This window comes from Anomaloglossus baeobatrachus, chromosome 10, assembly GCF_048569485.1.
Source record: "Anomaloglossus baeobatrachus isolate aAnoBae1 chromosome 10, aAnoBae1.hap1, whole genome shotgun sequence".
Classification (NCBI taxonomy): domain Eukaryota; kingdom Metazoa; phylum Chordata; class Amphibia; order Anura; family Aromobatidae; genus Anomaloglossus; species Anomaloglossus baeobatrachus.
In genome coordinates, this window is record NC_134362.1 from 165,927,661 (window position 1) to 166,071,839 (window position 144,179).

Below are 144,179 nucleotides of genomic sequence, written 5' to 3' on the forward strand. Positions count from 1 at the left end.
AAGTGCATACTAACTAAAGAATGTATGTCTGGAACACCAATGGTGTGAACAGGGTGCAAGACTCAAAAATATACAACTAAACAATAGGATAAAGAGTTGCACACCAGTCACAATGTATAGGGGAATAATGAAAAGCATAACTGCTATATGAATACTAGACTGAAAAATACAATGGACTATCTGAAATAAGTGAAAAACATGAAAATGGTATCTGCATAACTGCTATGAAAAATAGAAATGAGAGATATTTAGCCATTGTATTGATCAATGCAAAGGAGCCCCAAAACCAAACGCCAAGGTAATCTCTATTTTTGGGGTCCCTCACCTATGTGTAACCTCACCTGCAGTTAAAAAACTTGCTCTGTATGGGAAGCAAGGGACCAAGCTATATATGTGTGAAATAAGAGACATGGCTATGGGTGGGGCAGGGTTCTCAGACAAAAAGTGCATACTAACTAAAGAATGTATGTCTGGAACACCAATGGTGTGAACAGGGTGCAAGACTCAAAAATATACAACTAAACAATAGGATAAAGAGTTGCACACCAGTCACAATGTATAGGGGAATAATGAAAAGCATAACTGCTATATGAATACTAGACTGAAAAATACAATGGACTATCTGAAATAAGTGAAAAACATGAAAATGGTATCTGCATAACTGCTATGAAAAATAGAAATGAGAGATATTTAGCCATTGTATTGATCAATGCAAAGGAGCCCCAAAACCAAACGCCAAGGTAATCTCTATTTTTGGGGTCCCTAACCTATGTGTAACCTCACCTGCAGTTAAAAAACTTGCTCTGTATGGGAAGCAAGGGACCAAGCTATATATGTGTGAAATAAGAGACATGGCTATGGGTGGGGCAGGGTTCTCAGACAAAAAGTGCATACTAACTAAAGAATGTATGTCTGGAACACCAATGGTGTGAACAGGGTGCAAGACTCAAAAATATACAACTAAACAATAGGATAAAGAGTTGCACACCAGTCACAATGTATAGGGGAATAATGAAAAGCATAACTGCTATATGAATACTAGACTGAAAAATACAATGGACTATCTGAAATAAGTGAAAAACATGAAAATGGTATCTGCATAACTGCTATGAAAAATAGAAATGAGAGATATTTAGCCATTGTATTGATCAATGCAAAGGAGCCCCAAAACCAAACGCCAAGGTAATCTCTATTTTTGGGGTCCCTAACCTATGTGTAACCTCACCTGCAGTTAAAAAACTTGCTCTGTATGGGAAGCAAGGGACCAAGCTATATATGTGTGAAATAAGAGACATGGCTATGGGTGGGGCAGGGTTCTCAGACAAAAAGTGCATACTAACTAAAGAATGTATGTCTGGAACACCAATGGTGTGAACAGGGTGCAAGACTCAAAAATATACAACTAAACAATAGGATAAAGAGTTGCACACCAGTCACAATGTATAGGGGAATAATGAAAAGCATAACTGCTATATGAATACTAGACTGAAAAATACAATGGACTATCTGAAATAAGTGAAAAACATGAAAATGGTATCTGCATAACTGCTATGAAAAATAGAAATGAGAGATATTTAGCCATTGTATTGATCAATACAAAGGAGCCCCAAAACCAAACGCCAAGGTAATCTCTATTTTTGGGGTCCCTAACCTATGTGTAACCTCACCTGCAGTTAAAAAACTTGCTCTGTATGGGAAGCAAGGGACCAAGCTATATATGTGTGAAATAAGAGACATGGCTATGGGTGGGGCAGGGTTCTCAGACAAAAAGTGCATACTAACTAAAGAATGTATGTCTGGAACACCAATGGTGTGAACAGGGTGCAAGACTCAAAAATATACAACTAAACAATAGGATAAAGAGTTGCACACCAGTCACAATGTATAGGGGAATAATGAAAAGCATAACTGCTATATGAATACTAGACTGAAAAATACAATGGACTATCTGAAATAAGTGAAAAACATGAAAATGGTATCTGCATAACTGCTATGAAAAATAGAAATGAGAGATATTTAGCCATTGTATTGATCAATGCAAAGGAGCCCCAAAACCAAACGCCAAGGTAATCTCTATTTTTGGGGTCCCTAACCTATGTGTAACCTCACCTGCAGTTAAAAAACTTGCTCTGTATGGGAAGCAAGGGACCAAGCTATATATGTGTGAAATAAGAGACATGGCTATGGGTGGGGCAGGGTTCTCAGACAAAAAGTGCATACTAACTAAAGAATGTATGTCTGGAACACCAATGGTGTGAACAGGGTGCAAGACTCAAAAATATACAACTAAACAATAGGATAAAGAGTTGCACACCAGTCACAATGTATAGGGGAATAATGAAAAGCATAACTGCTATATGAATACTAGACTGAAAAATACAATGGACTATCTGAAATAAGTGAAAAACATGAAAATGGTATCTGCATAACTGCTATGAAAAATAGAAATGAGAGATATTTAGCCATTGTATTGATCAATGCAAAGGAGCCCCAAAACCAAACGCCAAGGTAATCTCTATTTTTGGGGCTCCTTTGCATTGATCAATACAATGGCTAAATATCTCTCATTTCTATTTTTCATAGCAGTTATGCAGATACCATTTTCATGTTTTTCACTTATTTCAGATAGTCCATTGTATTTTTCAGTCTAGTATTCATATAGCAGTTATGCTTTTCATTATTCCCCTATACATTGTGACTGGTGTGCAACTCTTTATCCTATTGTTTAGTTGTATATTTTTGAGTCTTGCACCCTGTTCACACCATTGGTGTTCCAGACATACATTCTTTAGTTAGTATGCACTTTTTGTCTGAGAACCCTGCCCCACCCATAGCCATGTCTCTTATTTCACACATATATAGCTTGGTCCCTTGCTTCCCATACAGAGCAAGTTTTTTAACTGCAGGTGAGGTTACACATAGGTTAGGGACCCCAAAAATAGAGATTACCTTGGCGTTTGGTTTTGGGGCTCCTTTGCATTGATCAATACAATGGCTAAATATCTCTCATTTCTATTTTTCATAGCAGTTATGCAGATACCATTTTCATGTTTTTCACTTATTTCAGATAGTCCATTGTATTTTTCAATCTAGTATTCATATAGCAGTTATGCTTTTCATTATTCCCCTATACATTGTGACTGGTGTGCAACTCTTTATCCTATTGTTTAGTTGTATATTTTTGAGTCTTGCACCCTGTTCACACCATTGGTGTTCCAGACATACATTCTTTAGCTTTCCCCACCCAAGACCCGATGGAAGACAACAGCCCAACCAGAAGGATAGAACGCCACCGCCCAGGCATCGAGATTCCACGGGCCAGCGTCTGCGGGTAAACGGGCTCTGCCGGCACATACAAAGCTGGGCAGCGGACTACCGTTGCTCAGGCATAGGAGTCAAAGTCCTACTAAAAGTGAGGTGCAGGAGAAAGGCGGAAACCACCATCCTGAACGAGGGGAGAAGCACAGCCGGCTGCGGGCACCGTCCACCATCTTGTTTGGTTTACCAGAAACTCCAGTGTGTCTGTAATAGTGAGTACAGCAGTGCCCTTGGGCTGCGCACCGCACCGACATGCCAGCACGTATCCATTCCCCCGCCTCAGCACTCTCCCTCGGGCCCCCGGGACCATCACCCCCTACCCACGGAGGGGTCAACACCAAGCTGCGCAACACCGTCCCCGGGAGCCTAGTCAATGGCAGCGGTGGTGTCCATCCATTCACCACAACCCGTGTGTGGCATTACGAACTTTAATCTAAACCCCCCCCTTCAAACTGCCAGCCCCCTTGCAGAGCGACATGACCCCCGGTCCGGAGGCGCTTGAGCCACCCACAAACGAGCCTGGATCCGAGTGGCTCAGCTGCAGCCGAGCGCGGGGCGGTACACTTGTGTGAGCGCACCCTAATGCATATTTTATAGTAATTGTATAATGTATATTAGCTAAGTATAGGAATGTTATGTAGGCAGATATTGTCGGTAATAGGTATATTAACCTTGGTTGCTTCCTGAGTATTGACGGAGCTGTTCACTTGGACCAGCACTCCTTCCATTTGGCATAGGCATTTTGAATTAGCAGGAAATTGTAAGAAGGGCTCTGGCTTTTTTTGCTCATAGTTCACAGTCTGGTAGCTGGTGGAAGGTGAGTTATTCAGCTCCTTTCACAGGGTGTTGGTGTTGTGTGGTGGCCATTTTTGTGGTGATTTTGTGTCTGTGGGGCGGTGTGGCTTGGAGTCATGGGTGTTGTGATGCATCAGGTCACCTGCCCTGCTGGTGCTCTGTCGCTGCGGCAGTGTTTGGCGCACAGCACCACCTCTTTAAGGCTTAAATAATGTAAGGACACACTCAGAAGTTTGCCGTGACGTGGCAGTGGCTTCATACAGTCCGATCAGAATGTTAAACTAAGAACCTCATGTTCTGTTATATAAATGTTTGCCTAGTGGCATTAGATCAACTTACGATTTAGGGCTGTGCAGCTTCATGTCTTTCTCTTCAGCTACTGCACAGTGTCCCATGTCCCCATACACTCCACCACTCCAGTATAGACTGCTCCCTCAGTCTGGGATGAGCCATCTGCATTTGTGAAAGCTCCAACCCCAAGGGTGAACAAACCCCTTCCTGGTAATCAGGAGGGCTGATGATTAGTGCTGAGCGGACCCGGACTGTAAACGTCCTGATCCGCGCGGTTTCAGCGCTATCCCCGGGCCGGACCCGGGCGCGGAATTCCGGCTGCACGATCTGGAATCGGCAATTAATAAAAATGTTAAAAAACAATAAATAAATAAGCGTTTTATACTTACCGAGACTCTGTCATGGCGGCACACTTGCTTCCGGGTCGCGCTTTCACTTCCTGTACTGTGCACGCAGTCACACAGCTTTCCGTGCTTTCCCCGCCCACCGGCCATCCTCTCAGCTATGATTGGTTCCTGGCTGACGCGCCCCCAGCCTGTGACAGCTCTGCCGCGGTCATCGCTTATCGCAGTCAGTACTACGCTGCACTCAGAGCGGGCAGCCGTGCTCTATGGCTGCTCGCTCTGACATGTAGCAGAGCTGGATGTGTCGCCGCTGGATCTCGTGTGGATTACGCCGGAGCTGGAGGGCTGTGGTGGGATAATAAAGTGGTGAAGGAGGAGACTGCGTTTGTACTTTATTCCAAATAAAGGATTTTTCTGTGTCTTGTTTATTTACTGTATTTACAGGATTGTGATGCGGGTATCTCACAGATGCCCGTGTGATCACAAACCTGTGGTTTAGTAACAGCCGTGCGCTGTTATTAACCCCTGCTATTACCTTGATTGCCACCACACCAGGGCAATCAAGATGAGCACATATCGCACCGGAATGGCCACATCTAACAGATGCGGCCATACCGGGCGGCGGCGGGCTGAGGATATACCAGCCCCCAGCCGGTTCTCATGGCTGGGAATGAAAATTGGGGGGACCGCACGTCGGTTTTTTTTTTTTAATTATTTAAATTTAAAAATAAAAAAAAAAAACGCATGCGGTTTATCTTAGGCAGCAGTCACAGCGAGGGACTCCCACAAGTGTGACATCGCAGCACAGCCGCACACACATCTGACAGGAGTGTGCATGTGTTTCTAGGTACATGCACACTCATGTTCAGACAGTGGCAGGCTGTGACGGGTGATGTCAGACCCGCACGAGTCTGACATCAGAGCACAGCCGCACACACATCTGACAGGAGCGTGCATGTGTTTCTAGGTACATGCACACTCATGTTCAGACAATGGCTGACTGTGACGGGTGATGCCAGACCCGCAAGAGTCTGACAGCGCATCACCGACGCACACACATCTGACAGGAGCATGCATGTGTTTCTAGGTATATGCACACTCATGTTCAGACAGGCGTCAAAACACCGCGATTTTTTGCCAGGAGGTGTAGATTGGATGCAGAAATATGGTGTAAAAATCACAACATCAAATTTGCATCCCTTGGCCCCCAAAAATAAAAAAAAAAAATAAAAAAAAGTTTGCCACAGGTGGAAATTTGGTGCTGAAAGCTGGTGCAGACGATTTCAGCACCAAATGTGCACCTCCTGGCAAAAAACCGTGGCAAAAATCGCAGAAAAATAACTGCGGCAAAAACCGCGGCAAAAACCGTGGCATAAAAATTCCGTCAAAACACCGCGATTTTTTGCCAGGAGGTGTAGATTGGATGCAGGAATATGGTATAAAAATTTCAGCACAAAATCTGCATCTCTTAGCCAAAAAAAATGTGCTTTTTCTGCTAGGAGATACAGGTCTGTGAACTCAGTGACCTCCACCTGAGGTCAGGTTACCTGCGATCACAGATGAAGGACTGTGGGAACCTCCAGCTGTGAACGCAAATGACCTGAGTGACGTCACCGCTCAATGCGCAGTTCATTCATTCTCTGGAGCTCACAGAGAGCGGTCGGTCGTGCCGCTCTCTGTGATATTCAGATGTAGCAGAGCTGAAGCGGCGTGGGACGTCGTGTGGATTACGTCAGAGCTGCAGGGTATTTGGGAGTAAATAAAGAGGTGAAGGAGGGGTGTTTGTATTTTATTCCAAATAAAGGTTTGTTGTCTGTGTGTGTGTTTATTTACTGTCACTTACAGGTTTGTGTGATTCAGGTATCTGATAGACGCCTGCGCCATCACACAAACCTAGGGCGTGTGCCGCTATTAACCCCTGCTATTACCCCGACTGGCACCGCATCACGCCAGCGGGAAGAGCCGGTATCGCACACCGGTATGTTGCATCTAACAGATGCGACATACCGGGCGGCTGCGGGCTGAGGATGTACCAGCACCCAGCCGGCGTTATCATGGCTGGGGATGAAGATTGGGGGGACCGCACATCATTTTTTTTTTTACTTTCACCGGAATCACACGTGCGAGGGGCTCATGCGAGTCTGCCATGGCAGCACCCGGCAAAGCCTCGCACGTGTGACTCCGGGCACTGTATACACAGCACAGATACTGCGCGACGGCTGGGGCTGCAGGCGAGCGCTATAACTGTGCTGCTGAGTGTTTACCACTGTGAACTGACCGACAGACTGTACTGCTTTCCCCGCCCACCGGCCGTCCTGTGTTTGGTTGCAGTTAGCTGACACTCAGGATGGGGGCGTGTCTAGCTGCAACCAACACGCGCCGGTGGGCGGGGAAAACAATGAATATTGAATTGTCGGCTCCGGAAGGTAACAGCGTGACTGGGAAGGAGTGTGCCGACATGACAGCACCTCGGTGAGTATGCTGCGCTCGCTCCTAGCCTCCTAGCCCTTCCACAAACGTTTTTACCCTTCGGATTCCGGTCTCCATTGACTTATATGGGCACCGGATTCCGGACCGTAGCGGATTCTTTTTTAAATCTGTTAGTGATCCGCCGGCCCCGGATTATTGGCCATTCGATCAGCTCTACTGACGATGTTTATGGCCAGCAGGATAATGGCAGCACTTATGATTGGAGTAACGCAGTACCAGACTGGATCCACTCCCAGGTGGAAACACCTAACAAAATGGTGGTCCCACTGAACCCACACAGTATTGTAAAACTGCACATTTTAGGGTGGCCTTTTATTGTGGCCAGCCTAAGTCACAATGTGTAATAATCATACTGTGTAATCAGCATCTTGATATGTCACACCTGTGAGGTGGATGGATTATCTCGGCAAAGGAGAAGTGCTCATTAACACGGATTTAGACAAGTTTTTGAGCAATATTTAAGAGAAAAAAAGGCTTTTGTGCACATAGAGAAAGTCTTAGATCTTTGGGTTCAGCTCGTGAAAAATGGGAATAAAAACAAAAGTGTTGCATTTATATGTTTGTTCAGTATAAATCCCACCAAACACTAACCTTATGAATTAAATAGCGGTAAAAACAACTGGTGGTGCTGTGGAATAGGTCCAATGTGAGTGTTGGTGTCTGCATATATATTGAGAAAAAATTGAGCTCCAAACTGTATGGAGAACTAATTTAGGAAACTAGGGTAAACAAGAGCGCTCCTGCCAGTAGCATCTCTCCAAAGTCTACAAGTGATTAGAACAATGTTGGCTGGTACTTTCCAGACTTCCGTAGCCCCTGTTGATATCACTGAACAATGTTGTTTTGAGTTGCTGGCGGTTTTCAAAAAACCTGTTGGGTAATCATCTTTGGGTTTCTGTGCAGCAAAAAGAGCCGTAGCAATTACAACTTGGCTTTGAGTATTTCCTGCAGATGAAGATGCCAGGCAAGGCTTTTGATTGACCACCATCTTAAATTGAAACATTAGGGCCAGGTAGTCTAGAGCTGTCAACAAAAAGGGATTCTACAGTGAGTCTTGGCACAAGCCACTTTAGTAGAATTTTAGTAATTCAATAGTTTCAGCATTAAAGCCACATACAGGTATGTGTACTTTGTTACAGGGGTACACAGGTTGTTTCTCTAGAGTAGTCCCATGAACATGTACAACAGATATCAGAAAGGGGTTTAAAAATTTTCCTCCACTTCATATTCACCTACCACCAGCAATCCAGCAGAGCAGGTGGGAAAAAGAAGCCTTCTCTCTAACACAATATGTTTTGACACATTGTGCACCAGTGTAAAATAGTCGCCATCATGCTCCACCTTCAGCTTGCTCTGCTTTCCCAAGGATGCCCTGTGGACAACAAATAATAACTCAGGGGCTGTCATTAAAGCAGTTATCCACTACTTTTACATTGATGGCCTATTTTTAGGATAGGTCATCAATGTCTGATTGGCCAGGGCTTGGCACCCCACACCCCTGCCGATCGATCAGCTGTTCTCGGTCCCTGCAACAGCAGCAGGCATCCGGAAATGCTCAGTTCCGGCGCTGCTCCTTCTTCTGATAGAAGCCAAGGCTGGGTACTGCACATCCGCCTCCTATTGATTAGAATGGCCACTATCAGAAGGCAGCGCAGCACTGGAACTGAGCATTTCCGGCTGCCTGCTGCTGTTGCCGGGACCGAGAACAGCTTATCAGCGGTCCGAGACTATCAGACATTAATGGCCTATTCTAAAGGCGGTGTTACACGCTACGATATATCTGGCGATAAGTCGTCGGGGTCACGGATTCCGTGACGCACATCCGGCATCGTTAGAAATATCGTAGCATGTGACAGCTACGAGCGACTGTTAACGAGCAAAAATACTCACCTTATCGTTGCTCGTTGACACGTCGTTCATTTTCATAATATCGGTCACATTCCTGGATGCAGGTTGTTCGTCGTTCCTGAGGCAGCACACATCACTCTATGTGACACCCCGAAAACGGCGAACACAGCTTACCTGCGTCCCACCGGCAACGAGGAAGGAAGGAGGTGGGCGGTATGTTACGTCCCACTCATCTCCGCCCCTCCGCTTCTATTGGGCGGCTGCTGTGTGACGTCGCATTGACGCCGAACGTCCCTCCCCCTTCAGGAAGTGGATGTTCGCCGCCCACAGCGAGGTCGTTTGGAAGGTAAGTACGTGTGACGGGGGTTAACGACTTTGTGCGACACGGGCAACAAATTGCCCGTGACGCACAAACGATGGGGGCGGGTGCGATTGCACGATAAATGGACGCGTGTAACGGGGCCTTAAGGATAGGCTATCAATGTAAAAGTAGTAGACAACCCCTATAATACCTGGTCTAGACTAAATTTGCACCATAAATGTTTCAGTTTGGAGGAGCAATATTTTTGCAACTCTGGGCAGCATTTTTAATTTTGACAAGGGTCACATTTTATCTGACACCAACTCTACATGTAGCAGAAACAAAACCAAGTAAAAAGTGCAGAAATAATTTTGTGAACAGTGTTTGCACTTTTGTAAGGAAATAGTTTCATAAATATTCAGAGAAATTTAACATTTAAAGACAGATATGATATATATCTGATAACAAGAAGAGAATTCGCTTGATCTTTTCAGCTACAAGGAAGACATCAAGCCCTACCTGCTACTGTCAATTTTAATCTTTGCTCGTTTGTTCCTCTTCCTTCTACAGTATGGAACTATAACTTTTTTTATCTTTTGTTAACATTGCCATATGAGGGTTTAGGTTTTTTGCAGGACAATTTCTAGTTTTCAATGAATAAAATTAATTTTAGCATACATAATGTAATGAAAAATAGAAAATAACTTAAAGTGTTGTGAAATAGTGAAAAAAAATGAAAATCTATCACTGCTGTTTGGATTACATTTTTAAGATGTTTATTACAGGGAAAAAATAACAACAGGATTCTTTAAGTCAGTAAGAATACAGTGAATTCAAACTGTATAGTTGTGTTTTACTTAAGTGGTGAGAAATTTGTAAAAAAACAAAACCTGATGTTTGTACCAGAGATAATCTCAAACTCTTGGAACCTGCATGTTCACACTTAAGGTTTTTTTTTTTCTCTTTTTGAAATTCATTAATGTACCTGAATCATTAAACCATAATATGACTAGAACGACCACAGTACAGACAAAAACAATTTGGAGCTCTGTGCTCCATACCATCTTTGGGATCCCTGCAAGCACCAATTTGCATAGGTTCATCAGTTTCAATTGATGAAGCAGGTGGCACCAAAATACCCTTAAATGTACCTCTGTCCCTTAGACACCTCTCTAGATGAATAGCAAGAGTCATGGTCTCCTCCACAGACTGCGGACAGGAATTGTAAGGGGTACTTTGCACGTTGCGACATCGCTACCGTGATATAGTCGAGGTCACATCGTTAGTGACGCACATCTGGCGCCGGTAACGACATCGCAACATTTGAATCCTAGATGCGCCGATAAACGATCGCAAAAGCGTCGTAAATCGGTGATCTGTGTAGCGTTGGTAATTTTCAAAATGTCGGGTCGACCGCAGGTACGATGTTGTTTGTCACTCCTGCGGCAGCAGACATTGCTGTGTGTAAACCCGCAGGAGTGACAAACATCTCCTTACCTGCCTCCACCGGCAATGCAGAAGGAAGGAGGTGGGCGGGATGTTACATCCCGCTCATCTCCGCCCCTCCGCTTCTATTGACCGGCCGATTAGTGACGTCGCGGTGATGTCGCTGTGATGCCGAATGCACCTCCCCCTTGAAGGAGGGATTGTTCGGCAGTCACCGCGACGCCGCCGACCAGGTAAGTGCGTATAAAGCTGCCGTAGCGATAATGTTCGCTACGGCAGCTATCACCGCATATTGCATGTGCGACGGGGGTGGGTGTTATCGCGCTGGACATCGCTAGCATCAGCTAGCGATGTCGCAACGTGCACAGTACCCCTAAGTCTTTAATCTAATCTGACAGTCCCTGACAGGACTACTCGGAAGAGCAGGGTAAAGCTGGTGTCACACATAACGACAACGACGTCGCTGCTACGTCACCATATTCTGTGACGTAGCAGCGACCATAGATGATCGTTAGTAAGCTGTCAAACATGTTATATAAAGCAGCGACGGAGCAGCGATCATAGCGACGTCGACGGTCGTTGTGTGGTTTCAGACGTAGCGTAATGTAGCGATCGTCGCTGCTGCGGTGTCAAACACAAGGATTATCAGCTTATCAGCATGGCACAGCGGGATAGCAGCGATCAAAAAATTACCTGGAACATTCAGGAGCGAGCAACGATTTCGCAGCAGGGGTCTGATCGTTGTTATGTGTCACACACAGCGACGTTGCTGTTGAGGTCGCTGCTACGTCACAGAATATGGTGACGTAGCAGCGACGTCGTTATCGTTGTCGTTATGTGTGACACCAGCTTTACTCCAAGAGTTCTGTACAGGCCAACGTTTAAACTCTGAAGAGTAGTCCTCTGCTTTATGAGCTCCCTAAATCAATCTATGAATAGTAGATTAAGCAAAGGTGACATTATCAGGATCATCAGAAATGAGGCTGAGAGTGAAGATAAATGTCTCTACAGGGGCCAACTCCAATAATCCTCAGACAAAGAAAAAGCCCAAGCCTGTGGATCTTGAGGTAGTAAAGCAAAATAATGCCTATTTGATGACTCACGGACCCAGAGGACACTGGATGTAAACGGAAGTAAAATTTGCATGAAACAGAGAAAGCAGGAAACTTAGGGTACCTTCACACTTTAGCGATGCAGCAGCGATCCGACCAGCGATCTGACCTGGTCAGGATCGCTGCTGCATCGCTACATGGTCGCTGGTGAGCTGTCAAACAGGCAGATCTCACCAGCGACCAGTGACCAGCCCCCAGCCAGCAGCGACGTGCAAGCGACACTGCGCTTGCACGGAGCCGGCGTCTGGAAGCTGCGGACACTGGTAACTAAGGTAAACATCGGGTATGGTTACCCGATGTTTACCTTAGTTACCAGCTCACACCACTTAACTTAGCGTGTGCAGGGAGCAGGTGCCGGCACTGGCAGCGTGAGAGCTGCGGAGGCTGGTAACGAAGGTAAATATCGGGTAACCACCTTGGTTACCCGATGTTTACCTTGGTTACAGCTTACCGCAGGCTGTCAGACGCCGGCTCCTGCTCCCTGCACATTCAGGATTGTTGCTCTCTCGCTGTCACACACAGCGATGTGTGCTTATCAGCGGGAGAGCAACAATAAAAAAACGAACCAGGGCTGTGTGTAATGAGCAGCAGGGGCCAGATCGCTGCTCCGTGTCACACACAGCGAGATCGCTAATGAGGTCACAAAAAACGTGACTCAGCAGCGATCTCAGTAGCGATCTCGCTGTGTGTGAAGTACCGCTAACTTTGGTCACTGTCAAAGCAATCTGGTATCTTTATCTTTGGTTGTGTCACGCTCCCGGTCTGACCGCGTTGCCCACCACCCGTCGCTCCAACCCCTGGGGTCCCTGCTCCCCACCGAGCCCGCTCTCCTGCTACCTCGTCCTTACCTTTTCCCCATCGGTTCCGGCTCTGCGCCGCACACTCACTGCAGCCACCTGTGCTCCAGCTTCCTGCCTCTCCTGTGGTCTCAGCTCTGACTTCCGGGTTGCGGGCCTCACACAAGCACACTACAGGATGTGCGCGTGCACTCACCTAGACTTAAAGGGCCAGCACAGCTGTCCAGGATATGACTACTAATTAACCTTGGGTATTTAAGACTTTCCATTCCCCATGGCCAGTGCTTGTTCAACGCGTCCCTGTAGCTTGTCTCTTGTACCAGTTGTTTAGGTCCCTCGATGCCTGTGCTTGGTGTAACTCTGTCTCTGCTTGCAGATCCTGAGTACCATTTTGACCACACACTCCAGCCTGACCCGTTAACCTGCACCAGTCTCCGCTCCTGGACTTCAGCCTAATCCCTGTGACCTGCACCAGTCTTCAGTTCCAAACTTCTGCCTGATCCCCTTAACCTGTACCTGGTTCAGATCGGATCCTGTATCTATAAGACTCTATCGTGTGAATCTTGCTGATCCCCGCTTCCGTCCATCTAGGCCCTCTGCGGTTATGCCCAACAGTCCCTGTATAGGGGTTCGCTCGAGGCAGCGCCACAGGGGAGTCCGGTGCACGGTCCAGTGGGTCCACTCCCAGGACTATCGTTTCAAGTTGTAATATAGTAAACTAATGACCTTGGTCATTAGTAGTGGCTGAACGTGCCTGCTGCTGTTGGTACCTAATTTCTGTAATCTCCAAGGCTAAGGCTTGTAATTGTGTAAGAAAGGAGTAAATCAGATCCATATTGATACCCCAGAACAGACCAAATGGTCTGGCTGTAATATTCTACTCTTCAACTCACACAGGGACAAAAAGAAATGGGAATATGTTAACCAGAGGTCTCTATACAGACTAGGAGTACCCTAAACCTGACCCTGTTTTGTCCCTGCCTGACTGTGGAGGTTGGCACCCTAAAGTAATGCAATGTCACACCCGCTCAACGTCGGCAGACCCTGAGTGTCATTAATTGCACCCTAAATTATAAGCCCAAGTATAACACAAAACACCAATAAACATAAAAGAGGTGCACACAGGCAGAGGATGAGACACAGGGCTAAATTTGTGTTCACACAGTCATACAGGGAAGATGGAAGAAACGGAAAGAAATGCAAAAAAGACTTATGGATAAAGTGGAACCTCTCCAAATGCCAAATGAAACAGGATGGGAGAATGCTGGAAAAGAAGACACGCAAACATAGCGTAGGGAAAAGCAAAAGTGATAATTCAGCAAGATTATCCTGAACTGAGGATCTGGGACTCCAAACATTCATCCACCTCGGAATATAGGTAAACACTGAAGCATGTGCATCATGAGTATAAAAAGACTCTTCCAAGATGTGATAGAGCATACAAAGCAAGGAAGTGAACACACCTGAGTGGAAATAAAACAGAAAAGCAAGGCAAATGAAAGACAAGACAAGAGAACTAACAGCAGTTGAACTAATACAAAACATGTTGTGGTCCAATGGAGAAGGAAACTGACCACACAACCAGAGGTCGCCACATTAAGCCCCCACAGTTAAGCTACCAAATATACTATATTATTGATAAATCAAACTGAGCGAGGCACTGCTGCTGGCACCTCTCCTATCTCTCTCTTTACCAACCAATTCAATCTCTGTGTTATTCCCACTACATAACAATCAAAATGACTGCTGGAACACAATTGTAACTGTGAACAGGGCACTAGCCAAAAAATACACAATCTATATGAAGTGAAAGCTGCACACCAAATTCTGAGAAATACGAACAAGCATAACTGCTTTATGATGCATAAGGAATGAAAAATACAACTAGCAACATGAAAAATGGAAAAAAAAATTAAATGTGACATTGCATAACTGCTGAGGATTATTTGAAATAAAGAGATATTTAGCTAATATATTGATCAATTCATTACTGCCCCATAACCAACTTCTCGGTAATCTCTTATTTATGGGGTCCCTAACCAAATGTTACCTCTATTTGCGGTTGAAACCTGCTGTGTATGGGAAGCAAGGGACCTGGCTATATAGGAAGTTGAATAATCATGGCTAAAGAGCACATAGAGGCTAGCACCCTGTTCACATTTACAATGGTGTTCTAGCAGTCATTTTGATTGCTATGCAGTTTTTTCTGTCTGAGAACCCAGTCAAGCCCTTTAGCCATGATTATTCAACTTCCTATATAGCCAGGTCCCTTGCTTCCCATACACAGCAGGTTTCAACCGTACATAGAGGTAACATTTGGTTAGGTACCCATGCACACAAGCAGGTTTTAACCGCATATAGAAGTAACATTTGGTTAGGGACCCCATAAATAAGAGATTACCGTGAAGTTGGTTATGGGGCAGTAATGAACTGATCAATACATTAGCTAAATATCTATTTTTTTCAAATAATCCTCAGCAGTTATGCAATGTCCCATTTAATTTTTTTTTTTCCATTTTTCATATGGCTAGTTGCATTTTTTATTCCTTATGTATCATAAAGCAGTTATGCTTGTTTGTATTTCTCTGAATTTGGTGTGCAGCTTTCACTTCATATAGATTATTCCCACTAGAGACTAACTTTTATATGTCTGTCAGCAGTGGGGTCCTCCTGGGTCTCCTACGATAGCATTTCATTCAAATGTTGATGGATAATTCCCGCACATACTGATGCAACCTAAGCCTGCAAGACAGCTTTAATTTCTTTGGAACTTGATTGGGGTCCACCATCCATACTATCCTGCTTTACAACCTTTCATCAATTTTTCTCTGCTATTCACATCCAGGTTAGCTATGGTGCCATCGGTTGTAAATCTCTTGATTATGATGTATTACCATGGACAAAGTAACACAAAAATCTCTGGAAATGAACTTGTAACCTTGACATTGTTGATAGTTTTCAACAATTTTGGTTCTCAAGTCCTCAGATAGTTCTCTTCTCTTTCTGTTCTCCGTGCTTTGTGCGGCACACACAGACACATGAGTGGTATGATCTGGTAACCGTGGACGATCACGAAAAATCCCATTAATAAGGAAAAAAAACAAAACCACAAGAGTAGTTGGAAACTGAGCTGACCACAATCCCCTATCTATTGGATAACACTAGACATAGCAGTGGAATGTTCCTAACATACCTAGCCACCTCATCACTGCCTGAGAAACTAGCTACACCTCAAAGATAGATATGAGGAATCCTAACTGGCTCGGAGCAGTCCCCAAAGAAATAGCAAGCCCCCAACATGCAACAACGGTGATGTAAGAAAACATAATACACAGATAGAAAATATAGATCATGAAAGGTGAGGCCCAACTTACTAGATACAACAGGACAGATAACTGATTGCGGCCAGCAAAAAACCTTACAAAAAATATCAATCTCCTGATCATAAAAAATGCAGAAATCATACAGACTCTTCCCCACTTTATCAGGTACTCTTGTGCTAGACGCTTTAAACAGAACTGCAGATATATTGGGAAGAAACAAAATCACAGAAACAAATAATATTCCAAAGTGCAAATATTTAAAACATGAATAGAGAGCAAACTTCCTTTCTTGCTGGAGGAACTGCCCTGCTTACAGAAGCAGAAAGACAGATACTCACATACAAGAAACCAAACACAGAACCAAATGGAATATTCAGAAACAGTGTAAATCCAGCAATTAAGCACAGAAACAGTAAACTTATCTGGAGTAGATTCAGGCACCAAATAAATGGGAAAAACAAAAGGGAAAACTCAGAGCCATCTTCAGAAGCAGGCAGGAACATTTATCACCGGCGACCGCCAGGCAAAAAATGCTCTCCTAAATAAACTAGGCTGATCTGCAATAGGATTTCCTGGATTCCCAATTAATTCCATCACCTGTCTGAATCACAGATTCAAATTCAGCTTCATTACCATTCCTGGCCACCAGAGGGAGCTCCACACCAGCTCCCACTCGGATGACATTCACAACAGTACCCCCCCTTGAGGAGGGGTCACCGAACCCTCACCAGAGCCACCAGGTCTGTCAGGATGGGCATGATGAAAAGCACGAACCAATCTGTCAGCGTGAATGTGAGAAGCAAAAACCCAGGAATTGTCCTCCTGACCATAACCCTTCCACTTAACAAGGTGCTGAAGCTTACGTCTATTAAGGTGGGAATCCAAAATTTTGTCTACTTCATACTCTAGATCCCCATCTATCAACACAGGATCAGGAGGCACCGCAATGGGAACTGCTGGTTCCACATGTTTCTTCAACAAAGACTTATGAAAAACATTGTGAATTTTAAAAGACTCAGGGAGAGCTAAACGAAAAGATATGGGATTAATAATCTCCGAAATCTTATGAGGCCCAATAAATCTTGGCTTAAATTTAGAAGAAGAAACTCTCATATGAATATTTTTAGAGGACAACCAAACCATGTCCCCTCTTTAAACCGGGGACCAACAGTCCTACGTCGGTTGGCAAACCTCTGGGCATTCTCCTGGGACTGAAACAATTTGTGCACTACATGACCCCAAATCTGCTGCATTTTCTCCACAACAGAATCAACTCCCGGACAGGCAGAAGCCTCAACCTCCCCTGAAGAAAACCTGAGATGAAACCCAAAAAATTGCAGAAAAACTGAGACATCAAAGTAGCAGAGCTAGCTCTATTATTGAGAGCAAACTCTGCCAATGGCAAAAACGAAACCCAGTCATCCTGATCCGCAGATACAAAACACCTCAAATAGGTTTCCAAGGTCTGGTTTGCTCTCTCAGTCTGACCATTAGTCTGAGGATGAAGCGCAGAAGAGAAAGACAACTCAATTCCTACTTAAGAACAAAATGCTCCCCAAAATCTGGACACAAACTGTACTCCTATGTTTGACACAATATACTCAGGAATACCATGTAAACGAACCACCTGTTGAAAAAACAAGGGCACCAACTCTGATGAAGACGGCAACTTAGGCAATGGTACCAAATGGACCATCTTAGAAAATCGATCACAATTAACCGTCATCCTCTGAGAGACAGGAAGATCAGAAATAAAATCCATAGTGATATGAGTCCAAGGTCTCTTAGGTAAGGCAATGGCAATAACAACCCATTAGAACGTGAACAAGGCTTGAATCTAGAACAAACCCCACAAGATTGCACAAAACTCCCGACAATCCGAGACAAAGAAGGCCACCAAAAAGACCTACTCACTAGATCCCTAGTACTAAAAATCCCAGGATGACCAGCCAAAACGGAACAATGAATCTCGGACATAGCTCTACTCCTCCATTGCTCAGGAACATACAGTTTCCCCACAGGACATCTCTCAGGTTTGTCCCCCAGAAATCTCTCAAGTGCTAACCTCAAATCGGGCAAAATGGTGGAGAGGACCACACCTTCATTCAGGATGGTAGATGGCTCAGCAACATCACGAGAATCAGCAAAGAAACTTCTAGAGAGGGTATCCACCTTAGTATTCTGAGAGCCCGGAATATAAGAGACCACAAAATTAAAGCGTGTGAAAAACAAGGCTCATCTAGCCTGCCTGGGAGTCAACCTCCTGGCTGATTCGAGATAGATCAAATTCTTATGATCGGTGAGTACAACAATTTGATGTCTTGCCCCCTCCGGCCAATGTCTCCATTCTTCAAAGGCCCACTTCATAGCCGATAATTCCCGATTACCCACACCATAGTTTTGTTCAGGTGGAGAAAATTTACGAGAGAAGAAGGCACAAGGCTTCAGTTTGAAGTTATTAATCTACAGATTAAAGGGGTTGTCCACTATTTAGACAACCCCTAGTCATTCTCCTTATTCGCCCCCGTAAAAATAAATAAGCCTATACTCACCTCTGGTTCCAGTGATGTCTGAATTTGCGATGTCTGGATCCGGCTTCCTTCTCCTTGCCTTCAGACAACTGAGCAGGAAATCAGCGCAGTGCTCACATCCTACTCATATGTCTGAAGGTGGGAAGACAGACGCTGGGCACTGATTGGTCGCGGGACCCATGTGTCATAATAATGTCATGTGGGCCCCAAGATCACGAATTCAGACATGGCTGGAACCACACCAGCGGTGAGTATAGGTTTATTTAATTTTATGGGGGCGAACAAGGGGAATGAGTTGGGGTTGTCCAAGTAGTGGACAACCCCTTTAACCCTAATACTGCAGGTTAATTGTGATGCTCATCATTATGTGGTGTAGTGTGATGCTAGTCACTAGGTAGCACTAGATACTACTTGCATGCAGTGTGAACGTAGAGATAGGCAAACAAGCCAGGTTCAGGAACCAGGAGGACACAACAGGACACAGGGAGCAGGCAGAAATGAGATCAAGATACAGTCCGAGGGTCAGGATACCAGGAGAGTACTAATAGGATACAGGGAGCAGGAGGAGACGTGGTCAGGAGAAGGTCCAAGGTCAGAAGCCAGGAGGTAATGACAAAGTCAGGGGGTTGGGCGGAGCAGAGTCAACTGCAGTCCAGGGTCGAGAAGCCAAGATCAGATAACTGTACACAAACGGGAGCCTAGAGCACTTACTGCGGAACCAAGAAATCCAACTGGCAATGTTCTGGGCGAGCATGCTCCCTAACAAAGCAGAGCAATCACCCAGAACGAGAAGCATCTGGGAAAGCCCCTCTCAGCACCAGTGTAGGATCCAGTACTGAGAAGCAACCCATCCAAAGGAGCTCAAGACAACATCAGAGCGTCTAAACCTGCAAAACGCTCTGTGTGACGGAACAGGCAGGAGAGCATGGCAGAATATAATAGAGCACAAGATGCTCCGCACATCAGAACCGTGACATCAATAGTATTTTCACGTTAGGTTCCCTTTAAACAATAAATCATTTTCTGATCAAGTCTTCCCTTTAAGTAACCTATATTTCAAACAAGTTTATCAACTTTTTCCAACTTGCGAGAATAATAACTCCTCCCTATGAAGAGAAGAGTCTTAGTGACAGCAGAACATGAATGTTCTCTTTTCTCAATATGTCTCCGCACAGCCTGACCCTGCTGCTGACATGCACCTTGTTTGGTAAGTGTATTATATAAAATTCTCAATTTTGTAAGGTTTATCTACTTTTATTAACATCCCAGAGGTTTAGAAGGCGTCAGTATTGTCCTGATAGTCGGTATTCATTTAGATTTCTAGCCTGGTTTACGCTTTTTTTTTCTTCTTAGTTGTCTTTTTTGCATTATTGTCTTTATATTTTCAAGACAAATTATGGCTGTCAAGATATAGAAAAGGGGCTATATGGTTCAATATGAATACGGCACAATTATAGCACATGGGGTGATCATATATGTTAGAAAATAAATCTTAAAATACTTTGGCAATGCTTTGAGGGAAAAAATTCTTGTCTACAGTAAATAGGCACGTAGAGTATATATACAGTGCCTACAAGTAGTATTCAACCCCCTGCAGATTTTGCAGGTTTGATAAGATGGAAATAAGTTAGAGCCTGCAAACTTCAAACAAGAGCAGGATTTATTAACAGATGCATAAATCTTACAAACCAACAAGTTATGTTGCTCAGTTAAATTTTAATAAATTTTCAACATAAAAGTGTGGGTCAATTATTATTCAACCCCTAGGTTTAATATTTTGTGGAATAACCCTTGTTTGCAATTACAGCTAATAATCGTCTTTTATAAGACCTGATCAGGCCGGCACAGGTCTCTGGAGTTATCTTGGCCCACTCCTCCATGTAGATCTTCTCCAAGTTATCTAGGTTCTTTGGGTGTCTCATGTGGACTTTAATCTTGAGCTCCTTCCACAAGTTTTCAATTGGGTTAAGGTCAGGAGACTGACTAGGCCACTGCAACACCTTGATTTTTTTCCCTCTTGAACCAGGACTTGGTTTTCTTGGCTGTGTGCTTTGGGTCGTTGTCTTGTTGGAAGATGAAATGACGACCCATCTTAAGATCCTTGATGGAGGAGCGGAGGTTCTTGGCCAAAATCTCCAGGTAGGCCGTGCTATCCATCTTCCCATGGATGCGGACCAGATGGCCAGGCCCCTTGCCTGAGAAACAGCCCCACAGCATGATGCTGCCACCACCATGCTTGACTGTAGGGATGGTATTCTTGGGGTCGTATGCAGTGCCATCCAGTCTCCAAACGTCATGTGTGTGGTTGGCACCAAAGATCTCGATCTTGGTCTCATCAGACCAGAGAACCTTGAACCAGTCTGTCTCAGAGTCCTCCAAGTGATCATGAGCAAACTGTAGACGAGCCTTGACATGACGCTTTGAAAGTAAAGGTAACTTATGGGCTCGTCTGGAACGGAGACCATTGCGGTGGAGTACGTTACTTATGGTATTGACTGAAACCAATGTCCCCACTGCCATGAGATCTTCCCGGAGCTCCTTCCTTGTTGTCCTTGGGTTAGCCTTGACTCTTCGGACAAGCCTGGCCTCGGCATGGGTGGAAACTGTCAAAGGCTGTCCAGGCCGTGGAAGGATAACAGTAGTTCCATAAGCCTTCCACTTCCGGATGATGCTCCCAACAGTGGAGACAGGTAGGCCCAACTCCTTGGAAAGGGTTTTGTACCCCTTGCCAGCCTTGTGACCCTCCACGATCTTGTCTCTGATGGCCTTGGAATGCTCCTTTGTCTTTCCCATGTTGACCAAGTATGAGTGCTGTTCACAAGTTTGGGGAGGGTCTTAATTAGTCAGGAAAGGCTGGAAAAAGAGATAATTAATCCAAACATGTGAAGCTCATTGTTCTTTGAGCCTGAAATACTTCTTAATACTTTAGGGGAACCAAACAGAATTCTTGTGGTTTGAGGGGTTGAATAATAAATGACCCTCTGAATAAACTTTTCACAATTTAAAAAAAAAATAAAAAAAGAAATAACATTCTTTTTTGCTGCAGTGCATTTCACACTTCCAGGCTGATCTACAGTCCAAATGTCACAATGCCAAGCTAATTCCGAATGTGTAAACCTGCTAAATCTGCAGGGGGTTGAATACTACTTGTAGGCACTGTACCATAGTTGTGAGTAGGTAAACTTAGAGCTTTATCATTAGTACATACAATTCATGTATAATAGATGTTATGGATTATGTTGTAGATCAATACATTTTTTCCTACTTGCATACACATCTGAAGAGGAAAGAGAGGGAAAAAGAGAATTCCCAAACTCTTAATATCAGATCATAATGGATCACCTAGTCTTTAGCAGATCTAAAATGATTTCCAATATCATGGAGGTGCCTTAGGGTATATGCACATGTTGCAGATTTGGCGCAGAAATTTTCTGCATCAAATCTGCACTTTCTAGCAGAAAAACTCACCAAAAAATGAATGTGGTTTTTGTGCATTTTTGTATCGGTGCTGAGCCCACTTTTTTCTATTCACCCTTTGCCTGTTTTTCTTAATGAAGTCAATGGGTGGAAGGGTTAAAAAAGGCTTCAAGAATTAACATGCTGTAGATTATTTTCTGCACCAAATCTGCAAGGAAAAAATAAGCAACATGCGAACAGCAATTCAGAATTTCCATTGACTTTGCTGGCTTAGCTGGCAGAAAGATAGGCATGCAGATCTGCATCAAATCTGTGTGATGCCCTGGAGAATCCAGGTAGTCACAGTTAGGTCCCTGCATAACACCTTCCCACACTTAGGCTAAACACAGTCGACCTGAAACCCTAGTCACCCCCTCTTAGGGAAAGATAGACACACCAGTGGGCATGACCAGGCGGTTGGTGCACGTCCACCCAGGGGTCTAGACAGCCCAGGGCGGGAAAACAAACAGTTTTGTGTTAGAGTTCAAGTTGAGAGGAGGTTTACTGGAGCTGTGTGCAGCTCCAGCACAGGAGGTCAAGTTGAACGGTACCAGTGTAGGAGCCCTGGTGCCTCTGGCTAGGTGGCAGATGGTGGTCTCTATCAGCAGGAGACGGGAAGACGGCTCGGTGGAACCGAGGTAGACCGGGACAGGGTAGTGGCCCGCTGGTACCGACACGGGGAACTGACCCGGAAACCGTAGTACAAAGGGGGTTACTCGGACCCTGAAGCCAGAAACCGGAAACAAGAGAACTGGTTAATTAACCGATTGAGGCCAGGACTAGGGGTCCTGTCCCACCCAAAGTCCCTCATAGAAGACAACAGCTCACCGAATCGGGATAAGAGGTAACCGGCAGGGCCCATAGATCCCACGGGCCAGCGACTGCGGGCACGGCTCCTTAGGCCACATCCAGCTGGGAGCGGACTCCTGAGTTTCATACTAGGACAGTCCACTTTACATAAAATAGTGCAGGAGAAAGATAGACACCACCAGCCGGGTGGGGAACTTGGACGCAACCGGCCGCGGCACCGGCCACCATCACCTTGGTTTACCAGAGACTTGTGTGTTTTACTAACAGTGAGTACACCAGCACCCCTGCAGTCACTATCCCTTGCACTAAGCCACCGGGTCCCGGGGCCACCATCCCTGCCCACGGAGGAGTTAACAACTTGCTGTATAACATCTCCCCCGGGTGCCCCATAACTGCAGCGGTAGTGTCCCAACTCACCACGCACCGTGGGTGGCATCACAAACTTAATACGGCCCAGCCCGTACATATACATCCCCTCATTTATTCGGCGTGTCCGCGAGACCCTCGGGTCCGGAGACCCTCGAGCCACCACCCCTGAAGGTCTGGACTCGAGCAGCGCCGGCTGCTGGCACGGGGGCGGCACATCTGCACTAAATCTGCAGCAAATCTGTATCAAATCTGTATCAAATCTGCACCAAATCTCCATCAAATCTCCATCAAATCTCCATCAAATTTCCATCAAATCTGCACCAAATCTGCACCACATCTGCACTACATCTGTGACGCCCTGGCCTGTCAGGTCGTCACAGGGTATTGTGCAATCTGCTCTTCTGTACAATATCCACCTCCTCCTTGGTTACGGGTCCCTAACCTTTGGTGTTGCCAAGAACAAGATAATCAAAATCCAGTCAGAAGCTGGGCTCCTTGAGACTACTAGGTGGCAGACGTTTGTCTGGGCCTGGTAGGAGCTAGACCCCGGTCGCAGGAGGATCGTAACAAGGGGCACGGACTGTGAAGGAGAACAGCCGGCGGCCTTGTGCCATCACCAGGCAGGGGCCAGGGCATGACGGGGTACGTGGACCCTAGGTCAGGAAGATGCTTCAGGCGTCCTGACAATTTACCCGAAGAGGACGGAGCCTTCAAGATCCGTTCTCCCCCCTCTCCAAAATCGGAGTACTAGCGCAAAGAGAGGATAGGACTTTCCCACTCACACGGTCCAGAAAATCCCGAGTGTGAACCCTGAGAGCAAGCTCACCCAGTTAGCCATACTGGTGAGCGGGACCCGATTAGTTTTATACTTACTGTAAGGGACCAACCAGAAGACTAGGTGCCAAGGCAAAGGTCACAGACTAACAGACAACACCAATGGACACGGGATCCATGCATGCTCCCTCTCAGCGGCAGCGGTGTCAAGAACTTTGGTTTACCACAGTTGTCGGTGTCAGCGTTATTGGACTGAGTGAGTACACAAGTGACCCTTACCATCTGAACGGCACCTCCCCGTCACCATCACCGTGTCCAGGGGGAATTCCCCCTACCCGTGGAAGGGTTAAAACACCTAGCTGCCCACACCATCGCCACCGGATACTCCAAAACCGCAGCGGTGGTACTCCATCTTACCACGCAACACGGGTGGTGTCACGAACTTTAACTAAACTGTCCCGTGTAAATACTCTTCCCCCTTTTTATTCGAATGGCCGCACGACCCCTGAGTCCGGAGACCCCTCGAGCCACCGCGGATCCGGATCTCAGCAGCCCGGCTGCTGGCACGGGGGCGGTACACATCTGCACCAAATCTCTTTCAAAAACACTGTGCGCACACAGCCTTATATTTAGGCTACATGCACATGCTGCAGAAATTTTCTGAACCAGGTCTGCATGCTGTTACAAAAAAACAAATGCATTTTTGACGTGGTTTTGGTGCAGTTTTGGTGCAGTTTTGATACAGTTTTGATGCGCTTTTTGTGCGGTTTTGATGCAGTTTTTTGGGCCATTAAGAAACTCAATGAATTGAAGTCAATAAGTGAATAAACGCTGCTAAACATGACCAATAATTGACATGCTGCAGATATTTTCTGCATCAAAATCTGCACCAAAACTGCATGGAAAAAAAAAACACCTTTGCACAGCAAATCTAAAATCCCATAGACTTTGCTCGCTTCAGAAGAGGCATGCAGATTTTGATGCAGATTTAAAAAAACCCGTAAAAAAAAAAACATGCAGCGTATGCACAGGGCCTAAGGATTCCTCTGTGATAACTGAATAAGATTTGTTTCACCTTGTGAGCACTTAACAAAAACCCAATGTGTGAACATGGCCCGGTTTTTTTGGGAGATGTGTTTCACTGTCATTTGTCAACAGTACGTTTAATAAAGTAGCTGAATAGTTTTGGAGTGTTGTAAACACTTTAAATAAAAATAACACTTTAATTTTTTTTTTTATTTTATTGCACCAAATACTTAAAAATGCATATGTTGTTTCGTGCATCTTGCACAAAAATGAAAATCATCTTTGTTTTTGCCTTTAGAAAAAAAAGTTGCATGTTGCTTTAATCTACATCTAGTATTTACGTATATCATACAGGCACTGCAAATGCCAAAAGAATCTTTTGTGATGGGCAGCCTCGCAAATAACCAGGACCAGTGGGTGTAACTGGGTTAAAAAAAAAACCCGGTTCCGGCCTGGGATTGATCCCGGTTATCTGGTTGGATGACGGTCCCCATATAAGTCTATGGGGACCAGAATTCGGTGATTAAAAATGGTGGTAGAAGGGATAGGAGCAAGCGCTTCATACTTACTGAGTCTGCGGCGAGGCTGTAACTGCTTCCAGGACGCTCATTCACTTCCGGGGCTCATTTACCTTCATGCACATGCACTTCTTTCCCAGCCCACCGACGGCTGTGATTAGTTGCAGTCAGATGCGCCCCCAGGCTAAGTGGCAGCATGTATGTATGTCTATCGTAGTATAAAAATAAATAAAATATTTGGCGTAGGGTCCTCCCATATTATGATATCAAGCACAGATAAAGCATACGGCTACAGGATGCAGGCCGAAGCCCTGCGCTTATCTAGCACCCAGGGGGTCCAGGTCGGATCTCGTACCTGTTTTCCCCGTCACCGGGCCGGTGTGGAGGTCTGGGATGTAGCGGTGGCCTGCCTGGTTTCATGCCCTGAGGTGTCCACAATAAAAGGGGATAGGAGGCAGAGGTTGGTAATGATTGTCGTGATGCCACCTGCGGTACACAGCCAGGGATTAGCCACCGCTGCAGTCGCTGTCCTCCGGGGCGGATGGTGGTAGCAGCAGAGATGGTTTCGCTCCCCACAGGTGGAGTGGGCCCCAGGGAGATGATGGAGGTAGTTGTGGTTTGTTGGTGTGCAGGACTGTGGGCGCCGACAGTAACCAGACGACACAGATTGGTAGTTTCCTTTTACCTTTACTGGTAACAGGTTGTAGTCCCGAGATTACCATGGTCCGATCAGCCTGGTAGCAGGGAGGAATGTCTCTTTGCCAGGTACGTTAGAGGTCTTCCTTTATGCACTTTGGATGTTGGATCCCCATCGCTTGAAGCTACTTGGGACCCCGGTTCTTGGTTGCTTAGTGATATGTCCCTCACTGACGGGCAGCGAGAGCCGGGTATGGGGCCCGCGTGTTCCTCTGTGGCCCCGGGCTTTATTTTTCTACTTTGCCTTAGAGCTTCGTTGGCTGGGCAGAAAACATGAAATCTCCTGCCCTCCGGGTTTTACTACTGAGCCTTTAGTACCCAGTAATCTAGGACTCTGTGTACTGTGCAGTGCGCTCGGTCCTGGAAAGCTTGCTGATAGCTTTCTAACAGCGACAGGTCTCTTTCCCCTCCTCCAGGGTTCTACTCAGTTTCACTTTCTGTTTTTCTGACTAACCCCTTCCCAACCCCGAATGCAAAGGGGAGGCTCGTCCCAAGCAGGACTTGAGCTCCCCCTTCTGGTCTGAGTCAGGAAGTGTTGTGTGCAACAAGATGCAACAAGATACCTGACATTGAGATCTTCCCCGCTGCTTCCAAGTGAAGAGAACAATGCCACAGTGGCTCCCATGACCACTGGGGTGCCACACTTATCTCTTGGCTGTGAATCAAAATAAGAGGAACTGCATGCAGCTTTTTTTAAAAATATATATATAATAAAAAAAAAACCCTGCTGGCAGTCCCCCTTAATTTTGATACCCATCTATGGTAAAGCCCGACAGCTGGGGGCTGGTATTCTCAGACTGGGGAGACCCAAGCTTATTGGGCTCCCCTATCCTAAAAATAGCAGCCTGCAGCTGCCCGAAATTGCCACATCCATTAGATGTGACAAGCTCGGTGCTCTACCTGGCTCTTCCCGATTGCCTTGGTGTGGTGGCAATCAGGGTAATAAGGGGTTAATGGCTGCCACTAAGCTCTGAGATTAGTAATAGGAGGCGTCTATGTGAACCCCCCATTACTAATCTGCAAGTGAAAGTAAATAAACACAAACACCAAAAAAATCCTTTACCCTCTTTCACCACTTTATTAACCCCAAAAGCACCCTAGAAGGTCTGACATAATCCACACGAATTCCACGACGATTTCAGCTTTGCTACATCTGAGTCACAGGATATCGACCATAGAACAATGACCGTCTGCTATGAGCTGCAGACAGAGACCAGAGATCGTGAGCAGCACGACCAGCGGCGACGTCACTCAGGTAATTTGTGGTCCCATTTATAGACAAACACAGCTCTGCTACATGCACACTATATGTACATTTACAGACATACACAACAAACACAGCTTTGCTACATGCACACTACATGTATATTTACAGACACAATGCACTGCCACATGCACACAAGATGTATATTTACAGACATACACAACAAACACACGTCTGCTACATGCACACCACATGTGCATTTACAGAAATATACAACATACAGAGCTCTGCTACCTGCACACCACATGCATATTTAGAGTTCACTCACATTAGCGTTTAAATCGGAAGAGTGCAATGAGAGAAGATCTAGCATTGCGTCTGACCAATGTTAGTGAATGAGGCAGAGGAGATTTGCAAATTTTTCCTGAGCTGTATACGACGTGCGGGAAAAATCGCAGCATTCTGTGAGTGACTGCATATCTCAGATGATACTTGCCAATGCAAGTCAATGGGTTCCAGAAAAAAAATTGGATGGCACACTGTACCATACACGTGGTGTCAAATTTTTATGTATGCTTTTCAAAAGAAAAAAAAATATTGATACAATTATTCATAGATAGATGATATAAAGATATTACATAGATAGAATAGATAAATATCCTGCAGCTATATAATGTCACAATCCCTCTACACATGATATACTTGCACCCTTTAGTGCCTTTCATGTGGCACTAAAGGGTTTTTAACCTGATTTAATTTTTATCAAATAAATAATTTTCTTCCCTAATTTTAATAACCTGCAAAGGTATAGCAGATAGCTGCGTGCTGATATTATTATTATTATTATTATTATTTTTTTTATGATATTATAGGCTGGGAAGGTCCATGGTTATTGGGTCCTTCTCAGCCTAAAAATAGCAGCCTGCAGCCGCCCCAGAAGTGGAGCACGAGATGCTTCAATTCTGACACTTCACTCTGGCTCTTCCAGATTGCCCTGGTGCTTTGTTAAACGGGGTGACTTTTTTGGGGTTGGTGTCAGTTGTGTAGCGTTCAGAAACACAGCTGACATCAAGCCCTGAAGTTAGTAATGGGAGGTGTCTATTAGACACCCTCTTTACTAACCTATTAAGTAAAAAGAAAAAAATATATATTTACATAAAGATACTGTACTTGAAGAAATACTTTCCAATTCTTCTCACTTCCCTAATTTATTGAAAAAAAAAAAAATATCTTGCAGGTCCAACGTAGTTCATTGAATGCAATGTAGTATACAAATGGAAACCTGGAAGACATAGAAAGAGAGAAATAAAAACAAGAGACTGTCCCTAATTCGCCAATTTATTAGAAACAAAAGTTCCACGCTCCGACGTAGTCCAGTGGTACCCACAACATTCTTTGAGTACCTAGATCAAAGGCTATGGAACATCAGAACGAGGCTCAGAATGAGGCTCCATAGGCTTTGAGAAGCAGCCACTCTATATATATATATATATATATATATATATATATATATATATATATATATATATATATATATATATATACTATATATACATATATATATACTATATATATATATGTATATATATACACTATATATACATATATATATATACTATATATATATATATATATATATGCAAAAATAAAAAAAGTCACGTCTTAGAAAATGGCGACATTTTTTTTTTGCAAGGTTTAAAAATGGTTAAGTTGGGTATCTCCATAATCATGCTAACCTAATTTTTGTCTTTAATTTTTTCATTCAACATTTTGAATGCTGACAAGTTGAGGAAGAATTCCTAAATGGATTGATGTCTACATTGTAACTTGACCCCTTTTGTATATAATGGATTTCTTAAAGGGATTCTCCATTTTAGAAAATCTTTCGTAATTCTGAGTAATTTGAGGCAGAGCCCCCAGTTCTTGGTCATAGTAGAGATCAAATACAAAGAGCGTCTCTCATTGTAAAGGATCATCAGTCCTGGCTTTCATTAATTGATGATTATGGGCGCTATGTAAAGCATATTTTATTCTGCGAGGGAGCTGCAGATAAATTAAACACATTAATTCCATATTTCCTACAGATAAAAAGCGATCACTAGCACTATAAATTTGAATAATCACGGTGCTTTGTCTTGTGCCACCAACTGGGTACCACATACTACATAGCAAAACTGCTCATTGTACATGGGCAGCACAGTGGCTAAATGTTTGTTCATGTCACAACCCCTTTGGCAATGTTTATAGTATGGTGACTCAGTGGTTGGCACTGTACACGGTGGCTCATTGGTTGGCACTGTACACAGTAGCTGAGTGGTTAGCACCGTACATGGTAGCTCAGTGGTTGGCACTGTACACGGTGGCTCAGTGGTTGGCACTGTACATGGTGTCTCAGCAGTTGGTACTGTACGCAGTGGCTCAGTGGATGGCAGTATACACAGTGGCTCAGCGGTTGACCCTGTACATGGTGGCTCAGTGGTTGGCAGTGTACATGGTGGCTCAGTGGTTGTCATTGTACACAGTGACTTAGTGGTTGGCACTGTATGTGGTGGCTTAGTGGCTGGCACTGTAAGCGAGGACTCAGTGGTTGGCAATGTACGCGGCAGCTCAGTGGTTGGCACTGTACATGGTGTTTCAGCAGTTGGTACTGTATATGGTGGCTCAGTGGTTGGCAGTATACACGGTGTCTCATTGGTTGGTACTGTACACGGTGACTCATTGGTTAGAAGTGTACAAGGTGGCTTAGTGGTTGGTGTAGCGCCCCTGAAGCGCTGGTCGCTACAGGGTACTGCAACTGAGTTAAGGAGCAGTATCTATCTGGGTAAGGCTACTTTCACACATCCGGTTTTTGCTCTGCGGCACAATACGGCGCTCTGAAGAAAAAACGCAACCTTTTTTTGCCGCCGGTTGCGTTTTTTTTTGCATAGACTTACATTAGTGCCGTATTGTGCCGCATGGGCTTGCATTCGGTCCGGGTTTTGCCGCATGCGGCAGATTTAGCTGATGCCGCGGCTGGAGGGAACATTCCCTGGCACATTTTTTGCTCTGGCAAAAAAACCGCATTGCGCCGCATCCGGCCGCTGTGGCGCATTTTTCAATGCATGCCTATGGACGCCAGATGCGGCGCAATGCGGAAAAAAAAACGCATCCGGCCGCCGCATGCGGTTTCTTCCACTGCGCATGCTCAGTATCATGCCGCAACCGGAAAAAAACGGACGGGCCGCATGTAAAAACTTATGCAAAGGATGCAGTGTTTTCGCCGCATCCGTTGCATAGGTTTCACGGCCGGATTGAGCCGCACTGCTCAAACCGGATGTGTGAAAGTAGCCTAAGTGACAGGTGTCAGCAATCCAGTAGCATGGGACTTCCCAGTCACCAGGAAAACCACTGGGGGGGTGGGTGCCACATGGGGTTTAAGAGGAGGTAGCCATTGCACATAGAGAGCTTTCTAGAGGGACGTCCCCTGAGACCAGACTGGGTGCAGGAGAGCACCAGTGCTGGAGGGACGAGACACAGCTCCTCTTTCTGCTGCGGAGCCTGGGGCCTGTGAGCTGGAGCTCAGCCCAGGTTGCTTCTGCCAGTCGCTTGATAGCAAGGACAAACAGGACATAAACACTGACATTGATAGCCGCCTGGAACTTGCACTGGATAACCAGAGACTTACCAGCAGTGAACCAATACATTCCCGGGCACTCTCCAAACCAGTGAGTAAACAACCTGAAAGACATTGCTGCCTGTGTGTGAGTTCTTCTGCGACCTGTGGTACTATACACTTACACCTGAGCCCTGGGGCCAGCCTCACTCTTGGGAGGCCCTAACACCAGACTGCATTTACCATCAGCCCCAGGCGCTCCCCAAACTGCAGTGGCAGTCACCCACTGATCGCAAAACCGAGAGTGGCGTCACGATTCCCATTGAAGTTAACCCAACGTACCTGTTGCCGGAAGATTTCCAGCGCGTGAAGTACCTGAGGTCCTGAAGGCGACTACTGAAGGTCAGTGGGCTTCACATTCTGGCATCACGAATAGGATCAGGACTAGGACTGTTCAGACAGGTGTCCGTGCGCCTTGTCGGTCCACTTGAAAAATTTGAAGCGCCACCATATTGCCACCAAAGAAAGCGCGCCAAGAAACGACAGCAGCCCGCGCAAGAAGAAGTAACCGCCCACGAAGAGGCGTGGCGGTCCTGGAACTGGGAGAGCGCTCTGACCCCTCGAGCAAGGAAGATGAGGACGGATCTGTCCCGAGATGGCGGGAAGTTACCAGGCTGCAAGAAACGAAACCTAGAGAGTGCAAAAAGGACCTGGTGAGCGGTGACGGAGAGAAGATGGCATCTGGACGCGGAGAGCCAGAACCAGGCTCCGCTGCCTGGTGGGACTGGGAGCTCACCCAATTCGGTGACCGGGTGCAAGCACGGATCCTCCAGCAAGTGATGGAGTGCCGGTCGGAGCTACGGGAGATGGCTGCAGCGGTTCGGGCCTATGAGAGGTGGACTGCGCGACGAGTGCCGTGCCAGGAAGTGACCACCCAGAATCCCTTGCTGATGCCTTTGGGTGAGTCCCACACTGCCACTGCCTGCTCGGGTGTGCTGACCCCGCCGCCGCTGCTACCGGAGGCGATCCCTGCTGCGGTTCCCGCTGTGACCCCTGCTGCGACGTCTGGTGCAGCCACGCTGCGTTTGGCCAGACCAGACCAGGCCGCCACTCCATTCCTGGCCAGACCAGACCAGGCTGCAGCAACGCCCCGTCCGGCCAGACCAGACCAGGCTGCAACGCCAGTCCCGGCCAGACCAGACCAGGCCGCAGCAACGCCCCGTCCGGCCAGGCCAGTCCAGGCCGCAACGCCAGTCCCGGCCAGACCAGACCAGGCCGCACCGCCTTCCCCAGCAGAGAAGGGCCAAGCTGCACTGCCTCCTGATCCAGCGGTGACAGACCAGGCTGCATCGCTTTCAGCACTTCCAGTTGCCAAGAAAAATTAAAGTGATGCATGCTGCATAAGTGTCTTTGTTTTGCACGTTGCAATTGGACTTGAATACCAGAATATTGAAATGTTAAAATGTTGATATTGCCTCCCAAAAGGGAAGAGTTTCACAGTTATGAAGCATATGATTTTTTTTTTTTTTTCCGGTATGCATTGAGTTTCTGACTCGCCCACCCCAGGGCTATGGGACACCCGGTGCCGGGCCGGACTAGTCCGGTGGTAGTCAGTGGTGGCTGGGCCCGGCTCCGTGGCCCTGGTGGGTGTCAGTTGAATATGTGGCGGATGACTTTAAGTCTGTATTCGTGACGCCACCTGTGGTCTGCGGCTATTAAGCCGCCGCTGCTGTGTGAGGCCACCGGGATGATGTTATAGCAGCAATGGTGGTACTGCTCCCCACAGGTGGAGCAATGCCCGGGGCACAGTTGGTGCTTGTGGAAGTCTATGGTGCTGTGTGACTAACACGGTGCAGGGCCGACAAGCAATGAAAGAAACAGGCACAAACCGTAGTCTCTTTACCTTCTCCTCTTTTACTCGGCAGAAACTTAGTCCAGGGAGACCATCACAGATGGTAAGGATGATCCGGCCGGCCTGGAAGTGCCTGGGGTGATCTTTGGCCAGTTGAGTATGAGGCCTACTCCTTAATCTTTCTCTGCTGTTTTAGGACACTGCACTTTAGGTTTGCAATTGCCCTCTTGCTGCTGGGACTTGTTGTTCGTCCCCTTTTCTGTGTGGTAGACTGCGCAGGCCCTCTCTGGTGCTTCTCTGCTGGAGCCCACACCAGGCCCTTGGAATGCAGCTGTACCTTCAGATTACTTCTGGGACAGGGGGCTTGCAGCTCTCCTGCCCTCCGGATTCAGCTACCAGGGATGGATTTTATGCCCTGGCAACTACAGACTCCGATGTCTGAGTCTCTGCTGTGCCTCTCTGCTCCCCTTGCTTCACTGGGCCAAGCTATCCAAGCTCTAGGCCCCAGTTTCACAAGGCAGCACTACCCTGCGTCTGCACTCTTTCACTCCTGTCTCTAGACTAACCCCCACTTCCTCCTTCCAGCCAGACTTAAGGAATGCTCCCTGAAGTTACAGGTTCAGAGCTCCCCCTGCTGGCCGGAGGGAGAACTGCGGTTGGTGTTACACTTACTGGCCAATAGATCTCCCAATTACCTCCAGGCTCAGCATTAACCCTTTGGGAGGGCAATGCTGTTGTGGCGACCAGGTCCTGGGGCGCCACACTCCCCCTTAGTTAAATTCAGTACTCCCGGACTGTAGAAACAAACATGACATGTTAAAACATTTCATCCCATTATGGGAGGCGCATTACTTTAACGTTACAACCTTAAACATTACTATAAGAGTCCAGTGTGGCTCCCTGCCGGGTGTCCATTACAATGCTCCATGGGGGACCCGCCGCGTTCAAACCCCCAACGTAGGCTCTGGGCGTGCGTCAGAGCATTGATGACCCCACTCTATGCACGCCGGACGGGTTTTTCTTCAGGGGTGTTGAGCACACTGGTGCTAACTATGAACAATTTAGGTGTTGGCCACCCATAGTCCAGTGGCCCAATTGTCCATTTTCGCAATCAAAAAAAAAAAAAAGAAAAACATTTTGTACACAACATGACAGACATTTTGCATAACTATTTACATTCTAATAAGTACTCTTTCCCTTATACAGTTGACTCTCTATACCTTAGAGGGGGTTGTCCCCGAGTGCTGCGCTGGGACCTACGTAGCTCTGGTGTTTGCCCCTGACTACGTGGTGTGTCTTCTATCTCAGCACTACAGGTGGGCCTAACCCCAATAGGTAAGCGTGATGGTTGCCTTTGTGATCTAAGAGTCGCCAAGGGTATGACAGGTTCACCACTGACAGGGGGTTGATCCTCCTGTTCCACTGCTGGCGTGTCATCTCGTGCTGGAGCGGACGGTTCTTTAGGTGGATCCGGAACCTTTTCTGTTTCTGGCTCGACCAACTGCGGAAACGTCAAAACTGGTACCACTATGGCATTGTTTATTCGGGTCCAAGTTTTGGGGAATTTTCCAAGGATGGTTTGAATCATCTCCCCTTCTTTCTCTTGACTTTGGGGACTTCCTTGTACTCCTTCCATTTCTCTTTGGATTCTGCACCGTTCAGGACACGCTTTCAGGCGGTCTCGAGAAATTGCTTGATAGGTCTTGCCTTCATCCTTGCTTATGAGGCATACCTTACTATTGTCAAAGTTGGAGGGGATAATGGTGTAGGGCTCGTTTTCCCACTGATCATCCAATTTATGCATCCTCCGCTTCTTCTTGAGAACTTGTTCTCCAGGTGCTAAGGGAGTTGCTGGGGCGGTTTGATTGTAAAGCTGCTCTTGTCTCGTTCTTGCTTGAGACAGGCTCCTCTCTACGCACTCCTGGACCTTACGGTACCGCTGCTGCCGTTCTGTATCCCAATCCTCTATTTCTTGAACCGCCTCGGGCGACACAGTCCCCATCTCAAAGTCTACAGGCAACTTGCCAGGTCTGGCTCGCATCAGGTAAGCGGGGCTGCAGTTGGTCGAATTCACTGGGATATGGTTGTACAGGTCTACCAGATCGGGCAACTTTTCTGGCCATTGGTTCCTTTCCTCCAGCGGTAGGGTCTTCAGCATATCAATAACCACATGGTTCATTTTCTCGCACAGTCCATTGGTTTGGGGGTGGTACGGTGTGGTTCGGATTTTCTTACAACCGTACATGTTACAGAACTCTTGGAACACTTCAGCCTCGAATGCAGGACCCTGATCAGTCAGTACCCTTTCCGGATAGCCGTGAGGTCGACAAAAGGATGCCTGGAACGCTCTAGCTGCTGTCCTGGCTGTCTGGTCCTTCACAGGCACTACTACCAGGAAACGAGAGTAATGGTCCACAATGGTGAGGGCGTACACATAGCCTGACCGGCTTGGTGTTAACTTCACGTGGTCCAGGGCCACCAACTCCAGGGGCTGCTTCGTGACAATTGGCTGTAGGGGAGACCTTTGGCTGGCATCATCCTTCCGCCTCAGGTTACACGGGCCACAGTCTCGGCACCACTTCTCGATCATCTTTCTCATGTGCACCCAATAGAACCGATCACGGAGTAGGGCCTCCAACTTCTTCCACCCGAAGTGTCCTGCGTTATCATGATACGCTGCTAGGACCATTGGAGCATCCCTCTGCGGAACCACTATCTGCCAGACAAGTTCATTTGTTCGCCAGTTGACATATCTCTTGCAGAGCTTGCCTTGGTAGGTGAACAGTCGTCCCCTCTCCTTCCACAGCTGCTGGGCTTCCTCTGGAGCGTCTGGGCCAAGATGGGTCTCAGCTTGCGCTAGCTTCTCTTTGACCAATCGCACGGCCGGGTCACCGTTCTGTGTTTCTTCCCAATTATGGTGGAGTAATGGGTTGACCGAGACCTCGTGCTGGCTTGAGCGCTTCACTCCCACCGCATGCTCACACTGGGAAACACCTTGGTGATGGAAAGCCGGTAACTCTATCTCTTCGAGTTCATCCATGTCTTCTCCAGACTCGGGTAAGTGAGGCATTCTGGACAGCGCATCAGCATTGTTATTCTTCTTGCCAGCCCGATACTTGATGGTAAAGTCAAAGTTAGACAGCCGGGCCATCCATCGCTGTTCCATCGCACCTAACTTGGCTGTTGCCAGGTGTGTCAACGGATTGTTGTCCGTGAAGATGGTGAACTTGGCCGATGCCAGATAGTGCTTGAAGCGTTCAGTCACTGCCCAAACAATAGCGAGGAACTCCAGCTTGAAGGAACTGTAGTTTTCTGGATTCCTTTCTGTGGGCCGAAGCTTCCTACTGGCGTACGCTATCACCCTCTCTCTGCCTCCCTGTACCTGGGACAGAACTGCTCCCAGGCCCACGTTGCTGGCGTCTGTATACAGTACAAACGGTTGGCTGTAGTCAGGGTAGGCCAGAATTTCTTCTCCCGTGAGAGCCCCTTTCAGCCGGACAAAGGATGTTTCCAGTTGGCTGCTCCATTCAAATGGAGGGCTCTGCTTCTTAGCCTGCTTTGGCTGGCCCACCAGGAGATCTTGAAGGGGCGCTGCTATCTTGGTGAAACCATCAATGAACCTTCGGTAGTAGCCCACCAGTCCAAGGAACTGCCGCACCTCCTTCACTGTGGTGGGTCTTGGCCAGTCCTTGATTACAGTGACTTTCTCCGGATCAGGTGCCACACCTTCTGCGCTGACCACATGACCCAGGTACTGTACCTTTGGCTTCAAGAGGTGACATTTGGACGGCTTGATCTTCAGGCCATATTTCGACAAGGACTCAAACACTTCTGCTAAGTGCTTCAGGTGGTCCTCATAAGTCTTGGAGTAGACTATGACGTCATCCAGGTACAACAGCACGGTTTCAAAGTTGTGGTGGCCCAAGCAGCACTCCATCAACCTTTGGAATGTCCCTGGGGCGTTGCAGAGCCCGAATAGCATACAATTGAACTCACAGAGGCCCATTGGTGTCGTGAATGCAGTCTTCTCCTTGTCCGCCTCTGCCACGGGAACCTGCCAATACCCACTGGTGAGATCCAAGGTGGAGAAATAGTTAGCTGACTTTAAGGCTGTTAGTGACTCCTCTATTCTGGGCAGTGGATAAGCATCTTTATGTGTAATGCGGTTAATTTGCCTGCAATCTACACACATTCTCATCGTACCATCTTTTTTCTTTACGAGCACTAGTGGAGCTGCCCAGGGGCTACAACTATCTCTGATAACCCCAGCCTCCTTCATTTCCCGTAACATTTCCTTGGCACACTGATACTGTGCGGGGGGTACAGGGCGGTATCTCTCTTTAATGGGATGATGATCACCCATGGGGATTTGATGTTTAACCCCTTTCACCTGCCCAAAATCTAGGGGGTGTTTGCTGAAGACCCGCTCGTACTCCTGTACCACCCGGTAAACCCCATGCTTTTGGTGCGAGGGGGTGGAGTCGGTGCCTACATGTAATTTTTGGCACCAGTCTTCCGGCTGCCCCTTGGAGCCATTGTCTTCCGCCTGGTCGGACGGGATCAAGGGTTCCACTGCTTTAATGGTATTGTTGCTGACAGTGTACAGTTTTGCTACAGTGGCGTACCGGGGAAATTTGGCCTCCTCCTCCCCACAATTCAAGACACGGACGGGCACTCTCCCCTTGCGGACGTCCGCTACCCCTCTGGCTATCAGGACTCCAGGCCTACTGTCTGAATACACCGGTTCTACCAAGGCATGGTAATCCTGACCCTTGAGGCCTATTGCTGCCCGACACCATATCAACATTTCACTTCTTGGGGGTATTACAATGGGGAGGGGGTCACTTACCCTCACACTGCCAATTTCTCCTCCGGCTAGCTCTACCTGCTGCCTCCTCATCAGGGCTCTGATCTCCCTCTGTAGGACACGCTGCTGCCCGGAGCTGGCAGTTTCAGACGCCTGTTGCAACAAAATTATCACTTCGGCAATACAATTTTCTATCACATTTGTACCAATGGTTAGCAGTGGGTCAGATTCTTTGCGATCAATATCTACAATTATCATCCCCTGACATGGCAATTCCACCCGCCCCACTTTAATGGTTACTTCTTTATACCCAATTTGAGGTAAGGGCTGACCATTACTGGCCACAATTGTTAAATCATCATCTGGGCCATGGTCAATGTCTGAATCAGCCCAATATCTTTTGTACAGTTTATAAGGGATGGTTGTTACCTGGGACCCCGTATCCAGGAGAGCATTCAAAGGGATCCCATCCAGCACAATGGGAAGGACCGGTCGTCCTCCCACGTACTTGCTGCGGCTGGGGTTTGAGCCGGGCTTCCTTACACCTGGGGGTTGGCTCCTGGCCCCAGGCTCAGCCCGTTTAAAGGACAGCGTCGTGCAATGTGGCCCGCCTGGTTGCAGTGGCGGCAGATCGGTTGTCCTGTTGAATCATACTGGTCTGTGTCTCTGCCTCGGGTCGGCGGAATCCTCCTCTGTCGCATCCATGGGACGTCCTCTGGGCTGGAGGCCAACTCGATTTTTGCAGGCGAGGGGGTCATTTGTAGAGACTGCACGGTCTTGGCAAGGGCAGCCACAGTCTTGGTCAGCTCCTGGAACTGCTGTCTGAGCTCTGCAGTGGGATCCTTATCCAGGGACTGCGCCTCAGCCCCTGCAGTGGCTCGTGTTGCAGGCACCACCCCGGGGTACGTGATAGCAAGAGGCCGGAGGGGTACTGGGTCATTCGGTGTAGATTCTCTCAGTACCCTGATGGCGTGGTCCTTAAACTTGGCAAAGTCCAGAGCAGGGTTCTGCAGGACCAGGATACGCAGCTGGGTCCTGTGGGCGTCTGACAGGAGCCCCTCTATGAACTGCTCAGTTAGGAGTTTGTCTTCTTCACGTACACTCTCTGGATCCACCTGTTTAACTGCTTTCAGGGCCTCCTGCAAGTTTAAGGCATAGTCCCTTATGCTGTCTGTGGCCCGCTGCTTGCACCCAAAGAATCTCATCTTTATCTCTGCTGCGGTGCGGGTGTCAAAAGTACTCTTTAGCTTGGCCAGTATCTGGGCTGCTGTCCCTTTATCTGTATCAGGCCAGGACTTCGCTTCACGCTGGGCTGCGCCGGCTAGCTGTCCCATTACTATGCCCACCTTCTGGCTCTCAGTCAGCGGATACACCCGGAATAAGCTGTGCAGGCTTTCTCTGAAGTCACTCAAGGTATGGGACTCCCCGGAGTACTGCGGCAGCCATTCTGCTCCCGGTATGTACGGCATGGTGATCGGCATTACCGGCGCTACAGTGGGGGCTGGGGCGACGGCGACTGGGACTACTTCGGCCGGTGCTGCGGCGCCTTGGGCGATGGCAGCCACCTGCTCTCCCTCGGAGTCGGACATCTTCCTCCCCCTTAGTGAACCTTACCAGGCTCCGTTCACTTTTCAAATTTCCTTCTGGGTCGCGCGGGGTTAACAGCGCTCTGCTCTGATGGCGCGCTCCCTTCGCGCTCTTTTTCAGGCACGCCCCCCCTTCTTCCTGCGCTCGGCGAGGCTAATGGCGGCGGCGGTTTACAGACAGTACACAGTCTTTTAAGCACAATTCCTGCAGGCGCACAGTACCCGGTGTGACCGGGCACGAAATCCTGTTCGTGACGCCAGAAGTTGACTCGCCCACCCCAGGGCTATGGGACACCCGGTGCCGGGCCGGACTAGTCCGGTGGTAGTCAGTGGTGGCTGGGCCCGGCTCCGTGGCCCTGGTGGGTGTCAGTTGAATATGTGGCGGATGACTTTAAGTCTGTATTCGTGACGCCACCTGTGGTCTGCGGCTATTAAGCCGCCGCTGCTGTGTGAGGCCACCGGGATGATGTTATAGCAGCAATGGTGGTACTGCTCCCCACAGGTGGAGCAATGCCCGGGGCACAGTTGGTGCTTGTGGAAGTCTATGGTGCTGTGTGACTAACACGGTGCAGGGCCGACAAGCAATGAAAGAAACAGGCACAAACAGTAGTCTCTTTACCTTCTCCTCTTTTACTCGGCAGAAACTTAGTCCAGGGAGACCGTCACAGATGGTAAGGATGATCCGGCCGGCCTGGAAGTGCCTGGGGTGATCTTTGGCCAGTTGAGTATGAGGCCTACTCCTTAATCTTTCTCTGCTGTTTTAGGACACTGCACTTTAGGTTTGCAATTGCCCTCTTGCTGCTGGGACTTGTTGTTCGTCCCCTTTTCTGTGTGGTAGACTGCGCAGGCCCTCTCTGGTGCTTCTCTGCTGGAGCCCACACCAGGCCCTTGGAATGCAGCTGTACCTTCAGATTACTTCTGGGACAGGGGGCTTGCAGCTCTCCTGCCCTCCGGATTCAGCTACCAGGGATGGATTTTATGCCCTGGCAACTACAGACTCCGATGTCTGAGTCTCTGCTGTGCCTCTCTGCTCCCCTTGCTTCACTGGGCCAAGCTATCCAAGCTCTAGGCCCCAGTTTCACAAGGCAGCACTACCCTGCGTCTGCACTCTTTCACTCCTGTCTCTAGACTAACCCCCACTTCCTCCTTCCAGCCAGACTTAAGGAATGCTCCCTGAAGTTACAGGTTCAGAGCTCCCCCTGCTGGCCGGAGGGAGAACTGCGGTTGGTGTTACACTTACTGGCCAATAGATCTCCCAATTACCTCCAGGCTCAGCATTAACCCTTTGGGAGGGCAATGCTGTTGTGGCGACCAGGTCCTGGGGCGCCACATTTCTGTATTTGCAGCCCGGGAGTGCTGCTGTTTCCTGTCAGGGAATGTAGCGCGCCTGAAGCTCTGGTCGCTACAGGGTACTGCAACTGAGTTAAGGAGCACTATCTATCTGGGGTAAGTGACAGGTGGATTGCCGGTGCTTACACCACAGACACACATTTCACATACAGTTAGGTGCCTACCCCACAGGGGGGAGTGGACTGGGTGGGCAGGGAGAGTCAGCCATCCAGTAGCATGGGACTTCCCAATCACCAGGACAACCACTGGGGGGCAGGTGCCACGTGGGGTTTAAGAAGAGGTAGCCATTGCACATAGAGAGCTTTCTAGAGGGACGTCCCCTGAGACCAGACTGGGTGCAGGAGAGCACCAGTGCTGGTAGAACAAGACAAAGCTCACCTTTCTGCTGTGGAGCCTGGGGCTTGTGAGCTGGAGCTCAGCCCAGGTTCCTTCTGCCAGTCGCTTGATAGCAAGGACAAACAGGACATATACACTGACATTGATAGCCGCCTGGAACTTGCACCGGATAACCAGAGACTTACCAGCAGTGAACCAGTACATTCCTGGGCACTCTCCGAACCAGTGAGTAAACAACCTGAAAGACATTGCTGCCTGTGTGTGAGTTCTTCTGCGAACTGTTTTACTACACACACCTCAGCCCTGGGTCCAGCCTCACTCTCGGGAAGCCCTAACACCAGACTGCATTTACCATCAGCCCCAGGCGCTTCCCAAACTGCAGTGGCGGTCACCGACTGACCGCAAAACCGAGAGTGGCGTCACGATTCCCATTGAAGTTAACCCGACGTACCTGTTGCCGGAAGATTTCCAGCGCGTGAAGTCCCTGAGGTCCTGGAGGCGACTGCTAAGGTCAGTGGGCTTCACAGTTGGCAGTGTACACGGTGGCTCAGTAGTTGGCACTGTAAGTGGTGGCTTAGTGGCTGGCACTGTAAGCGATGACTCAGTGGTTGGCACTGTACATGGCGGCTCAGTGGTTAGCACTGCAGACTTGCAGCACTGGGGTCCAGGGTTCAAATCCCACCAAGGACAATATCTGCAGGGAGTTTATATGTTCTCCCCATGTTTGCATGTGTTGCGGGCGGGGGCCGCTGCCGCTTCTGGGGCCGCTCGGATCCGGGTTCGCTGCTGCGGCTCGAGTGGTGACCAGATCTGGGCTCGCACGGCCGTCCGTCCTCACAACCGTCCGAAGGGGATATTTACAGGGAATTGATGTGTCGGTGACGCCACCCGTGGGTTGCGGTGAGGGATGGTGACACCGCCACAGCCTGGTGATGGGACGCCCGGGGCTGTTGGAGCAGGGCAACAAGATGGGAATCCCCTCCACGAGTAGGGGAGGCGTAGTCCCGGGACCCTTTGGTACACGGGAGTAATGGTTGCTGGAGCTGTCGTGCCGGGTTGGACAGGGGGTCAATGATGTACTCACTGTTCACAGAATCGCACACAAGACACAAGTCCAGTAGTAAACCAAGTTGCCAGTGACCAGTCGCCTTTGGCGGGTGTATTCGGGTCCTATACCCGGGTGTAGCAAACAGGGGTCCACTCCTCCTGCACTCAGTGTCTGTGTCTTCTGTGGGACAACTCCGCATGGAACGGGGAAGTCCACTCCCAGTACTGTGTATGTTTGGGAGCTGTGGCCTGCGAAATCTGACCCTTGGGATTTCTGTGGGTTCTGACAGACACCCCATCCCCCGCATTGGGCTTCCGTTTCACTCTCTGGGCTTCTGGAGAACAAGGCCTGAAACCTCGTCCTCTGCTGGTTAATTAACAAGGGGCATGCAACCTTCCTCGTCCTAGGGTCCAGGCACCCCGTCTGTGCACGGCCTCTGGACCAGATTCCCGCTGTTGGCACCAGCGGGCTACAACCCTGCCCCAGTCCACTTAAGGTCTCCCGCGACCAGATCTCCGTTTCCTGTGGCCCTGTTTGCTGTCTGCCACCTAGTCAGGTAGTCCAGGGGCCACTACCCCTGACTCCACTTCTCTGTCTGCACTTGACTACTGTCAGAACCTGTCTCCACCTCACTACCACAACTTAACTCAACTACTACCACAACTTAACTGCTGTGTTCCCGCCCCTGACACCTCAGGACCCCTAGGTGGGCGTTCTCATCCACCTGATCCCACCCACTGGTGTGTCCCTATTGTCATGAGGGGGTGACTAGGCTTTAATGGCTGTGTGTTGTACCTGGGTGTGGGTTTTTGGTGGGATCAAGGAGGGTGGACTACTTCTGTGACTACCTGGTTTTGCCAGGGCGTCACACATGTGCTTAATCTGGGTTCTTTGGTTTCCTTCTACACACCAAAGACATACTGATAGGGAATTTAGATTGTAAGCCCCAATGGGGACAATGATGTATGAAAAGCACTGCTAAATATGTTGGCGCTATATAAAAATAAAGATTCATTTATTTGTTTAATTTATTTTTTTTTTTTTTTATTTATTTTTTTTAAAGGATAACTGGGAAAAGCATATTTAAAAACAGTGGAAAATTCAAAGCAAAATTTGCAATTTTATCATGTAGCATAAAATTGGTGTTGTTTGACACATAGAATGTAACCTTTCTATATTTTTTTTTCTTGCAGTAAATTCTTGTTTTTCTCTTTCCTAGGTGTAAATTACTGCTATATGAGCTGTAGTTTTGAACGTCTGATGCAGAATTTGTCCTTTCCAAATCCAAATGTTCGGCCAGTAAGAAACTGGACAACCGTAACAGAAGTATCTATCAAAATGACCCTGTACACTGTCGTTAAACTGGTAACTTCATATTTTGTTGTTTTTTATTTTGTTTTTTTAAAGGATTTACATTTTACAGGTGTACCGCCCCGCGGCCGCCGAGCCGCTCGGATCTGTGCTCGCATTCTATGGGTGGTGGCTCGAGCCTCTCACGGACTCGGGGGTCACGTCGCTCTGCAAGGGGGGGTTGGCGTTACACACGGGGGATGCGGGTATTTGGTTTTGGGACAATTGTTCGTGACGCCACCCACGGGTTGTGGTGATGGTGGACACATCCGCTGCTGTGAAGGTACGGGGACTCCCGGGAGCGGTGTAGAGGCGCAGCTAGGTGTTGACCCCTCCGTGGGTAGGGGATGTTGGTCCCGGGGCCCGGTCGGGCTGTGGGCAGGGGTGCAGGGCGCAGTGTTGCAGTGCAGCGCGGTGCGATACCTGATGGCACTGGTGTACTCACGATTAAACCACACAGAGTCACTGGTAAACCAAACGAAGGTATGAACAGGGCCCGCAGCCGGCTGCAGCTTCCTAATCGGGTTGGCAATGTCCACCTTTCTCCTGCACCTATGTTGTAGTTTGACCACTGTGCCTGAGCACTGGTAGTCCGCTCCCTGGCATGTAGATGTCGGAGGAGCCCCTTTGCCCGCAGGCGCTGGCCCTTGGATCTCTGGCCTTTGACGGTGGCTACTATCCGGACAGGTTGGGCTGTTGCCTTCAAATGGAACTTTGGTGGGAATGAACCCCTGAGGTCCAGACCGCAATCAGTTAATTCGACTATGGTGGTGGCATATAGCCTAGTTCAGGGTCTGAGTAATCTGCCTGGTGCTCCGGTATCCTGTTAGCTCCCTGGTTCGGTTCCGGCAGGCCACTACCCTGTCCCGGTCCCTTACGGTTCCGCTGGTCGTACTCCCGGTCTCCTGCAGGCGGCCACTGCCATCTGCCTGCCTGACTGTTTGAACCGTCTGTCTGCCCTGACTCAGTGTCTGAACTCGACTGTTTACTGTTTTCCTGCTTCAGGCCAGCAGACTCCTCGGGGGGGAGTGTGTTTCCGCCTGACTCCGCCCACCTGGTGTGCCTGTCTAACACTGAGGGAGGCAATCAGGTCTTTGTGGTTGACTGATGGTACCTTTCTAGTGTGGGGGTGTATGTGGTGAGTGTTGTGACCTGTGACCCCTGGGGTCCAGGGCGTCACACAGGAGATTATGACTTATTATTTTTTCTTGGGGACATGGCATTTTTATGATGAGTTTTTGGAGCAGAAACTCTCCAAGTCCTACTCAAAACTCCTTGAAAACTGGAAGATTCTACTCAGTGGCTATGATCACATGGAGCCTTTTTGTAGTATTTTCAAAGCAGAAAGTTTTGAGATTTAGAGTAGGATTGAGAGAGTTTCTGCTCAATTTATGCAAAAATTCCTAAAAGAAAAAAAAAAACACTCCATGTGAGCATAGCCAGGTACTTCTCCAAAGACTCAGCAAAAAGTCTCAGTTTGTACGTACTCTTTGGGTTTGTGCATACAACATCTTTTTCAGGAGGATTCTACCTAGTAGGACAAAAAAATGCCAAAAGACTCCATCTTTTGTAACTTCTCTTAACTAGAGATGAGTGGACCCGTGCAAATTCGGCTCAGCGGGTTCACCCGGACTTTAGATAACGTTTGGTCTGAGACCCAGACTTGATCTGAACACCAATGGCAGTCACTAGTTAGGCAGTTCTGATCTGTGCTCACATGCAGCCAGCCATAAACGGATCACTTCCGGGGGAAGGTAGGCAGAGATTTTCCATTTTTTTTGTTGCGCAATAAATCCAATCATGCTGTTGTTATCTCCAGTGAGAGCCATCAAACACTGCTAATGGCTCGCACCGAGCTGAGCACCAAGTGTACCCGAGCACAGCGATGCTCGCATAAGTGGTTTGCATACGTAAAGCTCCCAATCTCCGAATCTGATGTCTATTTTTTGTAACGTCTGTGTTTGGTTTGAATTGTCTCTTTAGGGAGGAAGAAGAGGAATTCTGGTGCCCCCTACTGGAGGTAGCAATCCTAGAAGTCAAAAGTGACCCTCCAACGAGTCTTGTCATATGGCTTAGGATTGATGCCAAATCAGAACTTCATTTTGAACACTGAACACCGAACCTCAACTTGAAAGCTGTTAAGTGGCTAAAATAAGTGACCGGTCCATTTTTTTGGTGGCCTCCACATGGAACACGTCACTGTGTTATATATGGAAGTTAAAAAAAAAAAAGGCTAGCGGCAAAGCTACCACAAAAGAAGTTTGGGAGGTATTTTAGAGGAAACCCAACCGGAGTTTTCCAGAAGTGTCTTTTCCTTCCATGATGTGTGTGCACTGGCATCCATACGATGATGTGTGCACATATCCTTAAAAGTCCCCAAAGCATTTTCAGAAATGGTCTCCATAGAAAGATTTAGCTTAGTTGACTTTTGTCAATTGTTCAGGATTAGTAGACTGATATATGAAATAAGAGAGCCGTTAAAGGCCACTTCCTATTAAAAGATGTCTAAAAGATAATGTTCAAAACCTAGAATAGAAACAATGAGCAAATACCCTGCAGTAAGTACATCAATAGTAATAGTATATGCAAATAACATTAAAAAAAAAACATATTTTTTTTATTTTTTGCTATTTTGATAAAAAAAAAAGCCCTCGCAACAAGGTATACCTAATCAGGATGGTCCCTAGCTCTAGAACCTCACCTAGCTATGTACCAGCAGGGCTCAAAATAAACAGGGCCAGAGCAGGACCTAGACCTGACAGTTTCACACCTGCCCATGGAAAGCCAAATAGGCAAGATGTCCCAATGTAGAGAGGTTGAAGATAGACTTGAGGCTGTTTTACACGCATGGTGTAAGCACCCGCCCCCATCGGTTGTGCGTCACGGGCAAATCGCTGCCCGTGGCGTACAACATCCCTAACACCCGTCACACATATGTACCTTCCTAGCGACGTCGCTGTGGCCGGCAAACCGCCTCCTTTCTAAGTGGGGGGTTCGTGCGGCGTCACTGCAGCGTTACTAAGCGGCCGCCCAATAGAAGCGGAGGGGCGGAGATGAGCGGCCATAACATCCCGCCAACCTCCTTCCTTCCTCATTGCCGGAGGACACAGGTAAGGTGTTGTTCCTTGTTCCTGCAGTGTCACACATAGCGATGTGTGCTGCCGCAGGAACGACGAACAACCTGCGTCCTGCAATAGCAACGATATTTGGGATTTGAATGACGTGTCAATGATCAACGATAAGGTGAGTAATTTTGATCGTTAACCGTCGTTCGTGCGTTTCACACGCAACGACGTCGCTAACGAGGCCGGATGTGCGTCACGAATTCCGTGACCCCCAACGACATCTCGTTAGCAATGTCGCTGCGTGTGAAGCCCCCTTTAGGTCCATCGAGTTCAACTCATGAACTAAACTAATATGTTGACCCAGAAGAAGGCAAAAAACCCCATGGGGTAGACAGTAGCACCACATTAGGGGAAAATGTGATGTCTGTAAATTGCTGCAGAATTAATGGTGATTGCAGAATAAGTGAGTAAAATAAATATTCTTTCTACTTTTAGGAAACAAGCATACAAACTTTAAGTACGTTGGTTTGGTTCAACATGGTAAGATATGCAGATTTTTAATTAGAACATATAGACATAAAAGAGTACTCTAATTCTACAAAACTAATCATCTATCTAACTGTTAGATTGGTCAAACGAAACCCCCACTGAGCCATAAAGAGGGGAACTTTATCTCCTGTTCTGCCCTGTCTTCGATACCATGGGTAGGAGTGGTGAAGCAGCTGGTTGTTCATGTGTAATAGGTGGGCAATGCCCATGATGTATATATGTTATGTTTTATGGGTATGGGTATGTGGAATAATATAAATGCATGTATTGATGTTTAGGTGTTTTAGAGAAGAGTAGATCCTGGATGAAGCAGTGCTAGGATATTCTATCAGATTGCCAACATATAGCGGTTGGGTTTAGCCGGTGGCACAGCGAGTTTTAGAAGACATACTACATTTGAAAGGGTTGTAGTAACATAAGGGAGTAGTGTCATGTGGCAGGGTAGATGATATGAGAGGGGTCTCCAGAGGAAAGTAGTCGAGAAGTGGGTTCAAAGAGAGAAGACGTTGCCTCGGTGCTAGGGCCATTCAGGGAACGCAGAGGTTTTACATTATAAAAATTAGTAAAAGGAAGATGGGCTGATGCAAACGTTTGGGCACCCATGGAGGTTTGTGTGCTCAGATTACTGTGACCAAGGTTTCAGACCTTAATTAGTCTGTTAGGGTTATGAGTTGTTCACTATCATTGTTAGGTGATGCCAATTTCACAGCTTTATAAAATCCCAGCCTCCTCTAACCTTGTGTCAAAAAACAGCAGTCATGGGTTCTTCTAAGCAGCTGCCTAGCACTCTGAAAATAAAAATGGTGGGGGCCCACAAAGGAGGGGAAGTGTCATGGTTCGCCTCCCCATCCACATGGCTAGGGGCTTGAGCCTTCTCCCGGGCCTCACTTCCGGAGCCTGGATGCCTTAAAAGCTGACATTTCCAGTGAACCAGCTCTGGCAAATCAGAACGCACTTTTGACTGCAAAAGACCTTCAGGAAGATTTAGCAGACTTGCGAGTTGTTCTACATTGTTCTACTGTTCAAAGACACCTGTACAAATATGGCTGTCATGGAAGAGTCATCAGAATAAAACCTCTCCTGCGTCCTTACCATAAAACTCAGTCAGAGTCAGAAGCATGCAAAGGAACATCTAAATCAGGGGTGGGGAACCTTTTTACTGCCGGGGGCCATTTGGAATTTTCTACCAACCTTCGGGGGCCGCACCAAATTATCAACTTGAAAACGACCAATCTATATTTGGTCAATCAATTAATTAACTCACCCCTACTGTGGTGGCAGGAGCTGCTTCTCTTTGGTGCGGCTGTGATGTTCGGTGATATTGATCATTTTGTTTCTCACAACTGCTTTTCCAGGTTTGTCTTGGTCTGGAGAGGCTGGGGGCATACACATCCCAGGAGAAGCTGGGGCATATACATCACAGAAGACACTCGGGCGCACATACATCACAGGAGACACTGAGGCATATACATCACAGGAAACATTGAGGCATATACATCCCAGGACAGGCTGGGGCGTATACATCACAGGAGGAGCGTATAGATCACAGGAGGGGTGTATACATCACAGGAGATGCTAAGCATGGACAGCACTAGTGGCGGGCACAGACAGCACTAGGCGGCGGCACAACGGACAGCACTAGGCGGCACAACGGACAGCACTAGGCGGCACAACAAACAGCACTAGGCGGCACAACGGACAGCACTAGGCGGCACAACGGACAGCACTAGGCGGCACAACGGACAGCGCTAGGCGGCACAACGGACAGCGCTAGGCGGCACAACGGACAGCGCTAGGCGGCACAACGGACAGCGCTAGGCGGCACAACGGACAGTGATAGGCGGCAGCACAGAGAGCGCTAGGCGGCAGCACAGAGAGCGCTAGGCGGCAGCACAGAGAGCGCTAGGCGGCAGCACAGAGAGCACTAGGTGGCAGCACGGACAGAACTAGGTGGCAGCACGAACAGCACTAGGCGGCGGCACAACGGACAGCACTAGGCGGCATAACGGACAGCACTAGGCGGCACAACGGACAGTACTAGGTGGCACAACGGACAGCACTAGGCGGCAGCACAGAAAGCGCTAGGCGGCAGCACAGAGCGCTAGGCGGCAGCACAGAGAGCGCTAGTTGGCAGCACAGGGAGCGCTAGGTGGCAGCACAGGGAGCACTAGGTGGCAGCACAGGGAGCACTAGGTGGCAGCACAGGGAGCACTAGGTGGCAGCACAAAGAGCACTAGGTGGCAGCACAAAGAGCACTGACAGTGACAGCACAGAGAGCACTAGGTGACAGCACAAAGAGCACTAGGTGGCAGCACAAAGAGCACTGACAGTGACGGCACAGAGAGCACTAGGTGACAGCACAAAGAGCACTAGGTGGCAGCACAGAGAGCACTAGGTGGCAGCACAAAGAGCACTAGGTGGCAGCACAAAGAATACTGACACTGACAGCACAGAGAGCACTAGGTGGCAGCACAGAGAGCACTAGGTGGCAGCACAAAGAGCACTGACAGTGACAGCACTAAAAGGCAGCATGGAGAGCATTAGGTGACAGCACTAGGAGGCAGCAGGGAGAGCATGATGTGGCAGCACTGACAGCACTAGGAGGCTGCACAGATTACACAGCACTGAGGGGTTACACACAGTACTGGGGGGTACACAGCACTTGGGGCAACACACAGTACTAGGGGGTACACAGCACTGGATGGGGGGGCAGCGATGGGTTGCATATTCACAGTACAAGGGGAGGAGGAGGAGTCACATAGCACAGGTCCGGGAGGCATGTACAGCAGGAAGGCATCTGCTGCACCTCTTCTGCTATGACTGGAGCACAGCGCGCTGTTTACCCCGCCCTCAAGGTAAACCCTCAGCATGCGAGCACAGTCCCGGGTTCAGTCTAGAACAGGGGTCTCAAACACGCGGCCCGCGGGCCGCATGCGGCCCCTCAGGGTAGTTCGTGCGGCCCCCAGGCCCGTGCCCCCGTTCACTATCGCGGCAGGTGCAGGGGCCGCAGCCACTGTCTGCGCTTTGTCAGATGAATGTGTTGCAGGCTCTGCACTCTCGCACTGGAAATACAGTCATCTCACACAAATCACTGACAGTGACACTGCTCCGGCCGCGATAGTGAACAGGGTCACGGGCCTGGGGGCCGCACGAAGCAGAGATGAGGCAGCGGAGGGGGCGCGGGACAGGTGAGAAGAATGGTGTGTGTGTGTGTATGTGTTGGACGTTAATCCCTTAGCGACCTATGACGTACTGGGTACGTTATGGCTCCCTGGTACTTAAGGACCCATGACGTACCCAGTACGTCATGGTGAAATCGCGGCCCCGGTGGCTGCGATCGCTGCAAATACCTTAGATTTGTGGAGCAGGGGACCTCAGGAGCGGTGGTGTCTCCTCCCCGGACCTACGGAGGCTGTGATTGGCTGACGAACGCCGCTCAGCCAATCACAGCCACTGATGTTTCAGCCATTGAAAATCGCTGAAGCATTGAAATCCAGCCAAGATCAGCTGTAGCCCTGATCATTGGCTGGAGCTGGGTGACCTGTGTTTCACCCGCCCCCAGCTCTGATTGGAGAGACCGGCCTTGTGACCATCTCTCCAATCACTGGATCTGGGGCAGGAGACCACTCCCCTCAGCTTCACTCCAGAGTCTGTGGAAGATGAGGGGAGCTGCTGACCCATTACTACAGGATGGGGACAAAGTGCGCACATTACTATGGGATGGGGATAAGGCTGGGGACATTACTATAGGATGGGGACATTACAAGGATGGGCACAATACTATTGGATGGAGACATTATTACTATAATATGGGGACATTATTACTATAGTATGGGGACATTACTATAGGATAGGGACAAGGATGGGCACATGACTATAGGATAGGGACAAGGATGGACACATGACTATAGAATGGGGACAAGGTGGGTACAGTGCTATAGGATGGGGACATTACTATAGGATGGGCACAAGGTGGGTACAGTACTATAGGATGGGGACTAGGATGGGCACAGTACTATAGGATGGGTACATTACTACAGGATGGGGACAAGGTGGGCACAGTACTATAGGATGGGGACTAGGATGGGCACAGTACTATAGGATGGGGACAAGGTGGGCACATGACTCTAGGATGGGCACAGTACTATAGGATGGGGACATTACTACAGGATGGGGACAAGGTGGGCACATTACTGTAGGATGGGGACATTACTACAAGGGGACAAGGATGGGAAACATTACTATAGAATAGGGATAATGCTGGGAACATTACTATAGGGTAGGGACAAGTTTGGCACATTACTAAAGGATGGGCACATTACTATAGAATGGGGACAGTACTATAGGATGGGGACATTGCTACATGGGGACAAGGATGGGGAACATTACTACAAGATGGGGGACAAGGATGGACACATTACTATAGATTGGGGACATTACTATAACATGGGGACAAGGATGAACACATTACTACAAAATGGGGACAAGGATGGGGAACATTACTTTAGGATGGGGACAAGGATGAGCACATTACTGTGGGATAGGGACTAGGATGGGGTACAATACTACAAGGGGACAAAGATGGGCACGTTACAACAATATGGGGAACATTACTAAAAGATGTTGGTCAAAATTTCTATATAGTGCTAATTGTAAGACTATTAGTTACAAGAAAGGGATAAAATGTAAAAAAAAAAAATGTTTATATTTAAACAAAGAATGTGCACGTTTGCTATAATGAACAAGTGAAAATGTTCAAAATCAGTGATCCCAAGGTGTGTAAAAAAACAATAAAATATATTATATATGGTAGCAATAAAAATGTCACTTGTCCTGCAAAGAATGCGGCCCCCCAAATTATTTTTTTTCCTCTGTGCGGCCCATACACCCAGCCGAGTTTGAGACCCCTGGTCTAGAATGTATGGGCTGTAGTCAGGTCCCGAAAAGAGCCCGTACATTCTAGTACGGGCTGCAATCAGGATCTGTAAATAGCCCATACATTCTAGTATCTACCCATAACGCACTGGGATTTTAAAGGGCCGGCGGCTGGCAAAAGCGCAAGTGCCGCTCGAGCACTGGGGTAGCCTGGAATGTGCCCGGGGGCCGCATTAAATGTCATCGCGGGCCGCATACGGCCCGCGGGCCGGAGGTTCCCCACCCCTGATCTAAATAAACCTGATGCAATTTAGAAACAAGTCCTGTGAACCAATGGTTAAAATAGAACTCTTTGGCCACAATAATCAAAGATATATGTGGGGAAAAAAGGGCATAGAATTTAAAGGTGAAGTGTCGCAGTTTTTTATTTTTGTATTAATAATTGTGATTATGAAATCATGTATTTTTAATACAAAATTAAATTCACTGTTTATTTAGTTTTTATTTAATTCTAGTTTTACTGAAGCACTGGGGGCTGCCATCTTGGATTTGCTGTGTGTGTAACGACAGTTACTCACCTCAAATTCGGCACTCCCTGTGCATAACAGACAGTTGTCGGGCTGCGACCCTATTCTCTAACACTGATACTGTTTCTGCTGTGAGCTGGACACACCCCTGGGATGTCCGGATCACTGCAGAGGGAGGAGATCACTGCCATCTTTGTGGCGCTCACAGCGTATGCTGTGTGCTGCACTTTCCCCCTGTCACCCTTTAGAAATGTGTGAGTACCAACGCCGGGCCGCCGCTACCCTCCCCCCTCCCCCATGTCGCAGCTAACAGCTGCCGACACTCCCTGCCTCCGCCGCTCCCCCCGCCGCCACTCCCCCCTTCCCCCTGCCTCTCCTCCCACTCTTGTGTGCTCACCTCAGGCCTCCGCTCCTCAGCTCAGCAGAGTACTTTTTACTGAGGAGCGCAGTATACAGCAGAGCGCAGTATACTGAGGAGCACGGAATACAGCGAAGCGCGGAATACAGTGGAGAGAGGAATATAGCGGAGCACGGTATACTGAGGAGCACGGTATAAAGTGGGGCGCGGTATACTGCAGAGTGCATATACTGAGGAGCACGGAATACAGTAGAGCACGGTATACAGTGGAGCACCGTATACAGTGGGGGGTACGGTATAGAGCGTTGCGTAGTATACACTGGGGCATACCGTAGTATACAGTGGCGGCACTATGCCAGCGGTCCTCGGTGATACTTTAGACATATTAGGATCACTTTGTGGTCACCAACAAAATGGATCTACACTGTTATCCTAAATTTCATCTTCCCTTATCCTTTTGGAAACACTCAGAACGGGAGGGGAGCTGTGACAACACACACAGGAGAGCAGATTCCCCCCATTTTTTCTGCAGTTGTAATGTGAGCTAGTTCTACAGTAGTACTGTGTCGCCCACCTGCAGCGGTCACCTCAGGGACCTCTCTCCACCTTCCGGGACGCCGTAGGGTCTGCACTTTGGTATGTCTGGCAACAGGTATGTCAGGTTGTTCGTGTATGGATGAGTCGTGATGCCACTCTAGGTTTATGGTCAGGAATGTGGGTGACCGCCACTGCAGGTTTAATGAGCGTCTGGGGCTGATTGAGTCTGCAGTTAGATGGTGTGGCCTCCCGAGAGTGAGGCTGGCCCTAGGCGCTCGGGTGTGTGGAACTACTAGTCCCAGAATAACTCAGTCTCAGTCCAAAAATGTCTTTCAATTGTTTTACTCACTTTTGGTGGTATTGTGAGGTACTGTGATGAACCAGGTAAAATCAGGTATCCTGCAGGCCGGTCTAAGGGTAACTGACCTTCCTAGCCCTTCTTGTTTCAGATAACCCCTGACTTGAAGTACTGCAGGATTCATCCAGGGAAGTCGCAACTGCCTTTTCTCCACTTTCTGGCCCGTTTGCCGGCAGCGTGGACCAAGTGAGACAGCTTCAGGCTCGATCCCTCTTAGGGGCCCCCTTGTTGCTGCTGAGGCTCGGACTCTGTGTAGGTTGGTGAGGCACATCCAGTACCCTCACCGGCAGGTTTAGCAGCTCGAATAAATGGATATCTGCTCTAGGGACCTGTTTCCCCGTGCGGGCCTGGTCACCGGCAGCCCCCTTACTCGACCACCTCTTCTCTAGGCGTCTTTCAGGCTGACCCACAGGTAACCGTTCTTCCCCGCCAACAGCTGCTAGACATGCAGGGTCTCTCTAGCTTCTCTGCGCCCAACTCCTCTTCCTTGCACTCTGAGCTTCACTAGCAGACTGGCTCACTGCTTCCTTCCCTCTGTGCCTGCCTCTGCAACCTAGCTTCAAGGCCCTCCCCCACATCCCTCAGATGAGATGTGGAGGCACGCCCCCTCTTGGATCTGTCCAAGGGTCCCCTCTAATGGTGTGGGAGACCTGGTCACTATGTGTCTGTGCGTACACACCCTATTCCAGTCTTTAGGATTACCTGACAGCACTGACCCAGCATGGGTGCAGTACTCAGTGGTGCCTGACCAGGTCAGGGGCGCCACATTCCCCATTGGTTATCAACAGCACATCCTCGGGCTGCAAAGACAAAAACTTTTTAATACAAACTTTTCCCACACAGGGGCATTTTTTACATTTAAACATACCAGTTACCATTCCACACCACCCACCACCCATAAGTCCAGATCCCACCCAAAACCCTTCAGGAGGCAGGTCACCGGTCCCTTTGGTGACCAGGTCTGGGCCATCTGCATCCAAGACCTTTCCTCTAATTTGTCTCTCCTGAGGCTGGTGGCGTAAGGTAGGCCCCATAAACAGGTGTACCAGCTTCCTTGGTGTTGGAGGGCCCCATAAACAGGCGTGCCCCCTTGGTGGTGCGGATCCATGCCCCTCAACAGGCAGACTCTGGGTTGGTACCTCTGGGGTAACTTTTTACACTGCGAGAGTTTGTGGCTATAGCCAGTTCATAGCCCATGGTCCATATTCAAAGTGCACGTAACCAGGTGCAAACAGATTATTTTCAACAAGGTTCTCGCAACAGTCTTTGCGGGCAGGTTTCACTTGAACGTTACTTTAACTTCACACACTGTAAAACTGGTTAAATATTACTAAATGTTTCTTTAGCTTCACGTTGAACTAGACAGAATTTCTCCTCTCAATACCAGGGCTCTCACTCTCAGTGCTCTGGAACCTGGAGATTGGCTTTGGAGCATTTTGGGCATGTTGGGTGTGCTGTGTGTGCTGTAGAGAATTTTAGGCTTGCTGTGGAGTGCTTTGGGCATCCCCTGGTGGCGATGGCAATGGGGGCCTGGGTGGAGTAATGGGGGGTGTAACCTGGGCTCACCGCGGTTTCCTTGGGGCATTGCACCACGTCCAAGGGAAACCAGCCTCTTTCTCCCTTGTGCCTGGTGAACGCCACCACATCCCCCATGTACAGATCGCGACCAGGGTGACCCCTTTGCAGGTGGGACTGCACATCCCGCCGGGACACGAAAATGCCTTCTCTGACTCCGGCCTCCACGATGAACCCATACCCTGTCCGGTGGTTAAACTCTTCCATTACCCCACGGTGGAGGGGACCTCTGGCCTGGTGTCCGCCGCAGGGACTGCTTTTTCTACAGGTCCCTGGCCTCCGCTTGCTCTCTCTCTTGGGTAGGCGTTTCGAGGGGGTGTCTGGCCCTCACCCGGTGCTGATTTCTGCTGGCTGGCCTTTGCATCACCATCACCTGGTTGTCAGCAGGCTGCCAGATGACGTACATGCCGGGGCTGTAGACGATTAACTCCTCTTCCTCGGCAGGGGGTGCTGTAACCTCCTCCGATCGCTGGGGGACCCACAGCGCGGCCTCCTGGCCTCCCCCTCTTGTAGAGGGTGCTGCGGCCTCCTCCAGTGGGTCGGGGAACAGCAGGAATGGTGGCGGTACCTCTTCTCTGGCCTCTTCTGGTCGTTGCGGGAACAACAGCGCGACCTCAGGGCCTCCCTCTCTCGCAGAGGGTGCTGCGACCTCCTCCGGTCGGTTGAGTGGCAGCCTTCTCTTCATGTACCTCTCCACCAGGTTTGCCGGGAACCGAGCATCCAGGTCTTGCTTTAATTGCAGGTACTCTGCGTCTGCTTCAGGTCGGAGCTCAGGTGTAGGTTCCCCAGTCAGCAACTGGGGTGCTGTGACCAACTCTGGTCCGGGAGCAGGAACAGTTAGCGACTGGGGTGCTCTGACCAACTCTGATCCGGGAGCAGGAACAGGGTCCCCAGTCAGCGACTGGGGTGCTGTGACCAACTCTCGTCCAGGAACCAGGACAGGAGGCGTTGCGGCATGGTCTGGTCTGGCCATGGGCGTCGCACCTGGGATTGCTTCGGGGTTCACACCAGACATCTCACCAGACATCGCAGCGGGCATCGCACCAGGCATCGCACCAGACATCGCAGCGGGCATCGCACCACACATCGCATCAGGCATCGCATCTGGGGTCGCATCAGGCGTCGCTCCGGACGTCGCTCCGGCTTCAGACGTTACTGCCGGTAGGGTCAGCATACTGGGTTGGGCAGGGGTGACTGCAGACTCACCCGGAGTCGGACCGGAGACATTCTGTAGCGGGGCTCCCATCGTCGGCAGTGGTTTCAGCTGGGCATGGGTGGTGCCTCCAGGCGGGCCTTGCTGCACGGACATCCGCAGGCATCTTATCGCCCCCAGCATCCTGGTTCTCCAGGCGGCCACCTCCCATCTCCGCTGCTCCTCCATCCAGTCAGCGATCCTGTTGACCTCTGCCTCCAGCTCCTCCACTATCATGGGCCTTATCCAGCCCTGCTCCTCGTGGTCTCTTCCCGCTGATGCCATCTTGCCTTCCTTGCTGCTCAACAGGTTCTCCTCACACTTTCGTCGTAGTTTCGTTTCTCCTGTTTTTCCTCCCTCCGGACTGGGACGTCTCCGCAGTCCGGGAACAGATCCACCCCCATCTTCTTCTCTCGCGGGGTCAGAGTGCTCCGGGGATTCTGGGGCAGCCACACCTCTTCGTGGGCGGTTACTTTTCTTCTGCGCGGGCTGCAGCATTCAACTTTACGCGCTTTTGATGATGACAATATGACGGCGGTTCAAATTTTCCGATCGGACCTCCAAAGCGCACTGTCACCTGTCTAAACAGGTCTAGTCCTTATCCTGTTTGTGACGCCAAATGTGTTGCCCACCTGCAACTCTCGGTTTGCGGTCAGGGATGTGGGTGACCGCCACTGCAGGTTTAATGAGCATCTGGGGCTGATGGAGTCTGCAGTTAGATGGAGTGGTCTTCCGAGAGTGAGGCTGGCCCCAGGGGCTCGGGTGTGTGGAACTACTGGTCCCAGAATAACTCAGTCTCAGTCCAAAAATGTCTTTCAATTGTTTTACTCACTTTTGGTGGTATTGTGAGGTACCCGGGCGATACTGTGATGAACCAGGTGAAATCAGGTATCCTGAAGGCCGGTCTAAGGGTAACTGTCAACTCGCCTTCCTAGCCCTTCATGTTTCGGATAACCCCTGAGTTGAAGTACTGCAGTATTCATCCAGGGAAGTCGCAACTGCCTTTTCTCCCCTTCCTGGCCCGTTTGCCGGCAGCATGGACCAAGTGAGACAGCTTCAGGCTCAATCCCTCTTATTGGCCCCCTCGTTGCTGCTGAGGCTCGGACTCTGTGTAGGTTGGTGAGGCACATCCATTACCCTCACCGGCAGGTTTAGAAGCTCGAATAAATGGATATGTGCTCTAAATCCACAATAGACGACCTCAAAAGGCACAAGCTGAAGGTTTTAAAATAGCCATCACAGTCCCCTGATCTAACCATCATTGAAAATCTGTGGCTAGAAATCAAAAGAGGTAGACAAGCATGGTATCTCACAGAACTGGAAGATGTCTCCAAAGAAGAACAGTGCATGCAAAGTGAGCCAGGAATCTCACAGAACTGGAACACTTTTCTGTCGCGGGCGGAGGAGGGGACGCTGCGCTCTCCCACTGCTCGGGTCCGGCCGCTGCTGCTGCTGCTCGGTGGTGGCTCGAGCGGTGGGCCGGATCCCGGGGACTCGAGCGGCGCTCCTCGCCCGAGAGTGAAAAGGGTGGGGATTTGATTATTGTCCGTGACGCCACCCACGGTTGGGGTGATATTGGTGACACCACCGCTGCTCTGGACGGGGATCCCGGGAGCGATGACTGGGAGCAGCTTTGATGTTAGTTCTCCCCTCCGTGGGTAGGGGGTTGGTTGTCCCGGGGCCCGGTGATGGAGTAGGGATGGATGGCAGGCGGGTTACGGGGCCTGGTGAGGTGCAGGGTTGCGGCGGCAGCGCTGTGCCGCACGGCACGGTGGTACTCACTCAGCCAATGATGAGGACACAGTTCTCGGTAAAACACATGGCTGGATGGACGGGTCCCACAGACGGCCGCGGTGTTGTTTCTCCCGGCAGGTTGATGGTGACTGCCTTTCCCTGCACCTATGTAGTGTAACAGTTCCAATGGGTTCCCACCGGTAACCCCCTCCCCAGCTTGGATGTGGGCCGGAGGAGCCCCTTTTGCCCGCAGGCTCTGGCCCTGGGAACGGTAACCTTGGCGGTGGCTGTGTTTCCCTCTCTCGGTTGGACTGTTGCCTTCTGTTTGGACTTGGCTGCTGGGAAACCCAGGAGGTTCCCTTCGCTAACGAATTTGGCAAATTCACGGCGACTCCTAGCCTTGCCGGGGTCCGTAAGCCCCTGCCGGATGGTGCTGGCTTCTCTTTGCGTACCGGTCCGGTACCGCCGGGCCACCGCCCGGCCACGGTCTTTACGGTAAACTCCGATAGGCCACTCCTGCAGACGGTCACCACCGTCTGCCAACCTTGCTGATCCGTCCGGGCCACACACCCGGACCAACTTCAGGCTGCTTAACTGCCACTTTACTCCTCTCTCAACTCTACTCCTAACTGAACTCTCTCCACTCCTCAACTCATCTATCTCCACTCTTCAACTCATCCGCCTTACTTTTCCCGCCTCCAGGACTGTGAACTCCTCGGTGGGTGGGGCCAACCGCCTGGCCCACCCCCTGGTATGGACATCAGCCCCTGGAGGAAGGCAACAAGGGTTTTGTCTGACTTCGGTGTGCCTGACCGGGAGTGTGGGGTGTGTTGGTGTTGTTCTCTGTGGCCCCTGGCTCGTCCAGGGCGCCACATTCCCCCTTAGTAAAATGCAGACCGTCCGCGGGCTGCCCGTCCATCACCGGTTTTATTTTCACCAACTGAAAAGATAAACGGTAAAACAGGGATTACAAGTATAATAACATCTTCCCACATCGGGAGGTACTCTTACTTAAAACGTTGCAAACGGTTACGGCTTCCGCTCTCTCCCACCCAAGTAACCTGGTCCTGATGCTGCCCCTAAGCAAACAGGCAGCACCCCTTGACCCCAGTCCAGCACAAGTTACCCGAGCGGGTTCTGTCCTTTTCAGGGGACCCACGTCCATGGGGAACCCCTGAAACCCCCAGAGGATCGCCACCGGTTCCGGTGGTGGCTGGGCCCCAGCCTGCTCCACTGCGGGCCCTTCCTCCAATCTGCCTCTCCGGTGGTGGCAACGGTGAAAGCCACAACAGAATTATTTACAAGCCACAAGTTCGTAGTTGCCTTGCTAGTTCTCAGGCTTGTCCATAAGGAGTCCCTTATGTAAAACTTGAAAGCAGTCCCCACGGGGACAACGGTGCCGGCAACGACCGGTCTCAATCACTCTGCAAATTAGATGAATCTTCTCGGTTGATCATTCACTTATCATTCTTTTACAACGGTACTTTTAACACACATGGTCCCAACGTGGAACAATTGCAACGGGACTCCGCTGCCCTTACTCCGATTCTTCTGAGTCGGCCTCATCCTCCGCCACCAGCATATCAAACATGCAGTGACAGGCCTGCTGTGAAAGGGGTGCCCGGTATCCGTTTCCACCATTGCGCGGGGTGTAATAAACCACCGGTTCTCCCACGTAGTGTAGACGCTCTCTTGCCTCCTCACTTTCAGGGGTGGGCTCAGCACCGGAGCTGGAGTCACTGGAGTCACTATCACTTGTCTCTGCATCAGGCGGGTTGCCGCCAGCTGCCGCAGCCTCCTGGCCTCCAGTATCCAGCACATCAGATTCTTCCACGGTAGCGTGGGGCAGTAGGTTAGTTTGGCTAACGCTGAGGCGCCCCAAGGATAATGGTAGGGACGATACGAGGGCCGAGATAGGGCCGGGCACCCCAGCCGCAGTGGCCGGTCCTGGGCGGACATGGGGATGTGGGCTACCCATCGGCTCCGTCACATCTACTCCCCTCCCATACATTGGGGTAGTTGCAACCAGCGTTTCCACTTCATTGGTCCACTGCTCCATTATGCGGTATATCTGACTTTGCTGGCGTTGGTGGAACTCCATCACTCGGGCCTTCATCCATGCCACGGTCCCGGGCTCGGGGTCTGGCGCAATCACTGCCGGGACTTCTGGCACATTTTCATTAAGGGGCCACGGTCCCAGCGGCTCCCACGGGAGCGGTTCAGGGGGGTCCTGAGCGTCTGCAGCCGGTTGATACGCCGGGGCGGGTTGGCAGGGTATCGCTACCGGTTGGACGGGTAGCGGACCTAGTGGCGGGGCGTCAGCAGCTAACACGGGTAGCGGGGAGGGAGGCAGGGTGAGTGGACGCAGGCCGGGCTCCTCAGCCGCAGTGGCCGATCCCTCGGGAATACAGGGGCGTGGGTCTCTTACCCGCTCCTCCAAATCCTCTTCCACCTCGCGTCTCCGCATAGCAGCCACCACGTCCGCCATGTCGGTCTCCCACTCCTCCAGGAGGAGCTGCATGTGGACTTGCAGACGGTTATTCAGCGGGGCCGTCCGGTCTCTCAGCCACATCGCCGTGCCGGGTGCGGGAGCGTCCTCGTTGGTAGTCGGACTGTGCATCTTGGCAATGAGGTCTTCCAGGAATCCAGTATCGCTGCAGAGTCCTGGCGTCTCTGCTTTTATAGCCGCGGACTACATGCGGCCAGACGCCATCAGTCCCCCTTAATCTCTTTCCAGCTCCTCCTCTACAGGGGCGGGGTTTTGGCCTTCGCGCCTCCACTGCTCGAGGAGACGCTCGAGCGGGAATTTTTCGCGCCCAAGATGGCGGCTTCTCCAATTTTTCAGCCGGACACCTCCGGCGGTAACAAGGCGCACCTCTACCAGACGGCAGAGCGGTAAGATCCTGTTCACAGCGCCAAGTTGTCGTGGGCGGAGGAGGGGACGCTGCGCTCTCCCACTGCTCGGGTCCGGCCACTGCTGCTGCTGCTCGGTGGTGGCTCGAGCGGTGGGCCGGATCCCGGGGACTCAAGCGGCGCTCCTCGCCCGTGAGTGAAAAGGGTGGGGATTTGATTATTGTCCGTGACGCCACCCACGGTTGGGGTGATATTGGTGACACCACCGCTGCTCTGGACGGGGATCCCGGGAGCGATGACTGGGAGCAGCTTTGATGTTAGTTCTCCTCTCCGTGGGTAGGGGGTTGGTTGTCCCGGGGCCCGGTGATGGAGTAGGGATGGATGGCAGGCGGGTTACGGGGCCTGGTGAGGTGCAGGGTCGCGGGGGCAGTGCTGTAACGCACGGCACGGTGGTACTCACTCAGCCAATGATGAGGACACAGTTCTCGGTAAAACACACAGCTGGATGGACGGGTCCCACAGACGGCCGCGGTGTTGTTTCTCCCGGCAGGTTGATGGTGACTGCCTTTCCCTGCACCTATGTAGTGTAACGGTTCCAATGGGTTCCCACCGGTAACCCGCTCCCCAGCTTGGATGTGGGCCGGAGGAGCCCCTTTTGCCCGCAGGCTCTGGCCCTGGGAACGGTAGCCTTGGCGGTGGCAGTGTTTCCCTCTCTCGGTTGGACTGTTGCCTTCTGTCGGGACATGGCTGCTGGGAAACCCAGGAGGTTCCCTTCGCTAACGAATTTGGCAAATTCACGGCGACTCCTAGCCTTGCCGGGGTCCGTAAGCCCCTGCCGGATGGTGCTGGCTTCTCTTTAAGTACCGGTCCGGTACATAAGGGCCACCGCCTGTCCACGGTCTTTACGATAAACTCCGATAGGCCACTCCTGCAGACGGTCACCACCGTCTGCCAACCTTGCTGATCCGTCCGGGCCACACACCCGGACCAACTTCAGGCTGCTTAACTGCCACTTTACTCCTCTCTCAACTCTACTCCTAACTGAACTCTCTCCACTCCTCAACTCATCTCTCTCCACTCCTCAACTCATCCGCCTTACTTTTCCCGCCTCCAGGACTGTGAACTCCTCGGTGGGCGGGGCCAACCGCCTGGCCCACCCCCTGGTATGGACATCAGCCCCTGGAGGAAGGCAACAAGGGTTTTGTCTGACTTCGGTGTGCCCGACCGGGAGTGTGGGGTGTGTTGGTGTTGTTCTCTGTGGCCCCTGGCTCATCCAGGGCGCCACATTTCCACGAAGGAATGGCTGAAAATCCCTCAAACAAGAATTGAAAGACTCTTTGCTGCTACAAAAAGTCTTTACAAGCTATGATACATGCCAAAGTGGGTGCTACTAGGTACTAACCATACTGGGTGCCAAAACTTTTCCATTACTCCATTTTCCTTCTTCTCACCTTCCTCTGCTCCTACAGCGCGAGGTGTCCTGTTCTGTAGCCATCGCAGAGGCCTGCATCTGACTGACGTGCATTGTATGGGCAATGTATGACCCACTGCCATGCAATGCCATTGCCTGCTACGCCACCCCAGTGTGTCTCTGCATTGCAATACATTTAGCTGAAATAGCCGCTGGTGTTGCTCGACTTCCCTCTAGAATGGGCCTATTTATGGGAACACCCACTTAATAAAAGCTGTGGTTTAATAACTGCAGGGCCATTCTTCCGTGATTTCCCATTTAAAACTCCCCTCAAACAAAATGTCAGTGGAAATATAGAGAAAATTGGCAGTTATTGGGAGAATGGTTGGGAATTTTATAATAGCGGTTAGGACATAAAGTTTACCTTATAGATATCAGACCACCCTTTTAAGGGGTACTTTGCACGCTGCGACATCGCTAGCCAATGCCAGCGATGCCGAGAACGATAGTACCTGCCCCCGACGCACATGCGATATGTAGTGTGAGCTGCCGTAGCGAACATTATCGCTACGGCAGCTTCACACGCACTTACCTGGTCGGCGTCGTCGCTGTGACTGACGAAGAATCCCTCCTTCAAGGGGGAGGTTCGTCGGCGTCACAGCGACGTCACCGTGACGTCACTAAGCGGCCGGCCAATAGCAGCGGAGGGGCGGAGATGAACGGGATGTAAACATCCCACCCACCTTCTCCCTTCCGCATAGCCAGTGGACGCCGTGCGCAGGTAACGAGATGTTTGTCGCTCCTGCGGCTTCACACACAGCGATGTGTGGAGCTGCAGGAACGAAAAACAACATCGTACCTGCGGACGCACCAACATTATGAAAATGAATGAAAATGAACGACGTGACACAGATCACCGATTTGTGACTGTTTCACGCTCGTTCATCTTCTCTCCTAGGCTTTACACGTTGCGACATCGTTACTGGCGCCAGATGTGCATCACTTTTGATTTGACCCCGACAATATCGCAGTTGCGATGTTGCAGCATCTGTTGCGCGACACGGGCATATCGCTGCCCGTGCCGCACAACATCGCCCACAGCCGTCACACATACTTACCTGTCTGGCGACGTCGCTGTGACCGGCGAACCGCCTCCTTTCTAAGGGGGCGGTCCGTGCGGCGTCACAGCGACGTCACTGAAACGTCACTGAACCGCCGCCCAATAGCAGCGGAGGGGCGGAGATGAGCGGGACGTAACATCCCGCCCACCTCCTTCCTTCCGCATAGCGGCCGGGAGGCAGGTAAGGGGAGCTTCCTCGTTCCTGCAGTGTCACACGGAGCGATGTGTGCTGCCGCAGGAACGAGGAACAACCTCGTTACTGCTGCAGTAACGAGATTTTAGAATGGACCCCCGTGTCGCCGATTAGCGATTTTGCACGTTTTTGCAACGATGCAAAATCGCTTATCGGTGTCACACACAACGGCATCGCTAATGCGGCCGGATGTGCGTCACGAATTCCGTGACCCCCAACGACTCCGCATTAGCGATGTCGTAGCGTGTAAAGCCCGCTTTAGTCATCCATTGATAGAGCTGCATCCAAATTCACAAAATTTGCACAAAGTCTCCTTTCACATCTGCTTCCGTTTACAGAATATCAAAGTCAAAAAGTTTTGATGGGTCTGTTGCATGAAAAACATTCTGTGCTCATTGATTTTTAACATAGACACATAACATAATGAGCCCTTAGCAAAATTATGCTGTACGATGGCATCCATCTGTCGCGGGCAGGGGACCAGACCTCAGCCGAGGGGCTGCTCGGGGATGCTCGGATCTGGGGCTTCTCCGTGGCTCGAGTGGGAACCAGACCCGGGCTCAAGCAGCGCTCCGCCGCCCATGAGTGAAAAGGGGGGGTTTTATTTACAAGGGAAGGTTGTCTGTGATGCCACCTACAGTGTGTGGTGAGGTACGGCACCACCGCTGCAGTTAAGGGAGGCCCAGGGAGGTGGAATGGCAGCTTGTTGTTAACCCCTCCGTGGATAGGGATGGATGCCCCGGGGCCCAGTGTCTCTGTGCTGAGGAGTGATGGTGCAGGGACTGGCGCGCCTGGCCTGGCCAGAGATGTTACTCACGATAAGAAGTACACAGTCTTGTGTTAAACCAAATTGGTGGTGGCCTGCCTCCGCAGACGGATGCATTTACTTCCTCACCCGGGTGTGGTAGTGGAGTCTTTCTCCTCTGCACTGCTTGTAGTGGATGGGACTGCCTGGTGTGTAACACAGGTTCCCGCTCCCGGTTATTTGGTTGGGAGCCGTGCCCGTCTGACACTGACCCGTGGGATCTACAGGCCCTTGCGGTGGCCACTATCCCTTCTCTGTGGGTGGTTGTCTACTTTTCGGGACTTAAGGTGGGACAGGACCTATAATCCTGCCCTCAATCGGTGAATTTGCTGGGCCGCTGGTTTCGGTCCCGGCTTCAGGGTCCGAGTACCCACTTTCCATGCAAACGGTTTCCGGTCGGTCCTCCAGTGGCTGCACCGGCGGGCCACTACCCTGTCCCGGTCCACTCTAGATTCCACAACCGTCTTCCCGTCTCCTGCAGACTATGGCTACCGTCTGCCACCTAGCCAGAGGCACCAGGGATCCTATCCTGGTACCGTTCAACTTGAAATCCTCTGCTGGAGCTGCTCACAGCCCCAGCCCACCTCCTCTCAACTTGAACTACAAACTTATCTAATCTGATCTGATCTGATTTGCTTGTTTTTCCCCGCCCCGGGCTGTCTAGACCCCCTAGGTGAAGAAAAGGCTGTGGAAAAAAAGCGCAAATAGGGTCTTACCCCAATATGTGTGGGGTGGGGAGGGGGGAGTAATGTTACTCACCAATTGTAGTTGTGAGAGTCACAACCACTATAATCGCATGTACAAATCGATCAACGGCTGCAGCCACCCAAACGGCAGATAACAGAAAAAGATAGAGAGAGGTGTTCAATTGCCGCGCCAAATGATCACTTGTTCAGAAGATCAGATCAATGTCTCTTTATTTTCATACAGGTCTACGCGTTTCAGGAGCAACTGCTCCCTTCCTCAGGACCGTCAGGTATAAGAATAGAGATTTGATGTTATTCTTATACCTGACGGTCCTGAGGAAGGGGGCAGTTGCTCCTGAAACGCGTAGACCTGTATGAAAATAAAGAGACATTGATCTGATCTTCTGAACAAGTGATCATTTGGCGCGGCAATTGAACACCTCTCTCTATCTTTTTCTGTTAGACCCCCTAGGTGGGCGTGCCCCAACCGCCTGGTCACGCTCACTGGTGTGCCTGTCTTTCCCTAAAAGGGGGGTGACTAGGGTTTCAGGTCGGCTGGTGTAACCCTTTGGGAACTTGTGTACTGTGAGGGCCTAAGTGTGCGTGTACCTGGTTCTCCAGGGCGCTACACATCAATATCCAAGATTGCAAATTAAACTCCCCCTCACATTCTACAGATTATTATTATTATTATTATTATTACTATTATTATTACAGCACCATTTATTCCATGTCGCTTTACATGTGGAAACAGGTACACCTAATAGGGATAAGTACAATAATAATGAACAAAACAAGGCACAGACTGGTACAGGAGAAGAGAGGTCCCTGCCCGTGAGGGCTTACATTCTACAGGGGATGGGTGAGGATACAGTAGGAGAGAGGACCCTGCCCACGAGGGCTTACAGTCTAAAGGTGATGGGTAAGGATACAGTAGGTAAGGGTGGAGATGGTCGTGTGGTACTATGGAGTTCTGAGGGTTGCTGGAGGTTGTAGGATTGTCGGAAGAGGTGGGTATACAGGTTCCTTTTGAAGCTTTTCAAGGTAGGCAAGAGTCTGATGTGTTGTGGCAGACCGTTCCAGAGTATGGGCGATGGACGGGAGAAATCTTGGATGTGATTGTGGGAAGAGAAGATGTGAGGGGAGTAGAGAAGGAGATCTTGTGAGGATCGAAGGTTACGTGCAGGTAGGTACCGGGAGACGAGCTCACAGTCTCCGATGTATGGAGGAGACAGGTTGTGGATGACTTTGTATGTCATGGTTATGGTTTTGAACTGCAGTTGTTGGGCGATGGAAGGCCAGTGAAGGGATTGGCAGAGAGGAGAGGTCGGGGAGTAGCAGGGGATGGGTGGATTAGTTGGGCGGTATAGTTTAGAATAGATTGTAGGGGTGCTCGACTGTTAGGGGCCCTTTGCACACTACGACATCGCAGGTGCGATGTCGGTGGGGTCAAATCAAAAGTGACGCACATCCGGCGTCGCTGTCGACATCATAGTGTGTAAAGCATTTTTGATACGATTTACGATCGCAAGAGCGTTGTAATCGTATCATTGGTGTAGCGTCGGTCATTTCCTTGATTTGGGAAAGACCGATGTTACGATGTTGTTCCTTGTTCCTGCGGCAGCACACATCGCTGTGTGTGAAGCCGTAGGAGCGAGGAACATCTACCTGCGTCCCGGCCGGCTATGCAGAAGGAAGGAAGGAGATGGGCGGGATGTTTACGTCCCACTCATCTCCACCCCTCCGCTTCTATTGGCTGCCTGCCGTGTGATGTCGCTATGACGCCGCATGACCCGCCCCCTTAGGAAGGAGGCGGTTCGCCGGCCAGAGCGACGTCGCAGGGCAGGTAAGTGCATGTGAAGCTGCCGTAGCGATAATGTTCGCCATGCCAGCTATCACCATGATATCGCAGCTGCGACGGGGGCGGGAACTATCGCGCTCGGCATCGCAAGCATCGGCTTGCGATGTCGTAGTGTACAAAGGGCCCCTTAGAAGAGAGGCCACAGAGCAGAAGATTGCAGTAGTCCAGGCAGGAGATAATAAGGGCATGCACTAGTGTTTTTACAGCTTCCTGGGAAAAGAATGCATGAATCCGAGAAATATTTTTGAGTTGGAGGAGATCAATATCTTCTCTAAATATTTATTCATGTTTGTTAATATATATGAAAGTAAAAATATGGACACTATGACTATATGAAGTCGACATGTAGAATGTAATCTACAACTAATTTTTTTGTTGCAGCAGTGGAAAAATGAATTCATAGGATGGGATCCAAACCAATTTTGTAGTATTCGAGAAGTATTTACTTCTAATGATACCTTTTGGAAGCCAGACATGTATATCTCTGAAATGTAGGTATAAAATATGTAATCTTTAAATCATTAATTATGGGATAATGAAGGTTGTCACTAAAACTATGTCTAGCAATTGTAAAGACCTGATAGTGGCTCTGAGTGCAGCTGCCAGCTCAAGCACTGCAGTCGCCGGAACTCAGCCTGGGGCCTGCAGGACTGAAGACGACAAGTGGGCCCGCCCAGCTGTCCAGGGCCCTGGCATTTGCCCATGTGTGCCGGGTGCTGATGTAGTGCCCCTGAGCCACTCAGGGCACTAGAAGGAACAGCATCCTCTTGGGGATGCAGGACCTACCCCCTGGAACCTGGAGTACCAGTGCCGATACCACCAAAGCACAACTAAAATCCTAGTTCTCAACTCCACACCGGGCATAGAGGGTTAACCATGTAAGGAGATAGTCGCCATGGAAAGGAACGAGTCCCTGGTATTAGCCAGCCTAGTGGGAGGGGTCAACAGTCCATAGAGAGTAGAGAGAAGGTGGCACACAGGAGAAGTGTGCGGACGTGCCTGAGCTGGGTCCGTGCAGTGGTGACCCGGGGCACAGGAGAGAGGTTGCCAGGTCGGGTACCAGAGATACCGCTGGGACCGGAGCACGCACGGGGCACAGGGCCCTAGATCAAGCGCCAGTTCTACACGGCTTGATAAATACCTGCCCGGTGAGGACAACTTCACGAACTTCACCAAACCAAATAATCCAGGGGCATCAGCAGTAAACTAGGATCGGGGTTCGGACACTTACCTCCCCACAGAGTCCGCACTCCGTACGGAGAAGGAGACTGTACCGCAAAAGGGACAGTCGGGCCCCAAACGCTCCACGCTATGAGGACCCAACCAACAGAGAGTGCTGGGGTCAGAGTGTCGCAGGCGGGGGCCAGCCTCCCCGTCGCAGGGGCTGCTCGGGGAGATCGCGCTCGGATTCGGTACCTTCTCGGTGGTTTGAGTGGGCCGGACCCGGGGCTCGAGCAGCGCTCCTCGCCCACGAGTGAAAAGGGGGAGGAATTGGATTTGTTTTGGGATAGATAGAGTTCGAGACGCCACCCACGGGTTGTGGTGATGGTGGGCACCACCGCTGCTGGTGATGGGGTTCCCGGGAGCGATGGCGGGGAGCAGCTAGGTGTTGACCCCTCCGTGGGTAGGGGTTGTTGATCCCGGGGCCCGGTGGGAGGGATGAGGCATCCGCAGGATGGAGTTCGCAGGGTGCAGGGTTGCAGGGCGGTGCCAGATGGCACTGGTGTACTCACTCAGACACAGATGGACAGAGTCTCTGGCAAACCAAACGGCTGGATGGATGGGGCCCGCAGCCGGCTGCGGTGTTCTCGGTTGTGAATGTCAGTTATGCTTTGGCTGCTGGGAGGCTCCCTCTTGTGGCCAGGAATGGTTTGGACATAGACCAGGTGTGTTGAGCAATGGGCGTTTCCATTGCTAACACTCAGCTTATTTAAATCCTGAGCACTAAGCACTTTATACTCAGTCAAATGTTTACTTCATTCTCTGTGGTGAGGACTACTGCACCGGAGCTACACATGTGGTCTGATTCAGGCTCTATATGGAATTAATAGCAACTTTGTACCAATTTAATATCTGATATGTATTAGGTAAATATTTCACATTGGAATCTGACTCAACCCACAGTATTTTACCTGTATTAAGAATTCCACTCCTTAATCCATGTACTGTATTAACATAAATTCCCTTTACAATTACTGGGTGATCAATTCAGGATAAAATTTTCACTGATCTTTTTCTCGTCCCTTTTCCTCCCCCCCCACCTTATATTACTTTCTGTAATTTTTTAACAATTTTCAATAATAAAAATTATTGTTTTGAATATGAGTTTCAGTATTCTTTTGTAGGTCTTATATATGGTAATGTATACTGGAACCAATAATATGGTTTTCTGTTTACTGAGTTATTTAAATCCTGGTCTGATAGCAGGCTATGCCGGATGTCAGTTGTTCTTTGTTCACCAGCCTGCTTCATTCTGCTCCACACCACATCTACCCCAGATAAGTGCTTTGCTCTTTATTTGTTGTTTGGTTCTTTTAGTCTTATCTGAGTTTGTCATTTGCTGTGGTTGTTTTCAGTTTATTGGCATGCAGGGATCTTCCCTCTCAGTTGCTCAGCTGGGAAACTCCCTGCAGTTATGTTTGGAGTATAGCTCCTATAAGTCCATGTGTTTGTGGTTTTTTGAATTTGTAATGATTCTTGTTTTCTGTTCATTGATATTATAAGAGCGCCTGGTATAGTGCAGATCGTGCGATCTGAGGGCCTTTTTGTACTATCAGGAATTTGGAATTTTGCAGGGTTTTTCTCTGGCCACCATCAGCCCCTTTCCTGTCCTTTCCTATTTTAGTCAGTGGGGGCCTCACCTTTTGCTAATCCTATCATCTATCTGTGTATTGTGTTTTCCTATAACACCGCAGTCTTTGAATGTGGGGGGCTTGCTATTCTTTATCTATTTTCTGAGGCAGAGGGTTATTCATCTTCCTTCCTTTAGGATAGCTAGTTCTCCGGCTGGGTTTGCGGTGCACAGGATGTTAGTTCACCCCTCGGCTACTTCTAGTTGTGATGGTTAGTAAGGGGATGGCGGCCAGATTAGTTGCCAATGCTCTTGTCACCTTTTACCAATGATTTATGGTGGTATTCCATGGTTCCGGATCATAACAGGACATCTGGCCTACAAATTTAAAGGGTACTCTTAGGAAGGAAAAAAGAAGAGAAAAAAGAAAAAAAAAAAAGAAAGAAAGGTCTGCTGACATTTTTGTTTTGGTGTTTTTCCTCTTCTTCTTTGGGTTCCGTGGAAGATTTCTTTTTTTCTAGTATGGATGAATTGGGTGAGCGTGTTGCTCATCTTGATGCTAAGGTTTGTCGTATAGAGTCTTATCTTGCACAGACTCCCCTTGCAGAGCCTAAGATTCCCGTTCCTGAATTTTTTTCGGGAGATAAGTCGAGATTTTTGAGCTTCAAAAATAATTGTAAATTATTTTTTGACCTAAGTCCTCAGGGAATCCCGTACAGCAGGTTAAGATTGTCATCTCCCTTCTGCGTGGTGAACCTCAGGACTGGGCCTTCTCTTTAGCGTCTGATGATCCGATTCTCAGTGATGTGGACTCCTTTTTTCTGGCCTTGGGTTTATTATATGACGAACCCAATATTGTGGACCAAGAAGAAAAGGTCTTGTTGTCCTTAACTCAGGGTTTGGATTCTGCAGAAACATTTTGTCAGAAATTTCGAAAGTGGGCGGTCCTTACCAAATGGAATGATGATGCGCTTGCGGCTCTTTTTCGGAAGGGTATTGCTGATACTGTGAAGGATGTAATGGTAGGATTTCCCGTCCCTTCTGGTCTTGATGCCTCTATGACCTTGGCCATTCAGATTGATAGGCGGTTACGTGAGCGCAGGAAGATACCTGCTGGTTTTGTGCCTGTGTCATTTAAGATTCACAATGTCTTCCATAAGTCCTTGTTGAAGAAACATGTGGAGCCAACAGTTCCTGCAGCAGCGCCTCCTGACCCTGTTTTGGTACAAGGGGATCTGGAGTATGAAGTTGAAAAAATTCTGGATTCCCGTCGCAGCAGGCGTCAGCTTCAGTACCTTGTGAAATGGAAGTGTTATGGGCAGGAGGATAACTCTTGGGTTGTGGCTTCTGACATTCATGCGGACAGGTTGGTTCGCGCCTTCCATCATGCTCATCCCGAGCGACCCGGTAGCGTTGGTGAGGGTTCGGTGACCCCTCCTCAAGGGGGGGTACTGTTGTGAATGTCAGTTATGCTTTGGCTGCTGGGAGGCTCCCTCTTGTGGCCAGGAATGGTTTGGACATAGACCAGGTGTGTTGAGCAATGGGCGTTTCCATTGCTAACACTCTGCTTATTTAAATCCTGGTCTGATAGCAGGCTATTCCGGATGTCAGTTGTTCTTTGTTCACCAGCCTGCTTCTTTCTGCTCCACACCACATCTACCCCAGATAAGTGCTTTGCTTTTTATTTGTTGTTTGGTTCTTTTACTCTTATCTGAGTTTGGCATTTGCTGTGGTTGTTTTCAGTTTATTGGTATGCAGGGATCTTCCCTCTCAGTTGCTCAGCTGCGAAACTACCTGCAGTTATGTTTGGAGTATAGCTCCTATAAGTCCATGTGTTTGTGGTTTTTTGAATTTGTAATGATTCTTGTTTTCTATTCATTGGTATTATAAGAGCGCCTGGTATAGGACGGGGTGCAGATCGTGCGATCTGAGGGCCTTTTTGTACTATCAAGAATTTGGAATTTTGCAGGGTTTTTCTCTGGCCACCATCAGCCCCTTTCCTGTCCTTTCCTATTTTAGTCAGTGGGGGCCTCACCTTTTGCTAATCCTATCATCTATCTGTGTATTGTGTTTTCCTATATCACCGCAGTCTTTGAATGTGGGGGGCTTGCTATTCTTTATCTATTTTCTGAGGCAGAGAGTTATTCATCTTCCTTCCTTTAGGATAGCTAGTTCTCCGGCTGGGTTTGCGGTGCACAGGATGTTAGTTCACCCCTCAGCTACTTCTAGTTGTGATGGTTAGTAAGGGGATGGCGGCCAGATTAGTTGCCAATGCTCTTGTCACCTTTTACCAATGATTTATGGTGGTCTTCCATGGTTCCGGATCATAACAGTTCTCCCTGGATGGGTTGATGGTGGCTGTCGTTTCCCTGCACCTGTGTTTTGTGTGTTGACTCCAATGCCTGGGCACCGGTAGTCCGCTCCCCGACGTATACGTGCCAGAGGAGCCCCTTTGCCCGCAGACACTGGCCCTTTGGATCTCTGGCCCTTGGCGGTGGCACTTATCTGGAACGGTTGGGCTGTTGCCTTCAATCGGAACTTGGTTGGGAATGAACCCCTGAGGTCCAGACCGCAATCAGAGAATTTGACTAGAGGTTGACTTTAAGCCTAGTCGAGGTCTGAGTACCCTGCCTGGTGCTTGGCTCCAAAAGGCTCCCCGGTCCGGTACCGGCGGGCCACTGCCCAACCAGGTCCTACGGTTCCGCTGACCTTCGCCAACTCCTGCAGATGGCCACCACCGTCTACCGACCTTGCTGGAAGTGCCTGGACTCCCTACTGTGTTTTCCCGCCTCCAGCCTGTGAACTCCTTGGTGGGCGGGGCCAACCGCCTGGCTCCGCCCCACCTGGTGTAGACATCAACCCTGGAGGGTGGCAACAAGGGTTTAATGTTTGACTGGTGTGACCTGTCCAGGGAAGGGGGTGTAGGGTGTTGTGTAGTCACCTGTGACCCCTGGGGTCCAGGGCGTCACAAGAGCAACCTGGGTCACTACATTGGCACTGATATTCCAAGGGATCTGAAACAGCAACTCCTGGGTCTAAGTGAGTAGAGACTGTTAAAGACAACCTAGTGTGGTCTCCATTATTCTCCCTCATCATCTCCAAGGCACGGCCCTACCTGCAGAGGGCCTAACATCATTGCTGCAATCACTACCAGCTCTGGGAGTACCCACATTTAGCAGCGGCGGTTCTCTATCCTTAACCGCAACCAGCAGGTGGCGTCTCATGACATTAACTCTATTCACCCCTGTAAATATTCCCCCTTACAAAAGGGGCCCAGGGCACGGAACCGGGCAACGGCAACCAGAGTGACATTCCCATTTGTTACCGCCCGGGACCGAATACCCCCTTCCCTGGGCGACACACTGACGCCGGCCCAGCTAGCAAACATATCGCACTTCTGCCTAAGCATGCGCTAACGAAACCAATGATAAAGACCTGGGGTCCAGCTAAAAAATAATTGATAAGCAGAAGAATACCATGATGAACTAGGAATAAAGTTACAAATACAATGAATCGGCAAATAAGACTCCTATTTCCTTTATGTAGGGGAGGCTCATCATCCCATATGATCCCTGAACCAAGATAACCTTATGAAAAATGGTGCCCTTCACATGTGACCATTTGACTTAGCTTCTACGAGTTGTCTTATGTGAATTTGCCTTATGAATCAATGAATGCCAAGTTTTAAAGATAGCACTGAATGCTTAACTTGACCACCAAAGTGGGGTGGGTTGTATGTAAATTTGCTTAAAAGTATGCAACTTTGCTTAATAAAATGCTTTTCTATTTGATGAGAAGTGCCAAAATGAAGGTGTCTGCAATTTGGGGTTAATGGTAAGGACACACAACAAGTAAACACAACAAGTAAAACGGGCCAAGTGGAATGCGATAAAAAATCTCATTCCACTCAGACCCATGTTACTCTATGGGGCAGTTCTCATTTGCAATTTTATTTTTTTTCTCAGGCCTAATCGGACCGAGAAAACAATCGCAGCATGCCGTGGGTGTAATCCGATCTGTATTCACTCGCACCCATACAAATCTATGGGTGAAAGAGAAACATTGCACTGCATTCGTATGACATCGGAGTGCAGTGCGATATTCACATCAGCTGATAGTGGAGGAGATTAATTCCTCCCTCTGCTCCGCAGCTGTGATCCGATCACAGAATTGAATCATAGTATATCACTCGCATCAGAAGCCATACGCTCGTGTGTCCCCAACCTAAGTCTTTAAGTCTTAAAGGGTTATTCCCAGTATCAGTTTATTTTTCACAAAGCATAGTAAAGGCATACTTATTGTTAGTATGAGATGCTTTCCTTGCATCTTTGTGTGTTTTTACATCTCTATCTACGCCTTGGTGTATCTAGCAGAATTGGCTGTCCTATTCTTACACGCTAAAACTATATTTCCCAACAGCACTTGCTTCACCTCAGTGCTGCAGACCCCTCCCCTATATCCTGTGATCTCCCAACTAGCCTCACTTCTCTGATTAATCATTAAGCTACTCTAAAGGGTGCTTTACACGCTGCAACATCGCTAACGATATATCGTCGGGGTCATGGTGTTTGTAACGCACATCCGGCGTCGTTAGCGACGTCGTAGCGTGTGACAGCTAGGAGCGACGATCAACGATCGCAAAAACGGCAAAAATCGTTGATCGTTGACACGTCGCTCCTAATCATAATGTCATTGGTGTTTCATTCCGCAGGTAGTTCGCTGTTCCTGCGGCACCACACATTACTGTGTGTGACACTGCAGGAACGACAAACATCATCCTACCTGCGTCCACTGGAAAGGAGGAAGGAAGGAGGTGGGCGGCATGTTCCGGCCGCTCATCTCCTTCCCTCCTCTTCTACTGGGCGGCCGTTTAGTGACGCCACTGTGACATCGCTGTGACGCCAAACGCACCTCCCCCTTGAAGGAGGGATTGTTCGGCGTCCACAGCGACGTTGCTGAACAGGTATGTGCGTGTGACGCTGCCGTAGCGATATTGTTCGCTACGGCAGCGATCACCACATGTCGCACGAATGACGGGGGCGGGTGCTATTGTGGCGCCCTCGACTAGCCAGGTCGTCACAGGTAACACACGCACACCCCCACCCCCACTAGACAATAACATTAGCCAAACACAAAACCCTTGTTGCCTCCCTCCAGGGTTTGATGTCCACACCAGGTGGGGCGGAGCCAAGCGGTTGGCCCCGCCCACCAAGGAGTTCACAGGCCTGGAGGCGGGAAAAGGAACAGTTGAGTCCAGGAGGTTGAAGTGAGAGGAGTGAAGTAGAGAGTGTCTGGGTTTGTGGCCCAGGCACTGACTACAAGGTTGGCAGACGGTGGTGGCCGTCCACAGGAGTGGTGGATCGACGCGGAACCGTAGTACCGGGGACGGGCGGTGGCCTGCCGGTACCGACCGGGGAGCGAAGTGAAGCCAGCACACACAGGCAGGGCCATCGGACCCCGACTAGGCTTGGAGTCGCCGTCAACAGTCAAATCCGAGTGTGACAGGAACCCCAGGGGTTTCCTAACAGCCAAAGACCCGTTAGAAGGCAACCGCCCGCACCGTGAGGGTAAACAGCTACCGCCTAAGGCTAGAGACCCAAGGGCCAGCGACTGCAGGCAAACGGGCTCCTCCGGCATCCATACACCGGGGAGTGGACTACCGTTGGGGACCCATCGTAGTCAGAACAGTACACTAAGGTGCAGGGAAAGACAGCCGCCATCACTTGTCCGGGGAGAGACACAGCAGCAGTGTTTACCGAGGACTTTGTGCATCTCTTGCTGAGTGAGTACGCCCGTGCCATCCGGCACCGCGCCGCGCTGCCCCTGCAACCCTGCACCTCACCAACCCTGCCTCCCAGTCACACCACCGGGCCCCGGGACCACCGACCCCTACCCACGGAGGGGGAAAACAACATCCCAGCTGCTCCCCACCATCGCTCCCGGGATCCCCGTCACCAGCAGCGGTGGTGCCCAACTTCACCACAACCCGTGGGTGGCATCACGGACTAAATCCCCCACACCAACCACCCTTTTCACTCACGGGCGAGGAGCGCCGCTCGAGTCCCCGGATCTGGCCCACCGCTTGAGCCACCGAGCAGCAGCCGCAGCAGCGCCGGACCCGAGCGTTAGCGAGCGCAACCTGCGGCGTCCTCCCCGCCCGCGACACTATCGCTCGCGACACTATCGCTCGCGACATTGCTAGCAATCGCTAGTAATGTCGCAGTGTGTAAAGCTCCCTTAAGAGTAAAATTGCCCTTTATTTTCCTGTGCACTCTCAGCTTGTATATAGTAGCCTACCTACTGGATGTTATCTTCTAGCGTATACCTCATTATAGCTGCAGAGATGTTTTACTTTATTAGCTTGATTTAGAAGGGCTCCACTGTCCTGCACTCCGCTACCACAGAAGTGCATGCTTGTGTTTGTTCCCTGATGTAGACAGTTCCGTGATATGAAGCCGCAAATGCTGCTTTGCTGATACATAAAACAGAAGATAATCCTTTGTTATATGCATCAATAGAACAACAGTTTCACATTAATGATCTGTCAGCAACAGTCAACAAACAGAACTCAAATAATCTCAGTCCCTATACACAGAGCCATGTAGTGCAATATCTCTCTCCTCTCAGCTCCCACTACCAAGCCCATTCTGTAGTGTCTGATACAGTCGGTCAGATGGACATCGCTGCTCTGGTTTCCAGCACCTCCTCTATCCTTGCAATCGCCATCCTCCTTGACTCCGTCATCCTCGTGTGGATGACACATCCTACATCATCCACACAGTGCCCTCCATTGTGTTCCTGCACACACGAACTTTGTTCTGCCCTGCTTTGGATAGAGAAAAGTATTGTAGTGCACATGCATGGGCGTTCTTTGACCATTCCTCATGCCTGCGCATTACAGTATTTTTCTCTATCCGCAGGAGCGCAATGGACAGCACTATGTGGATGGCATCGGACACATCATCCACACAAAGCAAGCAAGATGGTGATCACAAGGATAGAGGAGGGGTCGGACCAAGAGCAGTGACACCCATCAGAACCGACTGTGAGTAGATGACAGGTTCCCTTTTAAAACAGTATGAAAACAGAAACAAACACCAGGTTCCTTTGAACTGACTGGCAAAATCCGGAACCCTTATGAAAAGTGTTTGCACTACTACTGAACTCTCTTCTCCTTTTATGTATAACTAGCTGTAGCATCTGGCGTTGCCCAAGATAGTAACTGTTTCTCTGTCTCTCTCCCAGTCTCTGTCTGTCTCCCTTTCTGTCTGCCTCTCTCTGTCTGTTTGTGTCTGTCTGTCTGTCTCTCTCTTTGTCTGTCTCTATCTCTTTGTCTATCTGTCTCTCTCTCTCTTTGTCTGTCTCTGTCTGTCTGCTTCCCTGTCTCCCTATCTGTCTTTCTATCTCTTTCCCTGTCTGTCTCTCTATCTGTTTCCCTGTCTGTCTCTCTATCTCTTTCCCTGTCTGTCTCTCTATCTCTTTCCCTGTCTGTCTCTCTATCTCTTTCCCTGTCTGTCTCTCTATCTCTTTCCCTGTCTGTCTCTCTATCTCTTTCCCTGTCTGTCTCTCTATCTCTTTCTCTGTCTCTCTATCTCTTTCCCTGTCTGTCTCTCTATCTCTGTGTCTGTCTCTTTCCCTATCTGTCTCTTTCCCTGTCTTTGTCTGTGTCTGTCTCTTTGTCTGTGTCTATCTGTGTCTGTCTTTTTCTTTGTCTGCCTCTGTCTGTCTGTATCTTACCCTGTCTGTCTCTTTCCCTGTCTGGCTCTTTCCCTCTCTGTCTGTCTATGTCTGTTTGTGTCTGACTGTGTCTGTCTGTCCCTCTTTCCCTGTCTGTTTCTTTCCTTATCTAGAAAAAAACCAAGGAGAAAAATTGTAGGAAAGGTAAGAAGCTGTCTCACCTCGTCACGGTGTACCCATCTGAGACAGTCCCTAACCTACTAAAGTTAAAAACATATTCTGTACCTGACTTGTGTCATGTCCAAACTTCAATATGAATGGTAAAGTGGTCAGCTGGGTCCCACATTAAATACACAGCAAAAAGTGAGACGCAGGTAATTGTTCAGCCTCAGTATCAGGAGGGCTGCACCCCCAACTTGCATAAAAGCAAGATAACAGACAAAAAACACAAAAAAACTGAGCTGTAACAAATGTTCAATAAACATGCAACATTAAAAGCATGTGAATTGCAGCCTCAAGACTAGACTTTGTTACAGCTCAGTTTTTTTGTGTTTTTTGTCTGTTATCTTGCTTTTATGCAAGTTGGGGGTGCAGCCCTCCTGATACTGAGGCTGAACAATTACCTGCGTCTCACTTTTTGCTGTGTATTTAATCTGGGACCCAGCTGACCACTTTACCATTCATATTGAAGTTTGGACATGACACAAGTCAGGTACAGAATATGTTTTTAACTTTAGTAGGTTAGGGACTGTCTCAGATGGGTACACCGTGACGAGGTGAGACAGCTTCTTACCTTTTTGCAAAAATGTATATATTAAGTACCCTGTTATTAAGCACTTGCAACTTATTTATTTATAGTCAGGGTATTTTTCCTACAATTTTTCTCCTTGTTTTTTTTCTAGTCTTGAGGCTGCAATTCACATGCTTTTAATGTTGCATGTTTATTGAACATTTGTTACAGCTCAGTTTTTTTGTGTTTTTTTTTGTGTTCTTTCCTTATCTGTCTGTCTCTTTCCCTATCTGTCTGTCTCTCTCTTTCCCTGTCTGTCTGTCTCTTTCCCTGTCTGTCTCTTTCCCTGTCTGTCTGTTTGCCAGTGTCTGTCTCTTTGCCAGTGTCTGTCTCTTTCCCTGTCTGTCTGTTTGCCAGTGTCTGTCTCTTTGCCAGTGTCTGTCTACTTTCCCTGTCTGTTTATGTATAATACTGTAGTACATATAGCTACAGTTAGGTCCAGAAATATTTGGACAGTGACACAATTTTCGCGAGTTGGGCTCTGCATGCCACCACATTGGATTTGAAATGAAACCTCTACAACAGAATTCAAGTGCAGATTGTAATGTTTAATTTGAAGGTTTGAACAAAAATATCTGATAGAAATTGTAGGAATTGTACACATTTCTTTACAAACACTCCACATTTTAGGAGGTCAAAAGTAATTGGACAAATAAACCAAACCCAAACAAAATATTTTTATTTTCAATATTTTGTTGCGAATCCTTTGGAGGCAATCACTGCCTTAAGTCTGGAACCCATGGACATCACCAAACGCTGGGTTTCCTCCTTCTTAATGCTTTGCCAGGCCTTTACAGCCGCAAGCCTTCAGGTCTTGCTTGTTTGTGGGTCTTTCCGTCTTAAGTCTGGATTTGAGCAAGTGAAATGCATGCTCAATTGGGTTAAGATCTGGTGATTGACTTGGCCATTGCAGAATGTTCCACTTTTTTGCACTCATGAACTCCTGGGTAGCTTTGGCTGTATGCTTGGGGTCATTGTCCATCTGTACTATGAAGCGCCGTCCGATCAACTTTGCGGCATTTGGCTGAATCTGGGCTGAAAGTATATCCCGGTACACTTCAGAATTCATCCGGCTACTCTTGTCTGCTGTTATGTCATCAATAAACACAAGTGACCCAGTGCCATTGAAAGCCATGCATGCCCATGCCATCACGTTGCCTCCACCATGTTTTACAGAGGATGTGGTGTGCCTTGGATCATGTGCCGTTCCCTTTCTTCTCCAAACTTTTTTCTTCCCATCATTCTGGTACAGGTTGATCTTTGTCTCATCTGTCCATAGAATACTTTTCCAGAACTGAGCTGGCTTCATGAGGTGTTTTTCAGCAAATTTAACTCTGGCCTGTCTATTTTTGGAATTGATGAATGGTTTGCATCTAGATGTGAACCCTTTGTATTTACTTTCATGGAGTCTTCTCTTTACTGTTGACTTAGAGACAGATACACCTACTTCACTGAGAGTGTTCTGGACTTCAGTTGATGTTGTGAACGGGTTCTTCTTCACCAAAGAAAGTATGCGGCGATCATCCACCACTGTTGTCATCCGTGGACGCCCAGGCCTTTTTGAGTTCCCAAGCTCACCAGTCAATTCCTTTTTTGTCAAAATGTACCCGACTGTTGATTTTGCTACTCCAAGCATGTCTGCTATCTCTCTGATGGATTTTTTCTTTTTTTCAGCCTCAGGATGTTCTGCTTCACCTCAATTGAGAGTTCCTTAGACCGCATGTTGTCTGGTCACAGCAACAGCTTCCAAATGCAAAACCACACACCTGTAATCAACCCCAGACCTTTTAACTACTTCATTGATTACAGGTTAACGAGGGAGACGCCTTCAGAGTTAATTGCAGCCCTTAGAGTCCCTTGTCCAATTACTTTTGATCCCTTGAAAAAGAGGAGGCTATGCATTACAGAGCTATGATTCCTAAACCCTTTCTCCGATTTGGATGTGAAAACTCTCATATTGCAGCTGGGAGTGTGCACTTTCAGCCCATATTATATATATAATTGTATTTCTGAACATGTTTTTGTAAACAGCTAAAATCACAAAACTTGTGTCACTGTCCAAATATTTCTGGACCTAACTGTATATCTTAAGACTGATAATTTTGTGACGAGAATGGTAACATTGTATGCTTGTTCTTCATTATTCAGGGTAGACAGTGAAGATAAGTCTCCTGTCCTGCCATTCTATTCCATTGATTACACTGGAAATATTAAGATGGCACATCCATTGAAGATTATTAGTTCCTGTAAACTAAAAACTTACAATTTTCCGTTTGACACCCAAAAGTGTAATCTGACGTTCGGTTCGTATATTTACCCAGGTAGGTCTTCTCTGTTAGCAATCAAAGCTCAGACCACTATGACTATATTGATAAACTTATATCTACTTTGCAGCTGAAGAAATTGTAATGTTGGCATATAATAGTTCCTCGGAGGTGTTTCAAGCTTCACGTGAGGCCTTTGTTAACAAGGGAGACTGGATCCTAAAAAATATCACAGTGGAACAGTCAAGTTTGAATTTTGAGGATACAAATTACAGTACAGTTTACTATGAGGTAAGAGATGGAACAACTGCATCACTTTAATGTCAGATGACACCTTTTTTATTTAACTCATTCCTGTTGGGGTTAATGGTAAAATTTATGTGAGGTGTAGGGCATGACCACAACTGCGGCACCGACATTGAATATGAGTCAGCCTGTGAGTAATAGATAATAAATGCATAAAAATAGATATTTTTTTTTACATTTTTTTATATTTAAACCCTTTACAAGCTTTGACAAAAGTTGACATCATGATTGGATAGGGGTTACATCATGGCAATCGTGAAGGCACAGGAGCTGGGCCTACATGATTGCCCCTGGAGCGTAAGTCATATCCGAGCTACAGCTGTCACAGCCAGTGATGATCCCCATACTAACCCTATCTGTTTAAAGAGGACAAACCACCAGGATCTTCATATATAAACTTTAGCCAGTGCTATACTGGCGCTATCCTGCTGATCCTAAACATACCCTTAGTTGTGAGATCAGATTTATAGTTTCTGTGACACGCCCACCAGGGCTGTGGGGGCACTCGGAACTGGGCGAGTTCTGTTTCGGGAGATGTCATGGCGGCAGGGCCCGACTCTGTGACCCTGGCAGTGTAGTTTAAAATATATATATATATATATATATATATATATATATATTACTGCCTCTATATACTATATATATATAATTCGTGACGCCACTTGTGGTATTCGGCAATCTATAGCCGACGCTACGGGATGGGACCGCTGGACAGATGGTGACGCAGCTTAGATGGTTCAGCTCCCCACAAGTAGAGCTGGGCCCCAGGGCAACAGTTAGAGGTCTTTTGCTTGGAATGACGCGGGGCTCGCGGCACATTCAATGATTCTAGGACACAGCGGGATGCAGTCATTGGTTCTTTTACTCACAATTGGCAGTTCCGGGTTATCACAGCCGGTCAAACACCACCCTCAGAAAGCTTGGTCCTACAGTGATGGGATCCAGTCAATCCACTCGCAATTTGGAGGCACAGAACCAGTGTTCCTTTTTGTATCCCTTTCCTGGTCGTCTTCCTGCGCTGGCTTCGCCCTTCTGTCCTGCGCCCTCACACACAGTGCTCCGAGCCAGTGTCTGCAAGCCTTGCTTGGGAGGCCCTTCTGCCCTTGTTCCCTCGCTCTCCATGGTCAACTTTTCGGCGAATTCGTGTGTGGTTGCGGTTTCAGCACATAAAGATACCTCAGCTTCCGATTTGCTAGCTGAGCCTGGTTGTTCTTCACTGGTCTAGGGGCCGGTTCCCCCTTGCGGCCTAGTCCCTCCACACTGGTGTGTCAGATGTGGATGCGAGCCCACGAGTGGATTGCTCACTTCCAGTGACTCAAGGTTTCCTTCCTTCCTTCCTTCCTTCCTTCCTTCCTTCCCTGTTCTAAGTGTCCACCTACTAACTAACCCCACCACCTGAAGTGGTGTAGCTATACTAAGACTGTATGTGTGAACAATGGCCTGTGACCTCCTCCTTACCATTGAATGGGATACCACACCTCTGGCTGAAGTGCAGTACCTCTGTGGCAACTGGACCCTCAGGGTGCCACATCTGAAACATACGCAAGTGAAGTTTGTGAATTGCATGTGTGACCTGCTCGGATCCGCGGTGGCTCGAGGGTCTCCGGACCCGGGAGGGGGGTCTTGCGGGCACTCCAATGAAGGGGGGGTATTTACAGGGGATGTATTACAGTTCGTGACGCCACCCATGGTATGTGGTAATTAGGAGTACCACCGCTGCAGTTGGGAGAACCTGAGGATGAAGAAATGGGGCAGCCAGGTGTTGTGACCCTTCAAGGGTAGGGGGATACCCCGGGGCTCGGTGAGTGAAGGGGAGTGCCATTGGATGCAAAGGGGTCACTTGCGTACTCAGTCCATTAAGCTGACACCAACTGAAGAAACCAAAGTTCTGGATACTGCTGCAGCTAAGGGGAGCTTAGTTTGGGTCCTGTCCCCAATGGTGCTGCCTGGTGATCCGTGACCTACCTCCTGGCACTAGGTTTACTTCTCTGGTGGTCCCGGTAGTATGAAACCTGCTGGGTCCCGCTCCCCACTATGGGTAAGTGTGGGAGCTTGCTCTCAGGGTTCACGCTTGGGATTTTCTCGACCGTTTTGAGTGGAAAGTCCTATCCCCCTCGTTGCACTAGTACCCCGATTTTGGAGCAGGTGGGAACGGATCTTGAAGGCTCCGTTCTCCTTGGGTAAATTGTCAGGTTGCCTGAAGCTACTCCCCGATCTAGGGTCCACGTAGCCCATCATGCCTTGGTCCCAGCCCGGTGATGGTGCAAGGCCGCCGGCTTTCCTCCTCGACAGATCCGTGCCCCTTGCCACGATCCCCTGCGACCGGGGGTCCAGCTCCTCTAGGCCCAGATCACCGTCTGACACCTAGATTGCATCCCAGGAGCCCTGCTCCTGACCTTCTCTCACTCTCACTTCTCAAGCTCAACTCTCCCCTTCTGACACTCCTGACCTCTCCTTCCCAACCCCACAGGTGGGCGACTCTATTCCACTCAAGCCGTCCACTGGTGTGTTTGGTGGGTGTGGTGCAGGATGTATCTAGGATTTGATTAGCTGATGTATGCAACACTATATAGTTAGGGACCCTAAACCAAGAAGGAGGTGGATAGTGCACGGGAGGGCAGATTGTGCAATACCCTGTGACGACCCGATAGTCACACATGTTATTTGATTGATATCAGCTACAGAATATCTAATAAGTGGGTTGGGTTTTGCTAGTTATTCCTGACCCAGCTATTCCTTAAAGCATTCACAATGATAGTGGTCTGACATACCCTAATGAGAGTATGGTTTCTCTGCTGTGTGGTGGTAGTGTATTCCTCCTGCTACTACTTCTCTCCCTGGGAATTTTGAAATCCTGAGATTTTCAAGACAAGAAAACTCTGGATATTTGATCCCTTCCAGTAAGCAAGCAACTTGAATTCTGAGGAAAAACTCACTTTCTTCTAGACGTTTCCAGACTTAATCACATCACTGAGCTCCTGGGCAAATTCACTGCTCCTTATGAAAAGGCTAATAGCATTCTCTCAGAGTCACATCCCTACCAGAGTCCACTCCTGCAACTTTTGCTTTGATCACCAGGCGGTGCCGTGTTCCCACTGTGGATAGTGCTGGTGATAGGAGAGGAGTCGGTGCTAGTGGCTCTGGTGGGCGCAGGCTCCTCTCATCTACTAGGCTGGGTTTCACTGGGACCTGCAGTACCACTGGCTGACTGTAGGTGGCATGTCTCTTCCAGCTGAAGTTACCACCATTCAGCTACAGCCAATGGGAAGACACCACACCCTTCTAATTCCCCTGTCTGCTGGTCTCTACCAGAGATAGTTTTGTATTCCTGCTTGTGTCTGGTTCCTGTTCTGTCTATTGATCCCAGTGTTGACCTCTGTCTGCTCATTGACTACTCTGCTGCCTGCCATTTGTGTACCTTGCTACCCGATCCAGATTTGACCTCGGCCTTGTTTTCTGATTATGTCCTTGCCTGCCTGATTCTGTCTCTGTTTTGCATCTCGTAGTTTGACCCTGCCTGACTATTATTCTCATTGGACTGCAGCCTACCACAGGTTGTGATCTCTGGGGCCTTGTGTAATTCCAAATGCTTGTATAGGGGTTAAAGGGTTTCAGGGTTCTCGAGGTCCTGCCTTGTGAGTGGCTTTCCTTTAGTCTGTCCGTTACAGCCAGTCTGAGTCTGTGGTTCAAGGTAGGCATTACACTCAGTTTGCCACTGACCATGAAAGTCTAGATGGCCTAGGGACTGATACCCTGCCAATTTGTAGCTCGCCCACCGAGAGGTTTTAACAGTTACCTCAGGATAGGACAGTCTCCATATTACACTCCTCTCACACGCTCACCCTGGCTTCAACTGCCACTCTCTGAATTTACCTCACACCTAAGCTCCTTCTAGGGCACTCACAAAAGCATTGTTATCAGCTCAGGTGAACAGCTCCAAGAAGGGAGTATAGCTAAATGTTTGTATGTGGTGAATCGCAGAGAAAACCGAATCTCATTAAAACTGGCAATACATGTTATACATATTGAAATACACATGCAGCTATTCTTTCCTGCGACTCAGGTGTGGCGCCCCTGACCTGGTCAGGCACCACTGAGTACTGCACCCATGCTGGGGACAGTACAATACAGGTAATCCAGAAGGCTGACAGGGGTGTGGAACACAGGCGCATAGTGATCAGGTCTCACACATGTACCCATGAGAGGACCCCTGGGGATCCCAGGAGGGGGCAAGCCTTCACCTTCACTGGAATAGTGGAGGGGGTAGAGCCTCCATCTCCTCTCAAGGGGTGTGGTGGAGAGTCTGGTTGCTAGGTGGCGTAGGCAAGAACAGGAGAGGAGGAGCAGTGAGTCAGTTAGAGCAGAACTCCAGAGGGCTCAGTGAGGAGCAGACCTGTGGGGTTGATGCTGTCTAACAGCGCCCGCGCAGTGGCTACTGACGGGGGAGAACGGTCAACTAGGAGTGCTACCTGAAAGCCAGCTTCAGCTAGAGAGAAAGCACGGAGTGGGAAGTAAGGAGACTGCTAGAGAGCACCAGGCCCAACCGGGCGGCAGATCCCGAAGCGAAGATAGATCCAGCTGTCTTCTGCTAAACCTGCCGGTGTGGGGCTCTCAAAGCCCACACCACAACACCACAAAAGCCGCAGCCACGTAACCGCAGTGAGGGCCCATAGGTCACAGGAGGCAAGCAGCTGGAGTGGCCTGGTCCGGGGAACAAGCAAACGGCAAACAAAAGGGGGAGAGAGGCTGCAGCATCTTCCCTGGGTGACCCCCATAGGGACTCAAAGTCGGGGTCACCCCAAACCACCAAGGGCTAAGGAAGGCGAGTCAGTAGTCACCCTCATAAAGTCAGCCTGAAGGATACCCGGTTCCCATCTGGTTCATCCCAGCTACGCCCGGGCTACTCACCCTGCCATCAAATGTGAGTAAAGCCCTTGAAAGACAGTTCTGCCTGTGTGAGTCATTCTGCGACTTGTGGTACTACAAACCTACACAGGGCCCTGGGGCTTGCCTCACTCTCAGGAGGCTACTACATCCGACTGCACCCACCATCAGCCCCAGGCGTCCCCTAACCTGCAGTGGCGGTCCCCACTGACCGCGGTGCTGAGAGTGGCGTCACGATTAAAACAGAAGATTTCCTACCAGTGACGGAGATCCAGCCGAGTGGAGTCCCTGAAGGTAATGCACCGACACAACACCTGTGGGGCTTCACACAGGCACAGGGCGTTAGAGTCAGCAACAGTGACTTTGTTAGGGTCATAAAAGATGAGCCCAAGAACCGAGAAACATATCTTAACGGAGGACAACATTGGGGAATCCTCAAGCAAGGAAAATTCCCAAGCCTGTGAATCCCCAAGAAGCAAAGACATAATACCCACTCTCTGGTTCTGGGATCCAGAGGAGACAGGATATTTGCAAAAATATAATATACATGAGGCAAAAAAGATAAAAAAAACTACTTCTGTCCACATCAAAGCAATCTGGCAACATTACCTTGGCTTCAAGCACAATACCTTGTTGGTCCAAGACATTAGGAACAGCTGAGCATGCGGGTTGTTCTTATCACTTAATATCAGCATTCTCTAAGGAAAACGCCTGCAGTTGTACAGCTAAGGCATTAATTGGATCCATTTGATGCCTCAGAACACACAGTACAGGCTGGTTAAAATGTTATGTACGTACTTCACTCACACGCATGGGTAACAGAAAGGGGAAGGAAGACATGGCCACACCTAACTTGTGCCTGTACAGACTAAAAAGACCACAGCCACACAACTAAAGGCCCCGTCACACGCAGCGATATCGCTAGCGATATCGCTAGCGAGCATATCCGCCCCCGTCGTTTGTGCATCACGGACAAATCGCTGCCCATGGTGCACAATATCGTTAGGAGCTGTCACACGGACTTACCTGGCTAGCGACGTCGCTGTGGCCGGTGAACCGCCTCCTTTCTAAGGGGGTGGTTCGTGTGGCATCACAGCGGCGTCACTAAGTGGACGCCCAATAGAAGCGGAGGGGCGGAGATGAGCGGCCTTAGATCTCGTCCACCTCCTTCCTTCCTCATTGCCGGCGGCCTCAGGTAAGCTGTAGTTCGTCGTTCCCGAGGTGTCACACATAGCGATGTGTGCTGCCCCGGCAACGACAAACAACCTGCGTCCTCAACAATCAGCGATTTTTTTTTTTGAAAATGAACGACGTGTCAACGATCAACGATAAGGTTAGTATTTTTGATCATTAACGGTCGTTCGTAGCTGTCACACGCAACGACGACGCTAACGATGCCGGATGTGCGTCACGGAATCCGTGACCCCGGCAATATATCATTAGATACGTCGTTGCATGTAACGGGGCCTTAAGAGCGCCACTTTGGACCTGGCTGCCAGAAAAGGCTGTCAAAACCCACGACTCACAGCAGACACAACTGCTGTTTTCATCAAAAGTAAAGCCCCTGAAGATGAAGGGATGGAAATTCCCGGAACAAGTCCACATAGATATATAGCCAGCAAAGGAATGCAGTCAAGGGAGAACATATATGTCACGCTCCCCGGGTCCCCTGCTCTGCTCCCCGGCTCACCTGCCACGCTCCCCGCTCTCCAGCCTCCATTGCCTGCACTTCCCAGGCCTCCTTGTCCCCGCTCCCGGCGCCCGTCGGCTTCCCAGCCCCAGCCCGGCTCTGCTGCTTCCTCCTCACAGCTTTCTGCTCTGGCTTCTGGCACCCGGGCCGCGCGCATGCGCATTAGGGCGCGCGCGCGGTCATTGACCCTTTCTTAAAGGGCCAGCGTCCACTGACAGGAAATGAAGCACACAGGTACAGGGTATAAAGGGGTTTAGTGTCCAAGTGGGCGGGGCCTGTTCTTCGTGTTTCCCAAGCTAGGAGTCAGGTCTCCTTGTGTTCCTGTGAGATACTTACCTCTCTCTCTTCTAGAGCCGATCCTGCCTTGCCATCCGGTCCTGCCGAATCCCGAACCCCGAACGCTGTCTATCTGCCATCCTGACAGTCCGTACCATCTCTGATCCCTGCGGTGACCCGTCATCTCGCTCCAACGGTTCCGGACTCCGCCTGACATCATCTCGGCTTCCGAACCTGAGCTCCGTCACCCGGACTACCATCAGTGACTCCGTGGTCCCAGGGACTTCTCCATTATACTCGTGTGCATGGACTGTCCTGCTACCTGTAGTGCTCCAGCTACCGGACCCCTTACCATCATCAAGGAGTTCGGCCCAGTGGATCCACCTCCTGGGTCTGCCCGTCCACCTGGCCCTAACAATATACAAACCCTGGCAAAAATTATGGACTCACCTGGCTCTGAGGAGGTTCATTCAGTTGTTTACATTTGTTTAAAAAAGCAGATCACAGACATGGCACCAAACTAAAGTCATTTCAAATGGCAACTTTCTGGCTTTAAGAAACACTAAAAAGAAATCATGAAAACAAGGTGCTAGCCAGTAACGATTAATTTTCAAGACCAAACAGGTGGAAAAATTATGGAATCACTCAAGTATGAGGAAAAAATGATGGAATCACCCTGTAAATTTTCATTCCCAAACCTAACATCTGCATCAAATAAGATCTGCTCATTAGTCTGCATCTAAAAAGGAGTGATCACACCTTGGAGAGCTGTTGCACCAAGTGGACTGACATGAATCATGGCTCCAACATGAGAGATGTCAATTGAAACTAAGGAGATTATTATCAAACTCTTAAAAGAGGGTAAATCATCACACAATGTTGCAAAAGATGTTGGTTGTTCACAGTCAACTGTGTTTAAAATCTGGACCAAATGCAAACAACATGGGAAGGTTGTTAAAGGCAAACATACTGGTAGACCAAGGAAGACATCAACACGTCAAGACCAGAAACTTAAAGCAATATGTCTCCAAAACAGGAAATGCACAATAAAACAAATGAGGAACAAATGGGAGGAAACTGGAGTCAATAACTGTGACCGAACTGTAAGAAACCGCTTAAAGGAAATGGGATTTACATACAGAACAGCTAAACAATAAAAAGATGACTGCCTGAGGAGAACATGCAAATTTCCACAGTCATTTATGATATGGGGCTGCATGTCAGGTAAAGGCACTGGGGAGATGGCTGTCATTACATCTTCAATAAATGTCCAAGTTTACATTGAAATTTTGGACACTTTTCTTATTTCATCAATTGAAAGGATGTTTGGAGATGATGAAATCATTTATCAAGATGATAATGCATCCTGCCATAGAGCAAAAACTGTGAAAACATTCCTTGAAAGAAGACACATAAGGTCAATGACATGGCCTGCAAATATTCCGGATCTGAATCCAATTGAAAATCTTTGGTGGCAGTTGAAGAAAATGGTCCATGACAAGGCTCCAACCTGCAAAGCTGATCTGGCAACAGCAATCAGAGAAAGGTGGAGCCATATTGAAGAAGAGTACTGTTTGTCACTCATTAAGTCCATGCCTCAAAGACTGCAAGCTCTTATAAAAGCCAGAGGTGGTGCAACAAAAAACTAGTGATGTATTGGAGTGTTCTTGTGTTTGTTTGTTTTTCATGATTCCATAATTTTTTCCTCATAATTGAGTGATTCCATAAATTTTCCCCCTGTTTGGTCTTGAAAAGTAACCGTTACTGGCTAGCACATTATGTTTTCATGATTTTTTTTAGTGTTTTTTAAAGCCAGAAAATTGACATTTGAAATTACTTTAGTTTTGTGCCATGTCTGGGATCTGCTTATTTTAAACAAAAGTAAACAACTGAATGAACATCCTCAGAGCCAGGTGATTCCATCATTTTTGCCAGGAGCTGTATATATATCCACTCAGACTGTGATAGGATAAATGAAAACAGGAAAGTGAAAAACACCTGAAGAGGATAAAGCCCAGAAAGGAAAAACAAAGGTAATAATAACCATCAGCATTAGGACCAAGAAGGAAAGGACCATAATCCAGCAGACAGAGGAACTGACCGCCGAGCAAGAGGTTACCAGATCAAATCCCCAAATCGAGCCATGACAATAGCTCTTACGGGGTCTAAAATTCCAGTGTTTGGTGGAGGAAGCCCTAACCACCTGAACCTGATCTGGTTAATGTAATTGGCTAGATGCAAGTGGGTGGGGTCACAGGTGGGCAGAGTTTTTACTGCATTAGCGTCATCTTAAATATGTCTTCCCCTGGTGTGAATACATATTTAATAGGGATCCAAAAAATCCATTTCTTTTCGGTGAGCAGAGCCAAGTGATGCAGATCACCAAAAAGAGCAAGACAGTCCACTACTAAACTCCCTAGTTACCAGAAATTGGCTCCATGTATGCATATGTCAAAAAAAGGAAAAGTCCAGCATCACGGAGAATCGAATAGTATAAAACTTGAATTTATTGAAGCATAAATTAAAATCTTACAGACTATGCAGGGAGCACAGGTTCACAGGTGAAATTTTTTTGTGGATTATCCTATGCGTTTCGACCAGAGAGTCTTATTCATGGCCAAGGTGTCTCCGTGCATTGGTGCAGGATCCAGGAGTGAAGAGGGGTGAGCTGACATACTTTATGTTTTCCATGTATGCATATGCAGCTGCTCCCATGCTGAGCTAATCTCAACTGTTAACATGCATTGAATTTACCAAACACATAAAAACACAATTATAACAGTACATTGCATTACAGATTATCACATTTTTTTCAAGGGGGTGTGGGCAACACTTCCACTACCACTCCCTTACAATCTGACCACCTTACCTAAAATTCAGATCAGTAAAACAGTATAATTGTTAAATAGAATAAAGCTGGAGAGTGTATACTGACAGGAGGCACATGGATGACTGTCAGCAAGAAATGTATTTTGTCTTATTAGAAGCAGATATGATGGAGTTACTGTATATTTGTCCTGTGTTAATTTAGCTTGTCACTTTTTTTCAGATAACTCTACAACGAATTCCAATAGTTTACGTCATTACTCTTATTGTTCCGGCATGCTTCTTGGTTATTTTGGATATTGTCAGCATGTTCATACAGATGGATTCTAAAGAAAGACTTGGCTTCAAAATAACCATTGTGTTGGGCTTCTCTGTGCTGCTTTTAATTCTAAACTCCATGCTCCCATCCTCTGAGAAGTCTCCAGTTTTAGGTATGTTGTCCTTTTAATCCTTTTTTTCAAACTTGGGAGGGTCAAGTACTGATATAATGGGGCCATTGGATGACTGAATCACTTGTCTATGCCACCACTAGTGTAACGTGTTTATGTAGGGCATATTTAGGCAGATCGTCATGGGTCATTCAAGTCCAGTGGACACTAGTATCTGCCGAGGTTTCTTCCATTTTCGGAGTTACCTTCCATACATTTCTTGCCTGTAGTAATTCACTGCAGCCCTTATACATTGGACTCTAAAGGCCCCGATACACGCAACGATTTATCTAACGATATATCGCCGGGGTCACGGATTCCGTGACGCACATCCGACATCGTTAGCAACGTCGTTGCGTGTGACACGCACAAATGACCGTTAACGATGGAAAATACTCACCAAATCGTCCATCGTTGACACGTTCATTTTCATAAAATCGTTGATTGTAGAGGACGCAGGTTGTTCGTCGTTCCCGAGGCAGCACACATCGCTACGTGTGACACCTTGGGAACAACGAACTACAGCTTACCTGCGGCCGCTGGCAATGAGGAAGGAAGGAGGTGGGCGGGATATTACGTCCCGCTCATCTCTGCCCCTCCGCTTCTATTGGACGGCCGCTTAGTAACGCCGCACGAACCACCCCCTTAGAAAGGAAGCGGTTCGCCGGCAACAGCGACGTTGCTAGGCAGCTAAGTACGTGTGACGGCTCCTAACGATTTTGTGCGCCATGGGCAGCAATTTGCCCGTGATGCACAAACGATGGGGGTGGGTGCTTTCACCAGCGATATCACAAGCGATATCGTTGCGTGTAACACCCCCTTAAGACTGAAAATTGAGGTGCTATGGGATTAAGAAAATAGTTGCTTTGTTGGTCATTGCAGTCTGTCAAAATTTAGTTTGCCATTACTAAACTATGCTGTAAAATGGGTAGGCCCAACTCTTGGCAAAGAGGGGAACCCTTATATTATCCAATTTTGATACATTGATAACATTCCATATTGTGGTGTCTAACCAGCGTTGGGTTGTATGTAGAAGGCAATGTACCACAAGTCATAGCCACCCATTCTCTTCCCCCTCCCCCCAAAAATGTATATATATGTTTGGCAGAGTAGGTGGGGTTCACAGAGCATAGGCAGAGTCACAGAAGCAAACACCTACATTTTAAAGTCAGTGTGTGCATGATCAGAATGCCCGTGTGCATGATCAGAGTGCCCGAGTGCATGATCAGAGTGCCCGACACTATGAAGCTGGGTGCTTCAGAGAGGTCAAGTGCGCATCACTGGAAGTACCAGGCATTCTGATCTTGCGCATTGACCCTAAGCCCAGCGTCTGAGGCAGTGACAATAGATACAGGTACGCATGTCACCACTGATGATGCTGGGCAATGGGCTTTGCATAGTATGTTAGCACACCCCTATGGGCGAGTTAACATGCTAAGAGGGTGGACTAGTCAGGGGAAAATCAGGCTCTTACGACTAGTTTCTGCGCTCATTAGCATATCATAAAGGATCTTTAGAAATACTTTATCTAAAGATCTCTTTATGTATCCTACCATAGCCTGGGACGGTTAAGCAGGGATTAGCAATATGCACCCAGATCTGCTCGTGGTTCTAGGTGCATATTGTACCTGACAGGTTCCCTTTAAGGTTTTTCTTTCAGACAGTTTGGAAAATCTACCCATTTCCTTGCTGTCTGTCCATGTACAGTAGGAAGAAATGTTTGAAAAATCTATAGCAGAGCATTTATCTGCTTTTTCTATAAACCTGTTTTTGTACTCTTGGACAGGTATCTTTTGCTGTGTGTGCATGGCGGTCATGGTGATCAGCATATTTGGATGCATTGCTGTCTCCTACATGTTAGCGCTATCTGAATCTCAACCAACTGTCCCATTATGGGTAAAATCCTGGATCTTGAAATACCTGGCATGTATCCTCTTCTTTAGGAGAGAGTCTTTTATGAAATATGGGATCACCCCTCCAGACACGTGTAAGTAGATGTACTATATGTGGAGGAAAGTGAGGGATTATACAATAACTATTATTTCCAATTTAAAGGGAACCTGTCACCTTCAGAAATGCAGCTTATCTGCAAATATAGTGGTAATCTACAGGTAAATAACATTTCAACCTGGTAGGTTAACAGGAGCAGCAGCTACAGCGAGAAAATTAAGTTATATTCTCCCTGCAACTGTTCTCTTCCAGTCAATGGGACACTGCAGATCAGGTTCTCAGTCAATGTATGCAGAAATAATCCAACTTCTTAAATGATCATAATTTATTCCAAAATATTTTTGAAACGCATAGTAAAAGCAACACGTTTCGAACTGGAGTTTATGAAAAAACGCTTGTTGGCAGTCGAAACATGTTGTTTTTACTATGGATTTTAAAAATATTTTGAAATAAATTTAGATTTTTTTTAAGAAACTATATGCCTTTTACAATTATTGTATCTTCATGTCTGAGCCAACAGAATTTCCTTGCTTCTATTGAGTTGGTGGGTGAGCTATATTTTCCCCCTTTTCCCTTATCTTTGATATCTCAGTCAATGTGGTGGGGAGTGGTTTATAGTAAGCGGTGACTGTTACAGCCTTCTTCATCACTCTGATGATTGGAAGCAAGCAGCTGCAGGGAGAATAAAAAGGAAAAACTGTCACCAGATCAAAATTGGGCAGCTATTATTGTAATGTTATTTCCACTGCTTCCCTTTTATTCTTTAAACCTGCCATACGGTTGCAGAGATAGGTGACTTTTTGTTTAGTGCTAATTTTTATGGTGTTTACGAGGGGGACGTGGTGGCTCACAAAATTCTCTGGGGGAGTGTTTCTTGCACTATTACCGGTGTACCTGAAAAACCAAAAAAATTATTGCTTAATCAAAATGACCCATATCTATGCTGGATTTTAAAAATGACAAAAAATTGAATACCCAGGTGGGTATCGAGAATAAAATAAGACCAAAACATGGCCTCTTTTGACAGATTTTCTTTAAAGAGTTTGTCCACTACTTTTACATTGATAGCCTATCCTTATGCGGGCGTCACATGGGAGATCTATCGTGCGATTGCACGAGCGATCCTACCCGCCCCCGTCGTTTGTGCGTCATGGGCAATTAGTTGTCGTACAAAGTCGTTAACCCCCCGTCACATGCACTTACCTCCCGGGCGACGTTGCTGTGGGCGGCGAACATCCTCTTCCTGAAGGGGGAGGGACGTTCGGCGTCACAGTGACGTTACACGGCAGCCGGCCAATAGAAGCGGGGGCGCGGAGATGAGTGGGACATAAACATCCCACCCACCACCTTCCTTATGCATTGCCGGCGGGACGCAGGTAAGCTGTGTTCATCGTTCCCGGGGTGTCACACGGAGTGATGTGTGCAGCCTCGGGAACGATGAACAACCGGACGATCAATTTTTTTAAACTGAGCAACGTGTCAACGATGAACGAGAATGTGAGTATTTCTGCTGGTTCACCATCGCACGTAGCTGTCACATGCTACGATATGTCAGACGACAACATATCGTCCGATATATCGTACCGTGTGACGCCCGCATTAGGATAGGTCATCAATGTCTGATCTGTTGGGATCCAATATCTGTCGCCTCCACCGATCAGCTGTCCTCAATCCTGGCGGAAACAGCCGGACATGCTTAGTTCCGGAGCTGCTCTGTCTTTTGATAGTGGCCAGGTACTGCACATCCGCCTCCTATTGATTAGCATGGGAGGCGTATGTGCAGTACCTGGCTGCGGCAACTATCAGAAGACGGAACAGCTCCGGAACTGAGTATTTCCGGCTGCCTGCTGCCACCATCGGAACCGAGAACAGTTGATCGGTGGGAGTGCTGGGTGTCACACCCCGGCCGATCAGACATTGATGACCTGTCCTAAAGATGGGCCATCAATGTAAAAGTAGTGGACAAGCTCTTTAAACACTATTTAATTGCAGATTAGCCATATATCAGCAGGTAATTTTCATTTCTGGACATGACAGTTTCCTAAGTCTGCATATTTCTTTGTAGATGATAATACCAGGGCCCTAGAAGAGCAAAGGCTCGAAGCGAAAAAGAAGACTGAAAGAGACAAGGAAGACAGAACGGAAGTGAAAATGTTGAAGATGCTCCAGCTACAGGTCAAGAATATCCACAACACCATTTTAGTTTCTCGTGAAACTACCAAATTCAAGACAGAATGGCATGCTGCAGCCCTCGTAGTGGACCGACTCGTCCTTATAATATACCTCTGTATTGTAGTCATTTTATTTGTTGTTGTGTTCATAATCTGGTTTATATAAGTGCGCTATATTATGACGAGCAATTATTTAATATACTTTAGTTTGCTGCAATGAAGATAAATGGAATTCTACATTTTCATCAGTATGTAATGAATTACATTCAGAATTAAAGTTTCCGGCATCATGATGTGTAATGTATTACATGTGAAGTTAAAGTTTGCTATATCTGTAATATAAATGGCTATTTATACTGTAAAAGCCTAGCATTTGGATATTAGCCAGATTAGAAAGAGACCATTATTAGTCTCCCAAACCGGCAAGAGGACTCTCAGAAGTTAACCCTACTTGGAGCCAATCACTTTAGTCTGACTATTGGTTTTTTTCCCTGTAACTGGGGATCTAGTTTCAGTGGAAAACCACTAAAATAAAAAATAAAGGGCCAGGTTATCACTGTGGTTCAGATAAATGTTGTAAATAGTCTTCAAATATTTAAATCATCCCCATTTTAAGACAGGGACAGAATGGGTCTCAGCATAAGAGAGGACTGGAACATGACTGGGTTTGAAAGAATAAGGTTGGCTAGGGCTTCAGGAGATAGGTAGAAACTAGGCAGCTGGGTGATCAGTGATAGGTAACTACAAAACCATGCTGCAAGAAGTGGCAGGTATTTGCAATTTTGTCAGTGGCCAGTCACAGTATCTCATCTTCATGAGTTGATATGCGTGGCACTTCTGGGGTGGTGCACAAAGTAGGGTCCAAAACTGTGTCAATTAGATGTAGAAACTTGGCACTCAAGATCAATCTGAATAGTGGTTTTTATTGTGAAGAACTTGTAGGACCAGCACAAGCACAGACGTTTCGGTCAACAGACCTTCATCAGTGTGCATGCAGAGGGTCCTCAGAAACTATAGTAGTGTGGCAAGCGGCGTTGCTGGGTATTATGCGGTGTCCACTGCTGTCTATGTGGCACTGCCGCAAGCATCTCATCTTCAGACTAATCTAAATGTAAAACCACCAAAGGTGTGTATGTGCCTTTAAGTTGTGGCAGAGCTAACCACTCCCTTATTATGTTTGCACTCTAATATTTCCTTTGGAGATATTATGTTCTTCTATTAGGAGGTTGTTAAGAGTTAATGAAGCACCCCTGCTTTCCATATATGCTATACAGGTCACCTGGTGGAACCCCATGACCGGGACTCTGGGCTTAGAAGGATAGGAGAGGAGACAGTTTGTGTGTGTGTTTTGAGTTGATATGAAGAAGCTGAGGGAGAAGGCAGGACAGAAGCCATAGCTCCTATATATGAGAATCCAAAGCTTCAGCTGCAGATAATTGCGTGAATAGGATTGTGCACCCCAGCAGAAAGTGAAGGTAATTCATCACTGCATCAAATGTATAACCAGTCCCACCTGACTAGCCTGGAAAGTAACTGTGACTTCTGAATAGGAATGAAGCCTGTGTGCAAGCGTCAGTCATCTGGCTGTACTTATGTAAAGTTATAACAAATAAATTTTCTTTTTCTACTGTCCCCCCTGTTTACTGGATTATTCCGACTGCACCAAATTATACCACACTGCAAAACTAAGAGGAAAAAATGCGTAAAAAAACCACAGGTTTTTGCCAGGAGGTGTAGATTGGGTACAGGAATATGGTATAAAATTTTCAGCACCAAATCTACATCTCTTGGCAAAAAAACCTGCAGTTTTCTGCCAGGAGATGCAGATCTCACCTGACTTTACTGAGGTCACCTGAGATTAGGTTACCTGCTGTTACAGGTGGAGGATTGTGAGAACCTCCAGTAATGACCGCAAATAACCTGAGTGACTCATCACTCATCGTGGCTCGGTCATTGTCTATCTACACTCACAGGGGCCAGTTATGTTCTATGGCGCTCGCTGTGAGATTCAGATGTAGCAGAGCTGAATCGCCGTGGGATCTCGTGTGGATTACTTTGGACTTGCAGGTATGTTTGGGGTGAATAAAGTGGTGAAAGAGGGTGTTTTTTGTCTTTTATTCCAAATAAAGGAATTTTTCGGTGAATGTGTTTATTTACTTTTACTTACAGATTAGTGATGCGGGTGTCATAGACGCCTGCTATCATTAATCTAGGGTTTAGTAGCAGCTGTGGGCTGTTATTAACCCTGCTAGTACCCCGATTGCCACTGCACCAGGACAATGGGAAGAGCCGGTAAAGCACAGGGCTTGTCGCATCTAATGAATGCGACAATTCCGGGCGGCCTGGAGGTTCATTTTTTTAGGCTGGGTCTCCTGAGCCTGAGAATACCAGTACCCAGCTGGCTTTTTCACGGCTGGGTATGAAAATTGGGGGGACCGCATGTCGATTTTTTAAATTATTTATTTAAATAATTGAAAAAATAAAAAAGCCACATGCAGTTCCTCTTCTTTTGATACGCAGCCAAGATAAGCGCAGGACTGGGTCGACAGTCTGTAGCTGTGGGCTTTATCTGTGCTGGGTATCAGAATACTGGGGAGACCCTGCACCAATTTTTTTATTTATTTATTTTTATACCTTGGTACTGACCCATGTACAGCGCCTGTCAGTGATTGCAGTCAGACGTTGTTACAAAGGCTGGGGGCGCATCTGACTGCAACCAATCACAGATGACAGGATGACCGATTGACGGGGAAAGCAGGGAAAGCCGTGTGTATGCAATGAGCCTAATGCGTGGCACAGGAAGTGAATACGCGACCTGGATGCAGTGTGCTGCCATGACACAGAGCCTTGCTAAGTATGAAGCGCTCGCTTCATTCTTGTTTTCTTTATTTTTCCTTTATTTTTTTATTTCTCCACTGCCGAATCCGGATCAAAGATCTTGATTCCCGGACCCGGGCATCTTTGAAATCGCGCAGATCCAGACTTTTACAGTCCGGGTCCGCCCAGCCGTACTTACAGTCAATGAAAACTCAAAAGTCATAATCTCAGAAAATTAGAATATTATGTAAGACCAACTGAAAAAATTATTTTAAACTCAGAAATGTTGACGCCTACTGAAATGTCTGTACAGTACATGTACTCAATACTCCTTTTGCATGAAGTACTGCATCAATGCGGCGTGGCATGGAGGCGATCATCCTGTGGCTCTGCTGAGGTGTTATGAAAGCCCAGGTTGCTTTGATAGCAGCCTTCAGCTCATCTAAATTGTTGGGTCTGGTGTCTCTCCTCTTCCTTTCAACAATACCTCATAGTTTTTCTGTGAAGTTTAGGTCAGGCGAATTTGCTGGCCAATCAAGCACAGTGATACTGTGGTTAGTAAACCAAGCATTGGTAGTGTTGGTGTTGAGGGCGGGGGCTGGCTTTCCCATCGCGGGGGCTGCTCGGGGAGATCGCGCCCGGATCCGGTGCCTTCTCCTCGGTGTTTCGAGCGGGTCTGGACCCGGAGCTCGAGCAGCGCTCCTCGCCCACGAGTGAAAAGGAGATTTGGGATTGGTTTTTGGGATGGATAGAGTTCGTGACGCCACCCACGGGTTGTGGTGATGGTGGGCACCACTGCTGCTAGTGACAGGGTTCCTGGGAGCGATGGCGGGGAGCAGCTAGGTGTTGACCCCTCCGTGGGTAGGGGCTGTTGGTCCCAGGGCCCGGTGGCTGGTTGGATTCCCGTAGGATGGGGGCTCACAGGGTGCAGGGTCGCGATGCAGCGAGGCGTGGTGCCGGATGGCACTGGTGTACTCACTCAGACACAGATGGACAGAGTCTCTGGTAAACCAAACGGCTGGATGGACGGGGCCCGCAGCCGGCTGCAGTGTTTCCCTGGATGGGTTGATGGTGGCTGCTGTTTTCCTGCACCTGTTTTTGTATGTTGACTCCAATGCCTGGGCACTGGTAGTCCGCTCCGGTTCGGTACCGGCGGGCCACCGCCCAACCCCGGTCCTACGGTTCCGCTGACCTTCGCCCACTCCTGCAGATGGCCACCACCGTCTGCCGACCTTGCTGGACATGCCCGGGCTCTGACCCAGACACACACAGTTCTTACTACTCACTCCTGCCCAGGACTGGACTCTTTGACCACCACTGGACTAACTAACTATGCTTTTCCCGCCTCCAGGCTGTGAACTCCGCGGTGGGCGGGGCCAACTGCCTGGCTCCGCCCCACCTGGTATGGACATCAACCCTGGAGGGTGGCAACAAGGATTTAATGTTTGACTGGTGTGACCTGTCCAGGGAAGGGGTGTATGGTGTTGTGTAGTGACCTGTGAGCCCTGGGGTCCAGGGCGTCACATTGGCAATGTGGACAGGTGCCAAGTCCTGTTATAAAATGACATTTCCATCTCCAAATAGCTTGTCGGCAGAGGGAAGCATATGAGTGCTCAGAAGTTTCCTGGTAGACGGCTGCACTCTTGATAAAACACAGTGGACCTACACCAGCAGATGACATGGCTCCGCAAACCATCACTGTGGAAATTTCCCACTAGGCCTCAAGCAGCTTGGATTGTCACCTCTCCAGTATTCCTCTTCCACTTCCCAGACTCTGGGACCTTGATTTCCAAATGAAGTGCAAAATTTACTTTCATCTGAAAACAACACCTTGGACCACTGAGTAACAGTCCAGTTCTTTTTCTCCTTGGCCCAGGTAAGACACTTCTGGCGTTGACTATTGGTATTGAGTGACTTGACACAAGGAATATGACACTTGTAGCCCATGTCCTGGATACGTCTGTGTGTGGTGGCTCTTGAAGCACTGACTCCAGCAGCAGACCACTCCTTGTGAATCTCCCCCAAAGTTTTTATGACCTTTTCTTAACAATCCTATCAAGGCTGCGGTTATCCCGGTTGTGTGACGCCCTGGACTAGCCAGGTATTCACATACATAACAACATACACCCCCCCCACCCTAGACAGTTACAACAGTCAGACAAAAACCCTTGTTGCCTCCCTCCAGGGTCTGAGGTCCACACCAGGTGGGGCGGAGGCAGGCGGTTGGCCCCACCCACCAAGTTGTTCACAGGCCTGGAGGCGGGAAAAGGGACATATCAGTTTTGGAGGTGAAAGTGAGAGGAGTAAACGTCTGCGTGTGCCTGGGTAGGAGTCCAGGCACTGACAGCAAGGTTGGCAGACGGTGGTGGCCTTCTGCAGGAGTTAGTGGACCTCTGCAAAGCCGTAAGGACCGGGGTCGGGCGTTGGCCCGCCGGTACCGAACCGGGGAGCGGAGTGAAGCTAAGCACACAGGCAGGGCCATCAGACCCCGACCAGGCTTGGAGCCGCCATCAATAGTCAAATCCGAGTGTGACAAGAACCCCAGGGGTTTCCCAACAACCAAGTCCCGACAGAAGGCAACAGTCCACACCGTGAGGATATACAGCCACCGCCACAGGCTAGAGATCCAAGGGCCAGCGCCTGCGGGCAAAACTGGCTCCTACGGCACCTATACGCCGGGGAGCGGACTACCGGTGGGCAACCACAGGAGTCAGAACATTCTAACAGGTGCAGGGAAAGACAGCCACCATCAGCCGTCCAGACAGAGACTCTGTCATTGATTATCTGAGTGAGTACTCCAATGCCGTCCGGCACCGCGCTGCGCTGTCCCTGCAACCCTGCACCCCCAGCCATCCAGCCTCCCCGTCACACCACCAGGCCCCGGGATCACCAACCCCCTACCCATGGAGGGGACAACATCCTAGCTGCTCCCTACCATCTCTCCTGGGATCCCCATTACCAGCAGCGGTGGTGCCATCATCACCACGTCCCGTGGGTGGCGTCACGAACAATCTCCCCAACCAAGCCATCCCTTTTCACTCACGCATGAGGAGCACTGCTCGAGTCCCCGGGTCCGGCCCACCGCTCGAGCCACCGAGCAGCAGCAGCAGAAGCCCCGGACCTGAGCGTGGCGAGCGCGTCCCCTCCGCCCGCGACAGTTGCTTGTGCACCTTTTTCTACCACACTTTATCCTTCCACTGAACTTATCATTAATACACTTGGATACAGCACTCTGTGAAAATACAGCTTCTTTTAGCAATGATCTTTTGTGGCTCACTCTCTTTGTGTGTCAGTGACTGCCTTCTGGACATCTGTCAAGTCAGCAGTTTTCCCCATGATAGTGTAGCCTACTGAATCAGACTTAGGCCGGAGTCACACTTGTGAGAGACTCGTGCAAGTCTTGCATCACATCACCCGACATGGCCTGCAGCTCTCCTGACAGGAGTATCTCAGCTGCATAGAAATACATGCAGCTGACCCGCTCCAGTCAGGAGAGTGTGTGGCCATGCCAGGTGATGCGATGTGAGACTCGCGCGAGTCTCTCGCAAGTGTGACTCCAGCCTAAGGGACCATTTTAAACGCTTAGGAAGCCTTTGCAGGTGTTTTGTGGTAATTATTCTAGTTTTCTGAGATAATGACTTTTGGGTTTTCATTGGTTGCAAGCTATAATCATCAATATTAACAGAAATATACATTTGAAATAGATCACTCTGTTCGCAATGACACTATATAATATATGTGTTTCCCTTTTTGTATTAAATTACTGAAATAAATTAACTTTTCAATGATATTATAATTTATTGAGAAGCACGTGTATTTGATATGTGTATTTGCGTTTATATATAATGTGTGTATGTGCCTACAGTCCCTGACAGAAGTTCTGTCGCTTATCCATGTTATGTAAATAAAAGCTTATAACCTGACTTTAAATTCATCCATTGGTTTCATAAATTACTCTTTTGAAAGCTGAAACCCTCCCAAATTTGGTTTATGTTATGAAAATAAGATTTATGCAAAGCTGAAATATTGATCATTTAATGAACTTGTGTTCACTAAATTAAAGGTCAGATTTTGGCAACACAAAAGTTTTGTCACCCACAGAAAGTAATGTGAAATTCAAACAAATAATTAACTTCTAATACAAAGATAAGTTGCATAACATGGGTGAATGAAGTTGTGGTGCTATTAGAGCCATATGTAATATTTTGTGTGACTTCCATGAGCTTGAAGGACTGTATCCATGCGGTTCAATAATGATTCATACAATTTATTGATCAAGTCATCAGGAATAGCAAAGAATGCAGTCTTACATGCCTCCCAGAGTTCATCTAGATTCTTTGATTTTGTCTTCCAAGCTTCCTCTTTCATCCTACCCCAAACATGCTCAATGATGTTTGGTGACTGGGCTGGCCAGTCCTTCAGCACCTTGATCTTCTTTGCCAGGAGGAACTTTGTTGTAGAGATGGATGTATGAGATGGAGCACCATCCTGCTGCAGAATTTGACCTCTTTTATGATTTGGAATGTAAGAGGTGGCTAATACTTCTTGATATTTTAGGCTATTGATATTGCTTTCCACCTTACAAATGTTTCACACACCTCCATACTGAATGTAACCCCAGACCATGATCTTTCCACCACCAAACGTAACTGTTTTCTGGATCCATACGGGCTCCAGTAAGTCTCCTGCAGTATTTGTGGTGGCTGTGGTGTAATTCAACTGAAGAGAAATCCACCTTCTGCCTCTTTTCCAGCATCCATCTGTTTAACAGGCTGTGGGACTTGGCAAATGCCACACGTTTTTTTTAATTGCCTTTTGTTTAGTGCTGGCTTCTGGGCAATGTTTCAACCATGGAGACCATTTTGAGACAGAATCCTACAAACTGCTCTAGTTGACACAGGGACTTGAGGTGACCAGGCCTTTTGGAGCTCTGCTGCAGTGTAAGAGGGTCTGTTTTTGAATTTTCTAACCAACAAACGTTCCTCCTGAGCAGTTGACTTGTGGGGTCTGGTGGACCTGGGCTTGTCAAAAACATCCCCAGTCTCTTCAAATCTTTTTTTAATTCTTTGTACTTGACGCTGAGACACATTAAAGGTGCCAGCAAAAAATGCAGTGGACCTGGTCTTCAGCTTCTTGATAATCAAGGCTTTGGTCACCTCTTGGTCACCTCTTGTCAGAGGTCAAGTTACAGTTCAACTGAAGGTCTGGGGTGCTGGGTTTCTTTTTATACACACCCACTAATTAACCGATCATTTAGTGAGCACGGTGAGGATGTAAACTAGGATTGGGTGCATTATATGACAAGGTGACAAAACGTTTGTCTTGCCAAAATCTGACCTTTCTGTGTTTATTAAATGATCAATATTTCAGCTTTGCAGCAACTTTATTTTCATAACCTAAACCAAATTTGGGAGGGTTTCAGCTTTCAAAAGAGCAATTTATGAAACCAATGGATGTATTTAAAGTCAGGTTATAAGCTTTTATTTACATAACATGGATAAGCGACAGAACCTCTGTCAGGGACTGTATATATGATGTGTGTATGTGACTATATTTGATCTGTGTATGTGCCGGTATATATAATGTGTGCATGTGCCTGTATATATGATACAGTTAGGTCCACAAATATTTGGACAGTGACACAAGTTTTGTTATTTTAGCTGATAGCAAAAACATGTTCAGAAATACAATTATATATATAATATGGGCTGAAAGTGCACACTCCCAGCTGCAATATGAGAGTTTTCACATCCAAATCGGAGAAAGGGTTTAGGAATCGTAGCTCTGTAATGCATAGCCTCCTCTTTTTCAAGGGACCAAAAGTAATTGGACAAGGGACTCTAAGGGCTGCAATTAACTCTGAAGGCGTCTCCCTCGTTAACCTGTAATCAATGAAGTAGTTAAAAGGTCTGGGGTTGATTACAGGTGTGTGGTTTTGCATTTGGAAGCTATTGCTGTGACCAGACAACATGCGGTCTAAGGAACTCTCAATTGAGGTGAAGCAGAACATCCTGAGGCTGAAAAAAAAAGAAAAAATCCATCAGAGAGATAGCAGACATGCTTGGAGTAGCAAAATCAACAGTCGGGTACATTCTGAGAAAAAAGGAATTGACTGGTGAGCTTGGGAACTCAAAAAGGCCTGGGCGTCCACGGATGACAACAGTGGTGGATGATCGCCGCATACTTTCTTTGGGGAAGAAGAACCCGTTCACAACATCAACTGAAGTCCAGAACACTCTCAGTGAAGTAGGTGTATCTGTCTCTAAGTCAACAGTAAAGAGAAGACTCCATGAAAGTAAATACAAAGGGTTCACATCTAGATGCAAACCATTCATCAATTCCAAAAATAGACAGGCCAGAGTTAAATTTGCTGAAAAACACCTCATGAAGCCAGCTCAGTTCTGGAAAAGTATTCTATGGACAGATGAGACCAAGATCAACCTGTACCAGAATGATGGAAAGAAAAAAGTTTGGAGAAGAAAGGGAACGGCACATGATCCAAGGCACACCACATCCTCTGTAAAACATGGTGGAGGCAACGTGATGGCATGGGCATGCATGGCTTTCAATGGCACTGGGTCACTTGTGTTTATTGATGACATAACAGCAGACAAGAGTAGCCGGATGAATTTTGAAGTGTACCGGGATATACTTTCAGCCCAGATTCAGCCAAATGCCGCAAAGTTGATCGGACGGCGCTTCATAGTACAGATGGAGAATGACCCCAAGCATAAAGCCAAAGCTACCCAGGAGTTCATGAGTGCAAAAAAGTGGAACATTCTGCAATGGCCAAATCAATCACCAGATCTTAACCCAATTGAGCATGCATTTCACTTGCTCAAATCCAGACTTAAGACGGAAAGACCCACAAACAAGCAAGACCTGAAGGCTGCGGCTGTAAAGGCCTGGAAAAGCATTAAGAAGGAGGAAACCCAGCGTTTGGTGATGTCCATGGGTTCCAGACTTAAGGCAGTGATTGCCTCCAAAGGATTCGCAACAAAATATTGAAAATAAAACTTTTTTTTTGGTTTTGGTTTATTTGTCCAATTACTTTTGACCTCCTAAAATGTCGAGTGTTTGTAAAGAAATGTGTACAATTCCTACAATTTCTATCAGATATTTTTGTTCAAACCTTCAAATTAAACGTTATAATCTGCACTTGAATTCTGTTGTAGAGGTTTCATTTCAAATCCAATGTGGTGGCATGCAGAGCCCAAATTGTGTCACTGCCCAAATATTTCTGGACCCAACTGTATATATATATATATTGTATATATATATATATATACAGTACAGACCAAAAGTTTGGACACACCTTCTCCTTCAGTGAGTTTTCTTTATTTTCAGGACTCTGAAAATTGTAGATTCACATTGAAGGCATCAAGACTATGAATTAAAGCATGTGGAATGAAATACTTAAAAAAGTGTGAAACAACTGAAAATATGTCTTATATTCTAGGTTCTTCAAAGTAGCCACCTTTGGCTTTGATTACTGCTTTGCACACTCTTGGCATTCTCTTAATGAGCTTCAAGAGGTAGTCACCGGAAATGGTTTTCCAACAGTCTTGAAGGAGTTTCCAGAGATTCTTAGCAATTGTTGGCCCTTTTGCCTTCACTCTGCGTCCAGCTCACTCCAAACCATCTCAATTGGGTTCAGGTATGGTGACTGTGGAGACCAGGTCATCTGGCGTAGCACCCCATTACTCTCCTTCTTTATCAAATAGCCCTTACACAGTCTGGAGGTGTGTTTGGGGTCATTGTCCTGAAAAATAAATGATGCTCCAACTAAACGCAAACCGGATGGAATAACACGCCGCTGCAAGATGCTGTGGTAGCCATGCTGGTTCTGTATGTTTTCAATTTTAAATAAATCCTCAACAGTGTCACCAGCAAAGCATCCCCACACCATCACACCTCCTCCTCCATGCTTCACGGTGGGAACCAGCCATGTAAAGTCCATCCGTTTACCTTTTCTACAAAGACAAGGTGGTTGGATAGATGTTGTTGTGAGTAGTTACCAAGTGTTTGTGTAGGGCGCTGTACATGTTCTGGGTGTTGTCTGGGTGTGGCGGGGGGTGAGAGCGGTGTTGTTTGTGTGTTGCGTTGTGTGTGTTGCGTTGTTTGTGGAGCGCTGTGTGTGTGTGCCGCGCTGTTTGTGTGTTGGGTGTCTGTGTAGGGCGGTGTTTGTGGTTCCCAGTGTGTGTGTGTGGTGTTGTGCAGTGGGGGGAGGTGTGCACTCCCCATCGTGCTCATCCCCCATGCTGCGCACCCCCCATCGTGCGCCATCCCCCATGCTGCGCACTCCCCATCGTGCTCCATCCCCCATGCTGCGCACCCCCCATCGTGCTCCATCCCCTATGCTGCTCACCCCCCATCGTGCTCCATCCCCCATGCTGTGCACCCCCCATCGTGCTCAATACCCCATGCTGCGCACCCCCATCGTGCTCCATCCCCCATGCTGCGCACTCCCCATCGTGCTCCATCCCCCATGCTGCGCACCCCCCATCGTGCTCCATCCCCCATGCTGCGCACCCCCCATCGTGCTCCATCCCCCATGCTGCACACTCCCCATCGTGCTACATCCCCCATCATGCGCACCCCCCATCGTGCTACATCCCCCATGTTGCGCACCCCCATCGTGGTCCATCCCCCATGGTGCGCACTCCCCATCGTGCTCCATCCCCCATGCTGCGCACTCCCCATCGTGCTCCATCCCCCATGCTGCGCACCCCCCATCGTGCTCCATCCCCCATGCTGCGCACTCCCCATCGTGCTCCATCCCCCATGCTGCTGCACACTCCCCATCGTGCTCCATCCCCCATGCTGCGCACTCCCCATCGTGCTCCATCCCCCATGCTGTGCACTCCCCATCGTGCTGCATCCCCCATGCTGCACACTCCCCATCGTGCTACATCCCCCATGCTGTGCACTCCCCATCGTGCTACATCCCCCATGCTGCGCACCCCCCATCGTGCTCCATCCCCCATGCTGCGCACCCCCCATCGTGCTCCATCCCCCATGCTGCGCATCCCCCATCGTGCTCCATCCCCCATGCTGCGCACCCCCCATCATGCTCCATCCCCCATGCTGCGCACCCCCCATCGTGCTCCATCCCCCATGCTGCTCACTCCCCATCGTGCTCCATCCCCCATGCTATAATAGTTCTCCTATTATACTCAGAGAGGAGTATAATAGGAGGACTATAATAGGAGGAGTAGTCCTGGGGGGAGAGGAGTATAATGCCGGCTCCCTGCACATGTGTACCGGGAGCCGGTGTACGCTGGTAACTATGATACACATCGGGTAACTAAGGGACCTTAGTTACCCGATGTGTATAATGGTTACCAGCGTTCACCGGCTCCGTCACGATCCCAGCAGTGCAAGGTTATGTCTGGTGATACGTGCGGAGGGCCGGGGCGAGCGGCCAATCCATGCGGAGGGCGGGGCCAGGCCAAGGCGAGCTACCAATCCGTGGGGGGGCGGGGCCAGGCCGAGGCAGCGGCCAATCAGACGCTTGTCACCGTAAGGACACAATTTTGGAGCAAGAAAGACAGACAGACAGACAGAATAAGGCAATTATATATATAGATATATATATATTTATTTATAATGATGTGTGTATGTGCTTGTACGTATATACGTTGTGTGCATGTGCCTTTATATCTGTTGTGTGTATACTGTATACCTTTATATATGATTTATGTATATGCCTGTATGTATGATGTGTGAATGTGCCTGTATGTATTTAGAATACGGTATGTGTCTCTGCGCATAAATAGTATACCGTATATAGTATATGTACATGTTTGTATATATAACATGGCAGAAATCCAGGATTACATACCAATAGCTGTAAAAATCTTCTTTTACTATATTGAATCAATCCCTAAAGACACACAGAAAAAAGAAAAGGGAGTTTAAACACTGACGAGTTTCGATTGCGTTATGCACTGTTTATTATAGTACAGTCATGGCCAAAAGTTTTGAGAATGCTACAAATATTAATTTTTACAAAGTCTACTGCTTAAATTTTTCTAATGGCAATTTGCATATACTCCAGAATGTCATAAAGAGTGATCAGCTTAACAGCAATTACTTGCAAAGTCAATATTGGCAAAGAAAATGAACTTTAACCCCCAAAACACATTTCAACATCATTGCATTCCTGCCTTAAAAGGAGCAGCTAACATTGTTTTAGTGATTGTTCCATTAACACAGGTGTGGGTGTTGATGAGGACAAGACTGGCGATCAATCAGTCATGATTAAGTAAGAATGACACCACTGGACATTTTAAAAGGAGGCTGGTGCTTGGTATCATTGTTTCTCTTCAGTTAACCATGGTTATCTCTAAAGAAACACGTGCAGCCATCATTGCTCTGCACAAAAATGGCCTAACAGGGAAGAGTATTGCAGCTACAAAGATTGCACCTCAGTCAACAATCTATCGCATCATCAAGAACTTCAAGGAGAGAGCTTCCATTGTTGCCAAAAAGGCTACAGGGCGCCCAAGAAGGACCAGCAAACGCCAGGACCGTATGTTAAAACTGTTTCAGCTGCGGGATTGGACTACCAGCAGTGCGAGCTAGCTCAGCAATGGCAGCAGGCTGGTGTGAGTGCTTCTGCACGCACTGTGAGGCGGAGACTGCTTGAGCAAGGCCTGGTTTCAAGGAGGGCAGCAAAGAAGCCACTTCTCTCCAGAAAAAACATCAGGGACCGACTGATATTCTGCAAAAGGTACAGGGAGTGGACTGCTGAGGACTGGGGTAAAGTCATTTTCTCAGATGAATCCCCTTTTCGATTGTTTGGGACATCTGGAAAACAGCTTATTAGGAGAAGAAGAGGTGAGCGCTACCACCAGTCTCGTCTCATGCCAACTGTTAACCCCTTCAGCCCCCAGCCTGTTTTCACCTTAAAGACCCGGCCATTTTTTGCAATTTTGACCAGTGTCACTTTGACAGGCTATAACTCTGGAACACTACAACGGATCCTGGCGATTCTGAGATTGTTTTTTCGTGACATATTGTACTTCATGTCAGTGGTAAATTTAGGCCGATATGTTTTGCGTTTATTTGTGAAAATTTCGGAAATTTAGCGAAAATTTTGAAAATTTTGCAATTTTCAAAATTTGAAATTTTATGCCCATAAATCTGAGAGATATGTCACACAAAAAAGTTACTAAATAACATTTCCCACATGTCTACTTTACACCAGCGCAATTTTTGAAAAAAAAAAATTTCCGTTAGGAAGTTAGAAGGGTTCAAAGTTCATCACGAATTTCTCATTTTTCCAACAAAATTTACAAAAAAAAATTGTTTAGGTACCGCATCACATTTGGAGTGATTTGAGAAACCTAGGCGACAGAAAATACCCAAAAGTGACCCAATTCTAAAATCTGCACCCCTCACTCTGCTCAAAACCACATCCAAGAAGTTTATTAACCCTTTAGGAGCTTCACAGCAACCAAAGCAATGTAGACGAAAAAATGAAAATTTTACTTTTTTAACACAAAAATGTTACTTTAGCCATAAAAATTAGTATTTTCACAAGGGTATCAGGAAAAATGCATCATAAAATGTATCGTGCATTTTCTCCTGAGTACGCAGATACCCCATATGTGGTGGTAATCAAATGTTTGGGCACACAGCAGGACTCGGAAGGCAAGGAGCGCCATTTGAATTTTTGAGTGCAAAATTAGCTGCACTCATTAGCGGACGCCATGTAGGGTTTGAAGACCCCCTGAGGTGCCTAAACAATGGAGCTCCCCCACAAATGACCCCATTTTGGAAACTAGAGCCCTCAAATATTTTTTCTAGATGTTTGATGTGCACTTTGAACCCCTGGGGGCTTCACAGAAGTTTATAACGTTGAGCCGTGAAAAGAAAAAAAATTTTTTTTACCACAAAACTGTTGCTTCAACCAGGTAGCTTTTTTTATCACAAGGGTATCAGGAAAAAATGCACCATAAAATTTATGGTGCATTTTCTCCTGAGTACGCAGATACCCCATATGTGGTGGAAATCAATTGTTTGGGCGTACGGCGGGGCTCAGAAGAGAAGGAGCGCCATTTCACAGTAAAATTGATTGGAATTATTAGCAGACGCCATGTTTCATTTGGAGACCCCCCTGAGGTGCCTAAACAATGGAGCTCCCCCACATGTGATCCCATTTTGGAAACTAGACCCCCCCCATACAAAAAAAATTAGTTTGGCGAAATAAAAAATACAGACATCAGTAAAAAAAAAAAAAAAAAAAAAGAGCGCCTGCCAAGACCAGTGCCAAACGTGAGAGCAATGCACGAGTCTCGCATCGCATCATCCACTGCAGTCTGGAAGCGAGCAACTGCGCTGGATAATGCGATGCGAGAGGGCGGGGCGGCAGATGAGAAAGGGCGCAGCGGATGGAAGATGGGAAAGGGCGCAGCGGATGGAGGAGCGGCAGAGGATGGGAAAGGGCGCAGCGGATGGATGATGGGAAATGGCGCAGCGGATGGAGGAGCGGCAGAGGATGGGGGGGGTGAGATGGGGATACCTACCTCACAGGATGGATCTAGGCAGCAGGATCACAGCAGACAGAAGAGGCAGCAGATGAAGGAGGCAACAGATCGAGGAGGGTGAGAGGGGGCAGTAGATGGAAAATGGGAGAGAGCAGGCAGCAGATCGGGGAGGGGGGCAGAGTCTGATGCGAGAGAGAGATGGCACATGTAGGGGAAGGGAGAGGGGCTTGCAGCACATGTAGGGGGAGGGAGGGGGGCTTGCAGCACATGTAGGAGGAGGGAGGGGGGCTTGCAGCACATGTAGGGGGAGGGAGGGGGGCTTGCAGCACATGTAGGGGGAGGGAGGGGGGCTTGCAGCACATGTAGGGGGAGGGAGGGGGGCTTGCAGCACATGTAGGGGAAGGGAGGGGGGCTTGCAGCACATGTAGGGGGAGGGAGGGGGGCTTGCAGCACATGTAGGGGGAGGGAGGGTGGCTTGCAGCTCATGTAGGGGGAGGGTGGCTGGCTTGCAGCACATGTAGGGGGAGGGTGGCTTGCAGCACATGTGCTGCAAGCCAGCCACCCTCCCCCCACATGTGCTGCAAGCCAGCCACCCTCCCCCCACATGTGCTGCAAGCCAGCCACCCTCCCCCCACGTGGGGGGAGGGTGGCTTGCAGCACATGGAGGGATAGGTGGTGTGGCGATGGAGAAGGGGCAGCCGATGACGGAGGTGGCGGCGGCCGCCGCCGATCGGGGGCAGCAGCGGCTGAAAAAGGTGGGTGCGACGGCGGCGGGGACAGTGGCGAGCATGGCGGCGGGGACGGCGGTGGATCGGGAGCGGCGGCGGGGACGGCGGTGGAGCGGGAGCATGGCGGCGGGGACGGCGGTGGATCGGGAGCGGCGGCGGGGACAGCGGTGGAGCGGGAGCATGGCGGCGGAGACAGCGGTGCAGCGGGAGCATGGCGGCGGGGACGGCGGTGGATCGGGAGCGGCCGGGACAGCGGTGCAGCGGGAGCATGGCGGCGGAGACAGCGGTGCAGCGGGAGCATGGCGGCGGGGACGGCGGTGGATCGGGAGTGGCGGCGGGGACAGCGGTGCAGCGGGAGCATGGCGGCGGGGACGGCGGTGGATCGGGAGCGTCGGCGGGGACAGCGGTGGAGCGGGAGCATGGCGGCGGAGACCACGGTGCAGCGGGAGCATGGCGGCGGGGACGGCGGTGGATCGGGAGCGGCGGCGGGGACAGCGGTGCAGCGGGAGCATGGCGGCGGAGACAGCGGGAGCATGGCGGCGGGGACGGCGGTGGATCGGGAGCGGCGGTGGGGACAGCGGTGCAGCGGGAGCATGGCGGCGGAGACAGCGGTGCAGCGGGAGCATGGCGGCGGGGACGGCGATGGATCGGGAGCGGCGGCGGGGACAGCGGTGCAGCGGGAGCATGGCGGCGGAGACAGCGGGAGCATGGCGGCGGGGATGGCGGTGGATCGGGAGCGGCGTCGGGGACAGCGGTGCAGCGGGAGCATGGCGGCGGAGACAGCGGTGCAGCGGGAGCATGGCGGCGGGGATGGCGGTGGATCGGGAGCGGCGGCAGGGACAGCGGTGGAGCGGGAGCATGGCGGCGGAGACAGCGGTGCAGCGGGAGCATGGCGGCGGGGACGGCGGTGGATCGGGAGCGGCGGCGGGGACAGCGGTGCAGCGGGAGCATGGCGGCGGAGACATCGGTGCAGCGGGAGCATGGCGGCGGGGACGGCGGTGGATCGGGAGCGGCGGCGGGGACAGCGGTGCAGCGGGAGCATGACGGCGGTGGATCGGGAGCGGCGGCGGGGACAGCGGTGGAGCGGGAGCATGGCGGCGGAGACAGCGGTGCAGCGGGAGCATGGCGGCGGGGACGGCGGTGGATCGGGAGCATGGCGGCGGGGACAGCGGTGAAGCGGCAGCAGCGGCGGGGCGATCGGAGACAGCGGCGGTGAAGCGGGAGCAGCGGCGGGGCGATCGGAGACAGCGGCGGTGAAGCGGGAGCAGCGGCGGGGACAGCGGTGAAGCGGGAGCAGCGGCGGAGCGATCGGGGACAGGGGCGAGCGGCGGGGCGATCGGGGACAGGGGCGGGCGGCGGGGACAACAACTTACCGCTCTCCTCGGCTTCTAGGGACGATCACAGGCCGCAGATCCACATTGATTGGAGAGAGCGGTCACAAGACCGGTCTCTCCAATCAGAGCTGGGGGCGGGTGAAGCATCGATCACCCAGCTCCAGCCAATGGCCAGTGCTACAGCAGCACTGATCAGGGCTGGATTTCAATGTTCCAGCCATTTTCAATGGCTGGAACATTACAGTGGCTGTAATTGGCTGAGCGGCATTCGTCAGCCAATCACAGCCTTTGTAGGTTCGGGGAGGAGGCACCACCCCTCCTGACGTCAGGCAGAGGTCCCCTCCTTCCCGAATCCACCGTTTAAGTAAATAAATTTCACTCCCCGGGGCTCCGGGACCGCGATTTCGCCAGGACGTACTGAGTACGTCATGGGTCGTTTAGCACCATGTCACCATGACGTACTCAGTACGTCCAAGGTCGTTAAGGGGTTAAGCATCCTGAAACCATTCATGTGTGGGGTTGCTTCTCAGCCAAGGGAATCGGCTCACTCACAGTCTTGCCTAAAAACACAGCCATGAATAAAGAATGGTACCAGAATGTCCTCCAAGAGCAACTTCTCCCAACTGTCCAAGAGCAGTTTGGCGCCCAACAATGCCTTTTGCAGCATGATGGAGCACCTTGCCATAAAGCAAAGGTGATCACTGAATGGCTCATGGAACAAAACGTAGAGATTTTGGGTCCATGGCCTGGAAACTCCCCAGATCTTAATCCCATTGAGAACTTGTGGGCAATCATCAAGAGACGGGTGGACAAACAAAAACCAACAAATTCTGGCAAAATGCAAGCATTGCTTATGCAAGAATGGACAGCTATCAGTCAGGATTTGGTCCAGAAGTTGATTGAGAGCATGCCAGGGAGAATTGCAGAGGTCCTGAAGAAGAAGGGTCAACACTGCAAATATTGACTTGCTGCATTAACTCATTCTAACTGTCAATAGAACCTTTTGGTACTCATAATATGATTGCAATTATATTTCTGTATGTGATGTAAACATCAGACAAACACAATTAAATAGCAGAGGGCAACAGATCATGTGAAAATATAATTTTGGTGTCATTCTCAAAACTTTTGGCCATGACTGTACATCATGAATGGCTTCATTAACACTTATACATAGAAGACACAGCCAAATAATCAAATTGTAAGCGTGACATATCAATAACATATGCTAATTCAGCAATTCAGCATAAAGAAAAAAAAATTGCATAAAGAATACATACAACTCATAAATTATATAAAAATATTTATATAAATTAGTAGATATTAAACAGATAATTTCTAAAATTCATATCTTTTGCAAATTTTGTATCCAAGGATAAAATCCAAAATGCTTCTAGCATAAGATGTTTCTGCCAATTGCCTCCATGTAAAGGGTATCTAAATTCTTCAATTGCAAAATATTGTTAGATTAGTGTAAATGGCATTATTTGTTGCAACAAAATATTTAGTAAGATGAGAATAAGCGATATTTCTTTTTTCTATATTCACTACATGTGCTTCCGATGAAGCATATTCAGCTGAAATGTATTGGGATGCAGAGACCCATTGGGTCCCTGAACTGCAGTCAGAGGTCAGCAGTGGACGTCGGCATGCTAGTAACAGGCGGCATATAGCATTGACATCATGAATCACACATAGCAGGCATGCCGATGTCAACTGCCGGCCTCTGCGCCGGATACAGAAGAGGAGAGGAGGAAAGTGAATATTTTGGGGCTTTTTCATGCGTTATGGGGGACAAATATACCATGAAGGGGCCCAGGATGGGCGACATATATACCAGTAGAAGCCAAGGCTGAACACTTATGTTCCTTGAAGGGGGCCAGGATGGGGAACATATATACTTGGATGGTAGACATATATACCTGGAATGGGCCCTGGATGGAGACTTATACAGTGTGTCCACCCATATCCTGTCCACCGCCATTAACTTGAGAACGGCGGCAGCTATAGGCATAGAATAGGTGTCTAGGTATAGTAAAGTAGCCATGCGCTACACAATGAAACCACCTATAGCGCCACCTGGTGGAAAACAACGGAGTTAGCATTTTTATCTCGAAAATGGAACGAGATACAGAAAAAAAGTGAATTACAAAGTTGTAGGGTATCATCAATTCAATATGAATCGACACCTTGCATACTGAAATGCTATGATTAGAACAAGTAAAACTCACAAGGCTGCGGATATGTAGCAATACCTCATGGAGACCTTCCTACAAGTCATTGAGTATGGTGGCTGTGTGGAGTGGCCTCTGCTCACCTGACCTGACCCCATTGGACTTCTTTCTGTGAGGTCACATCAAACAGCAGGTGTATGCGACCCCTCCACCAACATTGCAGGACCTACGACGATTTATCACAGATGCTTGTGCAAACGTGTCACCTACCATATTGTAACGATGGGGTGGTGGAAGCACTGGACCGTACACCGATTTCCCCTGAGGAGGCAGCCAGGCCGGTCACCCCGCCAGAGGGTCCTGATGCACGACAGCCGAAGAACTATAGGTAGCTGGACAGTCCGTAGAGGAGCAGGAAAGGTGGATGACGCTGAGCACACGAAGTTCAGGACGGTAGCCCGGGTGACGAAGCTCAGGGTCCGAGGCCGGGTTGTAGGTTCAGGCGGGATCCGGAACCTGCTGAGCGATGGAACGGGTCACCGAACGGAGCCAGGGACTGGAGACTGGCGGAGCTGCAGAGGTGGTGGACATCCGCCGAAGTCACCATCAGTGTCCAGGGATGGACTTGGTTCGGAGCGACTGGCGTGGCAGAACAGGCTTTACGAGACAGGACAGGGTTAATACAAGGCAAAGCACAGGGCAAAGCAATACGGGGACCTGAACACTAGCTTGCTAAACACGTAGAACAGGCCCCGCCCACCAGGAAAGTGAATCTTAATATACCCTGTACCTGTCTATGCAATTTCCTGTTTCTAGGTGCTGGCCCTTTAAGAAAGGGTCAATGACCGCGCGCGCGCCCTAATGCGCATGCGCGAGGCCCGAGTACCAGAAGCCAGTCCAGGGAGCGGTGCAGAGGAAGCAGGGGTGCCCGGCTGGGAGTCCCACGTCGCAGAGGAGCTCCGGGAGCGGGGAGCTGGACGCATGGAGGCCGCAGGCGGGGAAGAGGAGGCCGGGACCGGATTGGTGAGCAGGGGACGCCGCCGGGGAGCGGGAAGCGGGCCACGGGGACCGGAGAGCGAGACCAGGGGACCGGGAAACGTGACAGTACCCCCTCCCCCACGCCCCCCTCCCCGCAAGCGGGACAGGAAGGCACGAATCAGAGGAGTGCCAACATTCTCCCGGGGCTCCCAGGACCTATCCTCGGGACCATAACCCGCCCAGTCTACCAGGAAGTATTGCCGACCTCGCACGGTCTTCATGGCCACGATATCCCTTACTGCATAGATGTCATCGTCAGCAATAGGAGGGGGAGCAGTACCGACCTCAGCGGAGAAGGGACCAAGGACAACAGGCTTGAGTAAGGAGACATGGAAGGAGTTGGGTATCCGCATCGTGGCCGGGAGCTGCAGCTTGTAGGAGACTGCATTGATCTTGCTGATGATCTTAAACGGCCCGATGTAGCGAGGACCCAACTTGTACGAGGGTAACTTCAATCGGACATATCTGGATGCAAGCCAGACCAGATCACCTGGGGAGAAACACGGGGGATCCAGGCGCCTCTTGTCCGCATGTCTCTTCATCCGCAATGAAGCACGTTCTAGGGATGACTTGACAGAGTTCCATATAGCTGAAAAGTCCCGAACCAGAGCATCTGCTGCGGGGACGTCGGAAGCCGAGGATACTGGCAACGGGACAGAAGGCTGCAGTCCGTAAACGATCTGAAAGGGAGAGCTGGAGGTGGACTCACTGATGTGCTGGTTATGGGAGAATTCAGCCCAAGGTAGGAGCGTGGACCAATCGTCATGATGGATGTTGACGTAGTGGCGCAGGAAGGAGGTCAGGATCTGATTGACCCGTTCCACTTGGCCATTCGACTGAGGATGGTAGGCCGAAGAAAAGTCCAAGGAGACTCCCAGATGTTTGCAGAGAGCCCTCCAGAAGCGCGAGGTAAACTGAGTTCCTCTGTCAGACACAATGTGTGAGGGGAAGCCATGCAATCGGAATATGTGCTGTATGAAGGAGTCAGCTAGCTCCTGGGCAGAGGGCAGCCCTGCCATGGGAACGAAGTGAGCCATCTTTGAGAAGCGATCCACCACAACCCATATGACCGTATGTCCGTAATGAAGTCCATTGCGATATGTTGCCACGGAACGGAAAGAATGGGCAAAGGCAGAAGACGTCCATAGGGTAGGTGTTTGGGTGTCTTGTTCCGGGCACAGGATGGACAGGCTGAGACGAAGGTTGCGACGTCTTTACGGAGGGACGGCCACCAGTAGTGACGGACAATCGTACTCCAAGTCTTCTTCTGACCAGCATGGCCGGCGATCTTCGAGGCATGGCCCCATTGCAGGACTCTCTGTCTGTCAGTATCTGAGACATAGGTTTTCCCAGGGGGTATCTGGGTTAGAGCGACAGGGGTCACCGGAACGACTTTACTGGGGTTGATGATGGGCTGGTATGTCTCCTCCTCCAACTCCACGGGCACGAAGGATCTGGACAGAGCGTCTGCCCTCACATTCTTATCCGCAGGCCGAAAATGGAGTTGGAAATCAAATCGAGCAAAGAACAAGGACCAGCGGGCTTGTCGTGGGTTCAGTCTTTGGGCAGACCGCAGGTACTCCAGATTCTTGTGGTCCGTGTATATGATTACAGGGTATACAGCTCCCTCCAAGAGGTAGCGCCATTCCTCCAAGGCCAGCTTCACGGCGAGTAGCTCCCGATCCCCAATGGTGTAGTTGCGTTCGGGTGCCGAGAAGCTCTTGGAGAAGAATCCACAAGTGACCATCTTTCCGGAGGGGGAGTTCTGCATCAACACTGCCCCGGCTCCTGAGGAGGAGGCATCCACCTCTAAGGTGAACTGTCGGTTCAATTCAGGGCGATGGAGAACCGGGGAAGAAGCAAACGCCTGTTTCAAGGAGCAGAACGCGGCATCGGCCGCTGGGGAACAGTCCTTAGGATTAGCTCCTTTCTTAGTCAAGGCAGAGAGAGGTGCAGTCAAGGCAGAGAAATGCGGGATGAATTGACGGTAGTAGTTCGCAAAACCGAGAAAGCGTTGGATAGCCTTCAGTCCGGAAGGAGGAGGCCAGTTGATGATGGCAGAGACTTTCTCTGGGTCCATCTGCAGGCCAGTGTCCGAGATTACATAACCCAGGAAGGGAAGAGACGACTTTTCAAAGATGCATTTCTCGTACTTGGCGTACAGACGATTCTCTCTAAGCCTCTGGAGGACTAGCTGCACATTCTCTCGGTGGGTTTGTAGATCCGGAGAGAAGACCAGGATGTCGTCCAGATACACCACGACACAGACATAGAGGAGATCTCTGAACACGTCGTTCACCAGTTCTTGGAAGACTGCCGGAGCATTACACAGACCAAAGGGCATGACACAATACTCGTAGTGCCCATCCCGAGTGTTGAATGCGGTTTTCCATTCGTCTCCAGAGCGAATGCGAACGAGGTTATAGGCCCCACGGAGGTCCAACTTGGTGAATACACGGGCTCCTCGGAGCCGATCGAATAGTTCGGGGATAAGTGGCAGAGGGTATTTGTTCTTTACGGTGATCTGGTTTAATCCCCGGTAGTCAATGCAAGGGCGCAGATCACCTTCCTTCTTCTTGACGAAGAAAAACCCTGCTCCGGCAGGGGACGAGGACCTCCGAATGAACCCCTTAGCTAGGCTCTCGGTGATATAGGCAGACATAGCTCGTGTTTCAGCAGGGGACAAGGGGTATATCTGTCCTCAAGGAGGCGTAGTTCCTGGCAGTAACTCGATGGCACAGTCGTAGGGACGATGAGGCGGTAGTACCTCTGACTCCTTTTTATCAAATACGTCCGTGAAGGACCAGTAGGCAGAAGGCAGTCCTGGTAGAGACTCTGGAACCGGAGGGCGTCGGACGGGCTGGATGGATTTCAGACATCTCTCGTGACACGAGGAGCCCCATCGGGTGATTTCACCTGTACTCCAGCTGACCGATGGTTCGTGTGTCCGTAACCATGGAAGTCCCCGCAGGATCTGATGAGACATACGCGGGAGGACGTAGAAGGTGATCTTCTCGGTGTGCAGAGCACCGATCCGTACTTCCACAGGCTTGGTGATCAGTGAGACGGTGTCAGAGAGGGGTTTCCCATCAACAGAGGCGATCACCAGCGGTTTCTCTAGTGGGAGGACAGGCACCTGGTACTTATCCACCGTGGCCTGCTGGATGAAGTTGCCTGCTGCTCCAGAATCGAGATACGCCTCTGCCGTGAACCGGGTCTCTTCTGTAGTGATTTGAATAGTCCAGGTAACGGAGTCTGAGAGAGTCCCAGCACCTAGGGTGGCCTCTCCTACCAAGCCTAGGCTCTGGAGTTTCCCGGCTTCTCGGGACAAGAGCGTAGCAGGTGTGTGCCATCACCGCAGTAGAAGCAGAGACCCTTTGCTAGTCGTTCTGCTCGGCGTTGTTCAGACTGCTTCAGGCGGTCAATCTGCATGGGCTCGGAGGTAGACGCGCCAGGTGACGCCAACTGGGGAGCGATGGACTTCTGTGGTGGGGAGGAGTGCCGTATCGGACGCCTCTGGCGGGACACTTCTTTGGATCATTCCTGAAAGTGAAGATCCACTCGAGTCGCTAGGGCAATCAGGGCATCCAGGGTGGACGGCACGTCACGACCAGCCAGCTCATCTTTAATACGACCCGAGAGTCCCTCCCAGAAGGCGGCGGTTAGGGCCTCATTGTTCCACCCGAGTTCTGAAGCCAAGGTGCGAAAACGAATGGCATATTGGCCCACCGTCAGAGTCCCCTGACGTAGCCGGAGGAGGGATGAGGCAGACGTGGAGGCGCGTTCGGGCTCGTCAAAGGTGCCACGAAATGCCTGCAGGAATTCCTGGATGTTGGTGGTTACCGGATCCTCCTTCTCCCACAAGGGGTTCATCCAGGCCAGTGCCTCTCCCTCTAGATGGGACATCATGAACGCGACCTTGGCTTGGTCAGAGGCAAAAAGGTGCGGCAGCAGCTTGAAATGGAGAGAGCATTGATTGATGAATCCCCTGCAGGTCTTGGGGTCTCCGGCGTACCGGGGTGGTGAGGCCAAACGAAGTCTGGAAGCATCCGAGGAGGCTGCCACGGGAGCTGTGGCCGTGGATTGTACAGTGGAAACCTGAGATGCCAAGGATGTGGCCGTCGCTTGTAGCGTGTTCAGGCGGGTATCCACAGAAGACATGAAGTTCAGCATGCGGGTCTGGGTCTCGCGCTGGCGTGTGAGTTCCTGCTGCAAGGCCGCTAGTGCTTCGGCGGGATCCATGGCCTGTTCTAGCTGTAACGACCGGGTGGTGGAAGCACTGGACCGTACACCGATTTCCCCTGAGGAGGCAGCCAGGCCGGTCACCCCGCCAGAGGGTCCTGATGCACGGCAGCCGAAGCACTATAGGTAGCTGGACAGTCCGTAGAGGAGCAGGAAAGGTGGATGACGCTGAGCACACGAAGTTCAGGACGGTAGCCCGGGTGACGAAGCTCAGGGTCCGAGGCCGGGTTGTAGGGTCAGGCGGGATCCGGAACCTGCTGAGCGATGGAACGGGTCACCGAACGGAGCCAGGGACTGGAGACTGGCGGAGCTGCAGAGGTGGTGGGACATCCGCCGAAGTCACCGTCAGGGTCCAGGGATGGACTTGGTTCGGAGCGACTGGCGTGGCAGAACAGGCTCTACGAGACAGGACAGGGTTAATACAAGGCAAAGCACAGGGCAAAGCAATACGGGGACCTGAACACTAGCTTGCTAAACACGTAGAACAGCCCCCGCCCACCAGGAAAGTGAATCTTAATATACCCTGTACCTGTCTATGCAATTTCCTGTTTCTAGGTGCTGGCCCTTTAAGAAAGGGTCAATGACCGCGCGCGCGCCCTAAAGCGCATGCGCGAGGCCCGAGTACCAGAAGCCAGTCCAGGGAGTGGTGCAGAGGAAGCAAGGGTGCACGGCTGGGAGTCCCACGTCGCAGAGGAGCGCCGGGAGCGGGGAGCTGGACGCATGGAGGCCGCAGGCGGGGAAGAGGAGGTCGGGACCGGATTGGTGAGCAGGGGACGCAGCCAGGGAGCGGGAAGCGGGCCATGGGGACCGGAGAGCGGGACCAGGGGACCGGGAAGTGTGACACATATTGCCCAACGTGCAGCAAGATACAGTATGCTGTCCAGAGTCCAGATGTGCATTGCAGCTGACGGTGGCCACTTTGAGCATCAAAGTTAAATGAGCGCCATATGCATGACCAGCATTGAATGTTTTGGGGGAATCATGGGTTTCATATCATAGCATTTCTGTATGCAAGGTGTCGAGTCGTATTGAATTGATGATGCCCTACAATTTTTTAATTCACTTTTTTCTCTATCTCATTCCGTTTTCAAGATAAAAATGCTAACTCCGTTGTTTTCCACCAGGTGGCGCTATAGGTGGTTTCATTGCATAGCGCATGGCTACTTTACTATACCTAGACACCACTTCTATGCCTATAGCTGCCGCTGTTCTCAAGTTAATGGCGGTGGACAGGATATGGGTGGACACACTGTATACCAAGATGGGGGACACTACTACATAATGGGAGGGATACGCATGTCTATAGTTTTTAGAATGCTACAAAACCCCATACATCTGACCAACATACAGAGGGGTGGACAGGTCCAAGTTTTGCAGCAGGGTCCATCAGACTCTAAATATTCCATTATTGCGTACCATACATAACACAGTCAATTTGCAATGTTTACTGCTATTACATGCTTTGATTTTACTGTCTTTTCTGTCTCTTTCTAGGAAAGCGGAGTCATTGGTGTAAATATTAGAGGCTCTATTTTGGCTCGGGATTTTATTACATGGCAAAAATATGTCTTAAACACGTTCATAAAAATAACACCCATAAAACCTCTGATTTGCACTTCCGTGGAAACCCCTAAGGCACAATACAGAAAGCAAGAATAACAATAATTATTTGATCCTGTCTCTACAATGAACTTGCTGCTCCGGTCTGTCCGTCCTTGTTGATCATTAAGAAATTCTATTTAAAATTATACAGTAGCTCACAAAAGTGAGTACACCCCTCACATTTTTCTAAATATTTTATTATATCTTTTCATGGGACAACACAGAAGATCAGATCCTGTGATACAATGTAAAGATAAAGAAGTCAGTGACCAGCTTGTATCACAGTGTAAATTTGCAGCTGGAATCCTCTTATATCCTTCATGATGACCTCATGGAGCTGGTGGATGTTGGAAACCTTGCGCTCCTCCATCTTCTGTTTGAGGAGACCCCACAAATGCTCAAAAGATTTTAGATCTGAACACGCTTGGCCAATCCAGCACCTTTATCCTCAGTTTGTGTAGTAGATCTGAAAATAAGGAGCGCTGATAGTGTAATACCAACAGATCTGTGAGGTATATCAGGAAATGTACACTCACCTGAAATAGTTGTGACAGTCACAACCACTAATACGCATGAGATAATGGCGTCTGCTGCAGCCCCACGTGGCTGTGCATACAAAATGGAGAGGATAGGGGGTTAATGCATCAGTCGAAATGAAGATGGAAAACGTTGATGATGATAACTCTTTCTTTTATTCCATAGGTCTACGCGTTTCGAGGTGAAAAACCCCTTCCTCAGGACCAGAAACATCAACATAAAGCAACTAGCCATAGTGCTTTTCCAGAGTCTTTGTGCTGCCAGTAAAATAGAAACCTCTATATTTCCGTTAATATATGATTGACCTCAGTGAGGACTTGTGTTTTTGTGGGTTGAGTTGCATGCTATTTGGTAGTAATTTGGGTACAGAACATTTTGGATCAGTTCACATTTATCCTGTGCTCTATGCTGTACACTTACATCAGGGTTTCCATCTACATCTTCAAAATATGTGATTCAAGTGAAACCTCAAAGGACCCATTCACTATATTGAGGCAGCAGAGTTACTCCGGACTCCATTTGGCCTCTGTTCAGCGGTATCCATCTTTTCAAAGACGCTCAAAACTATTGTTGACTGCACTTTTGTGCACTCCTAAAATGGACATTGCTGGACCACAGGCCAGACAGCAACTCAAAGTTGCTCCCTTTGCCTCATTACAGTGAATTTTCAGTTAGGAATTTATTTTGAGTTATGTTTTTTAGAGATTTACAAGCAATCCCTGGTGTAAGCACTCAGAGTAGAGCACAGGATAAGTGTGAACTTTCTGTACCCAAATATATATATGTACTGCACCTTACTGCGATATTTATTTTACGCCCTTTACCGTGTCATACAAGTGATAATACAGCTTTATTTTTCATGTCAGTACAGTTATAGTGATAACACATTTTCATAGTTTTTTTTTTGTTTTGCCGCTTTTACACCATAAAAACTATTTTAGAGAAAAAAAATAGCTTTTGCATCACTGTATTCTGAGAGCTGTAACTTTTTTATGTTTATACCAACGGAGTTATATGGCAGCTTGGTTTTAGTGGGACAAGGTGCCGTTATCAGAGGTACCATTTATATATATATATATATATATATATATATATATCCAGAGGGCGACAGAATCAGGCGGCACTCAACGGCATCCAGATGAAGGATTTATTCAAAATGCATACCAGGGGGTAAGGTAGTGGGGGAGGGTGAGGACACAGTCACAATGCCGGACGACGGCGAACCATTTCGCACCTTTGTGCTTCCACGGGTCCAGTGACTTGGACCCGTGGAAGCGCAAAGGTATGAATTTTGGTATGAATTTTAAATATATCCTTCATCTGGATGCCGTTGAGTGCCGCGTGATTCTGTCTCCCTCTGGATTTACACATGGTCTACGCCCTGGGACGTGCACCCAGCTCCTATCCTCTCTAGGAACAAACAAGTAGCAATTTTCTCTGGATTAGCGGTGCCCTGTTTTTCTCATCTTGGGATATATATATATATATATATATATATATATAAAAAGTTTGGACAACTGTTAAGAGGAGACTTTGTGCAACAGGCCTTCATGGTAAAATAACTGCTAGGAAACCACTTCTAAGGACAGGCAACGAGTAGAAGAGACTTGTTTGGGCTAAAGAACACAAGGAATGGACATTAAACCAGTGGAAATCTGTGCTTTGGTCTGATGAGTCCAAATTTGAGATCTTTTGATCCAAACATCGTATCTTTGTAGAAAAGGTGATGGACTCTACATGGCTGGTTCCCACCGTGAAGCATGGAGGAGGAGGTGTGATGGTGTGGGGGTGCTTTGCTGGTGACACTGTTGGGGATTTATTCAAAATTGAAGGCATACAGAACCAGCATGGCTACCACAGCATCTTGCAGCGGCGTGCTATTCCATCTGGTTTGTGTTTAGTTGGACCATCATTTATTTTTCAACAGAACAATGACCCCAAACACACCTCCAGGCTGTGTAAGGGCTATTTGACTAAGAAGGAGAGTGATGGGGTGCTACGCCAGATGACCTGGCCTCCACAGTCACCAGACCTGAACCCAATCGAGATGGTTCGGGGTGAGCTGGACCGCAGAGTGAAGGCAAAAGGGCCAACAAGTGCTAAGCATCTCTGGGAACTCCTTCAAGACTGTTGGAAGACCATTTCCGGTGACTACCTCTTGAAGCTCATCAAGAGAATGCCAAGAGTGTGCAAAGTAGTAATAAAAGCAAAAGGTGGCTACTTTGAAGAACCTAGAAAATAAAACATATCTGCAATTGTTTCACACTTTCTTAAGTATTTCATTCCACATGTTTTAATTCATAGTTTTGATGCCTTCAATTTGAATCTACAATTTTTAGAGTCCTGAAAACTTTTGGTCTGTACTATATATATATATATATATATATATATATATATATACACACACAATGTATATGACTTTTTTTGCTTTTTATTCCACTTGTTTTGTCGGTTGTATAATGAAAAGACATAGTTTTTGCTACGTTTTTCATTTATTTTTGTACAGTGTTCACTGAAGGGTTTAACTAGTATGACAATGTTATAGATCGGGTTGTTTCGGATTCGGTGATATTAAATATGTGTACATTCTAGTTTAGTTTTTACATCAACATACACATTTATTAAAATATTTTTTTGGGTTGTTTTTTTTCTGATTTTTTTTAATATTTTGAGTTTTTACTTTGTTCTTACATGTGACATACCCTTTTAATGCTCTAATTGCAGCTATACTGTAATGCAATGCACGATCATTGCAATAATGTGTAGCTATCAGTGCAGCACTGACACAAACATCTGGGATCATGCTCTTGGTATGATCTCAGATGCTTTTTATAGCTTGGTGACCCAATCACGTCGCATGGGGAAAGTGAGCGCTATCTCTCTCCCAGACCACTAAAGGGGGCTTTACACGCAATAATATCGTTAATGTTTTATCATCGGGGTCACGTCGTTAGTGACGCACATCCGGCGTCATTAACGATATCGCAGCGTGTGACACTTATGTGCGACCTAAAACGATCGCAAAAGTGGCAAAAATCCTTTGCCGTGGAGAGGTCGTCCTAAAACCAAAAATCGTTCACCTCTCATTAGCGATGTTGTTCCTTGTTCCTGCGGCAGCACACATCGCTGTGTGTGACACCGCAGGAGTGAGGAACATCTCCTTACCTACCTCCACATCCAAGGTCGGGAAGTATCCAACATTCAGGAAATGTCAAAGAATAATAATCTACACTTAAAAGAGTATTAACCAAAAATAGGACAAATATTTGTATGTACACAACTTTGTTAGAATAGAGTAAAAAATAGAGACAAAAGAGGAGAGGTCACTCAAACCAGATCCTAAAATGTTGTTTATAAGCAGTAATATATGCACAAAATTACAAAGAAATAAAGGTGGAAGAATATACGTAAAGGGCCTATAAAAAATGCAACGAAAAAAGTTCTCCACAATGGTGTGTGCAAGCAGATAGTAAATGTGCATGTGTGTAAAAATAAAAAATATATACACAAATGCAAACAAAATGTGGAGAGGTATTGATGACCACAATAAATAGATCACCTGGAAATTAGAACAAGATACTGCATGAAAATGCTAGTAAATATATAGATTAACAGCAAATGGTAAATAGCGCATGAAAAGATGTACAGTGGGAGAAATAAGTATTTGATCCCTTGCTGATTTTGTAAGTTTGCCCACTGACAAAGACATGAACAGTCTATAATTTTAAGGGTAGGTTAATTTTAACAGTGAGAGTTAGAATATCCAAAATAAAATCCAGAAAATCATATTGTATAAATTATATAAATGTATTTGCATTTTGCAGAGAGAAATAAGTATTTGATCTGTGATCTGGACTATCAGGTTGTCACAGGGTATGGTACACTCTGCCCTGCCGTGCAATATCCACCTCCTCCTTGGTTTAGGGTCCCTAACTGCAAGGTGTTGCTGACAACAGCTAATAAAATCCTAGGTACACTCTGCACCACACCCACCAGACACACCAGTGGACGGCCTGAGTAGAATAGGGTCGCCCACTTGGGGGGTTAGTTAAGTGGAGGTCAGGAGTGTCAGGAGTAGGAGAGTGAAGTGAGGAAGTGAAGGAGAGAGGAGGTCAGGAGCTGGGCTCCTTGGAACTACTAGGTAGCAGACAGTGGTCTGGGCCTACTAGGAGCTGGACCCCCGGTCGCAGGGCATCATGACAAGGGGCACGGAACTGTCAAGGAGGACAGCCGGCGGCCTTGTACCATCACCAGGGCTGAGACCAGGGCACGATGGGGTACGTGGACCCTAAGTCAGGGAGTAGCTTCAGGCAACCTGACAATTTACCCGACGAGAACGGAGCCTTCAAAATCCGCTCTTCCCTTAGTCCAAGTGCCAGTTGGTGACCTGGTGGCTTCTTTCCCCTGCACCTTTCTCAAGTTGGTGGGTCCCCGTGGCTTGGAGCTGTGATGCCCTGGCCTATCATGTCGTCACAGGGTATTGTGCAATCTGTCCTTCTGCACAGTATCCACCTCCAAGAGGAGAGGTCACAAGAGGAGTGTAGTGTTGGAGGAGAGAGAAAGGAGGTCAGGAGCTGGGCTCCTTGAGACTACTAGGTGGCAAACGTTGTTCTGGGCCTGGTAGGAGCTGGACCCCAGTCACAGGGGATCGTGACAAGGGGCACGGACTGTCGAGGAGGAAAGCTGGTGGCCTTGTGGCATCACCGGGCAGGGGCCAGGGCACGACAGGGTACGTGGACCCTAGGTCAGGAAGGAGCTTCAGGCATCCTGACAATTTACCCGACGAGGACCTGAGCCTCCAAGATCCATTCTCCACCTTCTCCAAAATCGGGGTTCTAGCGCAACGAGGGGGATAGGACTTTCCACTCACACGGTCCAGAAAATACCAAGCGTGAACCCTGAGAGCAAGCTCACCCAATTAGCCATACTGGTGAGCGGACCCGACTAGTTTCACACTAAAGGGACCAAATAGAGGAAGAGGTGCCAAGGCAAGGGTCACAGACAGGCAACACCAACGGGCACGGGATCCAGGCATGCTCCCTTCCAGCAGCAGCGGTGTCAAGAACTTTGGTTTACCACAGTTGTCAGTGCCAGTGTTATTGGACTGAGTGAGTACACAAGCAACCCCCCTACCGTCCCAATGGCATCTCCCTGTCACCCTCATCGAGTCCCGGGGCATTCCCCCTACCCGTGGAGGGGTTAAACATCTGGCTGCCCACACCACCGCCAACGGGTACTCGCAACTGCAGCGGTGGTACTCCACCTTATCACACACCACGGGTGGCATCACGAACTTCAAACATACTCCCCCGTGTAAATATCCCCCTTTTATTCCGAGTGGCCGCACGACTCCGACCCCAGGTCCGGAAATCCCTCGAGCCATCGCGGATCCAGATCCGAGCAGCCCGGCTGCTGACGTGGGGGCGGCACAGAGTGACTTGGGGTCCCCTCCTGTTTGTCTCTCAATCTCTGGTCCGTACGATGGCAGTGTGAATACTGTAGGGATGGTGTTCGGTTCTGATCCCTGGTTCTCCCGTTACTGCTGGTGCCCCCAGACTTCTAAGGTCAGTAAGGTCCTTGATGGTCCCCTCACTGCGCAGATGTTTGTCAGCTCTGCCTGAAGCATTTTCCTGACCTAGGGCTCTGTGCCCAATTGGTGCTATGGTTCCGGGAGTACTTCGCCGTGCTCTTCCAGCAACCACACGCCTGGGTCCTCAGGTCCCCATTGCACTCCCCATGTCAGAGTAGTCACGTCCGTCTCCTTTCACTTCCTACTACTCTCTCTCACACTGTTTGTCCTCTCCCACCTGGTCGTTGTCTAGTGAACTGGAACGGCTCCACCCCTGGGTGGCCATCCATTGGGTCCATGTCTAGTCTGTCACCAGCTTGTGTGGATGGTGGAAAACTGGGATTATGATGTGTTTTGCTGTTACCGCTGTGGCGCCCCTGACCTGGTCAGGCACCACTGAGTACTGCACCCATGCTGGGGACAGTACAATACAGGTAATCCAGAAGGCTGACCGAGGTGTGACTACACAGGCGCATAGTGATCAGGTCTCACACATGTACCTTTGGGAGGACCCCTGGGGATCCCAGGAGGGGGCAAAGCCTTCACCTCCACTGGAATAGTGGAGGGGGTAAAAAGCCTCCATCTCCACTCAAGGGGTGTGGTGGAGAGCCTGGTTGCTAGGTGGCGTAGGCAAGAACAGGAGAGGAGGAGCAGTGAGCCGGTTCAGTGTGCAGTTCAGGGGGAGCAGACGTCAGGAGCAGACCCCTGGGGCTGTGGCAGTCTGACAGCGTCCGCGCAGTGGCTACCGACGGGGGAGAACGGTCACCTAGTAGTGCTACCCGAAATCCATCTTCAGCTAAAGAGAGAGCAACGGAGTGGGAAGTAAGGAGACTGCTAGGGAGTTACCAGGCCCAAACGGGTAGTAGGTCCCAGTGCAGGGATAGATCCACCTTTCCTTGCCAAACCTGCTTGAGGGGGTACTTTACACCCCCAAGAACACACTAAAAAGTCCGCAGCCACGTCGCCACAGTTAGGGCCCATAGTTCACAGGAGGCAAGCAGCCGGAGTGTCCTGGTCCAGGCTACAAGCAAACGGACAAAACGAAGGGGAGAGAGGCTTCAGCAACTTCCCTGGGTGACCCCCATAGGGACTAAAAGTCGGGGTTACTCCAAAACGCAAAGGGCTAAGGAAGGCGAGTCGGTAGTCACCCTCATCAGTCAGCCTGAAGGATACCTGGTTCCAGCCTGGTTCATCCCAGCTACGCCCGGGTTACTCACTCTGCCACCTTCTGTGAGTAAAACCCCTGAAAGACATTCTGCTTGTGTGGAGTTATTCTGCGCCTTGTGGTTCTACACACCTACACAGGGCCCTGGGGCTTGCCTCACTCTCAGGAGGCTACTACAACCGACTGCACCCACCATCAGCCCCAGGCATCCCTTAATTTGCAGTGGCGGTCCCCACTGACCGCAATTCTGAGAGTGGCGTCACGACAAATAGAAGATTTCCTACCTGTGACAAGATCCAGCTGAGTGGAGTCCCTGAAGGTAATGCACCGACACTGCACTTGTGGGGCTTCACATCTGGCGTCACGAACAGGATAAGGACTAGACCTGTTCAGACAGGTGACCATGTGCCTGGGCGGTCCGCTTGAAAAATTGGAAGCGCCGCCATATTGCCACCATGAAAAGCGCGCTGAAAAACAACAGCAGCCCGCGCTGGGAGAAGTTACCGCCCACGAAGAGGTGTGGCTACCCAGAGATCCCCTGCAGAGTCCTGACCTCGCCAGTGAAGAGAGCGGAAGCGTTCAGAGACGTCGGGACAGAAAGGGAGCCAGAAGCCTGCTGTTAGAGGAAATGGCGTCTGGATGCAGAGATCCCGAGCCAGGCTCCGCTGCCTGGTGGGCCCGAGAGCTTGCTCAGTGCTGCAACCAACTAGAAACCAGGGTTCTACGGCAGCTCAGCGAAGGACGCAAGGAGCTCCTGGGGATGGCTACGGCGGTACAGGCCTACGAGGAGAGGGCCACGCGACGAGTGCCAGACCGAGCGGCGACGACTCAGACCCCGATGCTGCTACCGATGGGTGAGTCCAGTGTTGCCCCTGCCAGCACGAGTGCCCCGACCCCTGCTGCCACGCCCGTAGCCCCCGAAGAGGCGCCCGCCGCGGCGACGCTGAACCAGGCCGCAGCCACGCCAGGTGCGGCCCGCCAAGCCCAGGCCGCCGCAGAGATGCCCTGCCCGGCCCGTAAAGATCCGGCTGCCACCGCGACCCTCATCCATGCCGCGGGTGTGACGCTGACCCAGGCCGCCGCCTTGCTAGGCCCGGCCCGCCAAGACCCCACCGCAGCAGCGACGCTCATCCACGCCGCAGGCGAGGTGCTGAACCAGGCCGCAGCCACGCCAGGTGCGGCCCGCCAAGCTCCGGTCGCTGCAGCGATGCCCAGCCCAGCCTGCACAGATCCCATCGCAGCTGCGACGCCAATTCAGGCCGCCGCAGCGATGCCCTGCCCGGCCCGCCAAGAACCGGCTACAGTAGCGATGCCCGCTAAGACTTCAGCCGCAACAGCGACACTGATCCAGGCCGCCGCCATGCCAGGCGCGGCCCGCCAAGACCAGGCCGCCGCCATGCCAGGCGCGGCCCGCCAAGACCAGGCCGCCGCCATGCCAGGCGCGGCCCGCCAAGACCAGGCCGCCGCCATGTCAGGCGCGGCCCGCCAAGACAAGATTGTATCACCATTTACCCTGGCCTGCCAGGCCAGAGCAGACACCGCTCCCCAGTCCAAGGAGGTCCCTGCTAGGAAGTCTACGCTGGGGGAGGACCCCGAATACCAGAAGCTGAAGGCTGACCTAGAGGCCCAGTTCCCAAAGGAGATGGTGGACCGGTATCTGCTCCCTCCACATACCCCTCAGAAGACTCTGGAGATGTCCACGCCAAAAAGTCCACCGCCCGGGCCAGCTGATGAACACTCATCCCCAGCGCTGCCACCAAAGGAGTGCTCAGAAGAACTAAGGGGGAGAGGAGGCCAGGAAGCTGAGGAGCTGACCCCGGAGCCAGCAGCAGTGGATCCATGCCCAGAGCCAGAGATGTTGCCATATTCTCGCTGGGATGAAGAGGAAGATTGGTCCAGCAACCTCACCTGGGAGCCTGCCAGCAGTGAAGCAGCCACCCAGCAGAATCCAGCCCGTAGGACACGGCGCCGCAGTAGAACCAAGTTTTCCCCTGCACCGCAGTCTCCAGAGAATAAAGATGAAGTCACGGCCAGAGACCTGGAGGAGAAACGGTTCCTGAGAAGAGCCAAATCCCAGGTTAGAGGACCACTTTGTCGTGGAGTTGTGGAAGACTTCAGTTTGAAGAGTGGATATGGGTTTATCGTAGCTCCTGGTATGAAAGAAGGCATATTCGTGAATAGAAGAGACGTTAGAGCTCATTTGCCCAGAGGACATCCGGGAAGGAACTTACAGATGGGAGATACAGTGGAATTTACCATGCACCAGGGAGAAAGAGGCTGGTATGCATTGGATGTTACCCCATGTACCAGAAAGCCTTACAGCAGTCCTGCAAAAGAAACAGACACAGAAGAAGAAAGGAGAGATAAAGAACCCACTGATGAGACCACCACGGACGATGAAAGAGATCGAGAAACCAACAGGTGCCGCAGCCCTACAGGCCCAAGCCCTGGTATGGAGGAGTAGAGGAAAGTAAAGTCAGAAGTACGACAAGTTACTGTTTTGACCAGTTTGAAGTTTTTTGCAACGTTTATAAGTTTAAGCATGTGCCCACATAAACTAATGTGAGAAATGAACCTTAAGGCTATGAACTGGCTATAGCCACAAACTCTCGCAGTGTAAATAGTTACACCAGAGGGTACCACCACCAGGGCCAGCCTGTTTAGGGGCCTGGCTCGCCTGCAACCAGGGAGCACGTCCGTTATGGGGCCTTGGCTTGCCTGCAACCAGGGAGCACGTCCGTGATGGGCCCTTGGCTTATCTGCAACCAGAGAGCATGCCTGTTTATGGGGCCTGGCTCTCCACCACAAAGAGGGTACCTGGTCAGCACCAACTGTGGAGGCCGCCTCTACATCCTGCCAGAAGAGGCTGAAGGCGTGGATCTACCAGGCCAGGTATACCCTGAAAACCACCAGACCCTGGAAGCCGCCTCTACATCCTGCCAGAAGTGGCTGAAGGCGCGGCCAACGGGAGAGGCAGATTGGAGGAAAGGTCTGGGGAAGTAGATGGCCCAGATCTGGTTACCAAAAGGACCGGTGACCTGCCTCCTGAAAGGGTTTGGGTGGGTTAACGGACTTGTGGGTGGAGGGTGGTGATGTATGGTACCTGGTGGTTTTAAAAGTTTTACCATGTTTTAATGTTTTATGCATTTTAAAATGTTGTCTTGCAGCCCGAGGACGTGCTGGTGATAACTAAGGGGGAATGTGGCGCCCCTGACCTGGTCAGGCACCACTGAGTACTGCACCCATGCTGGGGACAGTACAATACAGGTAATCCAGAAGGCTGACCGAGGTGTGACTACACAGGCGCATAGTGATCAGGTCTCACACATGTACCTTTGGGAGGACCCCTGGGGATCCCAGGAGGGGGCAAAGCCTTCACCTCCACTGGAATAGTGGAGGGGGTAAAAAGCCTCCATCTCCACTCAAGGGGTGTGGTGGAGAGCCTGGTTGCTAGGTGGCGTAGGCAAGAACAGGAGAGGAGGAGCAGTGAGCCGGTTCAGTGTGCAGTTCAGGGGGAGCAGACGTCAGGAGCAGACCCCTGGGGCTGTGGCAGTCTGACAGCGTCCGCGCAGTGGCTACCGACGGGGGAGAACGGTCACCTAGTAGTGCTACCCGAAATCCATCTTCAGCTAAAGAGAGAGCAACGGAGTGGGAAGTAAGGAGACTGCTAGGGAGTTACCAGGCCCAAACGGGTAGTAGGTCCCAGTGCAGGGATAGATCCACCTTTCCTTGCCAAACCTGCTTGAGGGGGTACTTTACACCCCCAAGAACACACTAAAAAGTCCGCAGCCACGTCGCCACAGTTAGGGCCCATAGTTCACAGGAGGCAAGCAGCCGGAGTGTCCTGGTCCAGGCTACAAGCAAACGGACAAAACGAAGGGGAGAGAGGCTTCAGCAACTTCCCTGGGTGACCCCCATAGGGACTAAAAGTCGGGGTTACTCCAAAACGCAAAGGGCTAAGGAAGGCGAGTCGGTAGTCACCCTCATCAGTCAGCCTGAAGGATACCTGGTTCCAGCCTGGTTCATCCCAGCTACGCCCGGGTTACTCACTCTGCCACCTTCTGTGAGTAAAACCCCTGAAAGACATTCTGCTTGTGTGGAGTTATTCTGCGCCTTGTGGTTCTACACACCTACACAGGGCCCTGGGGCTTGCCTCACTCTCAGGAGGCTACTACAACCGACTGCACCCACCATCAGCCCCAGGCATCCCTTAATTTGCAGTGGCGGTCCCCACTGACCGCAATTCTGAGAGTGGCGTCACGACAAATAGAAGATTTCCTACCTGTGACAAGATCCAGCTGAGTGGAGTCCCTGAAGGTAATGCACCGACACTGCACTTGTGGGGCTTCACACCGCCACTGGTCTTCCAGGTCCCTGGGGGTAGGCCCTGCATCTTTGGCTGGATGCAGTATGTTGTAGTGCCCTGATGGGTTCAGGGGTGCTACATTATGGCTCTTGGAAGAAGGGTATAAAAAACAAAAACAGGAAATCACCGAGTGGTAAAGGGTTTAAATTTAAGTCCCCTGCCCCCTGTCTTATACTCACCTTCCAGCGTTTTCGTCCATTTCCAGGTCGGGCTTTGGTGATTTGTAACCTGCCGGCTGCTCCATTGTTTCATGGAGTGGCTGAAAGTCACAAATCAATATGAGTCTATGAGAGCCTCTTTCTGGCCAAATTCTGGCTCTTATAGATTTGTGTTGAGATCTTTTCATGTAACTTACATTTAAAGCACAAACAAAGGCTTCTGCCACACTCACGTGAAAATCACGCACGTGCCGAGAGACACGTATTTTCCCTGCGTGTTGCGTGCAGGTAAGTACGTGTCTCTGGTACGTGCGTGACACGTGTGTTCTACGTGTGTTATCCGCGATAGCACACGTAGAACCGGTAATTATTATACTCACCTGGTCCTTCCTGATGTCCGCGCTGCTGTCCGTGGTACTGATCCTCGGTCTCCAGCCCTCCCGTCTCCCCGCTGCTGCTGCTGCCAGGCAGTGAAGTGAATATTCTATGAGATTAATGAGCGGCGGTCGGCAGCAAGAGGCAGCAGCGGCAGAGACAGGAGGGCTGGAGAAGGTGAGTTAATGTTTTTTGTTTTTTTCACTGACATGTGTGTTTTCTCCGGCGCGTGTCACACGGGACCGCATCCACACTACACCCGTGTGGTACGGGTGCGGGCCGTGTGACACCCGTGCTGCCGGAGAAAACACTGACATGTCAGCGCTTTGAAAAACGCACACACGTACAAACGCACACGGACACACGTTCCGTGTGGTTTTACGTGTGTGTGCCTGCTACAATAGGGTAGCATTGGTTAACGTGTCTCCGTGCCGCCGGTACGTGTAAAAAATGACAAACACGTGCCGGCAGCACGGATGTGTGGCGCTAGCCTAAAACTGCTGGAGTGATATATAACCAGGATCTTATCATCCTCTTCCTTGCCTCGCTTTTATTTTTTTTCCTCTCTGTATTGACTATCCCAACTCTTCAGTATCTTCCCTTTTTTTTGTCTCTCCACCCTCCCCCTTCAGGGGCGTTTTCTCTCTATTAATGTTACCCCTTACGCTTTATAATGTTTGTTCTTGCTGTACCCTGCTTTTTTGGATTTTTGACCTTGAGAAAGGTGCTTGTTCAGAGCTGAAACTTGAAGGCTCCTCATTCCAGCAGCACATGATTCTCTCTGTTCTGATAAATACACATCTGGAAGATATGTCCTCCAGACACGGGGAAGCAGCAGTGGATATTCATGCTTAAACAGTTGTTGTACCTTCACACAACACCAACCAGGTGAGCACAACCATCCCCCGAGTGGTGTTCTTTTTAAACAGTACTGCCCTATTTTTTGTGCCTTGTCCCTCTCTAGAGTACTTCAGTTTCCCTTGTCCACTACTCGGACAACCCCCTTCTCAATTATTATCTTTTCCCCAAGTAAAAAAAAATAGGTACAGTGACAGAAATAAGTATTTGATCCCTTGCTGATTTTGTAAGTTTGCGCACTGACAAAGACATGAACAGTCTATAATTTTAAGGGTTGGATTAATATTAACAGTGAGAGAATATCCAAAATAAATTCCAGATAATCACATTGTATATGTGTCGCCCCAGGGATGACGCTCCAGCTTCAGGGACGCCACAGGGTCTTCTTTTAATATGGCAAACAGGTATGTCAGATTTTGTATGTGTCGTGATGCCACTCACGGCTTGCGGTCAGGGGTATGGGTGACCGCCACTGCAGATTTTATGAGCGTCTGGGGCTGATGGGGTCTGCAGTCAAATGGTGTGGCCTCCCGTGAGTGAGGCAGGCCCCAGGGTCTCAGGTGTGTAGAATAACGGGTCCCAGAATAACTCAGGGAGAGTCCAAAAGTCATTTAACTGATTTTTACTCACACAGATGTTATAGTGAGCTGACCCGGGCGTTGCTGTGATGAACCAGGTAGGACCAGGAGCTCCTTCAGGCCAGTCTGAGGGTAACAGGTTAGCTCGCCTTCCTAGCACTTCTGTGTTCGGATAACCCCCTGACCTGAAGTGCCTTGTGGGTCTATCCAGGAAGTCGCAACTGCCTTTTCTCCCCTTTTTGGATCGTTTGCTGGCAGCGTGGACCAGGTGAGTTGGCTTCTAGCTCTGTCTCCTTATGGGTCCTTGCGTTGCTGCTGAGGCTCGGACTCTGTGTGGTTGGTGAGGTACTTGTAGTTCCCCTCACCGGCAGATTTAGAAGATAGTTACACTAGAGTCTGCTCTAGGGACCTGTACCCTGTATGTGCCTAGCCACCAGGAGCATCTCTTCTTCTGACTCCTCGGTGACCGTTCTCCCCCGCCAACCGTCACAACACTGCGCAGGGTCTGACTAGTGTGAGCGCGCGTATCCCTTAGCAACCGCCGCTCACCACTACCAGACAGGCTCGCTCCGCTCCTTTCCTAACAACCTCTGCACTTTAGCTCCCAGCTCCTCCACTACACCCCTTGAAAATAATTGAAGGCTAGCTCTCTCTGGAGACTACCCAAGGGTCCCCTCTAAAGGTGTGGGAGACCTGATTGCTATGTGTTTGTGCGTACACATCTCATTCTGGCCCTTAGAATTACCTGGAAGCACTGTCCCAGCATGGGTGCAGTACTCAGTGGTGCCTGACCAGGTCAGGGGCGCCACATTCCCCCTTGGTTATCGACAGCACGTCCTCGGGCTTCAAAGACAAGAAAAACTAACACAAGTTTTTCCCACACAGGGGAGATACTTACATATCAACATACCGGGTACCATACCACCACCCACCACCCACGAGTCTTTAACCCAAAACCCGTATACGGAGTGATCACCAGTCTTTTTGGGGACCTGGTTTCGGCGTGGTCTACCGTAAACCATTCTGGTGACAGTCCTCTTTGTCCTGGTGGCATAGGTTAGGCCCCATAAACAGGCGTACCTGCTTCGTATTTGTGTTGGAGAGCAGGCCCCATAAACAGGCAGACTCTGGGGTTGGTACCACTGAGGTAACTATGTACACTGCAAGAGTTTGTGGTTATAGCCAGTTCATAACCTATGGTCCATGTAAAGTGCACAATACCTGGTGCTAAGATTATTTGTAAAGTTCACGCAAAAGTCCTTGCGGGCACATTTTTCTTTAAATGTTACTTTTTAACTTGCATAAAAAACATTTTAAACTAAACTTTTTCTGTTAACCAAATTGACTAGATTGACTTGCTAAATTGACTTTATTGACTAAATACTTTCTCTATACCGTTTTGGGACCTGACCAAGGTTACTGCGGTTTGACCTACATGTTACAATGCTGTCACCTGTCTGAGGTCGTGCCCTCCCACCCGGTTTATGTGTCTCAATGTGAATGATGGGTGTACTGGGTGCTGATACCAGTGTATGGTCTTCTGGTTCGGCCACACCCGGCTCTGTTATGCTCCGAACAGGTTCTTCTGGTCCTCCAACTTCTTCTCTGGGTTGAGGGAAGGTGATCACTGGGATTACAATGGCTCCATTGTATTGAGGCCAACTTGCAGGGAAATCACCAAGCACAGTGTGGATCATCTTCTTACTTTGTTCTTTGACTGGCGAAGAATTGGGGACTTCCTCAGGAGTTCTTAGCTGTTCAGAGCATCTCTTAAGGTGGTCTCTGGAAACCACAGCTGTCGTCTTTCCTCCATCGTTGGTGATGAGGCATGTCTCCTCATGGCTAAGTGTTGACGGTAACACGGTGTAGGGTTCTGCTTCCAAGTGGTTGTCGAGTTTCTGATTTCTCCTCTTTCTCTTGAGGACCACTTCTCCAGGCGTCAAATGAGCAGCAGGTGCATTTTGATTGTAGGCTTTTTCTTCTCTCTCCTGCTGCTGGGTCAAGCTTTGCTCTACACACTTTTGTACTCTCTTGTACTGGGCCTGGCGGGTGGAATCCCAGTCGGCACCTTGTAGAGGGTCTTCGAGGGTCTCAATTCCCATTTACAGATCCACTGGCAGTCTTCCAGGTCTGGCCTTCATCAGATATGCCGGTGTGCAGTTCGTAGAACTCACGGGGATATTGTTATACATGTCCACCAGGTTAGGTAGTTTCTCTGGCCACTGGCACCTTTCTTCTAGTGGTAGAGTTTCAGGAGGTCGAGAACAATGTGATTCATCTTCTCGCACATGCCATTGGTCTGAGGATGGTAGGGTGTGGTACGGATCTTCTTGCAGCCGTAAAGGTTACAAAACTCCCGGAACACCTCAGCTTCAAAGGCCGAGATCTGGTCAGTGAGCACTTGGTCCGGGTAGCCATGTGGTCTGCAGAAATGGGCTTGGAAAACTCTGGCTGCAGCCTGGGCTGTCAAGTCCTTGACTGGTACTACCACCAGGAACCTGGAGTAATGATCAACCATGGTGAGAGCATAGGTTTAGCCCTGTCTGCTGGGCGCCAGCTTTACGTGGTCCAGGGCCACTAATTCCAGGGGTTGTTTGGTTTGGATCGGCTGTAGCGGTTCTCTCTGACTGTGATGATCTTTTCTTCTGAGGTTGCAGGGGCCGCAGTCTCTACACCACTTCTCCAGGGCAGCTCTCTTGCCCACCCAGTAGAATCTCTCCTGAGGAGTGCTTCCAGCTTCTTCCAACCAATGTGGCCTGCGCCATTGTGATAGGCTTCTAGCACCATCCGAGCATCCTTCTGTGGCACAATCACCTGCCACACCTTCTCATGCGTCTTCGGGTTGGTGATGCTCCTGTAGAGTTTGTCTTGGTGGATAAACAATCGACCTCTCTCTCTCCACAGGTGCTGTGCCTCAGGTGGGGCTTCTGAATCAAGGCTGGCGCCAGGTTGGGTGATCAGCTTCATTACCAAGCCAACCGCTGGATCATTCTCCTGAGTCTCCCCCCAATTGTAGTGAGGTAGCGGATTCAGGATCGCTTCTTGGTGGCTGGTGTGTGACTGCTGGCACTGGTTGGCTCGATGGCGATGGAACGCTGGCATCTCGATATCTTCAAGGTCATCCACATCTTCACCCTCGTCTGCTAGGTGAGGAATTCTTGACAGAGCATCCGCGTTGCCATTCTTGCGACCGGCTCGGTACTTGACAGTGAAATCATAGTTTGCTAGCCGGGCTACCCAACGTTGCTCCATGGCACCCAATTTAGCAGTGTCCAAGTGGTTTAGGGGGTTGTTGTCCGTGAAGACGGTGAATTTGGTGGCTGCCAGGTAGTGCTTGAATCGCTCTGTGATAGCCCAGACCATGGCCAGGAACTCTAACTTAAATGAGCTATAGTTTTCTAGGTTTCTTTCAGTAGGCCGGAGCTTCTTGCTGGCGTAAGCGATCACACGTTCCTTGCCTTTCTGCACCTGTGAAGGCACTGCTCCCAGTCCCACATTACTGGCATCGGTGTACAGCACAAATGGTAGATTGTAATCAGGGTAGGCTAGAATCTCTTCACCCGTCAGGGCCCCTTTCATTTGTCTGAAGGAGTGTTCTTCTGCTTCTCCCCAGTTGAGCGGTGGGCCGGAGGCCTTCCCCTTCTTTGCTAGCCTACCAGGAGCTCTTGCAAAGGTGCCGCCATCTTCGTATAGCCCTTGATGAACCTCCTGTAGTAGCCCACAAGGCCAAGGAACTGATGTATCTCTCGGACGTTGGTGGGTCTGGGCCATCTCTGGATGACTGTGACCTTCTCTGGGTCCGGTGCTACTCCTTCTGCACTGACCACATGACCTAGGTATTGAACCTTTGGCTTTAGTAAATGGCACTTGGATGGCTTCAGCTTCATCCCATATCGGGATAGTGCTTCAAAGACTTCAGCCAGGTGTTTCAAGTGGTCCTCATAGGTCTTGGAGTACACAATGACGTCATCCAGGTAGAGAAGGATGGTCTCAAAGTTGAGGTGTCCCAGGCAGCACTCTATCAGCCTCTGGAAGGTCCCGGGAGCGTTACAAAGTCCAAATGGCATGCTGTTGAACTCACAGAGGCCCATGGGGGTGGTGAAAGTTGTTTTCTCCTGATCTTCTTCTGCTACAGAAACTTGACAGTAGCCACTAGTGAGATCTAGGGTAGAAAAGTAGTTAGAGGCTTTTAGGGCGGCAAGGGATTCTTCTATCCATGGCAAGGGGTAGGCATCCTTGTGTGTTATCTGGTTTATCCGTCTATAGTCCACACACATCCTCATTGTGTCGTCCTTCTTTTTCACCAGGACTAGGGGAGCTGCCCAAGGACTGCAACTGTCCCTAATGACTCCTGCCTCTTTAATGTCCTTCAGCATATCTTTTGCGCACTGGTAATGAGCTGGTGGTATAGGCCTATGTCTTTCCTTAATGGCAGGATGACTACCTGTGGGTATGTGATGTTGCACGCCCTTGATTCTCCCAAAGTCTAGTGGGTTTTTACTGAAAACCTGCTTGTACTCCTGTATGACCTGGTGAACCCTTTGTTTTTGGTAGGTGGGGGTAGAGTCAGTCACAACATGGAGTTTTTGACACCAGTCCTCTAATTGTTCTTGGGAGGTCTCGTCCTCTTTTGAGTCAGCTTCGTCAGGGGACCCACAGGCTGTATAGCATTATTTGGGCAGGTCAACAGTTTGGCAATGGTAGTGTATCTTGGTAGTCTAGCTTCCTCCTCCCCACAGTTCAGCACTCGTACGGGTACTCTTCCCTTGTGTACGTCAACTACCCCTCTGGCTGTCCGGATTGTGGGCCAGTGTTCTGAATGAGTGGATTCTACTACAGCCTGGTAATCCCATCCTCCTTGACCTACCGCTGCCCTGCACCACAGCATCATCTCACTCCTTGGGGGTATCACAATGGGGTTGGCATCTATCACTCGTACACTACCAATTTCACCGCCAGTCTGGTTTACTTGTTGCTTCCGCAGGATGACTCGGATCTCTCTCTGCAGGACTCTCCATTGTCCGCCCTCAACAACCTCAGCAATCTGTTGAAGCAAAAACAACACCTCTCCTAGGCAATTCTCAATGACATTAGTGCCTAAAATCAATTGTGGATTCCTTTCCTTAGCATCATTATCTACAACAATTAGTCCTTGTCCCTTCATTTCCTGCCTCCCCACCTCTATGGTCACTTCCTTGACCCCAATCTAGTCTATAGGTTGTCCATTAGCTGCATAGCTGGTAAGGTCAGGGTCCGGTCTTCGGAGGTCGTCATCCGACCAAAACCTGCGATAAAGGACATACGGGATTGCCGTTACCTGGGAGCCGGTGTCCAATAATGCTGGGGATGGGATCCCGTCCAGGGTGATGGACAGGACTGGTCATCCACTCACATACTGGTCACGACAGACAGCTGGGACAGGTTTTCTTAATCCTGAGGATTGGCCCTTGGCCCCAGGTTTAGCCTGTTAAAGGACAGACTCTTGCATAATGGCCTGCTTCATTGCAACGGCGGCAGATGGGTTGTCCGGACGAATCATAGCGATCGTTGCTCCTCCCTCGGGATGAGGGACCTCTTCTCCCTCGCATCCAAGGGACGTCTTCTGGACTGTCAGCTAGCAGGATCCTGTGAGGGGTTTTGGATTCTGCTGGGAGTTGCATTGCTTTCAGGATCTGGGTGAAGTCCAAGTCCACATCACTGTGTTCCAGGGACTACAGCCTCATCTGCTTTCTATCCTCAGAGGAGTTCAGGCCCTGCAAGAACTGTTCTGTCATTATTCTATTCCCCTCCTGATCACTGACAGGGTCCACGAGCTTGAGGGCCCACAGTGCAGCTTGTAACCTGAGAGCATAGTCTCTAATACTATCTTGGGACTTCTGGCGGCAGTTATAGAAGCCCATTCTCAGCTCTGCCTCTGTGTAATTTTCAAAGGCAGCTTTCAGCTTGGCAAAAATGGTGTCTACAGAGCCCCGGTCATCACTGGTCCAGGTCTCAGCCTCTAGTTCTGATGCTCCAGTCAGTTGTCCCAACACCACTGCGGCCCTCTGCTTGCCGGTCATTGCGTATAAATCCAGCAGGGTGCCAATCTTTTTTTTTTAATGTGGTCAGGGTGTCCGCCTTGCCAGCATATTGGGGCAGCCAGGTTGCCCCTGGGACGTATGGTAAGGAGATCGGCCTGATTGTGGAGATTTCAGCCGGCACAGCTGCGACCGCCGCACCGGAGCTAGACGCCGCTACGCTCACCGCGCTGGGACCAGACATCGCTTGGGCTGCGGTGCCCTGGTTGGGGGCAGTAGTACTCACAGTATCCGTCTTCCCTCAGAGTTCCGCTTCCTTCTTCCAATCAGGGCACTTCCTGTCTTTTGCAGGTTACCTCCTCCTCTCGCGGGGTCAGAGCGCTCTGGGGATTCTGGGACGGTCACTCCTCTCCGTGGGTGGTTACTGCAGCTTTTTGATGATGCACTTTCAGCAGTGGCAAAGAAAATGGCGGCAGTTCAAATTTTTCAATCGGACCGCCGAGGCACACTGTCACCCGTCTGAACGGACGCACCTACATTACAAAGATAGTTGAGCCAGGTATATATATATCCAGGGAGTCGCAACTGCCTTTTCTCCCCTTTTTGGACCGTTTGCCGTCAGCGAGGATCAGGTGAGATGGCTTCTAGCTCTGTCTCCTTATGGGTCCCTGCGTTGCTGCTGAGGCTCGGACTCTGTATGTTGGTGAGGTACTTGTAGTTCCCCTCACCGGCAGGTTTTCCCCCGCCAACCGTCACAACACCGCACAGGGTCTGACTAGTGTGAGCGCGCGTATCCCTTAGAAACCGCCGCTCACCACTACCAGACAGGCTCGCTCCGCTCCTTTCCTGACAACCTCTGCACTTTAGCTCCCAGCCCCTCAACTACAACCCTTGAAAAAAATTGAAGGCTAGCCCTCTCTGGAGACTACCCAAGGGTCCCCTCTAAAGGTGTGGGAGACCTGGTTGCTATATGTCTGTGCATACACACCTCATTCTGGCCCTTAGGATTACCTGGAAGCACTGTCGAAGCATGGGTGCAGTACTCAGTGGTGCCTGACCAGGTCAGGGGCGCCACATATATATTATATAAATTTATTTGCATTTTGCAGAGAGAAATAAGAATTTGATCCCTCTGGCAAACAAGACTTAATGCTTGGTGGCAAAACCCTTGTTGGCAGGCACAGCAGTCAGATGTGTTTTGTAGTTGATGATGAGGTTTGCGCAGTTGTCTGGAGGAATTTTGCTCCACTCGTCTTTGCAGATCATCTCTAAAGCCTGCTTTACACGTGTCAATAGAAGCGGAGGGGCGGAGATGAGAGGGACGTAAACATCCCGCCCACCTTCTTCCTTCCTTCCGCATTGCCGGTGGGAGCCGCGGGACGCAGGTAAGCTGAGTGCATCGTTCCTGGGGTGTTACACACAGCGATGTGTGCTACCTCGGGAACATTGAACAACCGAACGTTTAATTTTTAGAAATTGAACGACGTGCATGCGATCAACGTTTTTATGTACAATCGCAATCGCACGTAGCTTTTACACGCTACAATATCACTAACGATGCCGGATGTGCGTCACTTACGACGTGACCCCGCCGACACATCGTTAGATATATTGTAGCGTGTAAAGCCCGCTTAAATCATTAAGATTTTGAGGCTGTTGCTTGGCAACTCAGAGCTTTAGCTGCCTCCATAAGTTTTCTATACGATTAAGGTCTGGAGACTGGCTAGGCCACTCCATGACCTTAATGTGCTTCTTTTTGAGCCACTCCTTTGTTGCCTTGGCTGTATGTTTTGGGTCATTATCATGCTGGAAGACCCAGCCATGACCCATTTTTAATGTCCTGGTGGAGGGTAGGAGGTTGTCATTCAGTATTTTATGGTACATGTGACTCGCCCGCCCCAGGGCCTTAGGTGACTCGGTGTCGCACCGGACTAGTCCGGGGTAGTCAGTGGTGGTGGGGCCCGACTCCGTGACCCTGGCGGAGTCAATTAAAATGGCGGTATGGGGGAGATAATAATAAAGTTTATGTAAGATTCGTAACGTCACCTGTGGATTGTGGCTTTGGAGCCACGGCTGCTGGACGGGACCTCCGGGGCTGGTGTTGTGGCAGCTCAGGTGTTCCTTGCTCCCCACAGTTGGAGCGGGTACCCCGGGTAAACCGTTTGTAAAGTCTATGGTGTATGTTGATGAAGTGCAGGACAAAGCAGATGACACAGGGATTGCAGTTAAGATGTTTTACTCACTGTTGCGTTGACCGGTTACCCGTGGTACGCCGAGATTCACTGTTCTGGGCCTCCGCCGATCCCGGGCAGGTCAAAGGTCAGTACCGGTGCACCCCTCAATGTGCCTTCCCTGGCTGTCTCACTAGCGTCGACCTTCACTAGACTGTCCTGCGTCTCCGCAACCAAGCTTGTCCAAAGGGTGACTGACCTCAGTCCTTTTATTGCTCCCCCTTGCAGGTGATGGGTGGCAGGTTGTGGCCTCAGGTGCCTGAAGCAATCTCCCGAGCCTTTGGATTACTAAAGGGAAATGTTGTCTACCTTTAGCCTGGGGACCGTCCCCGTTATTGCGACCAGATTCTGTACCGCCCCGTGGGCTCGGCTGTGACCGCCGAGCCGCTCGGATCCGTGCTTCTACTGCGGGTGGTGGCTTCTCACGGACCCGGGGGTCACGTCGCTCTGCAAGGGAGTTGGCGCTATACGCGGGGATTTGGGGTGTTTGGATTTGAGGTGATAGTTCGTGACGCCACCCACGGGTTGTGGTGATTGTAGACACCACCACTGCGGTAAAGGTGTAGGGGCCCCCGGGAGCAGTGTAGTAGCGCATCTAGGTGTTGACCCCTCCGTGGGTAGGGGATGTTGGTCCCGGGGTCCGGCGGGCCAGGGCCCAGGTGCAGGGTAAGGCAAGAGAATGAGAGTTTTTAAAGTGCAAAAAGTGACAGATTTTATTAGAGACATGAAGTGGACATCTTAAAAACACTTAAAACATATCTGGACCGGACAATG

General features: G+C 49.3%; 1 protein-coding gene across 2 annotated transcripts; it reads left to right on the top strand.

The window, feature by feature from the left end:
• The first annotated feature begins 19,716 nt into the window (after nucleotides 1-19,716).
• On the top strand, nucleotides 19,717-96,746 carry LOC142255297 (5-hydroxytryptamine receptor 3A-like). 2 transcript variants are annotated; one of them, XM_075326833.1, is made up of 9 exons: nucleotides 19,717-19,803; nucleotides 43,240-43,385; nucleotides 46,931-46,975; nucleotides 67,451-67,560; nucleotides 80,476-80,648; nucleotides 80,722-80,882; nucleotides 90,797-91,004; nucleotides 92,788-92,988; nucleotides 95,017-96,746. In XM_075326833.1, the coding sequence occupies exons 1-9, from the start codon at nucleotides 19,740-19,742 to the stop codon at nucleotides 95,286-95,288; spliced, it is 1,380 nt and encodes a 459-aa protein (XP_075182948.1). In that variant the 5' UTR covers nucleotides 19,717-19,739; the 3' UTR covers nucleotides 95,289-96,746. The 2 variants fall into 2 exon arrangements, with proteins under 2 accessions (XP_075182948.1, XP_075182949.1); XM_075326834.1 differs by lacking the exon at nucleotides 92,788-92,988.
• Nucleotides 96,747-144,179: the final 47,433 nt, after the last annotated feature.

What these genes read in the sequence shown, in the direction of transcription:
- LOC142255297 (XM_075326833.1), top strand. Translation starts at nt 19,740, where the DNA reads ATGTTCTCTTTTCTCAATATGTCTCCGCACAGCCTGACCCTGCTGCTG. An exon ending in TGTACACTGTCGTTAAACTG is followed by an intron (nt 43,386 to 46,930) that starts GTAACTTCATAT and finishes TTCTACTTTTAG; the next exon opens with GAAACAAGCATACAAACTTT. An exon ending in GACATGTATATCTCTGAAAT is followed by an intron (nt 67,561 to 80,475) that starts GTAGGTATAAAA and finishes TTCATTATTCAG; the next exon opens with GGTAGACAGTGAAGATAAGT.